The following is a 144,179-nucleotide window of genomic DNA, read 5'->3' as shown; positions in this document are numbered from 1 at the left end:
TCCATCAGCTCTTCACTTCTTTTATTTGGGATAGGGGAAACTAGGTGCCGTTTTCGCGCTTCAAACTGATGACGTCAGCTCGCTCCATGGGACAGTTAATGCTTTCGCATTAATAGTGCGTGTGCACAGCTTAATGGACGCTCAAGATGCGCACATTCGACCATAGCTTCGACTGTATAGCCCCAGAAAGTTGTCTCAGAGTATGGTGTGGCAACTGTAGTCAGACTTAATCACATTTACTCATTATACTCTTTAACAGCTTACTGGGGAGTGCCTTCAAAGCCAACGTTTTTAAATTAACTCAGTTACGGAATTGTTCATAAACGCTGCTTCCACGAGGAGTACCCTCCCACCAAGGTCCGCCTCCCGTCATTCGGGGCGTCACTATTTCTTTTGGGGAACGTCTCTTATGGTGACTTAGGTTAAACAGACTTTGAAGCACTGCAGCGTCTAAATGCAACACCAAGGAAGGCTGCAGCGCTTGGAGGCATGATGTCACGAGCGTCAGAAAGAGGAAACAATCCCGGAAATTGGGCTTCTCCATGGGCCTTGCCTTGGTCTAGGCCAGTGTTGTACACGTTCCTCAAAAAAAGGAACGAAAGCTCGTTCCTCGTTCCTTCTGATTTTTGGAACGCGTTCCCGTTACAAGTTCCATTTGTGAAGAAGGAACTCGTTCCCGTTACAGTTTCAAAAATGGAACGTACCGTTACATATACGTTACATTTGTATTTTTTGCTAATTACCATATTTAGTTAAATCAAGCAGAGTTTTTTTTTTATCTATCCCATTAATAGTCAACATACGAGTTTGTATGTTGTGATGGAAGGGCACCAGGAGTAGAAAACACGCGGAATAGGATTTCAATTGTTGATTAATTCATGTTAAAAATCTCAGCTATTAACCATGTCCATGTTTGTAGTGGACAATTCAGACGAGCCAAATGTACTTTTACCCAAGGTTGCGCAAGCGTTTTACAACAACCTCACACGGTTCAATTTAACAGGGTCCCGAGTTAGAACTTAACAGTTGCTTCCCGATGTTGCTGTCCGCAAGACGAGCAAGTGAAGGCGAGAGTAGGGCTTTTGGAAAGTCAGTCTTCAAAGCTATAAATACTTCGTTGTGAATGTTGGATTTGTTTTTGAAGGTAGGGGACAAGAGAAGAAATAAAGGTGTGTTTTTTTGTGTGTATCTTTTAAGTGAATAATGTTCGGGATACAAGGGTGAGTCCGAAATCTGGCAATCTGTGATCTTGTTGTAATTGTAGGTCTCGTTATTGAAGTTCAAAAATGGCTGTAGTCGGAATAAGATTTCTAGGTGTATGAGGATTCGTGGAACCAAAAGAAGTAGCTGAGTTTGAAACAACCCTCTTTCTTTCTCTTTTCCTACGACTAAAAGTTTTGCTTTTTGTACCGCAGTTTCGGGCACTCAAAAAAGTATCAATGCCCACCAGCTCTCCTGCACCCGAAACTGTTAGCAAGCGAGGACCACACAAAATAATCCACAATATTAGTAGCCAAAAAGTTAGAGAGATCCTGCACGTCGTAAAGATATTGTGTTCGTACTTTCATACTTTCTCTGTGGGAAATAATATAAAAAATTAAATAATATAAAAAATTACCCCACTGGATGAAAAAAGGAACGCCGTTACTTCTTCCGTTCCAGTAAAAATGTAACGCGTTCCCGTTCCAGTTCCAGCGATGCATAAAGGAACGGCGGCGTTCCTTCGTTCCTCCTAAAAGGAACGCGTTCCAGGAACGCCGTTCCTTGGAACGCCGTTCCGTACAACACTGGTCTAGTCCAGGGGTGGCCAGGCCGACCCGACCCAAGAACCGCAAAAAAAAACAAAAAAAAAAAAAAAAAAAAAAAAAACACACACAAAGCTTTTAATGACCCGCCGGGGGGGGGGGGGGGGGCAATTTTTTTGTTTAGAGCAGTAAACGAAGGCTCGGACTACTTTCAATCTATCCGAGTAAAAAGCAGTTCAACTGTACGTAAGGTGGCAGTAGCACAAAACTAACAAAACCGCAACCTGTCTTTCGCTTAAAGACCGACGACCAGTTCGCGCTTTCCACTTTTCTGCTGTTTCCTCCTCTCTCCCGTTTTACCCTGTTCCTCGCTGCCTGTTTCCTTTTTCCCCATGGTGAGGAGGATCTTCTGCCTTGCAAAATCTCGAGTCTGGTCGTCGGCCTTTAAAGACGTGTTCCGTCTCTCTTTCCGGGGAAGTGCTCCTGTGATCGGGAGGGAGGCGGGAAAGTGTGTGTGTGTGTGTGTGTGGGCCGGGGGGGGGGGGGGGGTGGGGGAGGGAGCCGCGAGTTGCACTTTAACAGGCGAAGAGCCGCATGCGGCTCGCTAGCAGCAGCTGGCCACCCCTGGTCTAGGCTCTTCTTTTTAGCTCTTCATTCTTTTCGGACAGTCGGATATTCGAACGGTAATCGCGCTGCCGTATTTAAAATGTTTGGAAATATAATTTTAAATTCATCTGTCTGTATGAATTAGCGGTTTAAAAAAAAAAAAAAAACCTGGTAAATCTTTAGTTGATTCTTAGTTTGCGATTGTAGGTTTGTATATTATGTACACCGACAAAGACCACCCCACCGCCTAATGACCCAAGGGCCGACTGTCGTCGCGCCGCTGCCATCAGCTCGGAAAGTGGAACCACATGGGTCTCTACCCGGGACGTTCGGTCGTTCCCTTTTGGTCATCCTTGGGTCTCTTTGTGAGATTCGAGGGTCTACGAAGAACGTCGAGACGATGCATAAGAGGATTCGTAAAAGTAACCGGCGAGCCCAAGCACGACAAAGTCGTTTCTGTTTATGTAACGCACTGCCGGCTTCCAAAAGTGCATTCCGTTATGCAGCGTTTGTGTCTTGATTCTTTCGTTCATGTCATGTGTGCGTGTTCGTCCTTGATTGTGTGTTTATGCGACGACTTTTATGTTTTGTTTTGGCTGTGGCTCGAGAGACTTCACGAAGTATCTCAAACGATGTCCAGAAGCATCCATCACTCACTCGACCGTTCATTTAGGTGGTAATATCAAAATTTTACTTGTGGCGGTGGCTTGACAGCATGAATACCTTCAAGAGCTGAGAACGCGTCGTCATCAGTGACGATGACGACGCGGATACTGATGACATCATCAGTGATGATGATAATGACGATACGGATGCTGGTAACGTCATCAGTGACGTCACTGATGAAGTCATCAGTGATGATGGCGATGGATGCCGGTGACGTCATCAGTGATGTCACTGATGACGTCATCAGTTATGATGACGATGCGGATGCCGGTGATGTCATCAGTGACGTCACTGATGACGTCATCAATGGCGATGACGTCAACGGGGGGTCACGCACGTGTCCTCGGGAAGGGGTCACGTGGCCCCCAGGTCACGTGCCCCGGGGGGGTTACGTGACGGACAAACCAGACAAACACAAAACAAGTTTGTGTTTGTCCGTCCTTTCTCGTTTTCTTCCTCAAGTTTAACTATCCATACCAACCCGCTCGTTCAGTCCCTATCCTCGTAACCTTCGTAACCCTCACGAGGGTTATGAGGGTTACTCGCGGTTACGCCGACGGCGACGGCGACGCCGCTCAAGCCGGGAACGGGCGCCTAAGAGCCGCGCTCCTAAAACTCGTAGCTACGAATACGAATCCACTCTCAATGCTTGCGTGCCAGCGCTGTTCCGCGGCGCCCAATGGCTTCCCGTGCAACAAAATTTGTTTCCTAGCCCGTCTGTTATTTCTAAAATACATTCTAGATAATAAAAGTTGTTTGTATCAATAAAAGCTTGTCTTTAGACACTTTTTTTTTTTTGCCTTTGGGGTCTGAGGGGCAGCGCTAACCCAGAAACCATCTGGGTTTACGCTCATGCGCAGTGACGAGAACTTATTTCTTAGGGGGACCCCCGGACGTGGGGGCCCCCTATTCTAAAACTCCCTATTATATTCGCGTTGTGCTTCTACACGCGGATTATTGCCACACAGGCCGACGCTTTCAGCGCTCCCACCACGCGTTGTTGGGATGTTTTCGCCGCCAAAACTACCGTTGTTTCACCTGAAAACATTGTCAGCCGCCATCGTGTACCTACGATCCTTGGTGGTCGTCTGTAAGTACGTCACCCCCGTCAGCGTAGCTCTGTTTAATGTCACGCGCCGTCTTATCTCCACCAATAAGTAAAGAGCACGAAAGCACCGTCGTCTGCAGGCCTCCTGTTCACGAGAGCCAATTGGGGCCTTCAATTTACCCCATGGTTTTACAATTTGCCGCCCGGCCCGTCTCGGCCCCCCTCCAGTGGTGACGTCACAGGTGGAGCACTCCGGCCTTGACTCTAGATGGTGCTGCTAAATGGCGCTAAATCGTGGCGTCTCAAGGCGGCTCAATCGTGGCGTCTCAAGGCGAACGAAGGGTGGCATTATAGAGCCTAGATTGTAGAGGGGGTCTATATCAAAACATAGGGAGCGTTTGCAATTTAATGTCAGACGCATCCCGCGGACATTGGTCACAAGTACGCATGCGCTGCGTTGTCGGATGGCGAGGAGGAAAACGAGGAGAAAGGCTGAAACGTTTACCAACGATTAACTTTTTGGTCACCTCCTCGCAGTTTGTACTGTCTGCAATAAACCATGTAACCCCGACCGAACAGTCGGAAACTCTCTGTAAAATAGGCTCTTGGTGGCGGACTTAAGGAACTCCCGCGGAACAGGAGTTCCGCGGGAAAGGGAGTTCCATAACTAAGTTGATTTAATAACGTTGGTCAAAGTGGTCAAACCTAGGTGCGAACGTGCGGTTACGCATCTTGAGCAGCACGCATCAACGTTAGTAGATTACCTCAGTTGTAGAACTCTCATGGAGGGGCGGTACCCCGCTTACTCCCTCCAGTCCACCTTCCGTCGTTCGAAGCACCGTCTAGATTTTCGATTCAAAACTGTGTGTTCCGTATGGGACGGTAGAACGTGATCTAGACGTTGCGCTTCGAACAGTGGGAGTTCTCAACCTGCGGGAGGCGAGGCGTGGGGAGAGATAGAAAGGGGGGGGGGGGGGACTGTTTGTGCAAGGAGCGTCTATGGGAAGTTCCGTAAAGGGTTTTGGAAACTGGCGCCGTGGTTTGTGAACGACTCACCGCTCCGTCAAAAAAGCTGAACTTTCAATGTGTTTTTTTTTTTTTTCTGTTTGAACACGGCGACAAGCCGTTGCCAGCCGTTGTGAGTCGGAGAAGGGGAAGCGATGTGGCAGGCATTCGAAAAAGGTCTGTTGGGACGCTCTCTGCTTTTGTGTGCTATCAATGCCCGGCCGATTGAGTCAAGGCAGTCCGCTTTCCAAAGACGTTGCCATGCCGACAATTATCGCGTTCATTTAGGCTTATTAATGGCCAGAATTGAAAGACTATCTTAAAATGGGGGCGAGGTCATGGCTCGCGCTTTGCAATTTAAGTGAGGTAAGGCAAAGCGAAAGCCTCCTGCACCCTTCGTTGCTGACTAACGCGCCCGATATTGCAGCTACAACGACATATTACTTTTAAAGCGAGCGGCGCTCACTCACCGGGGCACCGCCATGTTTCCCCGCATCCCTACCGAGCCACTCACGTGATTTAAAACTCCCTTTCCTAGGTACTGCGGCTAACTTTAGCCGCGGTTAGCGCTTGGAGCAAACGGTCCCAGGTCGTTTTCATTGTACCTTCAAAGCGGCTAAAAAGTCGAGCGGACAAAAGGCGGCAAAAAGACAGCTGCGGTGCTTCGAATCAACACTACCTCTTGTGTGCAGGATCAATAGGCCAATGCTTATTGTTTTGTACGCGAAGGGTTTTCTTTTTGCTAGTTTTATTTGTTTTTCTCTGTCTTAATTGGTCAAACGTAGAGCCGCATTCAAACTCTGTCAAGCTCGTGCGAGGCTAACTACAGGCAGTCTTGTAGGCGTTACCGAAAAAAAAGTAACGAAATACATTACTCGCTACTTGCAAAATAAAGGAAAGAGTAACATACATACGCTACCTCATAATAAATGGAACGCGTTACCGTGACCGATAAATGCAACGCACGTGACTTTTGCGGTTTATTTTTTTAATATAAATTGACGGTAACAGCGTTTTTTTGGTCACAGCTTTTTTGACACTGAGACAAAGGGTGAGGGTGTTAGGGTTTTTCTAAAGTGGGACTTTTTTGCGCGGGGAAAACACTGGTAAAATGTTGAAGGTACGTGGAATGAGTGCAATAACTAATGACTTAGCGCCTATTACAAAAATATAGAAACACGAAAATATTTGTGTATTCTTTTCACGCCCTGGGAAGATGTATCAAGTAACGTAACTACGTTGCCTGTTACAAATAATTTTCGTATGTACGTTACCGGTACTGTTTTGGAAAAGTAACGAGTAAATTACTACGTTACATAAAAACGTAACGCGCCGCCTGTACCCTTTTCGGTCCCCGTTTCTGAAACCTACAATTCAAGGTGCGTTTGAACAATCAAGACATGGTAGAATAACCTCAGATAAATATATCCCGTACATTTCACTGTTTCTTGTCTTCTATGGTAATTTACGTAGACTCCACAGTTAATAGTTGCAGAATTATTTTAGAGGCCAAACTAACTAACGCAAAAGATTTTCTTTGACACAGACGCATTCAAAATGTCTGCGCAACGCTAAAATTTACAGAATTCTAGGCAATTACAACTTAATGAAGAAAACTTGAGATTAGTTGGAATTTTCGGTTCTACATTACCTACTAATGTTACTGAGTTGTAATGTGACCGATAAAAGTCCACAAATTAGAATGAAACACTTACTTTCTGAGCTGGTTTTTGGTTTCTTTAAAATGCTACAAGAAGAATTCGTACTCAGAACCTCATATTTCACCGTCCTGTTCTGGAACTCTGAAAAAAGAAATTATTTCGGCAAAAGAGGTTAGAACAGCTCTTGCAGATTTATGTTTTTTTTTTGTTTCTGGTGTTTTACTGGTTTAATAAGACAGCTGAATTCTTTGGAAATAACAATGTTAGTATTATGCCTGAGATCTACAATAACATACACAGGGTACGCGCGCCCTTTCCAAATTAATGGGTGTCATATGGTACCAGTGATTTGTGATCTACTTGACCTCCCATATTCATAATGTTCTTCTGGTGCAACCTTAACATTTTTATTGCACTATGAGCCGATTATTCAAATATTGCTTTAATCGTGATTAATTTTTAACCGGTTAATTAGTAAAATTTTAACAAATCAACAGAAAGTAAAAAGTAAAAATTGAACGCTTTCACCAAACAAACTTGGACGGGTACACCTCTGTGCAGGGAAAACGTTGGGCGAAATTTTTACTTAAAATAACCTGTAGGAGCGAGATTTGTAACTCCAGACGATGTGCCGCAGAGACTATACTGTGAGAAATGAAAGGAGGTCACTCGTGCCGGAGAATATCAACGAACCCCTTTGCATCATGCAGCTGAAGTAAGAATTTGTGAGTGGGAATGTTTTAGAACAGAGCTCTTAGGCGCTCGTTTCCGGCTTGAGCGGCGTCGCCGTTGCCGTCGGCGTAACCGTGAGGTCCCGTGACCTCCCCCCCAGGTCACGTGACACCCCGAGGTCACGTGACCCCCTGAAGTCGCGTGACCCCCCCTGAGGTCACGTGACCCCCTCCTTCGAGGTCACATGACCTCCCTGATGTCACACAACCCCCCTGAGGTCACGTGACCTCAAGGAGTCACCTATCCCTCAGTACGCTTCCATCCTCCTCCTCAAGAGCTGCGCTCTAACCGGCGTTACAGGGAATTGTAAACGGCTTTCATTTTTTTAACTGTTCTTAACTACACATCGAGCTTGATTCATAATCGAAATTGCATATTGCGCCGTTTAAAACATATTCAGCAAACAAAACAAAAAGTAATTTTGCCGTTCTAAAAATATTATGCATGAAAACGAACGAGATCGATTAATCGAATAATTTATCTATTAAATGGTGATGATTAATTGGGTCTAATTTTTTAATCGACGTCCAGCCATAATTGTACACTCTTAGAAGCGTGTAAACAACCCAAATGCACTTGAAACACGCCAACCTCTTTTTTGTTTTAACCCTTTGAATAAATGAGAAGAAACTCGATATGAGGCTTCAAGCGCCATAGGGCTTCGGTACCAAAAGAGGGGGATGCTTTTTTTTGACAGTACATGACCGTTTGGTAACAATACCGCTTTGCCTGAAAGCATGCAATCCCCAAAGCCGGGGTTCACGCTACTCATATATTCTGCAAGAGACAGTCTGCAAACACGAGTCACCACAATATCCGTTGGTAGAATGCCGCGTGCCAAGTTTTCTCCTGGAACTCATTGCCATGAGGCATTCGAAGCACGGATCTCGCGCTGACTCCCGTTCAAATCTGTATGCAGACTGTCTTTTGGATGGGGTATAAGCAGTGTGACTCCGGCTTAAAGTGGCATTACGGGCACGCGCTATTTGATTGGTCGGAGAAACTGGCAGCATCGACCGTCGTTTGTGTCTTAACTTATGGAGAAGAGTAGTTTAACTGTGCACTTTCTGCAATCATTTGACACGACTGCTTCCTGAGCGTTCGTAGCAGATTTTCTTGCAATCAGTTCCAGTCAAATGCTCAACGCTAGAAACAATGACTAATACATGACACAAACCAGTGTTGGTTGCGGTGTTCAAGCTCATTTCGCCTTATATGGTGAGCGACAAGTTGTTGCATATGCGCCATCCTTACGTTTGAAGTCCACATAAAAAGTTTACTGTTTTGACCATGGAAAAAGTCGGAAATTACTTTTGGCAGACATCGTATGCCTTGAGTGAAGGGCCAAGGGGGGGGGGGGGGGGGTTATTGCAAAAGTGGGAAGATGAAGCTCCATAAAAGATATAAGGTATTTCATATATCACGTTCTTATATAGGCCTATGACCAGAGTAAAGAACTGCCTGAAGGGGAAGACGATGCATTCGAAACTGAATTCGGAAAAGATGTTTTACCTTCTAAAGCCACCTCAGTGAACGTAAACTCTAAGGTGTTTTCAGATTCACTTTTCGCGGATAGTAAATCGATTATCCTGTAAAAAAGCAAGAAGCAGTCTGTTAAGTTATTGTCGCGGTTCATTTAGGAGCGAAGCTTAAATGTTAGCTTACGTTCTGTTCCTTTCATTTGTGTAGGTCAAAAAGATGCTGGCGTTAGATATGTTCGCCTTTGTCTGCCAGAACATCCACAAACATGTGGTCGGTTTTCCAACCAGCGAAGTTTCATTGGAAGATTTGGTGTCTTTCCGATAAAGATATGTGTTGTTAAGAGTCTTAAACAACTGGAATGGCAAAAAGTAGAGGCAGTTACGTGCGATTTATTATTATTCTACATGAATACCATTGGTCTCTCTTAATGTTTTGCTATAGCGGTGGTACATGTTCACGAATATAAGTTGTCAAAATAAAATGTGATCCTCCTGGAGGTAGGAAGAAAAGCAGACAGCGTCAAGGTAAATGTCTATACCACGAAAGTGCGCCTTGAAAGGATTACGTTTCTCTCCATTGTAGAGCGCGGTAACTTCGCAACAGTGTAATCCTACATGGTAGCATCACTCCGTCGACCTTCGTCACGCAGTAGTAAGAAAATTAAAATGGTTGCGAGACTTCGCTGCATACACAGCGGTAAGTGTTATAGAACAAATACACCGACCTTTTCATACCGAAAACCAAAATAGTATTTTAGATTACGGATATATTCTTAATATTTATATTCTATATGATATTCATTGCACTTTAGAGACTATGAAATTTAATCGCAGTTGCGCATGTGCCGCGTTTTCGCGTGGCGAAAAGGAAAGCAGGCGGAAAGACAGAGAGACGATCAACGCTCTCGAAAACCTCCTCGCAGCTCTTATCGCAAACGCCGTCCATAGACTATTTGATCTCGATCGAGCTGTTGGAAACTCTCCGTAATTCCGCATTTTCAAGAGTAATGTTCGCACTTCTTATGAGCAAGGCCCTTGTGTCTCCTTTCCTGCACAGCACGCTTGTAGCCAATCATCGCCTTCTGCATAAAAACGCAACGAATAACGAGGTCGAGAACACGATTCTCCGTAAAAACGCGATCTGGGCAGATAACGATTTCGCATGAAGACGTTATCTCCGTACCGTAAATCGCTGTCATCTTTCCGTCGATCGCGGTGATTAGGTTTCCCCGTGCTCCGCGGGAAAGCAGACCCACACTACTTGTTGATAAGAAGGACGACTTACTACTCGAGCAAATACGGTACAGGCTTTCTAGTCATATATGTCAACGGCTGCCACAATTTGTCAGGTCCTGCGCCAATCAGACACCTTTGTTTTAGCGGATTGCCGCCGTAGATACTAAAATATTTATGCACAAAATACATCATTTTCGGTCCCCTCTGTACAAACGTAAACCTCGGTACGCTAAGAAACCGATTCGTACGGTCGCTTCAAATGAGCAAGAATTTCTTTGGCTCACGCGGTGGAGGCCACGCCGAAGCAAGCGTCGGCGGAGCGATACATTCGTTTGTGCGACTACAGTACCTTGAACAAATCTTTAGGGAGTTGTCGTAGACCGCGTTTCCCCCTCCGCTAAGAAATCCGCAGCAAAGAAGCCGCTGCTGCGCATGCGCGCCGATAGCCTTGACTGTGGAGATGCGGGTATCCTAGCGGGCTGCGGAGAGCGTTGCGGAGCGCTGAAAACGATCTACGAAAACTCCCTTTTGACTGGTGCGCTTTTTAGAGTCCTACGCCGCCCGCACAGCAAACGTGGTCCCAAAGGTGCAAGGAATGGCGTCACAAAAGCTGGCTTGTAACGTTTTTTCATCGCGATCCTGGCGCTTGCTGCTAGAACGCTGTCTCTGCCCCCTCTGCGCTGTCAGGCATCATGCCTTTATCTCTGCCACCTCTGCAAATGATTGAAATCCGCAAAACAAATAAATAAAAAAAAAAGAAGTACTGGTAGGAGGAGGAGGAAATAAAATATACTATCGAATGCGAGTGTCACTGCCGTTGCGGGACACCAACTCCTTAAAGGCCGACGACCAGACTCGACATTCTGCAAGGCAGAAGATCCTCCTCACCATAGAAGAGGAGGAAACAGCCAACGGTAGACAGGGTAGAAGGAGGGAGAGGAGGAAGCGGGGGGAAAGTGGAAAGCGCGAACTGGTCGTCGGTCTTTAAGCGCAGAAAGCACGAATTTATAGACGCAGGGTAAGCGACACGCCATTGGTTGTTTCGGCGTTGGTTGGCTGTGTGGTGTTTTCTTGTTTGAGCCGTTTTAAATAAACTTCAGTTGATAGTCAGCGCTTGTCCTGTGCTCTTCTCTCGTTGTCTTCGTCTTTTTGCGAGCTGTTTCCAATTTCCTGCAACGACGTTTTGACTGTTTTTCAATTTGCACCGAGCTTGAACGCACTGAACGTAACTTAGTGAAACTTTTCTTTTCTCTAAATTCGCTTTATTTTATATGTTATATGCTGATTAGAATTACAAAAACAAGCAAAAAATAACCTCTCTCATGACGTCCCTGGTCCTGGATTGGGTGGCCGTGAACAAGAGGAGGGGTAGTGAGCTCAGCGAGCGCTCACGGCTGCCGCACTCCGTGTCGACGGCTTGAGAGAGCGCCACTAAAGCATGTGCTGGATAGGCTGGATCATAACCTCCTTTATACTCGCAAAGCCTGGCAGTTCGATGAGGAGCCATAGAGTGCCCGGTCGCAGATTTGGAGTGTGAGGATCTGGTAGCACAGAACATTTCTCTGGGAGTCTGGTATTCAGCGCACAGCTTCTGCAGCGGCGAGGACCCGAAACATGCTTTTCAAAACCCGACGAGAAAAGAAGTGGTAGACCGAGAAACGCGAGAAGCACGAGGGGACATTCCATCGCTCGTGACAAGTGTGTTTCGGCTTCTCGCCGTAGCGGGGCGCCCGTTACATGACTACCGTAGAGTGCCTTCATACACACGCGCGCTTTTGCTTGAGTGGTGACATCTCAGCCATTTTTCCGCCCAATCGTTTTTTATGCATTTCGAAGTGCACGCAATACGGTGTCACTCAGCTCGAGCGCGTAGCTTTGGCTAATGCATAGACTCCATTTTACAGCCCAAGTCTAGCACCGTCTGCGCGAGAGCGTCACGCGCTGTCACATTCAGGTCAACAATGGATGTCTTCACCCTGAGACAGACAGACATGCAGGCACCCTAGACTACCGTCTGCCGCTCTACCTTTTCACTTTCGGCGGCAGCGTCTCGTGGCGATTGCCATTCTCTGTAAGTATAGAGGAGGCTATGGATGGATGAAGAGGGCGGCCAGGGCGGCTCGCATTCCATTTTCTGCGCGATTAAACACTAATACCCTTGTTACACGGGCACACTTAACCGCGGTTAACTCAGCTTAACTGCTGTTGCGCGGCACCACAGATATCACACTATTAGCGGCGAGATGTTTCGGTGGCGCCCTCGTTCGGTTACCTTTCGTGACGTCATTGCCTCGTGAACAACAAGTTCGATGGTGTTTGTAATGGGCATGGTGGAAGCCTGAAATCATAACGCTCTCAAAGCAACACTGCCAACGCCGTCAAAATTGAAGTTCTTGCATTCCTCTTATTTCCGTCTGTGAGACGTCCTTTGCTGACGTCAGAGTGAGCATTCGGCCAATTGTGGTGGGCCGACCACAGCGACGCTTTCGATCGCTCACGTCGCCAATACTCTCGGACAGCTATATCAGAAGAAGTGAAGAGCGCGCGCGCACTGCTTTGATGGGTGCTCAAGATGCTCAAGCGCACGTTCGCCCATAGCTTTGACTGCATAGCCGCAGAATGTTGTCTGCAAATATTGTGCGCTGACTGTGGCTTAGCGTAACTGCAGTTAAGTGTGCCCGTGTAACAAGGGTATAATTCGGCATGACACTTCATTGGCCACAAACGACAGCAAACACGGGGTAAAGATCAGTTGAGAACTGGAGCCACTTCGCGCTGTCAAACCGCCAAACGACCAAACCGCAAGCCAATTCCTGCTCACCGAAGGCCTTTGGAACGCTCGGAACCGGTCGGATCCTCCAGCTCATATGACCGCAGCGCCGCTGCGTACGTCCGGGACCTTTCTATGCTTGCCGCTTCATAGCGATTGCGTTGCGCGCTTTTGCGCGTTATCCCACTACCCTTTTCCAGTATGCGGCGCCTTTTCCATCGCTTGGCGGTGGGTATGACGACGGATCATTTCTTGTTTCCGTATTTCAGAAAGAGCATTTGTTTGTTTTTCTATCTAAAATGATAAGCAAAAACTACTTTGGACAAAAAAGAATTCAGCCTTTCCACTCTGGTGAAGAAGGAAGAGCAGCGGAGCTGTGCTATGTGACGCCGTCGATCATAAATGGCGGTAGCTGATCAGAGGGTTGTGTCGAGATTTATTTGTCCACGGGCACGAAACTGGGGAAACTAGCCATTAACAGCGCCGCTGTAAAAAAAAAATACTTTTAACGGTTTTGACCAGTCGTAAGGCAGCAGCTGGCAAGGACCAACAACGTCAGGGTGTCGTCGCATGCCGCTCGCGTTCGGTACCACGGGGCACCCCGTGGGTGGAGGAAACTTCCGCGTCGTCCGGTTAAAATGTTGTCGCGAATGACGAGGCGACGAGCAAGGAATGACGTAGGAAAGTGAAACGTTTAATGGAAGGAACTTGTGCCCAAAACAGAAAGGAAACAGAAGATAACAAGAGAGCGTCGCGGGCGTCGAAGTCGGCGTAACAGCAGGATCGAACGCTGGGGCGAGACTGACCCCGGCTCGCCCCGCGGAGCCCCTTTTGTACACGCGTGAGCTTCTGGAACGTTCGGCGTAGAACATTCGGCGCCTAGAACGTTGGGACCTCGAATACGCAACAGGGTTCTCGAATTTACTAGAATGCGAGAGTTTCGGAGGTATTAAAAATGTACGTCCGCTGCCTGGAATCGAACCCTAACCCTTTGCGTGGGAACCAAGCACGATAACTGTTAGGCCAGATGCGCTTTTTTTCTTTATTCAGTGCTTATAAACAGACTACCCAGATCTTTTGGGAAGCTGTAGAGTTAAAAATCCTTCATACACAACAGCATATGCAACAGGCTTGCCCAGTCAGGCGTTGCCGTCCGGACACTCAAATACACTCTTCACCTGAGTAACAAGTTCAGTGAAATACTGTAGAGCAGATTTTGGTTTTCTACTGCATGGCGGACATCCATACGAGATTTCTACAGAGCAAACAAACCTAACAGCATGATCATATGGAGCGGGACACCCTCTTGTTTGTTAACAGGAAGGAACCGAATAGAATGTGATGTTATATCTATGTCCTTCTTTATAGTGCGCTTTAGGATGTTCCAGAAGATGAGTGCGTCCCAGCAGTCCATGAATATGTGCTCAACTGTCTCAGGATGCTTGCACAGTAGACAGTTAGCAACTCAAGGTAAAATCGTACCTCTCTCAGCCATCCATACTTTAACTGGCAGTGTGGCACTATGCTGCCGGAAAAAGAAGGATTTTGCCCGCTGGGGGGACCCAAATCTTCTTTACGCGAACCAATACATCATTCCCAGGCATGTTAATGAACAAAGTTATGTACAAAGGAGCGGGGAAGAGACTATCCATTTGATCTTTGGTGAACTTTTTTCTGGTGACAGTGAACAAATACTCCCGCGAGTAACGCGCCATTAAGAATTATAAAGCGTTCACCACCTCCTTCACAAAACTGAGCTTCCTAGCGGGGGGCCAATGATAGAAAAAATTAAAACGGAAGGCAAGCGAGGAGTTATTCTTCTTTGAAACATTACATGCAAAAGGGGATGTTTTTGGTTTCTCAAGTAAAGAAAACGTGAAACAATTTGTCGGACAAATAGGTGGGACAGACCGAGTCCTCTTGACACTGGACTATAGAGGTTATCACGTCTCATTGGTTCCGCTGTGGTTTTCCATATGAAAACGGCAAACACTCTTAGCATTTTTTTGTATACTAGTTCGTGCACAGTGTAGAACTTGTAGTACATATCATAACTTGGCGATTAGAAAAACATTGCAGACAGTGGCCCTAGTGAATATCGACATATCGCGGTCACACCATTTGGTTGCCCGCTCTCTTAAAGGGGGGGGGGGGGTGTGCAACAATTTTATGATAAAAAGAATTTGCATCTCGTCATTTTTACGTTGTTTATCGTGTCTCGGAGGATAGAGAAAGCATCTCCTTCATTAAAAATGTCGCGATTCCGCTGCATAATCGCGAAGCAAATGCCGAGCTTTTTCTCCCACCTGCAGCCGCAAGTGGCAGCTGAAGGAACTAGAAGGAACTACGGCTCGAAGATTACGTGACCTCGCTCGGCTCGAAGCCGCAGCATAACGCCTGCTAATATCAGCAGAGAGATGGACAAGAAGCGTCCTCCTAGATAGCACACGGGAAGCTACACGGCACTCCGAATGACGTCACTAGGAGTGCGACCAGGTGTGACCCTGAAGGCTGGGAGTGAGTTGAGGGGTGCCCGAAATGCCAATATTTATCTTTTTTTTTTTTTTCTTTACGCAACAACTAGGACACGCAGGCGAAATCGGTTTTCTGGTCTTTACTTCAGAAGTGTCAGAGGGAAACTTCCACAAATTTTCGACCGAAGTCCGGAAATCGTTGAACCCCCCACCCCCCCCCCCCCCCCCCCCCCCCCCCCCACCCCCCCCCCCCCCTTGTAAGTCCTCAACAACGTCCGTCCAATATTCTGAATGAGTTTCCATATACTGCTTTGAGTGCAGCTGACTAAGTAGACAGCGCGCTCGTGGTCTAACAGTTATCGCGCGTGCCTTCCACGCAGAAAGCCAGGGTTTGATTCCTGGCCGCGGGTACGCATTTTTGTTGACTCTAACGTAATGTTCTGGCAAATTCGAGAACCTTGTTGGGCTGATTCGAGGTGAGAATGTTCTGCACGCCGAACCTTCGACGCCGACTGTTCCAGAAGCCCACGCGTGTACAACAGGGGCTCCGCGTGGCCAGCCGGTCTCAGTCTCGCCCCAGCGCTCGATCCTGCGGTTTCGCCGACATCGACGCCCACGACGTTCTGCTGTTTTCTTCTCTTCCCTTTTTGTATTGTTTCTTTTGGGCACAAGTTCGCCCCATTAAACGTTTAGTTTTTTTTTCAGTTATCATCGCCTCATCAATTGTCATTCGTGACATTTTGGTGAAGGTGCCGGGTAACGGATGTCCTTGCAGCGTACCCCTACGAGGGCCCGCAGCGCAAGTCCGATTCCCAGCCCGTCGAGAAGACCACTCTACAAGGAACGTGAAACTCGGGCCAGTCGCCGCATCCAGGGACAGGCTGCTGAATAGACCCTTTCCGAAATTCAGTCTGACCCCTTTGATCACTTCATCTGAAAAATGGCATTTGTGCCGTACTAATGGCGGCCTTCTGTTTACTGATGAAGGAAGAAGTTGAAGATGCTCCTCTGCAGAGAATTCTAGGCTTATACATTCGTGACGTTAACACGATACGAAGCAGGCCGGGACTGAAAGCAAGATCTGCGTAAGAGTTCATTTCTAGCTCGGGCCCAGTCAATCTGTTGGTAGCATCAAGGTGCTCCAAAGCCCATTGATCTGTAGAACTTTATCAAGCCTTGTTCGTGGGTTGACGCTTCTTTCCGACTGGTTGCATCTTATATCGTCACTAAAAGAGATCGAGAAGGAAATGTACAGTGAAGCGCACACTGTCCTTTGCCGTTGAATTGCCAAAGTGACGGCGCCCGATAAAATATGGGAGACTACATTTTCATTGCCGCCATTAGTACGTCAAAGTTAAACTGCCATTATAGCCACCAGATGGCACTGAATTTCGGGAAGGGTTTGCTGCGGACAAACCCAAGCCGAAGAAGGCGACGATGGCCGACCAGCCGCAGACCCCGGCCGCTTCTGCCGTCGTTTACCTGACCGTCATACCGCGGACGGCTGCTCTGTTCCACGGCGAGCAATACGAAATCCACGGCGAGCAATACGAAGACTTCGAAGACTGGATGAACGCGTTGCCCGCCACAATGACTGGACCAACGAGCAGCGCCTGCACAACGTCTATTTTTCGCTTGAGGGTACCGCCAAGCACAGGTACGAGAACCATGAGTCCTCTTTGACGTCATGGGACATTTTCAAGACCGATCTGAAGGCTACATTCATCAACCACCACCGCCGAGAGAGAGCCGAGGACCTACTGCGAACCAGAACACTGAGTCCCAACGAGAGCGTCACCGGTTTCGTAGAGGACGTTCTGCGCATGAGCGCCCGCGCCGACCCTCGGGCTACAGAAGAGAAGAAGCTACGAATCGTCATGCGCGGGGTGAGAGACGACATCTTCGGAGGCCTCGTCCGCAACCCGCCGGCAACCGTCGACGCCTTCGTCACCGAGGCAACAAACATCGAGCGCGCCCTCCAAGCGCGCGCTTCCCACTACCAGCGGAATCCAAGCGCCACTGCAACCGCTTTGCTTAGTGGTGATAAGCGCGGTGGAAGTTTCCAAAACCATCCAACATTACGCATAGCAACTTGATACTGCCAAAGTGGGATTTCGCATAACGCGAGTAAGGTTTGAAAACAAGTGTTTGTTGCAGGCGACACGGAAGACTGTCCTTTCCTGGCGTCGTTACTGGCAAGATGCCAGGGCTTCTCTCTCTTCTCACTCCCGGCTGCACGGCCGATTATTATTTCCCAGTCTCGGGTTTATCATTGGGAGTTAGTTCTCCAGCTTGTCTGCGTTTTTTACCACCAACTTCTGTCTGCCGAAGCTTCTGTCTACTGCCTCACTAAAGAGCGACCTGCATCAGGACAGGCATCTGCCACACCATCAGCGCTGTTGTGACGCCGCCAGGATCGCGGCCGGCGACAGCATGGCACTTTCATGACGTCATCGGGAGGAAATCGAGTGACCACCCAGACTTGTGCGTAATCCGTTACAAGTAACGAAATTACTCGTAATCCCTTACATTTATCAGTAATTTAGTAACGGAATAATTACATATTTTCTAGAGTAATTTCAAAGTAATTCCCTTACATTTTTTATGTCCCGGATTCCTTGTAATCCATTAAAATTTTTCCAGGACCAATCCCCCCCCCCTCTCCCAACCCTCTTTCTAAAGAAAAGGTTGTTTTTATTTTGGTAAAGTCGAGCGCAGTGACACTGTCACGCGAATCGACCAGCGCAAAGGGAGGCTTGGCGCTCTTCAGTTTCGCAAAGCCTTTTTTTCAACACAAAGCTCCTGAATCTATTTTTTTTAGACCCTAACAACAATGTTAGGAGATCGAAATGGGCATTTCTACGGGGGGGGGGGGGGGGGGGGGGGGGGGGGCGAGCTATATCCGCTTTTTTTAGTCTCTTTGTTTTTTTCTTTGCGATCGAAATCGAAGACGGGGAGAGAAGAACACCAAGTGATGGTGTGCCTCTTCGAGAAGCTCGGAGCGGTAAGTGCACAGAAAAAGTTTAGCAATGTCGTCCTTGGTTAAAGTGACTAGGACCATTTTCATAATGTCAAAACACGAGACAACGCTCCGTCTAACCTAAAATCCGCTAAAAAAGATGTGATAGTGTGTTAAGGTGTTATTGCCACAAGCATCCTCGTTCGTTGCTGCATACATCATCTTCTCTTAGAAAACAGGATGTATTTTTTTTCTGCTTCTTTCACCTTATTTGATTATGTTTTAAAGGCTACTTGCTTTTTTTAGAGCGCAGCTCTTAGGGCCCGTTTCCGGCTTGAGCGGCGTCGCCGTCGGCGTCGGCGTAACCGCAGAGTCACGTTACCTCCCCCCCCCCCCCCCCCCCCCCCGAGGTCCCCCCTGAGGTCACGTGAACTCCCCTTGAGGTCACGCGATCCCCAGGGTCACGTGACCTCCCTCCCCCCGTGGTCACGTCACCCCCCTGACGCCAGACGACCCCCCCCCCCCCCCCCCCCCCCCTGAGGTCAGGTGACCACAACGAGTCACCTATCCCTCAGTACGCTCCCATCCTACTCCTCAAGAGCTGCGCTCTAATCTGGCTTCACAGGGAATTGTAAACGGCTTTCATTTTTTTTTGGTCCAACTTCTAAAGTTAGGCTTACTTCATTTGTGAATTCCAGCCAGGTTATCTGCACCTCAGTCACGCTTTTTAAAGATTCAGCTTTTTGCGAGCACTTCCAAAATGGTAATAGTCTTGCTTTTTTCTTCTACCTGTTTTTACTCCAGCAGGACGCATCTTATCTCGAGCAGATATTTTTGCAAATAAAGCATAATGGAGGATATTCTGGGCCTGAGGAAAGAGTGAAACTCGTCAGTAGAGCCATAGCGCGCCTTACTTAGCACTCTGCCCTTCGCTGTCTCTGGCATCAGCAGACGTCTATCTGGAGAACACTGGAGTTAACTGCAGTCGGTCCGTGCTCTGTGCGTTTTTGAACGGCACCAAGAAAGATACACACGGCAAACGCGCGTTTACATTTCCTTGTTTTAACCGAAGTTCTAATTAATTGTTGTTATGAGTGTCCTAGCGTTTTTTTTCGATTACCTAAATTTATACATTGGAAACGTTTTTCTTATTCACCAACGTCTTAACCGAGGCTAGAACTGTTTAGAACAAAAGGAAGGAAAATAGCGAGCAAAACCTTATTTTTTAATTAGCTATGTTCTGCTAGTGTCTGGCGATATATGCCAGTATAGTAAGATGTACATAAATCAATTCTTATTCCAGTTTTGGCTAGATGTATAACGACCTCTACAGCTTTGCGATTTCGACAATGGAGAAGGTCGGTCCGATGACTTTGTTAACGATACCCGATACTCTGCCGCCGCCTTTGCGCATGCATAATATCATTATCGGGGGTATCGGAGGTATCGGAGCGATCTACTAAAACTCGAATATCTGGCAGCGGCTGCAACGACGAAGCTTTGCTATATCTGCGAGGTAAATAGTACTTCCACTGCTTCGCTGAAAAAGCTCAATGCAGATCATAAACATTCGTGAGGCAAAATATGGCACTCTCATCCAGTGTCTCAGTCGAAATGGTGTCGAGCGTAGCAATTGACATACTAAATAGTTTCAGCAGATCGTTTTTTCGGCGCAATAACGACACCCGATAACGATACGATGCATGCCCAAAACCACCGGAGGGGAGTGGAGGTATCGTTATCGGGGTGAAAAAACGATCTGCTAAAACTCCCTAGTAAGAAATTACGCAAAATGTCTGACGAGACTTTCGAGAGCCAACAGTGGCTAAAAATACTCAAGGTCAATAAATGGAACAGGTGGCAACAAAAACAACTTGAACAGCCCTATTTTCTTTGTTTCTTACTTGAGGACAGTAATTGTTGAAAGTAACGCTACGCAAGTAACGGATTACTTTTGGGGGTAACGGCCACTTACTTTAATAGGAGTGTAATTGTAATTGTATAAGTCTTGAGTAATTGTAAATGTAACTCCTCATTATTTTTCAGTAACGTGTAAAGTCTAGACCACCTTTTTAGAATGCGCTAAACACGTCAATCGAAGACAGTTTCCAGGCACCATATACTGCGTGCTACTGCTTTAGCCATGGTAGTGCGTTCAAAGGGCCATTTTGTTTTTCTTCGGGCGGAAGGAAAAACACTTGGCCTCCTCAGTTAATTTGAGTTTGATTCTTTCGCGGACGAGAAACAATCAGGTCTCGCAGAATTACAGATTTGCTCCTTCGCAGTGATAATGCGCTACCTCTCTTCAGCACTTCCGAAATACCAGTAATGGAAGCTTCTAATATTTTCCAGAGACAATTTCGCACCTTTGCTTTTTTGCCACGAAAAACAAACAAACAAACAAAGTTTTAAATAAGATTGCAAGAATGCCATTAGGAAGAAGGCTGTGAACAAACTATTGAACACGCAGAGACACTTGTTTCAATTTAGATCTGCATACAGCCGAAGACACAGACACAAATGTGAACTGGGTGAAGATAGGCGAACGATTTGTAATGATAGTGGATCAGAAATTGTTTGCGAATTTGTTGCACGTATACTGCTGCAACAAGGCCGTCCTTCGGCAAGGTCATATTTCTGCCGGCGACTATTTGGACACGAACATGCGTAATACAGCCCTACATGCGTCGCTGACGTCACGACGCAGCGGTGGCGCTGCTGACGCTGTGTATATGGCGCACGCGCAATACGCTTTTCGTTCTTTCAATACAAATCCTGCTTCCGCACCCGACGTGGGCAAAAATACGCTTGTTTGAAAACAGCGCGTGAGTGAACAAAGGAGGGAATTATTGCTGATTCGCACTGTGCGATATTCTTGCGCACGTGCAGCTGTGACGTCACTTTTGCGGAGAAGAAAGCGTGGTGCTTTCTGGGGTTCCCAAAAGTCGCAACTGCGAAATCCCGAGTGAAATCGCACTATGTAAATCAGGCCCTAGCACCATAATGACATACCTCTTTAACCTTCTCATTCTCGTTCTCTGGAGTTGTTTCTTGGATACATTGAGATGCTTCAGCGTTGATGACAACGTCGAAGGTCAGAAAGAAAGTCCACGTCAGAAGCAATACTCGCCGCTGCAGCTCCATTTTCGTTTTTTACACGTCAGGCGATTTGCGAGCACAACCGCTGAGTGTTCGTTTTTATACTTTGAGTGTGTCCGACGTGACTATGAAATACAGATGCGTTTCGAGGATGTTTGTTGATATTTACGCAACTCGGCCATGTTTGTTGCTTTTGTCTTTGCGCTTTTTTTTTTTCTATTCTATACGCCGCGCATATAACTGTTTGCTCAGAAATTGCAACACCATCTTTATTTTAGTCTTTCCGGGTAAACAAGGTTCTTCTATTGAATTTATTTGCAACACGAACAATTGAAACTTGTTCCTCGAACCGCATGTGCCCGCCACCGCGGGAGGGAGGCCTGAAGGCTGTGACGAACATGGAACGAAGTTTATTGTTTCCTGCATTTGAGTACGTGTAACCTAACCGGCATGAGAATATTCGCGACAACGCTGGAACTATACCCCGTTTTGTTTTAAGCCCAAGCGAGATAAAAGCTACAAGGACGAGCACGTGATCCTGAACACTGCTTGCACAGCACAAGCGCGCGTGCATGGCAGGACGCTGAAAGTCCGCAGTTCGCTCTTGTAACTTCTGCCAGGATAACAGTTAAAGTAAAACGGAGTTTTACTCTACAGCGAGGTTACAGCGAGGTTTGAAGTTAGCTAATTTGGAGAAGTCAATTGCCTTAAAGAACTCTAGTGAGTTGATTGAGGTAATGGAAAAGTTTCACGGAAGGAAGTGCGCGGTATTCTCCATGGACATCAAGGACCTATATTACTCTTTAGAGAAAAGCAGACTAATGAATAGAGTGAGGATCGCCTTGGAAGGGAACCTTATTAAGTTTCAATCAGGAACAGGAATAGCGGTGGATAGTTTTCTTTCGGTGCTAGACCTTTATTTACAGTCAACGGTATTGGAATACGAAGGTCGCAATTTTGTGCAAAAAGAGGGAGTTTGTATAGGTTCGTCTGTAGCGCCTTTGTTAGCGGAAATTTACTTAAACACGGTGGACCACCAGGTGTATGACAAGGTAGAGGAGTTGTCTCCAAAGTGTTTTGTGAAAAGATATGTGGATGATATCTTAGTTTGCTCTGTTCAGGAAGGATTGGACCAAGTTTTAGAACAAGTAGTAAGGTCAGCGGCGCCAGAGTTGAGATTCACGTTAGAGAGGCCAAGGGGCGAGGTCCTGCAATTTCTCGACCTGCGTTTGCATTTGGAACGAGGTCTTTGTTGGGAGTATGGGAAGGAAAACCCAAAACCGGTTCTTTCAAAGAATAGCTGTCACTCGAAAAATGTAAAAGCCGGGGTAGTCAGATCTTTGATTAGTAATGCTTCGGTGAGATCGTGCATGCATTTCGGACCGGAGGCACTAAAAAACCAGTGGGAAAGACTGGTAATGGCAGGATATGGGGAAGATTACATCAAAAGGCAGATTGCCCTACAGTGCAGGGAGAAAAAGGGGAAGACGCAAGAAATCAGGAATAGGTACGCTGTGGTTCCGTATTTTCACGAGGTGTCCCACAATCTTAGAGCATGTGCAAAAAAATATGGCGTGGATGTCGTATTCAGCACGGATTTTAGGTTAGATAGATTGACACCTTTTGAAACGGCTCAGAGGGGCTGTCAGAAGGCGCATAGGGAAAAGTCGGTGCCGTGTAGCGTAGGCGTGGTGTATGAGGTTCCTTTGGCGTGTGGTTTTAAGTATGTAGGCCAAACCTCTCGGTGTTTAAACGATCGTTTATCAGAACACAAAAGGAATGTTAAAAATAATGCAGCAAATTCGGAGTTGGCTAAGCATCTGGAGGAGTGTAGAAACTGCACAACGGATTGGTCTGGAACGGATGTAGTTGTTAAGGAAAGGAACGATGTTAAAAGGGTGGTAAGAGAAACAATTAGGATTAGATCGTTGGGAAATTGCATTAGTCAACCTTCCATGCAAATAGGGAACCGCTGCAAGCAATTTTTACAATTGTAAGTGCTTTTTTTTTTTTTTTTAGTTAGTTATTCTGAAAGGCTTCGTTGGTGTGTATTGTCTGTGGTGTGTACCGGTGTGTATTGTCTGTTTTCTACAATTTCGGAGGTGACCAGTTTTGAGTGGGATGTTGTTGTTGGCTGTTGTCCTGTTTATTGTGAGGACACAAAAGAGTTGCTTGGGGCTTTGTGAGGCATATCTTCTGCTAGAACCTTTTCACTTGGAAACGTTGGGAGTGTCCGCTTCTTTTGTGATATAGTGGAACCTGTAAAGTCACGGTGCAAAGGACAAGTCGTATGTGATTGGTTGTTGACGACGAAAACGAACTATATAAGAGGAAGTTTTTGAAATAAACGTGTAGCTAAGTTTGAGACCTGTCTGTTTTTTCTGTTTCTTCTGCTCTTCAAAAAACCCCCCCAGTCTCAGGGTAAACGACGAAATGGTATAATACCTATTTCAGACGGGCGCCTACACTCTCAAGAAAAAAGGGTGTCAAAAGGTGTATTCGTATACCCTTTGTCCGATATAATACAAACCCATACTTCAATTCGACATGCAGCGCCCTACAGTCGAACAGACGGCCCGAAATTTTACGAGGGGCTTGATAGCCGTGTGGTACAACTTATTAAAATAGCTAATGTACGTTTTACTGAACACGAAAAAAATAATCCGGTTTTTTTCGGCCCTACTGTAAAAATTCGGTGTTTTCTTATGTGGTCTTTGATGCGTACTTTAGCTATTTAAAATGTTGTACCACATGGCTAGCAAGCCCCTTGAAAAGTTTCGGGCCCTCTGTTCGACTGTACGTCGAATTGAAATTCTAGGGTGTATTATATTGGACAAAGGGTGTAAGAATACACCTTTTGACACCCTTTTTTTTGTTTAGAGTGTAAAAGGGCCTTTACGCCGAAGGCCTTGAGGATTTTCGAATCACCTTTAAAGGTCTGCGGTGCCAGAGAGCGCGAGTAAATCTCATTTAGACGACATTTACAGCGATTGAAGTCTGTTCACACGCATAAAGCACGTTCACGCAAGAAAAATAATATCATGGCGATAAACATAATTTCTTTTTCTTAAGCAAACAAAAATTAAAAAAAAAAAAAACTAAATGACGAGATTTGTCGACTGATTAGAATTAAGTCCACCTTAAAACCAAGGAAAGTGTTTTTTTTGGCAATTAGCGGCAGCCCTGAACGTCTTGCTCAGTGCGCACGCTCCCTGGGAAGTACCTAGGTCCCTCTTTCTAATGTTGGTTCAACGCTAACGTAGCCACGTAGCTCTGCGTTGTCTGTGCGCACAGTGTTGCCAGACCACCAAGTAGTTTCGCAACTCGCCCCATTTAAAAAGAGGGGAAAAAAACGAACATCGATTCAATCTTGTTTTCGGATGCGAAAAGGATGCACCTGGTAGCAACTACCAAACTTCTCGGCGTAAGCGGGATCGGGCGTTTTTTTTCAGCTTTTTTTTTTATTATTGATATTTTGTTTCACAAATCTTGAGAAAAAATTGAGGAAAACAATCGATGACAACGCGAAGAAACATACGGACGTTATCGCGCTTGCTGAAGCCATATACAAGTGTTGAACTGGGCTCTAACCTTTTCACGAAGTTGTACCGAACCTCTTTATGACTTTTTTATGCGCGTTGTGGAGTCGGTTTGCGGTTTTCTTGGTGCGCAAGCATGCAGCTCAATGTGTGCGGACAATACCGAGTGTTTTAATATTCTACGCCACAAACTATAATTGAAGATGCGTATGGTTAACAGTAACAACAAAAGCTGAAAACACCACAGAGCCCTCATTTTAATGTCATATATTAAAAATATAAATAATTACGTTGGAAAGCCAAAAAGACACCTCATTGCTTTGCAGCGATTTCTATACACTTTCTCTGGCGTCGGTAAACGAGGTTTGTAAAACACATCTAAAACAAAACAGGAGATTGTTGTTAAAATATTCTTGAATATAAAACATAACAGACCGAGGCTACGTGTCTGTTTGCTCAACATTCACAGAGAAGGGATTTTGCTATCGCAGTGGCTGGAAATTGGACGGCCGCGGTGGCGAAAACTTACGTTGCGGACGTCGAGTGGAGAACACGGGCGGTGCCAACCTGATTTCACAAACTAATTTTTTTATCTCTTTGTCTCTTTTTTGTCGCAGCCGAGGTAAAAAAAATTGTTTAGTCTTGAGAAATTCAATGCAGTTTTTCTGCCAGGGTTGAACAAATCTTCATTAATAGCGAAACATCCGTCAACTGTGCTTGAGGTGAATGTTATCTGAAACCAATTTAAGCTCTTGCAACGCCTGCAAAATATTGCCCAGGGCACAGTTTCCATTAAAACACAAAGCTTTCTAAAAAAGAAACACCTCTTGCAAATAAAAAACAGAAAATAAAAACTTTGAGTCGCATGCAATACCGTAGAGCAGTCTACCGCTAAACAGTACGATTTCATCCGTATTCGCATCGAAAAAAGAATTCGAAGTGTCCCCAGAGATGAAACGCATGACGGCCTAGCTCTTTGTCCACGTTGGGTGATCGGTGGGAAGTCAGAAAACAATAAAAGTTCCGAATTGCACTCAGCGGCAGAGCGTCCATGCCCTGGAAGGAAATGCGGAGAAACCGAAACTCAAGACGGCTTCCCGCACAGTGTTCCCAGACCACCAAGTAGTTTTGCAGCTCGCATCGAAGTAGTTTCGTTTTCACGCAGAAGGGTTTGGGTTTTTGTATTGCAGGCGTTGAATCAAGTCATCGGAACACTTGATACAATCAAAGCGACTTTTGGATGCTGAACAATTTCTGCCGGACATTGCAACAGAATGACGCAATAAAAATAACACTAATTTCAGTATAGTAAAGGTTTTTTAGTTTTTTTAATTATAGCTCAATTTGGGAATTTTAAGCTAAACTGCTGTTTTATAGATTAGTCTGGGAGTACAAAAAGTATAGAATTTTATTAACTGATTTTCAGGCGTTCGATTGGGTCCTATCCACTGATTTTTGTTTTCCCCACCTGGCAACACTGGGACACTGGGACCCTGTGCGCAGTTTCATGTGCGTAACGGCGCGATGTACAATTTTCAAATTTGTGTCGTAGTATAAGTAGTTTTTAACCAGTTTCGGAGGTGCTTTTGATGCGTGTGTACTTTTGAAAAGTGATAAGATTCTAATAGACCGATTTCACCAGCCAGTTTGACCACGCCACCGCTGCCGCACTGCATTGAGGGTCTTTCTGCGCGTGCGACAATTTTGCTGTAGCTCCGCGCGTGCAGGGCACGAGCAGTCTCGTGCACTGCGAATTGCTTCCTGTGAACTAAAGTTATGGCAGCCTCGCGCATGCTCCGAACGCTTGTTGAGATCGGATCAGCGTTCTGGCAAGGAAGAAATAAGCGGAATGCGACCGTTGGAAGGAGCGAGTAGTGACTCCGATCGAGCTAAGCGAGGAGGCGGAGAAACTACAAGAACTAGAAAAACACCCCAAGGCAAACCTCAACGAAAGACAGATAACAAGGCCAGCAAGCCGAGTAAGAAGGAGACAACAAAACAAGCAAATACGACCGAGAATGACGGTGGAGGGATGGTAAAGTGCGAGGGATGCGACCGATGGGTAGATCTAGAGGCGACGCCATTTGAAGCACTTGAGGCAGAGGCAAGCCGTTACAGATGCGCGCTGTGCATCAAAAGAGAGGTACTACAGGAGATTTCAGAGAATGCCCTGATGAAGGCGAAAGAAGAATGGAGAGAACGAGAGGTGTGTCTCAATACGCTTTTTGAAGAGGAGAAAACATTGAGGACGGCAGAACAAGCTAAAAGGGAGAAGCTAGAAAAATAAGTTGCGGAGCTCATCAACACACTAGAGGCAATGCAAGGTGAGACGAGGAAGGAAAGGAGGCCCCCGAGCCTGCACATGACGCAAGAAGGGGATGGAAGGATACAGGAGAGGGGCCGGGTCAGGCAAGATAGATTGATGGCACCTCCGACAGGTCAAAGAAACTCCCAGGTCGGAAACGGAGCCCAGAAAGTGGTATAGACGAGGACAGCGAAGTGATAGACCAGAACGGGGAGAAGGCAATCAGGGTAGAAAACGAAGAGAAGACAGAAACTGAGGAAGTGACTCATGGACATAGAAAAGACGGACAACACGGGGGCAAAGACAAAGATTGTCTTCCTTCTAGGTGATGCCAATGCGGAGAAACTAAAGCCTGTACTGGAGGAGAAGGTGAAGGATATGCTAGAATGAAGACATGGTTCAAGTCAAGGGCAACTTTGGGACAAACTTTGGAACAAGCAAGAGATCTGAAAGAACTAGATGAAGAAAAAAGATCCCTCGTAGTCATCCACGGAGGCATGGAGGATGTCATGAGTGGACAGGAGGTCACCAGCACGATCGAAACGACAAGGGTCCAACTGAAAGAACTGCTGGAGAAGCCGCAATGGCACTGCTATGCGATATGTGCGGTACCTATGATACAAACAATAGGACAAGAGAGCTTGCAGAGAGCAACGGAACTTAACGGCAGCCTGAGGAGACTATGCAGAGAGATGGGCCCACGAGTGGATTTCGTCCCAGTGACGGGAATGTGGAATAGACCAGGTTGGCTGCAAGGGACACAGTACTCGAAGGAGGTGGCAGAACATGTGATGACGAGAATGAGTGCTAGGTTTCGAGCTTTTTTAGAGACCCCAAGGGTGCCCAAAACACCGAGGAGAAAAGAAGGCAAACGAGATCAACTGGAAGGGCTGCTGAGAGCCTTGATGGAACAGCTGCAAAGCAGTTAGATGAAGGATGCGACGAGCCTGGGGCAGAGGGGCCAGGGCAGGCAGCGAGCAGGTGAGACTAAGGAGAGTGAGCTTGAATTTGTTTGGTGAAGGCATCAGAAAAAAGCGACATAGAAGGGGACGTAAACGCAGGGAGAAACTCAATCTTGCTTTCTTGAACGTACAGGGGGGTCGAAGAGAAAGGAAATCGGAAGAGATATACAACCACATGCGGCAAGAACGGATAGCCCTGTTTGGGGGGGGGGGGGGGGGGGGGGGTGGAAACCCACCTTAGGGGGGAAGAGGTACCACCTCATGACCAAGACTTTGTGTGGGAGGGCTGCAACCGAACAACGGAGGACAGAGGAGGAAGGGGCATTGTGTGTCTTTGGATCAAAACGCAGCAATGGACCCGAAGGACCCCTGAATGTAACGAGCACATGTGGATGCTGGAAAAGCTGATGGGTACCCTATTGAAAAAGGCCAATATGAAGTCGGCTTATTGGAAATATTGTATTCCAATGAAGATGATGGGAACCAATAAAAACGTATTGTTATCCGATTAACCCAATAAGCACGATGGGAATTCATATCGGAGCACAATATCCCGATATAGTATGCGGTTATTGGTATACAACAGGATATTGGAGCACAATATCCCGATATAACTTGCGGTTATTGGTATACAACACGATATCGGAGCACAATACCCCGATATAATACACGGTTATTGGAATAGAATACGACATGGCGTGCATATTGGTGACCGACATGGACATACTGTACGGCCACACGATATACAAATATCGGTCGTCGATCATGGGACCAAAGGAGAATACAATATGATATCGCGCGCATAAATCTCAGAACGCGGATACCAAGTTACCAACATGAATTACGTTGGCATATCCACACGGCAATACGCGAGAAATATATTGGGTGTGGATGCACACATAGTATAAACCTTCTGCGTTGCGAACACATTAACATTGATCGACAGTGCAAGTATGTACAGCTGTTAGTACGGCACACAGTACACACAGCCTCGCGCGTTTGAAACTAGACAACCACCAAACCATTCAGAATAACTAAAGCCGGAACACCCGCCGCGACCTACCTTTTAATGACAAAGCCCAATAACGACGTGCTCATTGGAGTGATTGTTTTCCAACAAATGTTTATTGCAGTTGTAATGCAACAAAAGTTGATCGCCAAACGATAAACCCAACGTACCGGGATACAATTCGATGTTGCAACACAACATCGCAATACAACAAGAAACCATCGGTGTTGAGACAACACCACCAGACCGAATACAATATCAATACAAAGTTACCGACGGCGAGAAACACAACATCAAACACGATATGTTCGAAGTTACCGGTGTTGGGACCGAAATCGAACACGATACGTGGCAATGTCGGTTCGCACGATAAAATAATGAGGGTGAATAGGTTTGACAGGTCACGTGCATGTAGTTGCTTCTTACGCGCACATTTATCGATATTGACCCACCTTTCTGGGTAATCCTACGTGGTACACAAAATCCACGACGACATGCGAGCACATTTCACCGACCACTTTTCGTCGCCTGTTTCGCGAGATTCACACACTGTACAAAAAACGACGTGAAAAATACGTGCATTTGCGCCATCAACCGATACGTTACAGCCTCGTTTTTCGAGAAGATAGTTTTCATCGCCAACCCGCGCGCGCGCGCGCAAGCTCGCGCTTTGGAAGCAGTTTGAACTTCGAACTGTTCGAACTTCGAAGGGAGCGAGCCCGGCGAGCCCGCAATGCCCGCGAGTCGGCGTGCTGCCGAGCCAGCAGAGCGGCCGAGAGAGCTGAGAGAGCCGAGAAGCCGAGCATGCGCAGTGCGCAGCGGGCGGGCGGGCGGACGTCGGTTGCGCGCAGGGTGTTGGAACGATATGTTTTTCGTTCCGTTTTCATTTTCGTTCCATACGAAAAATTTCCGTTTCGTTTCCGCTCCGGAACGAAAAAATAATGCTCCGTAACGGTTCGTAACGGGTTCTTTCTATAAAAAAAAATCGCAACAAAAATTAAAAGGAACGTGACGTTTATTTTTACACAAAAATAGATAATTCAGGCGCTCCAGAGGAATCCGCGGAAACGACATTGCTTCTGAGATCATGTTCATTGCCTTGAGAATGAGATCATGATCAAGGCACCGAGCATGATCTCAGAAGCATCACATCATCAAGTGTGCTCGGTGAAAGGCAGGACCTCTGGTCCGATAAAATAAATTTCAGCGCCGAGAAGGCCCTGACGGCCCATAGGTATGAAGAAGTACACTTTTGCAACAGAGTCTCAGACTGCCGTATCCGTAGAAAAACAAAAGATGGACTTCTACAACGCCGGGTCACAAACTTCCCGCGCTTGCCGTGATCTGTTGTCTGTCTGTGTCGTCCGAAGAAAGCATGGAGGGAGAGGGCGCAAGAGCCAAGGAGAGCATTGCGAGCGTGTGGAGGCGTCGCGCCACCGCGCTCTCATTGGTGGGAAGCAATGGCGCCTTGAGTCATGTTTTTTGTTTCTCGTTGTATTTTTTGTCTTTGTTTTTGCTATGCTTGTTCGCCCGGAGTTTAGACGCGGGGGCGATGGCTTGCTTGTCTTCTCTTTAATTATGGTACAAACCAACGGCAGTCTCTTCGCTGCGTGAAACGAATTACTGAAATACCTGATATTTTCCCTTGAACCGAAAACCGATAAGAAAATTTTTCGGTTTCACTCCGGAACAAAATAATAAATAATGTTTCGATTACGTTTCTGTTCCGCCAAAAAATATCGTTTTTTTCGTTTTTCGTTTTTGGTTTTCGTTTTGTTCCGATACCCTGGTTGCGCGACCCGGCTCCCGGCCGCGTATTCGGAGATCCCCTCCGGCAGAGCCCCGCGAGAGAGAAAAGAAGGAGGGAGAGGAGGAAAGGGAAGAGGGAAGGATACCGCGATTGGCTGACAGAGTCACGTGGTACCACGCCACTATGGGCTCTTCTAAGCTGCGTGCAGCCCCCCTCCCCCCCGCTACCACCGTTGAGCAGACGACCGCCGTTTTGGACTACTCCACGCCCCAGTCGAGAAAATGCAGTGGTGCAGTGCTAGATATTGGAAGACATCGTTGGTGTGACAGTGGATAACATACGCGCACAGGTCTCAATGCTGACTGGGCAGCACGCTACGGCCGCTTTATGCATTACGCCGTAGCGTTCACGTACGCCAAGACGGAAGGGTGTGTTTAGGCCTAAGGAGCCGCGACCGCAGCCGGCGTTCCGAAGTTGTTTACGGCCTGAAAATAAACTCAGCTCGTTTGTCTTTCGCTAAAACGCCCCAGTGTAGGTACTGATCTTACCATTCGCACGACGCGCTGCTGCGGTGTTGTTTAGTCCTCGTCTGCCCTACCGCGGTACCCAACTCGCCGCTTGGCAGTATCCACGGGCGTAACATCGTTTGCCCGTTGCTGCCCTCAACAGGAATCGCGCCAGTGAGGTATGTACAGTACGTGAGACGCCGACGGAACACAAGCGGTGCACGTGGGGATTGCGCTTTGCATATATACGCTGTCACGCCTCGGCAAGAGTCAATCGCGCTCTCCGCTTCCGTTCGAAATGGACAAGTGCATTTTCACGCTTTCGGCGAAAGATACCTATACCCAATGTCAGCTTTGTTGTGCTCCACTGGAGAAGGTACTATCGGAAACAATATGAGCGTGAACGGAGGCGCGTTCACGCTCATGGTGTTTCCGATGGTGCTAAACCATAAGCGCAGCTGCCTCGACCAGCGCTTTTATTGCGCGAGCACTCGAGGAGCTGAAGCATGCTCGCGGGCAGCGTCCACGCACTCGTGCACCCACAGTGCAGCACAAAGCCGACTCCAAGTGTAGCGATTATTTTGCAAAATTAGCGAAGGAAGCAGGCAGTGAGAAAATATTCCACAAGCCGACCGGCGATTTACTGTCATCGTCCTCACTTGCAGCCTCACCTGCAGCGACAACTGGGCTCGTGTGAATGAATTGGCTGATGTCAAGGATTGTCCTTGTTTTACTTACCTTAGCCTTTGCAATATGTGATATGCACATATTTGCCCTCTATCTGATGTGCATGCATGCTGCAAACAGCAGGTGTCAGATTTGTCCTAGCTATGCTCGCCTCAGAATATCTGCGATGAATTGTATGCACATGTCTGCAAGCCGCTGATAGCCGCGCCCGAGTGACTTGGAGCCTGTGCTAGACAGTGCGAGGGCTGGCTTTGCCTGCCTGACCTCGCACTGTCTGGCACAGTGCGAGGTCAAGCAGACTTTTTGAGATTACAAAAACCTGGCCCAACTGACACACGGCAGTGGCAAATACGTAGCCCAGACATGAAGGGAAACCGATCTTGGGCAGTATAAACATTGTTTCAGCAACAGGGTTTCAAAATGCAGCTGCAAAAAGATGCACTGCGTATCGTTCACAGCTTTGAACATTGCCAGTGAGGTTTCTTTCTCCAGAACCTACAAAAATAAGCGCTCCCATCTCAGTTTGTCCTCGTTTCAAACCCTGGTGGCGGTATCTTTTTCCCGAAGCTTCAAAAAGTAAGCACTTTCATCTCAGTTTGTCCTCGTTTCAAATCCTAATGGTGTTAACCACTTGCGAGGCTGCATCAGCACCAATTTCCACTACAGAATACTGGCACTTCTGGCCGCATACCCTTCCCGAAGCATGTGCAGTCGAACTATGAAACGCCTCATTTTTCTGAAACCGATAAAAAAAATATAAGACGTAAGATATTCTCAGGTGATCAGCTTGGTCAACTATGTGCGCAAGACCCCACAATCAAACTTCTCGGTCTATAACTGGTCAGCCTTGCACGCAACTTTACAAACCAATTTATTTCAGGCATATTACACTGGCATTCACAACAGCAAGTTTACAACAGGAGCACTGGCAATGCGCAAATACACGCAACCAAAAATATGAAGGAAGCGTAACGAGACACTGTTGGCTAGCACTCTACGTAGTTAAAGGCAAATAGCCTTTAACAGTTCTCTGCAAAGTCCTGTTTGAGTGTTAGGCACTTTTCCTAGTGCTGCCCACCCGTAGAAAAAAAAAAGTTATTTCGCTTGGTCGTCGCGCCAGTCACGTACAGCGTTTATGACGGCTTTCTTACCGGAGTGGCTGTCTTTTCAGATCTCGTTTGGGTGCAGGGAATGGATGAAAGTGACAGTGCCAAATCCAGCGAGTGGGGTGCGTCGGATAAGAGTTCAAGTCACATTCATGGAACTGCGGTGGGGATACTGCGCAATGGTCTTGGAGGAAAATCAGGCTGGTGTGTTCAAGATTCCTGCAATGTTTCTCGGCAATGGTGGCTCACCATTTTTTTTGCAACACGACGGGCTGGATGGAGTGCTGCTGAAATGATGTGGAAATAGTAAAGTTACAAACCGGCAGTTTTTTTTTCTCTAATGCACTAGTTTATTTCTATGTAGGCTCATTACTGTCAAACATTGTGCATATGAATCCAATAAGGGGTAACTATTTTTAAGTAGCCATTAAAAAAGTTAACACTATTAGTGGTCACACTAAGGAGGGATGAAGAGAAAGAAATAATAAACCTTTGTTGAAAGTCAGTGGTGTTTTTTATTCTTTTTTTTGTGTGTTTGTGTATTTTGTACAAACCGACATATAGCAACACGGAGCATCCACCCATTCCAAGCGCCCACCCCCACATTTTGTAACATGTGAAAACAACATGCACAGTATATATATGCATGCTTTGATGAGTGGGCTAGCACACACCAGCTCTGAGCACACGGGGCGAAAGTTTGCGCTGCGGAACCCAGAGATCAATCCCCACTCCTGCCCGTTTCGATCTGGATGAGCATCGTACCGGCCTGTGGTCGTGTATCAATACTGTGTGATGCACATTAAAAGACCGAGGCCTAGCCATTGTACTGCACTGGCTAAATTGCTCATCTACAGCCGAGATAAGTTGCCCATCAAAGCAGACTAACTTTAGGCTGTATAAACATACACACAATTGTGTGTGTGTGTGTGTGTGTGTGTGTGTGGGTGTATTGTTTTTAATTCATGATTTAAGAAGCCTTTATCCCCAATATTTTGTTATCTCAAAATTTTGAGAGGGCGCTTGCTCGCTATTTTAGGGTAGCCTGCCACTCAGTTTTCCTAGTATCGGAATTAGGGACGAGGACCATCTATATGCCACATGGAAGCTGCACATCAGGAGGATAGCCAGGCTGGGCAGGTATACTCGAAAATGTATTCTGGATTACGAATACTGCAATAGTTGTACTGAAATAAATTAAAAAAAAATTAATGTACTTGTCATTCTAGAAGCTGCAAGATTGTGGGCACTGACAGGATAATTAACGCGTGCCAGGTTACTTCGTTGCAAAGCGAAGACATTAAAAGCACACAGTCTCTATGCTCTATTTCACCCTATGATGTACCACAGAACAGGCAACAAGTGCGAGCTCCTGCTCTGGGGCACATCTCGGCGGCTGTGGGTGCGTTTGGTTGTGCTTTAGTTATGCATCGTGTTTCTGCTTCTTTACGGCAGCGTTTAGCCAAATTATAGGAATTCACCAGCCAGCTGATGCATCCATGCTCGTTCCAATAAAGATTTGAAAGACCGACCTTTCTGTACTACAGCTGAGGTACATACCTTATAAACTATCTATATATTAGCTAGAAGTGTCGCCATATTCTTTAGTGGTCTTTAGACGTATGCAGACACCTAGGCGCAAAACGGAGACTGTGGACTGACACCATTGGGGGGACAGAGAGCAAAGAAGGAAAACGAAAAATCTCAACATTGTAAAACCCGAGACTTGAGACAAAAAAAGAAGACGAAAAGGGAACAATACAGACACAGGTCCCCTTCTTTTTGTTTCCTTTTTTTTGCCCTAAGTTTCGGGTTTTACAATGTTGAAAGTTCACCCGCTCGCTTGCATTTTCTCTGCAATTTCTACCGAAAAATTCCGACAATACCAACCAGCGATAGGGTTGCCGCCATTACTGATGCCGATGTCTATGCATTCTGCTACCGATCTTACAGCAGATTCTGTTCCCGCAAGTGTGGGGAAACATTGTTTTATAATTTATGAGCAGCAAGAAAACATATTATACAATATCAAAACAAACCTAAATGCGTCGTTCAACTTATATTTCTACTTTTGTGACTACTGATTTAACCGCACTAAAAGCAAGAGCGAAGCGGTCACGTGATTGCGCAGCGAGTTTTTCCCTGCTACGGCCAGCACGCCCTACCATTTACGAAAAGCAGACGCCCCTCGGCATAATTTCTCGATCCAAGATAATAGATAATACAAAAACGACTTGTAGCACAATTTGCAGTGCCACCCTGAAAACTTAAAAGCTGATATGCATTTTTGCTTTTGCAAACCTTTGCGGTCGGCGCGAGCGGACGCGCTCGCGCCGAGCGCACCAACCAGCACGAAGGCGCGAAAATTGCGAAGTTTTGAATTACAGGCATTGAATTCAGTTATGCTTTTGTTCTACCTGTGATAATGGCGGGCTCCGAGATTTTCACGTGCGAGGTAGACACCGAGAACTGCGTCGAAAACATCGACGTGCTTCGCGTCGCTCTCAGTAGTGACGGTGATGCATACCAGTGGCTGGAAAGCTACCGCCAAGCTACGGATACATCCTGGATTGTGGACTGGGAACTTCCAAACCCAACGAGGTAATCAGAAACTTTACCCGCTCTCCCTGCTCATCTGTCACATACCATACCGTTTGCTAATCTCGTAAGAATGTTAATGGGTTGCACGGCCACCACCAATCGGTTGCAACTGATTAACAGGAACTGCTCTCCTGATGTGAAGCCCGTCCGCTAATTATTTCAATCTGCAGGAACAAGGTTCATTTGTAGGACTCTACGTGTGCACATGACAAAAAATACATTTTTTTTACTGGTTTAAGACATGCATCTTTTAAAATTAATGTTTGTCAAAAGAGTTTGTTTGTCTAATATTTATGCTACAACACGAAGTTGATTTGCGGGCGAAACCGAAACCGAAACCACCCCTATGGGACTATGATGATGAGAGGTGCAAACGGTATCATCATCCCACAAGGGCACAATTTCGGTTTCGCCCGCAAATCGAATTCGTATTGTAACATAACTATTGTTGTTTTCTTGATTTTTTACGAACATTTATTTTGGGTCATGCATCTTTAACCAGATAGAAAAAAAAAATCCGAAGTTGTTTCCTTCTTCTTTTTTTTTGTCTGTCAGAAACAAAGTTGTTCAAAAAGTTCACTTGAACCAAACATACCTCAGACAATAAAATAATCTGAGCTCGTGTGATTTGTTTTCGTTTCCAACAGGGTGGTGTTCCACAAAAAGGGGCGGTGCCAACACAGCAACCTTAACAAGACTGTTGGTTCACGCTCGACCGACTGTCCTGCGTTTGTTGACATCAAAATAAAGAAGGTCACAAAAGACACCAAAAAGCGTGACCCATTCCTGAAGAGGGTGTTGCCTCTGCCTGCGGTCATCAGGCTCAGGGAAGAACATAATCATGTGCTCAACTGTGCCGATGGTCTGCGCTTCCTGCGGAGCACCCCCGACACTCGAGCCTGCTTTTACAACTACTTCAAAGACGGCCTCACACCAGCAGAAGCCATTGCGCTCCATGCTCAGAAGCTGGCAGCTCAGGAGCACACCGCTGAGCTGCTGGCCAGTGGTGCTGTGAACCCGTGTGGAAACACCGTCTACCATTGGTTCAGGGTGTGACGCAAGAACGCCTTTGGTGGTGATGCAGTGGATCCACTGATGAAGCTGGCCGAGAAGGAACCCACCTATTTAAAACAAGGTAAAGTCAGCTGCCATCGGAGTGAAATATGTTTTACTATGAGTTGCTTTCTCTGGGTTCCTGTAAGGTTGTCACGGCAGTCACACCTCTACAGCTTCTGGTTGCCACTGTGTACTAAAAATAGTGACTTATTGGCCATATAATTTTTTTCTTTCTGTAAGAGGAAAGCAAAGATGGAGACGAGTTCTGAATAATCAGTTATACCATAAACCTGAAGGACAGATGGTAAAAGGAACCCAATGCTTCTAACAGTGCACACAATGTTTCTGGCCAAAAAGGTTTCTCATATAGCCACAACTCCCAGCAACTCATGATGGACGACTGTCGAAAAAACACTGCTGGGTCATTCCTTTTGACATTTTTATTGGTTCTTCAAGATTTATAATTTTCCACACCAGTGTTTTTATTCCTGAGGAAGATACAAAAACACTTTATTTTGCAAAAGAATATTCAAAAAGCCTCTTTACACTTTTCATTGGTGAACTCAAGAGATAACTGCAACGTCTAATTATTAACACTAACCTTTTCAAGGGTCACTAAAGTGCCTTTTGAGATCCTCGTTTTATTGTCATAACTCAATCTCTGGCTTGTCGGCCACTTGCGAGTGATGGGTTCCCACGTGGACAAGTGGGGCTGGTCTGCTGCTCGTCCACACGGGAACCCATCACTCATGAGTGGCTGACAAGTGCCGTCCGTCGTTTGACCATATTCAGCAAGGTTTAGTAGTGCCATCTGTCGTTTTGCACCAATGGTAAGTGCCAGGTACTTTATTCACTTTTCTAATATGCAAAGCGGCCGTGCATGAATGCAATTTCAGGTTTCTTAGAATGCTTAGAGCTTGTAGATTAGCTATGACCATAAAACGAGGACCTCAAAACTCACTCTAGTGCGCCTTTATTGCCCCTTTAAGCATGGTCCTGCACCATCGTGCAGGACCATGCACGAAAACATAACCATGTAATCTGTGATAATTGGGAATCCGGTTCTTGATTTATTTTTAATAGTTTGTTTTACTATACATAATATCAGTCAGTAACCTAGTCCAAACAGGTGCTTTAAGAAAAGAAAACATTCAATTATAAAACACACACACAAAGCATAATTTAATTTCCAAAGCAACAACGCAGATCGACAAACATTGCTGCTTCGAAAGAATTGTGAACTTAGAAGTATGATACAATTACACAAAAATACAAGCACTGCAGTTACTTTGTTTTAAAATATAAAGAATACATTTCACATGATCACTAAACAATAAAATGCAGTACACAGTTTCATAACAAGCTATAAGGGTACCCGAAGGTGGCAACAAGCCTTGTAACCAAAACTGTTCTAAATAGTATTGCATTTTGTACCTCTGCCCGTAACAGAGCATGGGTCACATACTGCAATGGAGAGGGACCTTTAAGTTTACAGCAAAGCAAGGTTTTGAAAAGCCATACAGCAAACACTTTCTATATATGACGACCTCAGGTTTTTGGCAATTACCACTTTGGAATATCTAAACTCGTCATAATCAAGATTTGTGTCCCAGAAGTAGCACCAACCCAAAAGTGTAATGAAGGTCTTGGTAAGGATTGCTGATTCTTCTTAGCTTCAGCATCAAGCAATGAAACGCTGCAGATTTGTCTGTATAGGAAGAACAGAAAAAATAAAAGTGGACTGGTAAATTCTTAACATTGTGGAAAGCTTGAGTCATGGGTTTTCCATAATGTTGTTTCTGTATATTCACCTCAAAAGCAGAGGCCAATCTTCAGTAGCATAATTGAAAATTATTTGCATGAAAGTACTTATGCCCTGTACAAAAATTGTGCTTTTTATACCGTCAAGTTTTAAGAAACATAAATTTTTATGTGTACCAAAAGTGAAAAAACAAGGGAAAGGTTTTGGAAAAAACATATGAAAAAGAGAGAAAGGTATGAATAAAAAGTTCATGCATTTTATCATGCTAGCTACAAACCATTATTCAAGCTACTGTTAAACTCTAATTTAACTGTCCCAATTTTTCGCGAATTAATATGAAATACTGCAGAATCGCCCATTTCATTCAAGCGCCCACCATTCACATTTCCCAAGCTTGGAAATTCTGCAAATAATATGTTTAGTGTCCAATTTAGCCGGACAGGTGCCCATGTCTAGATTAACACAGTTTTCAGTGAAAGTGGAGTGGGTGCTCCCCCGGTATTTTACGGTAGGCACAAGCAGCATCTTTGTGTCCATTTAATTTCACTAATGTTTGAGGCGAGAAAGTGGGAAATCCAGTGACTTTGTAACCCTTGACAGAAGCATCCCTGGGAACTTATGCATGCTGTGTTTACATTGTGTTTGTAGTACCTTCAAGAAGCAGACAGCTGACCCTTTTTTTAGGAAAGTATGTTTAAACTTTGCCCTGAACATAAAGTAGCTTCTGGCGGTGTGGCCTACCAGCTCTGGGCTCAATCCCCTTGTTCCGAGCTTTTTCAACTCCTTTCTTCCCTTCACGTCCTCTGCCTTCCCCTCATACAAACTTCAGGTCAATAAATGACCTTGCTAGTTGGAAAATGTTTTGTCTCTCTGTCCTTTTTATTTTCTCTTTCGTAATTCTTCCTTAAGTGTTATTCTCCTTGTCGAAAGGGTCTTTCTGTTTGTAACGGGTTGCACTCTTAACTATAACCCGGTAGAAAAATCTACTAACTTATGTTCTTTTTTTTCCTTTGTTTACTGCATTTTTTTAATAAAAATATCCAGCCACTTCTTAAACATTTTTCAAGTCTTGCTCAAAATTTTCGCATGCCCTTAAATATTCAGAATTAAATGAATTTGCAAAATTTATGAAGATTAGGGGCTCGCAAACATTGACGGTTTTACTGTACTTGTCCCTGTGTGAATCAGCTTTCCAATTTTGTAACAGAGACGAGTCTCTGTCATGCAATTTGCGACTCCAGCAAAACGGACGGCATCAAGCGGAAAAACTGGGAACCAGCCGGAACAGGTCGCTTTGCGCCTCTCCGCATCTTTGGCGGCTTTTGTGGACATGTGTTGTTGGCGCGGTGGCGAACTATGTAATTTGACAAAAGTCCCAATATTTCTTAAGTTTGCCTGGGTGTTCATTAGTGTAGAGAAGCCTCCGTAGATTGTTTCTTTCCATCACGTGTTTAAAAGCCCGTTTACTCCACAACACACGGTCGCTTGCTGTCGATTTCTTAGATGGGAAGGAATCATGAAAAAACGTTTTGATTTCTTGTCTGTCTCAAATCACATTCAAAGTGACGACCCCTTGGTAACTGATAGGTGGTTTCTTTATAGGGATGTAGAAGAGTGAACTGAGGACGACAGACGAGGTGTTTCACTAGAGGGAGCACCAATGTTGTAGTGAAGAGAATGGGAAGGTCCAATAGCTGCTTTTTTGAGTTTGGTTGTGTTCGATTAGCTTCAAGATTGAGCCACCCACGACGGTCGGTGCAATGGCTATTCATTTTGGCTGCTTCTCTCCGAAAAAGCCTCTGGACCACACTGAAGGAGTTGGGCTGATTTCGCAATTACTTGATTCCAGAAAACCTGCTCGCTCCATACGATTAACGAGGGAAATTGTCTATTTTCAAAAGGTGGGGAACGCGTCTTGCAAAGTTAGAAGCTGTCACGACATTATGATCTATCGTGCCTCCCGATATTTATATTATACCCCCGTCACAGCCAGCAGAAATATACGTCTATGATTGCTCAGGTTGTTCGGCCACAAAAGACACTCAATCTTTCCGTTCAGGATTCAAAGTTAAGTTCAATGCCAGAGGGGTTCTACGTGAATCTCCGATGAAGAATTTCTACAGTTTGTTCGTATTCGTCTCCGTGCTGCCGGCTAGAACCATTTGGCTAGGCTTAAGTAGTATCTCTCTGTCTGTCAAATATACTTTATTCAGCAGTTCACCTAACAGCTAGTCAACTAAGCTCATATTTCGACTCGAAAAATATAGAACATCGCTTTAGTCAGACATAGCATGTGATATCATACACAACCCGCATATTCGTCAGAATGACTTCTCGATTGCTCTAAAACCTTAATTGAAATACGAGTATCAGCTGCTTGGTGGGGCGCCTGCGGGTTAACATGGTCCTTGGCTCAAGAAGCGCTTACTCAATTTTCGTAATTTTCCTGCAGCCTGCGTTGTTGACCGAGCAGACGCCTGGAGCTGTTCCTTAAACGCGGATACGCAAAAAAGCTCGATTTTGCGGACAGATAAGTCGCATGGTCGAGGCATGCAAGTTAGCTGAAAATTACTCTCGGTGGAACAATTCTGTACTCATCGCAGCTTTCCTTAGATGATCAAAACTGATTAGTATATTAATGTCCCTCCGGAGCCCATAGTTTCGGTTTTGAACGAAATCTCCGCAACAAAAGTTTGACATGAAAAGAACAAAAAGCACCGGGAAAACAAAACTATGCTCTGCAAGTTTATGTGCACTATACTTAACCGTCGCAGTTCAAATACCTATAAAATAGGGCATTAAACAAAAGAAAATCTGTTAAATTGAATGCGCCACTCGTTCAGGCGGTCCGGCCGAGTCGACGCGACCTGTTCTCAGCCGCCATGTTTGTTTGGTGGTGGCGCCCCCTATAGGTCTCTGGAGTTGCAAATAGGAAAGCTGACACATATAAAAGGCAAGCTAGCGCCACTGTACATGCTCCTGTAGGGAGCAGAGTGGCGTGACTGGTTGACGTTTGACTTAGGCTACAATCCGCGCTCCTTACTAACTCACGCTCATAACATGGACAAAATTTTCCCGCGCTTCGGCAAAAGGTTTTCGTCTTACAGGTCGAAGCAATTGGCATGGTCTCAGCGGTCATTGTTTTTGCAACATCTCCAGCGTTTGAAATGGATTTAGATGCAAGGGTGCTGCGCTTTCGGATATAACCAATGACATGAGGCTGGAAAACAGCTTTTTTTATATCACAAAGGGTGAGAAGGGCTGCAAACAACGACCTTTGTGGCTCTCACGGATAAGTAGAAAGGGCTTCACCCCCACCTTTTGTACTGGGCTGTGCAAGGTATGTCATATTTAGATATCCCCGTTTTCGGTTTTTATTTTTGCGAAATTCGGCATACTTTTCTCTGTTTATTTAAAAATTGAATTTTCCGTTTTCTTTTTGGTATATATTTATGCCCACAAAAGTTTAGCTTTTTTTTTTTTGAGAATATGAAATAAAGACCAACGGACACCGAATAAGATGATCCTTGCAGCTCTAATATTTGTGATCACTCAAAGAATAACGGTACAGATAGATTGAAAAAGAAATGGGCACTTTGGGCAAGTGTGTGTAGCTGTAAAAGAAACAAGAAAAAAAAACACAGAAGTACAGACAAGTCAGATATGAAGCCTATACCCAGAAAACATGGAACTTCACCTTCTGCACATCAGGATTACGTGATCTAATTATAGGAAACCCACATGAACTTTCCCAGGTTCTCGTTGATCCACACTCTTTTTTTCCTGTTAATATGACCCTGAGCTTCGAGAATAACACTGGACACTGGCAGGCTGAGGAGGCAAAGCGCTGCCTGAGCCAAAATCGGTCAATCAACCAAATCTGACCACCAAAAGAGACACTGTGCCACGTTTTGAAGCACAACATACTTTGTGTACTCACCAAACTCAGGGTGCGGAGCTTGCATCAAGTCAGTCTCTCCTACAACGAGTTTGAAAACACGCTCGTACATGGCGAAGTCATGGGGGATTTCGGACAACATTCCGATCGATGATGCGCACATTAAAGGAATACTTCAACGAAATTTGAAATATTCCCGTCGTGTTCAAAAATAGGTTGAATATGATCCACAATATCCGTAAAAGACAATCGCACGTTTGTGTTTTGGGCCTGGTGGCTGTATTTTTCGTTATAAACGGCCCACTCTGGCAAGCGCTCGGAGAAGGCCCAGCGGAGACCACGTGACATCCAACGCAATCGTGACGTAGGTCGTCTCAAGACGAGCAAAGCTATGGCAAGGCTGACGTCGAGAAAATGGCCTAGTCGTTCCAGCCACCGAAGTGGCAGCTTTTGTACGAATTTCGAGTGACGGGTTAATCTTCTATAATCTTGTAGGGGGACAATAGCGACTTCTGCGACACACAAAAGGCATTCTCGGGAAGAGGGGAGTTCCTCCTTCCCCTCTTCTTTTGTCGTGGCCGGAAGTGAGACAACCTCTATCACTAGCTGTCAAGGTTCCTAGACGAGCATTACAATCGAGGCGTTAGCGACATCGACATCCACCAGATGCTCTTTGCTAATCGTTTAATTCGTTTTAAAATTCCTTTTCGAGACATTTTTAACAAAATATTAGTATGTTCGATGTAATACTGCTCCTTTGAACACATATAGACAAAAAGATGAGCGCCGAAATTTCGTTGTAGTATCCCTTTAAACCAAAACGTTGTGATGACATCTGTGTATTTTATACATTTGGACACGTTTCGATAGACATTGTCGTTCCACTTTTTTGCCAGAGCTCTGCAGTACAGCTGGAAGGTCAAAGTGGCCTTTTGCAATTAACACCAAAATTTTGAAAATGGATTCGACATATTTTTGTTGGCTATTATCGGTAAAACCGAACACACCGAACCTATGAACTGACCTTTTTCGGTTAAAACCGAATTTCCGAAAATCGATTCGGCATACTTTTATCAGTTTAAACCGAAAACTGCAAACCCTAGATATTGCAATAATTGATGTAACAGTTCGAATAACTAAATGAACACAAACCGCGATGTTTATTTTGACGAAGGTCAGTTCTCTGGACACCGAGCGACGGCAAACAGAAGCTAGAGTGAAATGCAGTGCCTTTGATCTTTGCACTCAGGCCACGGAGAGCTCCTCTTTTCCGAGGAACTGAGAAAAAGGTATATTGTTTGCATGGTATATAAAAACTATACATTAATTGACAGCTACTGCACAGACCATGGGCGGCCAGGCTGACCCGGCCTAAGAGCCGGAAAGGAAGCCACAAAGCTGTACTTTGCATGTTGTCCAAACCCGTCACAACGCTTTCTTCGCGTTTTCTGAAACCTTGATTCGAATTTTTTTTTTCTTGTTTTTTTTGGTTTGGTTGTTGGCAAATTGTAACTGGTCAGCTTGCTCGCCCACGTCGGAGGGGAAAGCACACTGATACAAAGAACCGGACCCTTGGTGCAAACAATATTAGGCAAACTCACGAAATCAAAATGTTTCCGCCAATCGAGAAGAAAAAACAAGAAAAATGTCTGTGCACGCTAGTTGGAGTAGCGGATCTGTGAACGCCTTTTCTTTTTGTCCCTTCCCTCCTACTTTGCTTTCCAACGCGGAGAAGACGCAAAGCGATCGTCGGCTTCGCGCCTTCCAAAATATCGAGACAATAAACAATGGCATCGACAGTTGTAGCGACTACGACATTTTGCATATTGTCTCAATTGAAGGGGACGCTCCGTTTTCTGCTCAATATACACAACAGAGATTTCCACTGAAAAAGATGTGACGTTAACTGGCGTGCTACTCAAAAGATATTAGAACACTTATTATCTTTGGGAGATACGAATGGTTAGTTAATTTTGCGGTGCTTTTCCCCGCGTTTTTCACGTAACCATTTAAAAGCTTCAGGTTGCCTACATCTCTGTCACCCTTTTCGTGCGTCGTGTTTTTTTTTTTTTTTTGTCAGCACCCGTGGTTGACACAACACTCTGGTTGCCGCTGTCGCTCATAGGTGGCGGTAGCTATCCAGAGTGTAGTGTTTGCAGTTGACTGTTTGCCGCCGTCACGCATAGATCGCGGCGACCCTATCAGCCTCGGCAACCAGAAAACTGACTCCTGCCGTCGCTCATAGATGGCGGCAACAATTCTTGGAGGAAGAAGAGCGGAAACGGAACGAGCGGCGATATGCACAGCAGCGCGAATGGTCCCACAACCGCCGCGAGGTCGCTATCTCCTCAAGTTCCACTGCCGTCGAGCGCTTCAGATTCCCTTGCGAAAGAAGAGCAGATCGCTCGCCTGGAAAGAGACCGCCGAGAACGGAAGCTACAGCTCCGCTACTCTTTCTTCTTCACCAAAATGGAGAGGCTGAAAATTTTTTTTTCTTCTAGAATACACGTTGTTAGTCGTTGGGTTCATAATGCACGTCGCTGGTAATAATAATAAATGGCAAGCTTCAGTTATGGTGGTACCGCGGTGTGAGAATCGCACTCTCTAGCTCCTGGAGCGTCGACTTCAAAATGAAGGTACTTGCTTACACCTTCCAGACGTGGAAGTATGAGGTCAGACTCTTATATTGGTCTTATTTCACAAAATTATAACTACTGCCGTCGCTGTGGAAGGCCTCTGCCGTTGCCTCACCTGACGTTTAGCTGAAGGGCACTGAGCTGTGCTACGGCCGACCCATGCTACAGGCGTTTTGGACGGCATCAAGAAACGGTAAGCACGGCAGTCGTGCGTCCACATTTCCGTTTTAATCGACATATTATTTTTGGTTTCTGAGAGATCCCCTGATGCTTTCGCTGGTTATATGTCCAAAAAGCTCCTCCTGTTTATCATCGACGTCTCAATTAAGAAACGACAATATGTGAGATTGATAAAGAAGCATAATCCGTAATTTAATTGGTATGTGCAATTACCGTATTTTGCTGTTTTCCTGTACCACCATTTCGCTATAGTTGCCGGCTAAAATGTACATATATAATATATTCATATACATTGATTTTCTATGAGGTTTATTTATTTGTATTGCAATTTTTAAGGCTTTTCGATTCTAACAATATCCAACTCCGGCTGCAACAACGAAGCTTTGCGCGTTCACCAGGGCAGATAGCTGCTTTCTCAAGACGCACGCCATGCGGTTCGTCACGTGTTACACGTGCACGAATCCTTCATCGCCCGGACCCAAGGGTTTGTGGTGGAAAACCTTCTGTACGTGTCCCACCGAAGCTACAACGAGCCAGCGCATCTTTGCTGCACAGGCTTCGCACTGGATGTGCCTTCACGGCAAAAGCCCTTCACCACATAAGCTCTGCCGTCGACCCCCACTGCCCAACCTGGAATGTTCCTGTGGACTTTGACCGTCTCCTCTGGGACTGCGCGACGTTCACGAAAGAAAGAAAATCCCTCTTCGGCTGCCTGCAGTAAGCCGGCGTCGCACATGCCACTACCGAGAAAATTGTTTTTCTTCCGGGGTAGCGCACAAAACACTCTTGTGTTTTGTGTGCTACCCTAGGACACTAAGGCAGAAAGTAACGCCGGGAAAGTAACGGATTACTTTTTGTGGGAACGGTCACTTACATTTATGGAATGTTAATTGCAACTGTAATTAGTGTCTACCTTTGGCTTCGCTTCCTTCTCCTCCTTTCATGTTTTCTATGCGCGGCGGCGCGAGGGGCGCCGCTATTCGCCGAATTTACGTCACGTGACGAGCAAAGAATTCAGGGCCGTGCAGGAAAGCCGTCGCTACGGACACTCGCTGAGGATGAACGCGCAACTCTAGCTCCCGTAAGGAGTCTATACAGGAACTCTAGGGAAGGGGGTTCCCAGCCACGGTATGCTTGCGGGCCGCTTCCCAGATAGTCGCGGGCCGTATGCGGCCAGCGGGACGCGTGTTTGAGACCGCTGTTATATAGTCGATGAATGCCCAGGATCGGTGACAGGTTAAGCACCTCTTTCCACTTGAGCAGAGTGAGCGCTGGAGAGAAGGTCGTCCCCTCTCCAGCGTTCGCTCTGCCAAAAGGGAGAGGTCGGCGGGATGAGCTTCCACTTAACTCTTAACCTGACAGCGACTATAGAACAGTAAAGCGCTCCTTTGACCTTTCACCCAATATACAAATATGCTTAACGCGTTCGTGATATATACGTAAAACTAGACTGCTCGACGTCACGCGACGTCGCGGTGTCAAGTCGTGATGTCAGGTTACGTGACCTAACGTCACGTGACCTGGTGACGTCATTTTACAAAACCCAACGTATATTGGATCTATAGAACCTAATTGGCACCCTGGTGACACGTGGCACCAGGATTTTCGCAGCTTGACACCACGACATGAGACCTTGGGGTCACCTGACCTGGCAAGCCCTGACTCAGGTCACGTGGCGACGCCAGCCCCGTGACCTCATGGCAGAAAGTGTCTCCAACCGCGTCACCAATGACCCGTAACTGGGTCCAGTGACATTGAACAGAACCTTAACCCGCGAAATTTAGCTGATGGCGGCACGGTACGGTTACAGCTACGCAAATATCAATTTCACTTCCCTTGAAATGCATTCTGCCTTAAAGGGAGCAAACTTCCTACTTTCACAACCGAGCGAATGTCCGGTTGGAGGTTATTTTATGGAGATGCCCTTCGTGTGTGACCTCTAATTCCGCACTTGACTCATCTCCTTTTGAACGGTAGATTCCGACGAGTGAAAAACAATGCGCTGCTTGTTCATCGTATTCACGTGTCCAACCTCACCAAAGAAGCGTCACAGCTGCCTTTAGAACAAACGCTTTCTGTTTTCATCTTGTGACTCCAGCATATTTTGTTTCTCTTTTTTTTTTTTTTTTTGCGATAGCCTTATGTTCTCGAATTCTGCTACTACAGCTATTGTGTACTTCCAACGACCCCAGCTGTATATTCGTCAACACCTCCGCAAGTCACAGATTTTGCTTCTCTTTTTTTTAAATATTTTTGTCGCTTTTCCCAGAATCATCTGGACAGAACTGTTTCCTATAAATACAGAATGTTCCGCTTGCTTGTTGTACGCGCCCAAAGATACACCTAAAACCAACTAAATAATTGATAAATTTATTAAAGCTTACTGCAGTACGGTTATTAATTACAGTATTTAATTGTTTCCCCCCAGAAAATAATGAATTAGATTAATCGTCACTGCCAAAAGTACTTTAGTCACTGTAAAGTTATTACAGTAATTAAATTAAGTTTAATTGTAACAGTGTGGCAACTCTTCGCCGAGTCAATATCCCAATTTTCATACGTCGACTTTTAAATCCTAGACTTGCATTAAGCTAGCGCTGTGACTATAGCTCGAAGCCAAATATTGTCACGGGTGGTGACTAATAAACAAGAAATAAACAGGAATAAATAAACGTTTAATGTGGCGAACTTGTGCCAAAAATAAAAGGGTACAAAAAAAAAACATAATAATAAGGCGTCGAAGTCGGCGTAACAGCAGAGTCGAACGCTGGGGCGAAACTGAATCCGCTCTCTTTGCGGAATCCCTTATGTACCCTCGTGGGTTTCTGGATCGTTCGGCGTAGAAGGTTCGGCGCGTGGAACATTTTAACCTCGAATCAGCAAGACGGTTTTCGAATTAACGAGAACCTTACATTACAGTGTCAACAAAAATGCGCCTCCGCGGCCAGGAATCGAACCCTGGCTTTCAGCGTGGGAAGCAAGCGCGATAACCGTTAGGCCACGCGCGCGCGGCATTACTCTCCCCTTTAAAAAGTGCATCGTCCCGATGCAATCTGAAAACAAAACAAATAAAAATAACGGTAAACTAAAGAGTCACTTGGAACACATAGGGTCCACAGTCCTATCTAGCGTAGTACGGCTTCAGTCGCACGACGTGGACGACTTCCGGTCGTGGTGGGCGGCGTGATGATGTTCTTGTTCCGTCGGGCATCACCTCGTAGCTCAGGTCCCCGAGTCGACGAAGCACTTTGTAAGGTCCAAAGTAACGTTTCAGCAGTTTCTCGCTGAGACCGCGGCGGCGAATCGGTGTCCACACCCACACCCTGTCTCCGGGCTGGAAGTGGACGTCCTGACGACGAAGGTTGTAGCGGCCAGTGTCGATACGTTGTTGGGCTTGAATCCGGAGTCTGGCGAGCTGACGGACTTCTTCTGCCCTTTGGGCAACCACCTGGGCGTCGTCGCTTGCGTCGACAGCCGGTTCGTGGGGTAACATAGCGTCCAGCATTGTCGTTACCTTGCGCCCATGCACCAGTTGAAAGGGTGTCACTCCGGTGGTTTCTTGTACGGCCGTGTTGTAGGCAAAGGTGACATACGGCAACACTTCGTCCCATGTCTTGTGCTCCACGTCGACGTACATGGAAATCATGTCGGCGAGGGTCTTGTTGAGTCTCTCCGTCAGCCCGTTGGCCTGAGGGTGGTACGCCGTGGTGCGACGATGGCTGGTGTGGCTGAGACGAAGGACTTCTTGTCCTTCGTCTCAGCCACACCAGCCATGAACGTTCTTGTGTCAGCTGGGCCATGAACGAGGATCCACGGTCTGAGATCAGGACTTCGGGAGCGCCGTGCCGGAGGACAATGGATTCAATGAAAAACTTGGCAACTTCCACAGCAGTTCCGAAAGGAAGGGCTTTCGTTTCGGCGTACCGCGTGAGATAATCTGTTGCAACGATGATCCAGCGATTTCCTGACGTCGACGGCGGAAAAGGGCCAAGTAGATCCATTCCGATCTGCTGGAAAGGTGCCGTTGGCGGAGGAATTGACTGCAAGAGTCCGGCCGGCCTCGTTGGAGGTTTCTTTCGTCGCTGGCATTCATGGCATGATCGTGTGTATAGGTGGACGGTTTTGGGGAGCTTGGGCGAGTAATACTTTTCACGAATACGGGCCAGTGTCCGGCTGTAACCAAGGTGTCCGGACGTCGGGTCGTCGTGGCAGGCTTGGAAGATCTCCTCTCGAAGGTCGGTCGGGATTACCAGCAGCCACGTGGAGTTGTTGTTGCCGAAGTTCTCTTTGTAGAGAACTCCTTGTCTAATGGCGAAGGTCGGCAGGGCTCGTGAAAAAAACGCGTGGTATGGCACTCCCACGCCCTTCCAGGTGCTCTATTAGTGCACGCAGCTCAGGATCGTCTCGTTGACGTCGGGCCATGTTGTCGCTGTTCACTGCGCCCAGGAAACACTCGTCGTCATCGTCGTCGCTGCTGTCGGAGGGTGTTTCGACGGGAGCTCTGGACAGGCAGTCGGCGTCGCTGTGCTTGCGGCCCGACTTGTAGACTACGGTCATGTTGAACTCTTGTAGTCGGAGACTCCATCGCGCAAGGCGTCCTGACGGGTCCTTGATGTTCGCAAGCCAGCAGAGCGAATGGTGGTCCGTGACTACGCGGAACGGGCTTCCGTATAAGTACGGATGAAACTTCGTGATCGCCCAGACGACCGCAAGGCATTCTTTTTCAGTCGTGGAGTAATTTCGCTCCGCCTTGGACAATATCCGACTTGCGTAGGCGATGACTCGCTCGGTGCCCTCTTGTACTTGAACCAGTACCGCGCCAAGTCCTGCGTTACTTGCGTCCGTGTGAATCTCGGTTTCCGCATCCTGGTCGAAATGTCCAAGAACAGGAGGCGCCTGCAGTCGTCGCTTCAGCTCGTCAAATGCTTGCTGCTGCTCCTCGGCCCATTCGAACTTCTCGGCGTCCTTCGTGAGGCTTGTGAGCGGTGCGGAAATCCTTGCCAAGTCTCGAACGAAGCGCCGATAGTAGGCACATAGCCCAAGGAACCTTCGCACGGCCTTCTTGTTCGTCGGCGCTGGAAATGCTGCGACGGCGCGAGTCTTCTCTGGGTCGGGGCGAACGCCTTCGTTACTGACCACGTGACCTAGGAACTTCAGCTCGTCATAGGCGAACCGACACTTTGACGGCTTCAGGGTGAGTCCGGCGGTTCGTATGGCTTGGAGAACAGCTTGTAGTCGTCGCAGGTGCTTGTCGAAGTCGCTGGAAAACACTACGACGTCGTCGAGGTAGACGAGACAGCTCTGCCACTTCAGTCCTGCCAGTACGGTGTCCATGACACGCTGGAAAGTTGCTGGCGCCGTGCACAGTCCGAAGGGCATCACCTTGAACTCGTACAGCCCATCCGGCGTGACGAAAGCTGTCTTCTCTCGGTCCCGTTCGTCGACTTCGATCTGCCAGTAGCCGCTCTTCAGGTCCATCGATGAAAAGTATCGGGAGTGGCGCAGCCGGTCTAACGTGTCGTCGATGCGGGGGAGTGGATAGACGTCTTTCTTCGTCACCGCGTTCAGTTGCCGGTAGTCCACGCAGAACCTAAGTGTTCCGTCCTTCTTCTTAACCAGTACGACTGGAGAGGCCCAGGGACTGCTTGAAGGTTGGATTATGTCGTCGTTCAGCATCTCTTGAACTTGCTCCTGGATCACTTCCCTTTCTTTAGCGGAGACTCTGTACGGTGACCGATGCACAGGCCGCGCGTCGTCCTCGGTAACGATGCGGTGCTTCGCAACGGTGGTTTGGCGCACCTTTGACGACGGGGCAAAGCAGTCGCGGTATTCGGTGAGGAGGTCACTGAGCTGTCGTCGTTTCGGGACCGGAAGCTTAGGGTCAATGTCGAGCTGCGCTGGCGACGTACTGTCTTGCTGAGGTGGCGAGGATTCGTCAGTAATGGCGGCAATAGCGGCGGAGTTTCGGAGTTCCTCGACCTGGTCCACGGCTGTACCTTTTGTGAGGTGTTGCGCTTCATTTCGGAAGTTCGTCACGAGGACCACAGTGCGGCCACCCTGAAGTTCAGCTAACCCTCTTGCGACGCCTATGCCTCTTCCAAGAAGCAACTGGAGGCTTCCTTCAAGCAGAACTTCGCCGCAGAAAGCTTCGGTGATCCCGACGGGTACGAAAACACTCGACCGCGGCGTTAAGTTCACGTGGCTTGCGAGGACTCGGACCGCAGACTACGTCGCTATGGGTTCCTCCGGTGGTGAAACAGGTTTTCGTAGCGTTAACCGGTTTGCTCTGAGGTGGATGACGGCGCCATACTCGCAGAGGAAGTCCATTCCGAGGATAACGTCCCTGGAACAGTCTTGCAGAACGACGAACTTCACAGGGCACGTCTCACCGTGGATCTCGACGCGAGCAGTGCATCGCCCGACTGGTGTGATGAGGTGCCCACCGACGGTTCGTATTTGAGGGCCTTCCCACGGCGTTGTCACTTTTCGCAGGCGACGAGAGAGCCTCCCACTAAAGACTGAGTAGTCTGCTCCGGTGTCCACGAGTGCCGATGCGTCGTGGCCGTCGATAATGATGTGTAGGTTGTTGGACACCGATGCAGGGACGTCGTTGTGATGCGTAGCGTCGAGAGAGTTGGAGCGCTCCGGCGTTCTTGGAGGCTCTTTATGTCGGTCGTCTTCGGCAACTCCACCTCCAGGGGTTGCCGCGCCTAGTTTCCCCGGCGTGGAGCGAGGGGCGACAGGCTTTCACTTCGGGGTCGGTCCATCGGCGAGGCTGGACGTCGTGGCGACGGTGACCGGAACTCTCGGCGGGACGCTGGCTCAGGGGACTGGGGTCGTCGCAGGTACTCGTCGATTTCCCGAGGGCGTTCACCATAACGAGGCCGCGGGTCGTTCGGGTGGAACCCGCGCAACCCGAGTCGTCGGTACGGGCATCGGCGGTAAGTGTGGTCTGCTTCGCCGCAGTGGAAGCACAGGGGGCGTCGATCGGGCGTCCTCCACACGTCTGTTTTTCTGGGTGCGGGCTGTTCCGGACGGACGTACGGGACCCGCTCTTTTTGTCGTCGGAGGTAGTGTGGCGTTGGGGCGTCTCGTCGAGGTGGCGGTGTGTATTGGTGAGCAGCCGGTGGTGGGCGTCGCGCTACTGAAGCGTACGTTACCACCGGTTCTTCTGGTTCAGCGATGTCGACAGGAGACTCCGGTTGAATGGCACGCTGCACTTCTTCTTTAACAAGCTCGGTGAGTGAGAGCGCAGCTGGTCGTTCTGCTGCCGGCACCAACTTCCTAAGCTCTTCGCGGACAATGTCTCTGATTATCTCACGGATCGCAGTGGGGTCAGAGTTGCCGGAACTGATGCTGGAGGTAGATGGTGAAATCACGGTGACGCCATTATACCGCTGGTAATGGCTCGCCCTTGCGAGGAGCGCCCTTTCAAGGTTGGTTGCCTCCGAGATGAAGCTTTCCACCGTCGACGGAGGGTTACGGACAAGGCCGCCGAAAATGTCATTTCGGACACCTCACATGAGTACCCGCAGCTTCTTTTCATCTGTGGCCTGCGGGTCGGCGCGGGCGAACAGGCGGAGGACGTCTTCAGTGAAAGATGTCACGCTTTCCTTGGGTCCCTGGTTTCTCCCTCGAAGCAGGTCTTCGGCGCGCTCACGTCGGTGTTGACTGACAAATGTTTTCTTCAATTCGTTCTTACAAACTTCCCACGTGGTCAAGGCGACTTCGTGATTTTCATACCACTGCCTTGCCGTTCCTTCCAGTGAGAAGTAGATGTTCTGGAGGCGCTGCTCATCAGTCCATCCGTTGTGGCGGGGCACTCGGTCGTACTGCAGGAGCCAGTCTTCTACATCTTCGTAGAGTTCACCGTGGAAGGGGGCAGCCGTCCGCGGTGCGACGGGCATGTAGATGACGGTAGAAGCGGCAGGGGCTTGCGACTGGTTGGCCATCGTCGGCCTCGTTGGCTGCCTGGTCCGGGGTGGCAGAAGTCCGTGTTCCGGGGGTAGACCTTGGGTGCGGCGACTGGATCGGGTCTCGATCTGGTCTTCGTTCGGTCCTCGGGAGGCTGGGTCCGGACTTGCATTGCGGGAACTCGGAGGGGAGCGCTGCACGGGCATGCGGGTACCCCGCACCTCCACCAAAATGTCACGGGTGGTGACTAATAAACAAGAAATAAACAGGAATAAATAAACGTTTAATGTGGCGAACTTGTGCCAAAAATAAAAGGGTACAAAAGATAATAAGAGAGCGTCGCGGGCGTCGAAGTCGGCGTAACAGCAGAGTCTAACGCTGGGGCGAAACTGAATCTGCTCTCTTTGCGGAATCCCTTATGTACCCTCGTGGGTTTCTGGATCGTTCGGCGTAGAAGGTTCGGCGCGTGGAACATTCTAACCTCGAATCAGCAAGACGGTTCTCGAATTAACCAGAACCTTACATTACAGTGTCAACAAAAATGCGCCTCCGCGGCCAGGAATCAACCCTGGCTTTCAGCGTGGGAAGCAAGCACGATAACCGTTAGGCCACGCGCCCGCTGCCTGCTTGGCCAGCTGCGCGCGCGGCAATATAAACTGGTTGATGTTATGTTGAGCGACAAACAGAAACAAACGACAGCGGCAAGGTTCAAAAATTTACAGCAAGCTCGCGATGGTAACTTTGGCAGGCGTTTAGTCGTTCGGTGCTCTTGAAGTAAGCACGAGTGATTGCAAGCCTGTTAAAAATACCCTCGCATGAACGATGCTCATGTTTGAGCATAGCCTCCTTATTCTACAAAGCCTTTCAAATCGCGAAAGGATTTGGTTTGAGGCTTGTCGCTGTCATTTGTTTCTGTTTGTCGCTCTACTGGGACTCGGGCATAACAACACACATAGAGGGATATTAACTTTAATGGCTGACCAACTACACGCTGTATAAATATCCCCACAACCCAATTATATATGCCCGAATCTGTTAACGCACCTAAGCTCAGAGCGCGTGGAACGAAAGCTCGTACTGAAGACAACAGGAATTTTGGGTAAAATCTCTGCCCCTGCTCGTTTTAAACTGGACGATCATTGTACCGACGTGCGGTCGCGTACCGCTACTGCGCCGTGCAGGCTGAAAACCACCAGGCTAGCAGTTGTACTGCACTTACAAAAGGTTTCATCTACAACGGAGACACGGAGTTAGTCCCTTGGGGTCTGACTAGCACTCGGCAGTAGAGATATACCCACAAGATCATTATTATTATTACTCTGCCGCATACATTTTGCACAATCGAGTATGTCTTTCTCGGCAAGAACAAGTCGAAAGGACCACCAACATCGGCTTACCAGCAACGGCTCAGCAGCAAGGCCCCCAGAAATGGCCGCTGATTCAAGGTCGATGCAAACGAAGTATTTAACTAACAGGCATCTTCAAACGTGCGCGCCATCAAAACATGGTTTAAGGATAACTTGGCAGAGGAAAAACGTAATGGCCTCTCCAGCCAAACAGAATGACGGAGCAAACTACGTGACACCCCTCTGCAGGCGCAGCGCACTCCAAGGACAAGTTGTCAGGGGCGCCGCTCTCACGCTCTGGTCGACTCGCCGGGGGCGCAGATTTTGCCACTTACCAAGCTATGGTGAAGTAGAATAGCTGCTGTGCCAAATAACCGCGTTCGTTATCGGTCGGGCGCGCAGTCTGAGCTTCTATTAAACACGAGGGCTGCGTCAACGTTCGGCGAAAACTCATTCGGATCCAATCACGCGCTTGGCGCCCAAAAAAAGATGGCGGCCGCCAATGTTGCTAGCTGGGGGTTCTGAAAATGGTCGGTGTCGCTAATTTCGCGAAGTTTCAGTACACTGCCGACTGTGTTCTACAGCCATGTTCTACGCCACGGCGGTGGGCAGGGCCACGAACCACTTCTTCAAGCGCTGCTATCCCATGTTCTCTCACGCGGTGTCCATCAATATGGACAACATGATGCTCAACAATGCAAGTGGAACTTTTTTGATCGTTTCTTTTTTTCATATACCGCGAGGAGCTTGTCTGCCCCGATAGTCACTGACAATGTGAGATCGACAGGGAGGAGTATTAGTTAATCCTCCTCCAGCGGGAGCTTCCCTGCCTTCGACAAGGCTTTGGCGGCTCGTTCATTTTGAGCGCTCCCGCACAGTCAAAGCACCGCGGAAGGCATGGAGCGCATTCTGGAGGTCGGGCTTTCGAAAGACGTGCCCTAGCGTTCTCATTTTGTCGGTGACTCATATACAGCTGTGAGCACAAGTCGCCCGTTGAGGCATACAAACTTAGAGGTTTTCTAAACGTATAAAACGGCACAATTACAATCGCATGAGCCTCAATTCTATCAGACTACGACGGTGACAAGAAATTATAGCCAGTCAGTATACGAACAGTATTTCGTAAGGAATTTTACAGTAACCACATTAGTTGGTGAGGGTCGAGTTGTTCTATTATGGTACTTACAATTATCTGCTCTGGAATCATTTCGTCACGCTACGAGAGAGTTTTTACGAGGGACAGATTCAAGCACCCTAGGCGCGCTGCCGATTGCAAACGCCACCAATACTTGAGACGTATGGGTCATATTATTTCGGTATAATTGAAACGCCACGTAAAATGTGCTACATGAGCTAAAAATTTTTTTAAACAAAATTTTAAAACTTTTGTACTCTTACTTGCATTTAAGCCGCTTGTGGTGACAAAATGAACTAGGAAAGAAATCGCTAGAGTTTCCAGATCAGTTAGTAGTTTATCTAAAGACTCTGGTAAAATGAACAATCATAAAAAGGGGGAAAAAAAGAAAGCACGGTGGCTCACGCCGGCCCTGATAACATAGCATTCTAATGGTTTGTTTATAAGGGGCACCGCACTCCTTGCTCTTAACCCATCGCGCATGCGCGGCACCTTGTGCGTTGCTAGAGGTACGCATCGGTCTGTTGGCGAACATGAGGTGGTGCATCGAAAAACGGCATGCCAGTTGCAGTCTGACGTTGAGATTATTTTGCAGTTAATTTTTTGTCTCTGGCAGCTATGTGCCTCTTTGAGGTCAGTGGCTAAGTTCATGCGCCTTACATTGCGGTTTGGCGATTTCACATGCGCTAATATGGAGGCCTGCGTGGACAAAGGGGAAAATGGACATGAACAAGGTATTAACATCTGGGTGTCCTTAGAGGCCCGTTCACACTCTTGCAAACGAGTACGACCGAGAAAGACGATACTTGCTGAAACCTCTTAAAATTTCTTAGGACGAAAGAACACACTGGCACTCTGGCACCATCTATGTGGTGACCCTGGAACTGCATTTCACAAGAGCGAAGGTTTCATGAGATTTCCGAGGTCAAATGTGCGTAATACCTATAAGAAAAGCTCTTTTATAACCTTGACAAAAAAATTTTTCGACCCAAGAAGAAAAGGTTAATACGCGAGAGAAATTGAAAATATGCCGGACCGCCAAGTTTACACTGCTACCCAATAGATGGCGCCAGTGTGTCCTCTGGTTTTAAGAGATATTGCCACGAATTAAGGCGACGAGAAGGCAAAGAGTAAACTGAAAAAAAAGGTTTAATGGGCGAACTTGTGCCAACCAAAAATAAGTAACAAAAGAGCGTCGAGGCAGCAGAAAAGCAGGCGGCGATTCGGCGGCGAAACAGAGCGCGAGCGAGACTGAGACTGACTCGACAAGGTCGCGGGCAGCTGCTTATCTACCGTGCGTCACTATCTGGAAAGTTCGGCAAAAAAGGTTCAAGCGTCGCGCGCTCGGGGCGAGGATGAACTGGCACTTTCGAGAATAACAAAGCAGAGGGAAAGTTACGTCTGCTGCAAGAATGACCGGGAATCTTCTAGAAGACCGTGACCAAGCGTTGCCTTCTTGGCTCTGCGGGCGGCATTATCCCCCTTTTAAAAGTGCATCGCCCCGATGCAAAACGAAAGGAAAACGGAAATGGCTAAAAAAATTGCTGCGAAACAAAACAAGCATGCAGTGTCACAATCCTAACGCGGGTAGAACGGCTTGAGTCGAACTACGTGGACCACTTCGGGTCGTGGCTGGCGGCGTCCTGATGGGCGAGTTCCGTCAGGGAGCACCTCGTAGTTCAAGTCCCCAAGGCGGCGGATGACCTTGTAGGGTCCGAAGTAGCGTTTTAATAGTTTCTCGCTGAGGCCGCGGTGGCGAACGGGCGTCCACACCCATACCCTGTCTCCGGCCTGGAACTCCACGTCGCGGCGGCGCAGGTCGTACCGGCCAGCGTCCACACGTTGCTGGTCCTTTATTCGAAGACGGGCTAGCTGGCGTACTTCTGCTCGTTGGGTGACCAGCTGGGCGTCGTAAGTGCCGGCGTCCGTCGGGTCCTGGGGCAACATGGCGTCAAGCATCGTCGTCACCTTTCTGCTGTGTACCAGCTGAAAGGGTGTAATGCCGGTAGTTTCTTGAATCGCCATGTTCTACGCAAACGTGACGTAGGGCAACACTTCATCCCACGTCTTGTGTTCCACGTCCACGTACATCGAAATCATGTCGGCGATGGTCTTGTTTAGTCGCTCCGTCAGCCCGTTGGTCTGCGGGTGGTATGCCGTGGTCTGGCGGTGGTTGGTGTGGCTCAGGCGGAGTATTTCTTGTGTTAGTTGCGCCATGAACGAGGATCCTCGGTCCGTAATCAGGACTTGGGGAGCGCCGTGTCGGAGGACGATAGACTCCACGAAGAACTTGGCTACTTCCAAGGCGGTCCCCGACGGGAGTGCTTTTGTCTCGGCGTACTTGGTGAGATAATCAGTTGCCACGATTATCCACCGGTTTCCCTGCGTCGACGGTGGGAAAGTGTAATGGTCGCGTGGGGCCATTACGGTTGGGTGTTAAGAGACAGGGAAAGCTAGGATGAAGACAGCGCCCCGAAAGGCCCGTAGAGATGCTGGAAAGGCTTACATTGCCGTGGCGCGTGGGACGCGAGATGGTCGGTGGCCGGGGACCAAGCGGGCACACCGGTAAAGGAAGACACGACACGCCAGCTCGGAGTTTCGATCAAGACTGCTTGTATTTACAATATCTACATCAATCAGCGCGTGCCGCTGTCAAGCACGCGGCACGCGGCACCATCTCAAATGCAGCTGAAAACGCCATCTAGATTATTTACAGCACACTACATCTTCTCCTCCCTTAATAGAAAAATAAATGTTGGATAATTTATTAGGGAAGAGAAGAAAACAGCTTACTCCTTAAAGAAAATACAGAGTTCACGCACACACAAAAATCCTACCAATCACGATAAGCGAAAAGAATAAACAGAAGCTAATATAATAACGAAAGGAAATACTGTCAATGGTGCAGTCGTTATCTGGGACACTGCTCTTTGTCGAGAAACATTAAGTTAGACTGAAGCCTGTACAAAAAAACACTAGACTTAAAAAAAAAAAATTCTGCATACGGGAGTAACACTAAATGTCAAATGTTCTACTCCTAGTGGGACTGGGTGAACAAAAATCTAACACATAGTCTCTCAATCGTGCCGGCAGACGTCTCTGTCGCCTTGGGCGATGATTGTCCGATGGAGATGCCTGCGGAGTCGTAGGGGTGGATGGCTCCGATCCATCACGATCACTTGCTGTTGGTGACGATTCTAGTGTCACGTCAAGAGTATCTCCAGAGCACTCTGTTAAAGTATGGTCCACTGGAGGCTCGGAAAGTGTGGCGACCTCTGGTCCCACGGAGTTCAGGGACTCCGCCGAGACCGTTGCGGAGCTAGATGATGGCAGCTCGCTCCAATACCCGCGTCCCAGTTGAGATGAACTTGATGCGGTGCTCAATATGGCACCACTTGAAGGAACGGAAGGTTCAGAACCCTCCTGGACAGCGACCCTGGGGGCCTCTTGGAAGACTGCAGCCGGGGCAGCCGGCGGGACTGGTGGCTGGCTGCTGGCTTGATTGCCTGGTACGGCGGCGCGGAAGGCCGCTTGGAAACCGGAATCAGGAATGGCACCGGGGACTGGGGTGGCGGGAAGGCCACCGAAGATCACCGCACCTTGCACGACGCAGGGTGCCGCGGGAGCAGGAACGTGAAGGGCATCGGGTACTTCCGGTACATGGGCAGCGCCAGGCACCACAGCTACATGGCCAGGACCGGGTGCCGTAGAAGCGTGGGCGGCAACAGGGGCCGCAGTGGCATGGATGACCTCTTGGGCCGTCGGGACAGGACCGGCATCAGGGGCCGCAAAAACAGGACCGGCCTCAGGGGCCGCAAAAACAGGACCGGCCGCAGGGGCCGCATGGACAGGAACGACAGCAGGGGCCGCAAAAGCAGGAACGGCAACAGGGGCCGCACGGACAGGAGTGACGCTGGGGACTGCAGCACGCAAAGTTGCCGGTGTCGGACCCTCAGGTGGCACATGGCCTAGGCTTATAGCTGGAGCCGCATTAGTTGAAGTGGGGAATATGTCATCGTCCATAAGCCACAACGGCTGACGTTGGTGTGGTTTCAATGTGGTACGTGTCATTTTGGCTGCGTTCCATGTGGTTCCGTCATCTAATCTATATGTGGCTGGTCCTACTTGTTCCTGTATGCGTTGCGGTGGAGCATGCTTGTTTCGCATTTTCCCTCTAATGTTGGGTTTGAAAACCTTTACTGATTGACCAGGAGCAAAAGCAGGGTGCTTAACTGCTCGCCTGGCATCTGAATACTTTTTCATCTTCGTTTGATATTCCTTGACTCTATCAGGAAGCTCTTCCTGAACAACATGTGGAGAGACAGCGGACTCTGGGGTCCCTCGCCCTTGAAGATGCAGTCGCGTCCGGTGGTTGGGACCGTGTAAAAGAAATGCTGGTGTTTCTCCTGTCGCTGCATGGCGAGTACTTCGGTAAACACCGAGATATTCCGTAATGGCTTCAGAAAGCGGACGATGTTGGACGAGTGCCAACTGAATGACGGACTTAAGAACTCGATTGAATCGCTCTACCTGCCCATTAGCTTGGGAATGGTAGAGGGATGACTTTGCATGCTTGATGCCATGCGTCTTTAAGAAATCGCTGAACTCCTTTGAAATGAATTGTGGGCCATTGTCTGTCGTGATCTCTTGCGGCAAACCCTCGCGGGCAAAGACAGACTTCAAAACCTTTATGACTGTGGCAGTCGTGACGTTGTGGGCTGGTGCCGCTTCAGGCCACTTGCTGTGGTAATCTACCAACGTGATAAAAAATCTTTCCTGAGCAGGAGCTCGTTCAAACGGTCCAACAATGTCCATACCAAGTTTTACCCATGGACGAGTGGGAAATTCAACTGGCTGAAGAGGTGCGGGGGATGCCTTTGCAGGCTTATCTGTTGACTGACATACCGAACAGTACTGAACTTTCGTCCTGACATGTTGACTTAAGTGCGGCCACCAGTAAAGCTCCTTGATGATACTGGTGGTGCGCGAGATACCTTGATGGGTTTCGTGAGCTACATCAATCACTTGATCGCGGAGAGTGGACGGAACCACTATTTTCTCTCCTTGGAACAACAAGGCATCGGTGACTGAGAGCTGGTCTCTTACAACAAAATACGGCTTGAATTCTGGAGGCAACTTGTCCTCTGAGGGCCATGTACTTGAAAGGTATGTCATAATAACTGGTAATACAGAATCTCTTAGAGTTTCTTCCTTGAACTCCTTCTGTGTGAGACATGCACAGACAATTGAAACAATTTCTTCTTCAAAAGACGTACCTTCTTCGGTATCTGGGACCGGAAGGCGAGACAGAGCGTCGGCAACTACGTTGTCGCTGCCTTTACGATACTTCATTGTGAAATTATAGTTGAAAAGTCTAGCAGTCCAACGACTGATGCGTCGTGGACGAACACCTGTCCATTGAGTGGACAATAGTGTGACAAGGGCTTGATGATCTGTCTGAATTTCGAAATGTCGACCCCAAAGATAAACGTGCCATCTCTCGCAAGCCCAGAGGATTGCGAGAGCTTCTTTCTCTCCTGCTGAGTACTTCCGCTCTGCTTCGGAGAGAGAGCGGAAAGCGAAAGCAACAGTCTTTAGTTGCTTCCCATGCTGCTGCTGGAGAACAGCACCTAGTCCGTAATTGGACGCGTCTGTGGAGACGACAACTGGAAGATTTGGATTGAACATTGCAAGAATGGGAGCCTGCTGAAGGCAGGACTTGACACTTTGAAAACTGGCCTCTACGTCGGTCGACCAGACAAAAGATGCGCCCTTACGCAGAAGCCTTCGGAGGGGTTCTACAAGAGTAGCACAATGGGGGACAAACTTACTGTAATATTCTACTAGACCTAGGAAGGCCTTCAACTGCGAAGGTTCCGATGGAACTGGAAAATTTAGGACCGCCTCTATCTTCGACGGAAGGGGTGCTAGACCCTCCGCAGACAGACGATGACCAAGGAATGACAGTTCAGAAGCATTGAAAACGGTTTTTCTATTTAGTTTCATGCCGGCCCGTCTAATACATTTGAGGACTTCTCTGAGATTTCTATCATGTTCCTTCTGGGAGGAGCCATAGACAATAACGTCGTCCAGATAAAACTGGACTCCTGGACAATGTTTTAATATCTTGGACATGACCTGTTGGAAGGCCGCTGGTGCAGACGCCAGCCCGAAACAAACTCGTTTGAAACGAAAAATCCCTTCATGGGTGATGAATGCCGTTAAGTCACGACTCTTGGGGTCGAGACGGACCTGGTGATAAGCAGACGCAAGGTCTAACTTAGAAAAATGGGAAGCTCCACTGAGGGAGTTCAGAAGCTCATCAATGTGCGGAAGTGGAAAAGAATCAATAACGACAGCCTGGTTTGGCGCCCGCAGATCGACACATATACGGATTCCACCGTCTTTCTTCTTAACTACTACAATGGGGGACACCCGTTCCGACGCGTTTACGCGCTCGATAACGCCTTGGCGCTCGAGCTTCTGGATTTCCGCACTGACGGCATCACGCAACGTGATCGGTAAGCGGTGAAGTTTAGCCTGTACCGGCGGGACATGGTGCCGGACAGTGATTGTGTGTGTTTGGTTTTTAACTAACCCTAATTCAGGAGAAAAAAGATCCTCAACTTCTTCAAAACCAGAAGGTAACTTCGATGCATCGCTCACCGAGGAAGGTTGCAAATATGGTCCCGACGTCGACGGATCCCTTGAAGGCTGGTCTCCGAAGACGCCTCTACTTGAGTAGTACTCAGACGACGTGGATGGCTGAGAGCCGTGAACAGTGGACGATGATAGAGGGTGCTTGCAGGGAGCACTTGAAGTACTCGGCGGAGGACTGGGCTCCGTCGCACCTGGGGAATGCGGAACTTCGGCCGACTTTACATGGCCTGGGATGGCTGCGCAAGAGTCCGCAGAATTGACATGGAAACATTTGAGTGGAGCACCCGACAAAATGAGACGAAGTTTATGCACGGCATCTGTCACAAGCAGGGATCGGCCATTGCGAACAACGTAGAAAAGTATCGCGGCGGACCGCTCTTTGAAGCCGACTTTGGTCTGGAAACATCCCACGACTGGAATGGACGCTCGGAGGTAGTGCACAAGAGTGCGCGGTGGTTTCCTTAGCCGGATTTGCTGCTGGGAGTTAATCTTGTTAAACATGCTCTCGGAAAGTATTGAAACTGCGGAGCCAGTATCAATGAGTAATGGTAATGTAGATCCATTCACCTGAACATCAGCGGTGAAATTCCGTCGGCGACTGTCGGCGCGTCCTTTTGGAAGGACTTCCGGTGACCCGACGGTGCAAATTTTCGGCTTCTGCTCCTCTTCGTCAGAAAATGCCACGCTTCCATGGCTGGTTGTCTGGTTACGGCCAACTCCAAGCCGCTGGTACCGGCGACCGGCGGCCCGACCACGTCTCGACGGAAAGGCCAGCTGACGACGATCGCTGGCAGCAGACGATGGAGGAGAACTCCGGCAAACATTTGAAAAATGACCTAGTTTGCCACAAGAAAAGCAAGACATTCCTGAAGCAGGACATTCCTGACGTAGATGAGGTCGGCGACCGCAAAAATGACATAACTCTGCCCCGTGCCCAAGAGCGCGCGCGCCCGGCGGAGCATCACGCGGTACTCGGCTCACGAAAGTGCGGGTGTGTGCGCGCGACTCGCGTGACTGGTGTTGCGGCGAGAAGGAAACATTCGCGGGGGAGCAGGAAATGGCATGCCGCCGCTCTCCATTTTGATCTTGGATGTTCAAATTCGAATTCGATCGTCGGCTATCTTGTTCACGCTGAATAAAAACCCCTTGTACGACCTGAACGGCGTGCGGCGTTCCAGAACGCGATAAACTGGAGGGAACTTGGCGGTACCGATCGCAATCTCGAGACGCCTGTTCGAACTGCTGTGCTAGAAGCACAATACGTTCGAGGCTTGGTAGTCCAGCTTCCGCAGACTCTCGGATTACCCGATCTTGTACCTCCGATGAATTTAAACTGGCCAAAAAGACTTCCGCGATGCGGTTTTTAAGGGACTCTCCGAAATCACAAAAAGAGGCAAGTTGCCTGAGTGCGCTAAGGTAGTCGAGGACGCACTCTCCCGGGGATTGGACGCGGTGAGAAATTGCCTGCGTTCGACGACAACTTTAGCTTTGGCAGCAAAATGCTCATCAAGTGCCGCTACGAGCTCATGAAATTCAGAAACGGCCGCGCTGCTGGCGGGGACTGTTGAAAGAAATGTCGAAACTATTCGTTGGCCTTCCAAGCCAAGCAACGCCAACAGTAGTGCGCGCTTGCGCTTCGGAGAGCTTTCATCTGCCTCTATGGCCACAATATAATTGAAAAAGGACGTTTTCCAACTTAGCCAAGGCTGCGCAGGGGCACGTGGCGTGGGAAGAAATGCTGGTAGCGTCGGTAAGGAAACCGTCGCCATCCTCTTACCGTTGCGAGATAATGTTTCAAAGATTGTCAAAAATATTAAACATTTCACCCCAAATGAGAACGGGAACAATTTCCTGAGTTACGAAAAAGAGATGGACGCTTCCGTGCTGTGCGCACTACATGCGTAATAGGAAAAGAACCATTCGAACGAGTTACGCGTAACCACTACTGATATTTGAAATGGAACGTTGCCGGACGAAATGGAACGAGTGTCGCGATGCGTGGACATTATTTTATGTACTACATTTCGCACGGAAAAGATTTGGTGGATGCAAATATTCCAAAAGGACCTAACATTCTGAACGCTACAATATGAACTAACACACAAAAAGAAAACCATACAGGCCGGTGTTGCCACCACTCATCTCCGGCACGGAGTCTGATCAAATGTTCCCGAGAGGCGAATATGGAAAAATGAAAGAAAAAAACCTCGTCGCCAAAATGTAATGGTCGCGTGGGGCCATTACGGTTGGGTGTTAAGAGACAGGGAAAGCTAGGATGAAGACAGCGCCCCGAAAGGCCTGTAGCGATGCTGGAAAGGCTTACATTGCCGTGGCGCGTGGGACGCGAGATGGTCGGTGGCCGGGGACCAAGCGGGCACACCGGTAAAGGAAGACACGACACGCCAGCTCGGAGTTTCGATCAAGACTGCTTGTATTTACAATATCTACATCAATCAGCGCTTGCCGCTGTCAAGCACGCGGCACGCGGCACCATCTCAAATGCAGCTGAAAACGCCATCTAGATTATTTACAGCACACTACAGAAAGGTCCGAAAAGATTCATTCCAACCTGCTGCAATGGTGCAGTCGGGGCCACGATCGGTTGCAGGAGACCTGCCGGCTTCGTCGGTGGTTCCTTGCGTCGTTGGCATACGTGGCACGAACGGACGTAGAGGTGGACAGTCTTCGGGAGCTTGGGCCAGTAGTATTTTTCTCGCATCCGTGCAAGGGTCCTACTGTAGCCAAGCCAAGCCTGGATAGCTAGGTTCGACATTGTACATGTACCTTTTTTTAGTACACGGAAGTGACGTCATCACGTCTGATTGGTTGGAAACAAAAGTGACGTAATTTCCCTAGAAAAATGTGGGCGGAGTCGGCAAAACTGGGCGGAGTCGGCTACCGGACGTGACAACAAAATGACGTTTCGTTTTGTACCGAGCACGTTTCAAAAGGTACTTGCTCGGAACTAGGTGTCATTGGCAGCATGTTTTCGGCGGCGAGGCGTCGCCGTCTCGTCAATTCGACTTTTTCTTTAATATAGCCTTTTTTTTTCGCCCGAAAGGCTGTATCGGGAACACCGCGAAGCATTCGAGCTCCCGGAGGAGATCTTTCGGGAGCAATACCGCCTGCCCAAGATCGTGGTGCGGTGGTTGTGCGACGAACTTCGCGAGGAACCGGAGGTGAGGAGAGTGCGTACCTCGTGGACGGTCATGACTGTGGAGCTTCAAGTGTTGTGTGCACTGCGCTTCTACGGCACGGGGAGCTTCCAAGGCATGGTGGCGAGCGACGAACACGTAGCGCGGGACCAAAAGACAGTCAGCGTTGCGGTCCGCGCCGTGTCCGTCGCTATCGTGCGTCGTCTCGGGGTCCAGCGTGGCTGGATCCACTTCCCCGAGAAGCCGAGCGAGAGGTTCGAGGCGGAGAAGGGCTTCAGGCTGTTCGGCAGGATACCCGGCGTCATCAGTTGCGTGGACGGGACCATGGTCTCCATCGTCGGCCCGTCCAAGAACGACCCCACCGTCACGAAGGCGGCGTACTGGTGCCGCAAGTACTTCTACGCCCTCAACGTAATGGTGGTAAGTACACTCATGTTACGTTGTCAAAACGCGCCCCAAATCTCTAGAAAAAGAAAACATATTGCCGATACGGTTTAAGTATGCCGTTTTATGACTGCAGGCTGTGGGGTCTCACGACTGCGCGAGCGTGTGCTCTACGTAGCATGCGAGCCGTGAGACGCTTCTCCCAAAAATAACACTTGTCTGTTAAAACGTGCAAGCTTCCGTTAAAAAAAAAGAAAGAAAAAACACATTATTTTCGTTTCAAGGTAGTTAGTTGTACCTTGCATCCAGGAAGGTGTGTTGACATGCATGTGTCAGACAAAATAACTTAAAAGGTTCTGAAATTGCGACTGCTTTGTGAACCATAAGTACAATCTACTACTTGTGGATTCAGGTAATTACATGTCAATATCTCTCTCACTTTCAGGTGTGTGACGCCGACTGCCGGATAATGTGCATCGACCCACGGTATCCCGGGTCGGTGCACGACTCCTTCGTGTGGCAATTTTCCTGGCTCCGAAACCAACTCGAGCAAGGGCAGCTGCCACACGACGGCCGGTTCCTGCTTGGTGAGCATACTAAATTCATTCCTTACGCACACGGTGGCTCCCACTGCTTGAAAGTCACAGTAGCACACGTACTGTGCTTGTTGTGAGGCACACAGACACAGTTGCTGGAACTCCTTGAAGTGAGACAAAACCCAAAGTTTGGCCATTAATCTCTGTTTATGTCCACATAACTCTCACACTCTGCAGGCTACGAAAGCCACACTACACCAATCTCACGACAGTGATAGACTATGCAAGGCATGCGACCGCAGTGCGAATCGCTGTCCGGTTCGGCCCACTCACTGTTACTGTCTGCCTGTACCCTCTTGCTGGTTGGTTTTTGCATGAAGTTGGAGCTCTTTCACTGATACCTGGGGGCTCGCCTGGTCGCTTTGACGGTCGTCAGTTTGTACGGAATGGGATCAATTCCTCCTTGGCCACTTGGGGCTTGCCAAATCTGTCCTCGGGTCGTCTCTGTCCCACACACTGGATTCTTTTCCCTGACCAATCTTCTTCGGTCTGCCTATATAGCTCCTCCTATTAGAGCGTCGGTGTCCCAACAGGACCTGACTCCTTTCCAATCTAACCACCCCCTCTCTTTTCTTCATCTCCAACTCCACCGAGGATTAGGAAAGAGGTTCGTCGAACTGGCGCCTTATCCACTTGCTTGCCAAAGACAAGGCCAGCGTGTTCTGCTCTACCCGTGCCTAAGGTCACGGCCACACTCCCAAAAGCAACAGAGCTTTTATCTGTCGGATGCAAGGGCCTAATAATGCACTTGCATACAACACAGCACCCCTAAGGAATCGTGCACACATCCCATACAACCCACCAGGAAAACACATAGTTACATGAAATAACAGGGAGTTTGCAGGCAAGCTGGTGCTAATTAATCATAATATAAACTGATACTGTAGTGCAGAAATATTAACACACCTTTAAGTCACACTTAAGTTGCATTATAATTGACATAGTTGCACACAGCTGTTTTTGCTGTTTTCTTGCCTTTCATTTTAAAAAGTAAAGAATGTAATATGTTCCATCCTCTACATGTGCAGGTGACAGCGGCTACCCCTTGGAGCCTTGGCTCATCACCCCTGTCCCCGGGAACCTCGCGACCTCCACCGCTTGCGGCCGGTTTAATAAGGCCCATTCCTCGATCAGGTCTGTTCTGGAGCGCTGCATCGGTCTGTTGAAAAACAGATTCTGGTGTCTGCAAAGGCACCGGGCTCTGTATTACCACCCTTCAACAGCCACCGCCATTATTTCGGCATGTGCAGTGCTCCACAACATCTGCCTTGCATCGAGCGAGCCAGAACCGGAGTCAGACTCCGACCCTGAAGAGTCAGAGTTGGAGTCTCAGCCGAGCTCGGACGGTTCTGAGCCGAGCTCGGAGAGGTCAGCGTCGGCTCCCGAGAGGCTGGCTCCTGCCGGCCCTCCGGTCGGCCTTCCGGTCGGCCTCTCGGACAGGGGGAAGGCTCTGAGGCAGCGCCTTGTCGCCCGGTTCGGAACCCGCCGCAGACGTGCCCGTGCGGAGCGCCACACGCAAGGGGTCCGCCGCCACGACAGTAGTCCCGACCACCAGGGACACCGTCGGGAAGCCCCTCAGCGCCCTCGCCGCGGTGGTGCCCAGCACGGACGCCGCCAGCGACAGGGGACATCTCGCCACTACGACTGAGGTCCTGACCACCGAGGACCCCGTCACATCCTTGCCCTCAGTGAAGCCCTCCCCGTGGAAGCCGTAAAGTGCACACTTCGCTTCCTGCTCCACAGTCATGGCCGTCCACAAGCTACATACTCTCTTCAGCTCCTACACCTTGTGAAGTTCGTCGCACAGCCTGCGTGCTGCCTCCGGATACGTGTCGAGTGTATCGCGGTGAAATTGATAGCCTTTCTTTATTTTTATGAGCAGAAGGCACGAGACGCAGTCGACAGTGACAGAAAAGGTTCGGAGGTTTAGTTGCCAGACCAACAGGTCATCTGGATTGCCCCTGCAAAGAACTCAGAATTAATTTAGACTACCTCTAGAAAGAAATGCTTGCTTTTGCAGAGATTGCTTTCTTAGTTGCTGATTGAACCAGGGATATGGTTGTCATGGACATTGTTTCATTTTACAAATGTTTCAAAGCGTCTTGCCTTCTGCTCCATTTTATTATCTCTTTTATGGTACTTCATCAAAGTTAGGTGATTGTGTTATCTCAAGACAGTGCACATGTAGGTTGGTTTGAAAATTGCTTTATTTCTTAAAGAAAAACCTGTGACTTCATGAATAAAAGTGTGATAACATGGAATGTAATATTTCATTCTTGGAAGTAAAACTGAGCATCGACTGGAACCATGTAAGCAATTGGGCAATCCTAAGTATATATCACAGATATCTTGTTGAACACTCTGGTCTTATTTGAGCACAATAGTTAAATTTCGAAAGGAAATAAATATATATATATATTCTCTGACTAGCATACCACCATATAAACACTGGACCACTTTGAAAGAATTATCACAGATGTTGCGCCAAGCATTCTTATTTGAGCACAGCAATAGCAAGTTCTCGAAAGACAAAAAAATTGTTTCTGACTAAAGCAGCCGTCACTCGCGCGCTCCCCGTTGGTTCCGCCAACCCCTCCACTGCCCCCGGCACACCCGGTTCCTCGTGGTTCGACATTTTGGTTTGAAAAGGCGCGTAGCGCACATCCCGCATAATATTGGAACAACTTTCTCTCAAATTAATTCTTAAATGTATTGCAAAAGGGTACAAAAAAGCGGTTTGTTTTAACAACGCCCAAAAGGTTTTGATTGTTTTTCAATACTTTTACCTGTACTAGAACAGATGCGACGGCCAACGACGCACAGGATTGGTTGCCGTTCCTTGGCTAAACGCAGGAACTGCTCCCCGCTGTCGTAGTAAATCCTACCCCGTATCCCGCGCGCAGGGACGCCTCAGGGAATGCGTAGCTACTTTCGCTCGTCGGTGGTTGGCTCCGGACGTCGCTGAAACGGGTGACGGGTGTCAAGTTTGAGATGACGTAGCGGCGTCAAAGTGGGCAGAGCCGCCACGTGAGTGTTGCTAGGATACGCTCCTCCTTTGCATTACGTCACTTCCATGTACCTTTTCTCAAATGTCCAACCTAGCGATCCAGGATCGCTAGGTTGGACATTTGAGAAAAGGAACATGGAAGTGACGTAATGCAAAGGAGGAGCGTATCCTAGCAACACTCACGTGGCGGCTCTGCCCACTTTGACGCCGCTACGTCATCTCAAACTTGACACCCGTCACCCGTTTCAGCGACGTCCGGAGCCAACCACCGACGAGCGAAAGTAGCTACGCATTCCCTGAGGCGTCCCTGCGCGCGGGATACGGGGTAGGATTTACTACGACAGCGGGGAGCAGTTCCTGCGTTTAGCCAAGGAACGGCAACCAATCCTGTGCGTCGTTGGCCGTCGCATCTGTTCTAGTACAGGTAAAAGTATTGAAAAACAATCAAAACCTTTTGGGCGTTGTTAAAACAAACCGCTTTTTTGTACCCTTTTGCAATACATTTAAGAATTAATTGGAGAGAAAGTTGTTCCAATATTATGCGGGATGTGCGCTACGCGCCTTCTTCAAACCAAAATGTCGAACCACGAGGAGCCGGGTGTGCCGGGGGCAGCGGAGGGGTCGGCGGAACCAACGGGGAGCGCGCGAGTGACGGCTGCTTTAGTCAGAAACAATTTTTTTGTCTTTCGAGAACTTGCTATTGCTGTGCTCAAATAAGAATGCTTGGCGCAACATCTGTGATAATTCTTTCAAAGTGGTCCAGTGTTTATATGGTGGTATGCTAGTCAGAGAATATATATATATATTTATTTCCTTTCGAAATTTAACTATTGTGCTCAAATAAGACCAGAGTGTTCAACAAGATATCTGTGATATATACTTAAGATTGCCCAATTGCTTACATGGTTCCAGTCGATGTTCAGTTTTACTTCCAAGAATGAAATATTACATTCCATGTTATCACACTTTTATTCATGAAGTCAGGGGTTTTTCTTTAAGAAATAAAGCAATTTTCAAAACAAACTACATGTGCACTGTCTTGAGATAACACAATCACCTAACTTTGATGAAGTACCATAAAAGAGATAATAAAATGGAGCAGAAGGCAAGACGCTTTGAAGTATTTGTAAAATGAAACCATGTCCATGACAACAATATCCCTGGTTCAATCAGCAACTAAGAAAGCAATCTCTGCAAAAGCAAGCATTTCTTTCTAGAGGTAGTCTAAATTACTTCTGAGTTCTTTGCAGGGGCAATCCAGATGACCATTTGGTCTGGCAATTAAACCTCCGAACCTTTTCTGTCACTGTCGACTGCGTCTCGTGCCTTCTGCTCATAAAAATAAAAAAAAAAGGCTGTATCGATTTCACCGCGATGCACTCGACACGTATCCGGAGGCAGCACGCTGGCTGTGCGACGAACTTCACAAGGTGTAGGAGCTGAAGAGAGTATGTAGCTTGTGGACGGCCATGACTGTGGAGGAGGAAGCGAAGTGTGCACTTTACGGCTTCCACGGGGAGGGCTTCACTGAGGGCAAGGATGTGACGGGGTCCTTGGTGGTCAGGACCTCAGTCGTGGTGGCGAGAGGTTCCCTGTCGCTGGCGGCGTCCGTGCTGGGCACCACCGCAGCGAGGGCGCTGAGGGGCTTCCCGACGGTGTCCCTGATGGTCGGGACTACCGTCGTGGCGGCGAACCCCTTGCGTGTGGCGCTCCGCACGGGCACATCTGCGGCGGGTTCCGAACCGGGCGACAAGGCGCTGCCTCAGAGCCTTCCCCCTGTCCGAGAGGCCGACCGGAAGGCCGACCGGAGGGCCGGCAGGAGCCAGCCTCTCGGGAGCCGACGCTGACCTCTCCGAGCTCGGCTCAGAACCGTCCGAGCTCGGCTCAGACTCCAACTCTGACTCTTCAGGGTCGGAGTCTGACTCCAGTTCTGGTTCGCTCGGTGCAAGGCAGATGTTGTGGAGCACTGCACATGCCGAAATAATGGCGGTGGCTGTTGAAGGGTGGTAACACAGAGCCCGGTGCCTTTACAGACACCGGAATCTGTTTTTCAACAGCCCGATGCAGCGCTCCACAACAGACCTGATCGAGGAATGCGCGTTATTAAACCGGCCGCAAGGGGTGGAGGTCGCGTGGTTCCCGGGGACAGGGGTGATGAGCCAAGGCTCCAAGGGGTAGCCGCTGTCACCTGCACATGTAGAGGATGGAATATATTACATTCTTTTCTTTTTAAAATAAAAGGCAAGAAAGCAGCTGTGTGCAACTATGTCAATTATAATGTAACTTAAGTGTGACTTAAAAGTGTGTTAATATTTCTGCACTACAGTATCAGTTTACATTATGATTAATTAGCACCAGCTTGCCTGCAAACTCCCTGTTATTTCATGTAACTATGTGCTTTCCTGGTGAGTTGTATGGGATGTGTGCACGATTCCTTAGGGGTGCTGTGTTGTATGCAAGTGCATTATTAGGCCCTTGCATCCGACAGATAAAAGCTCTGTTGCTTTTGGGAGTGTGGCCGTGACCTTAGGCACGGGCAGAGCAGAACACGCTGGCCTTGTCTTTGGCAAGCAAGGGGATAAGGCGCCAGTTCGACGAACCTCTTTCCTAATCCTCGGTGGAGTTGGAGATGGGGAAAAGAGAGGGGGTGGTTAGATTGGAAAGGAGTCAGGACCTGTTAGGACAAGGAGGGTCTAATAGGAGGAGCTATATAGGCAGACCGAAGAAGAAGGGTCAGGGAAAAGAATCCAGTGTGTGGGACAGAGACGACCCGAGGACAGATTTGGCGAGCCCCAAGTGGCCAAGGAGGAATTGATCCCATTCCGTACAAACTGACGACCGTCAAAGCGACCAGGCGAGCCCCCAGGGATCAGCGAAAGAGCTCCAACTTCATGCAAAAACCAACCAGCAAGAGGGTACAGGCAGACAGTAACAGTGAGTGGGCCAAACCGGACAGTGACTCGCACTGCGGTCGCATGCCTTGCATAGTCTATCACTGTCGTGAGATTGGTGTAGTGTGGCTTTCGTAGCCTGCAGAGTGTGAGAGTTATGTGGACATAAACAGAGATTAATGGCCAAACTTTGGGTGTTGTCTCACTTCAAGGAGTTCCAGCAACTGTGTCTGTGTGCCTCACAACAAGCACAGTACGTGTGGTACGGTGGCTTTCAAGCAGTGGGAGCCACCGTGTGCGTAAGGAATGAATTTAGTATGCTCACCAAGCAGGAACCGGCCGTCGCGTGGCACCTGCCCTTGCTCGAGTTGGTTTCGGAGCCAGGAAAATTGCCACACGAAGGAGTCGTGCACCGACCCGGGATACCGTGGGTCGATGCACATTATCCGGCAGTCGGCGTCACACACCTGAAAGTGAGAGAGATATTGACATGTAATTACCTGAATCCACAAGTAGTAGATTGTACTTATGGTTCACAAAGCAGTCGCAATTTTAGAACCTTTTAAGTTATTTTGTCTGACACATGCATGTCAACACACCTTCCTGGATGCAAGGTACAACTAACTACCTTGAAACAAAAATAATGTTTTTTTTTTTTGTTTTGTTTTACGGAAGCTGGCACGTTTTAACAGACAAGTATTATTTTTGGGAGAAGCGTCTCACGGCTCACATGCTACGTAGAGCACACGCTCACGCAGTCGTGAGACCCCACAGCCCGCAGTCATAAATCGGCATACTTAAACCGTATCGGCAGTACGTTTTTTTTTTCTATAGATTTGGGGCGCGTTTTGACAACGTAACATGAGTGTACTTACCACCATCACGTTGAGGGCGTAGAAGTACTTGCGGCACCAGTACGCCGCCTTCGTGACGGTGGGGTCGTTCTTGGACGGGCCGACGATGGAGACCATGGTCCCGTCCACGCAACTGATGACGCCGGGTATCCTGCCGAACAGCCTGAAGCCCTTCTTCGCGTCGAACCTCTCGCTCGGTGTCTCGGGGAAGTGGATCCAGCCACGCTGGACCCCAAGACGACGCACGATAGCGACGGACATGGCGCGGACCGCAACGCTGACTGTCTTTTGGTCCCGCGCTACGTGTTCGTCGCTCGCCACCATGCCTTGGAAGCTTCTTGTGCCGTAGAAGCGCAGTGCACACAACACTTGAAGCTCCACAGTTATGACCGTCCACGAGGTACGCACTTTCCCACCTCCGGTTCCTCGCGAAGTTCGTCGCACAACCACCGCACCACGATCTTGGGCAGGCGGTATTGCTTCCAAAAGATCTCCTCCGGGAGTTTGAATGCATCGCGGTGTTCCCGATACAGCCTTTCTGGCGAAAAAAAAAGCTCTATTAAAGAAAAAGACGAATTGACGAGACGGCGACGCCTCGCCGCCGAACACATGCTGCCAATGACACCTAGTTCCGAGCAAGTACCTTTTGAAACGTACTCGGTACAAAATGAAACGTCATTTTGTTGTCACGTCCGGTAGCCGACTCCGCCCAGTTTTGCCGACTCCGCCCACATTTTTCTAGGGAAATTACGTCACTTTTGTTTCCAACCAATCAGACGTGATGACGTCACTTCCGTGTACTAAAAAAAGGTACATGTACAATGTCGAACCTAGCTATCCTGGAGAAAGCCAAGTATGTCGTGGGGGTGCGAGGTAGTTGCCCCGCGTGTCAGTGCTGCTGTGGCATTAGTGGCAGTTGGGGTGTTGGCTCCTCAGATTCGGACTCTTAAACGGGCGGTGCAACAATGTTCGGACTTTGCCCAATTAGCTGGAGAAATTATTCTTGTGTCACCTATAAAACGAAGAACAGGAAACAGTATTTTCTTGCGAGCGCTAGTTTTTATGCTTGTAGATACGCCAGCTCAACGGAAGAAGAAAAATGCATGAATAACCAACCTGCTCAGCTTCTGGCAATCACAAAGTATCTTGCTAGTTCTTATTTTAGAAAATGAAACAAATCAGTGCCTCTCAACTCTCCATGTCGCCTTTCGAGTGACATACTCGGGGGGATCACGTGGTGTCGCCTTGGGTTCTCTCTTGAGAGAGACCAGCAGCTTCCTCCGCGACTGTCGACTTCTAAAGGGTTAGCATTGTCGAAGGTCGCGGCGAGCGTTTGACAAAAAAGACTTCGCCACGGGGCTGACGGCGAATGTAGCAGCGGAGGGGGGCAGGTTTTTGTTGACTTCCATTGTTTCTGCAACAGCCACACGCAGCTGCAGATCGCCAAAAAGCTAATTTTTTTCTTTGCGATTACGCTGTGGATTAGCTGTTTATCGGGGTAAGGTGACACGTTTTTGGTTACGTGTGCTTAGATAAACAATATAAAAAATACAAACTACCAAATCTTTGAACATTAAAATCGTTGCACGGCCCTTTTAACGCTTCGCAAAATTGCATTTATAATGTGAGATGTTGCCGTCCGACGGTGAAGCTCTGAAGTGCCTCCGGTTTGATGTCTGAAATCGGCGGTTGGTCACGGAAGCGGATGTGCCAAAATGAAAACGAATGGAAACTTTTTGTCCTCTATTTTCATTCCATGTTTCTGAGCCTGAACAAATTGCGAGCACCGCGCGGTTTCCCGTAAATTCTCCAAGGAATCGCCTATCCTTTGACCTTGTCTTTATACAATACACTCATTAATTCACACTCTGGGAAGCCACGAATTTTGTTTGACTTGTTGGAAATCTTGGTTTATTGGAAATTCATCTAAATATGATGCAAGATAAAATTGTGATTTGCCATATGAATGGCTACACATACCAAGCAGATACTCGAGAATTTCCGCTACACAGGCCTATGGATCATAACAGGTATGCCACACGATAAAGATCAGTGGAATGTCAAATGTTGTTTCGTCTGGACTGTTTCGATAGCACATTACAACTCAAAACAAAGTTAAGTTTGTTCATAGGGCCAAGAAGGGACGAAAACGGGCACTGAGCGGCAGTTTCCATATCATTCTGCGCAGACGCTGCGACATGGACCTCTCCCGTGTTGTCACGTCACTTCGTCCGTGGAGCTTATGAAAATTTTCGCATGGTGCTCGTTTTCGTAGCTCGTGGTTTCCTGCTTGAGCCCTGTTGAGTGCACCTCTCACTTCGGAGAAGCAACAACCGCAGAAGCAAGCTCCGTAGGTGTTGCTCTTCTGCGGTGCACCGGTGCTCGGAAGGAAGCTCACTCAACGGGACCGCGAGAACAAAAAGTAGGAATTGCACGAAAACGCTGTTTGAATTAAGCGGCTTAAAATAAATTAAAAACAATGGAACAGTCGGAACCTTGAAATTTGAATTAAGCAGAAGTATGAAATATCAGTTTTAACTATCAACGGCCTGCTGTACTATTCCTTTTTAAACAACGCCCAAGCATTAAAAACTTTTAAGAAACAATAGCTTTGAAGGGTGATGTATTTCCGTTGGTGGTATATCCCACAGGCATTTATCTTCTTCTCTTCACTGGTGCTGCAAAATGCTGCAAACATTTTGCATGTCTTGATGCCTTTGGAAGCGACTGCCAGCTTGTGTTGCTAGCTTGCGCTGACCACTGCGTGTTTCCCGCCCGTTTCAGGCCGCTGGCGCCAGGGTGAATAAACAAACTGGTCTTCGACGAGTTGGGATCTGCGAATTGGCCTATGACGGAGTGGCTTATTTTACAAGTTGTCTATCGACAAAATGTCCTTTTGCCAACTGGCTTTCAACAAGTTGGCCGGATACCACGACACACAGGCATGAGCGCCCGCAGAAATATTCCCAGAGGGAGGAGAGGGGCCGGAGTAGAAAGGAAAACGCTCTCGTTTTTTTGCGTCTTTTCCAGAAGTAAAACGCTGCAACTTCCACACACCCCTCCTTGCACCAACACCTCCGGGCGCCCTTGCACACATGGGACGTCGGCGATTGTTCGCGCCTTCGTTCGCAACAGCAGCACTGCCATCTGCAGCTCCGGAAACACAGAATTAAGGTGATGGTCGGTTGGCAAACGGTAAGGGTTGACAACACGGAACGTTGCACAGAAAACGCACAGATAAACCACACATCACTGTCGCTGCACAGCGGTCGCGAGAACAAGGGACCTCAAAGGGCCACAACTCGCTTCCAGTCCTCGTAGCGTCAAAGCGTTGTAGTCTTTGCACCGTTGGTTGCAGTGGTCACAGCCAGGGTCAGGGCCCGGCAGTCGAGGCGGCCGAGGCAGCCGAGTTACGATATGTGGCCGAAGTGGCCGAAGCCCGCCGCCATCGCAGCTGATCGCAGCCGCCCAGTGTACGTAACAGTGTCGGCATCGTTTCGAAGCTTAGCGGCTTATGACGGATGTGTTTAAACTTCTTTCTTTATTAATGTCAATAACGCCATGGCAAAAGAAACGACTGAAGGACCGACCTCGTCGTCTTGGCCCCTGCGTAAACAGCTTAGATCCAATCTGGGTTCACAAATCTTCTTTATCAAACAGCGTGCTAATGAAGCTTGTAGAAATGATATTTGTATAATTTTCCTTGGCGTCTGTGGATAATAGGGACTTTAATTTTCCTTCCATAGGTCTGGGTTTGTTTATGTTTGTTTTGGTAAATAATAATAACCGCTCCTTCCAGGGATCGAACCTTTGATTACTTTGTCAGTAGCGCGACGTTCTACCTCTGCGCTAACTGAACAAGGACGAGCTGGACCTCCTCCTTTCATCTGAACTTCCATTCCTCCCCTTTCTGGGCAACTTGTTCACAGCAGGGAGGAACAGTCGCTGTTGCCAGCTTTCTTCTCCTTTTTTTCTTAGAGTGCAGGGAGCGCGCACACTGAGCAAGACGTTCAGGATTGCCGCTATTTGCCAAAAAAAAAGAACAACACTTTCTTTGGGCTTAAGGTTGACTTAATTCTAGTCAGTCGACTGAACTTGACATTTTGTCTTCTTTTTTTAATTTTTGTTTCCTTAAGAAAATACCTAAAAAAAATTCTTTGTATCGCCATGATATTTTTCTTGCGTGAACGTGCTTTATGCGTGCGAACGAGCTACAAGACTTCAATCGCTGTAACTGTCGTCTAAATGAGATTTACTCGCGCTCTCTGGCACTGCAGACCTTTAAAGGCAATTCGAAAATCCTTAATTCCTTTGGCGTAAAGGCCCTTTTTGGCGCCCGTCTGAAAGAGGTAATATACACTGTTTCACATTAACTGTTATCGTGGCAGAAGTGACAAGAGCGAGCTGCGGACTTTCAGCGTCCTGCCATGCACGCGCGCTTGTGCTGTGCAAGCAGTGTTCAGGGTCACATGCTCGTCCTTGTACCTTTTACCTCGCTTGGGCTTAAAAGAAAACGGAGTATAGTTCCAGCGTTGTCGCGAGTATTCTCATGCCGGTTCGGGGACACGTACTCAAATGCAGGAAACAATAAACTTCGTTCCATGTTCGTCAGAGCCTTCAGGCCTCCCTCCCGCGGGGGCGGGCACATACGGTTCGAGGAACAAGTTTCAATTGTTCGTGTTGCACAACGAAATCGAATAGAAAAACCTTGTTTACCTGGAAAGACTAAAAGGAAGATGGTGTTGCAATTTCTGAGTAAACAGGTATATACGCGGCGTGTAGAATAGAAAAAAAAAGCGCAAAGACAATAGCAACAACTTGGCGAGTTGCGTAAATATGAACAAACATCCTTGAAACGCCATCTGTATTTTCATAGTCACGTGGGTCACACTCAAAGTATAAAAACGAACACTCAGCGGTTGTTCTCGCAAATTGCCTAACGTGTAAAAGAAAATGGAGCTGCAGAGGCGAGTATTCCTTCTGACGTGGATTTTCTTTCTGACCTTCGACGTTGTCATCAACGCTGAAGCATCTCAATGTATCCAAGAAACAACTCCAGAGAACGAGAATGAGAAGGTTAAAGAGATATGTCATTATGGTGCTAGCGCCTGATTTACATAGTGCGATTTCACACGGGATTTTGCAGCTGCGACTTTTAGGAATCCCAGTGTGAGCACCACGCTTTCTTCTCCGCTCAAGCGACGTCCCAACTGCGCGTGCGCAAGAATATCGCACAGTGCCAATCAACAATAATTATCATTCCTCCCATGCTCAGTCACGCGCGGCTTTCAAACAAGCGTATTTTTGACCACGTCAGGTCCGGACGCAAGATCTGTATTGAAAGAACGTAAAGCGTATTGCGCGTGCGCCATATACACACCGTCAGCAGCGCCGCCGCTCCGTCGTGACGTTAGCGACGCGCGTAGGGCTCTGTTATGGATGTTCGTCTCGAAATAGACGCCGGGAGAAATATGACCTTGCCGAAGGACGGACTTGTTGCAGCAGTATACGTGCAACAAATTCGCAAACAATTTCTAATCCACTATAATTATAAATCGTTCGCGTATCTTCACCCAGTTCACATTTGTATCTGTGTCTTGGGCTGTATACAATTTTAAAGCGAAACAAGTGTCTCTGCGTGTTCAATAGTTTGTTTACAGCCTTTCTCCTAATGACATTCTTACAATCTTATTTAAAACTTTGGTTGTTTGTTTGTTTTTCGTGGAAAAGAAAGCAAAGGTGCGAAATTGTCTCGGGAAAGTATTAGAACCTTCCATTACTGGTATTTTCGGACGTGCTGAAGAGAGGTAGCGCATTGTCACTGCGAAGGAGCAAATCTGTATTTCTGCGAGATCTGATTGTTTCTCGTTCGCGAAAGTATCAAACTCAAGTAAAGTTAGGAGGCGAAGTGTTATTCCTTCCGCCCGAAGAAAAACAAAATGACCCTTTGAACGCACCACCATGACTAAAGCAGTAGCAGGCACTATGGTGCCTGGACACCGTCTTCGATTGACGTGTTTAGCGTATTTTAAGAGCTTGGTCTCTCAATTTCCTCTCAATGACGTCATGAAAGTGCCATGCTGTCGCCGGCCGCGATCCTGGCGGCGTCACAACAGCTCTGATGGTGTGGTAGACGCCTGTCCTGATGCAGGTCGCTCTTTAGTGTGGCAGTAGACAGAAGCTTCAGCAGCCAGGAGTTGGTGGTAAAAAAACACAGACAAGCTTGAGAACTAACTCCCCAATGATAAAGCCGAGACTGGAAAATAATAATCGGCCGCGCAGCGCGGAGTGAGTAGAGAGGGAAGCCCTGGCATCTCGCCGTCGCGTCTGGCATCTTGCCAGACGTGACGAAAGGACAGTCTTCCGTGTCGTCTGCTACAAACACTTGTTTTCAAACCTTACTCGCGTGATGCGAAATCCTACTTTCGTGGTATGAAGTTGCTATGCGTAATGTTGGATGGTTTCGGAAACTTCCAACGCGCTTATCACGTACTTCACGGATTAGCGAGCACTGTTGACGGTAATCAGTGGAATCCAGGACGCCAACCACGACGACTATGAGAACTAACCACGTCGCACCTCCGTCCTCAGGTACGCGACGGCACAATCTAACCAGCATTGCGAGGTCGTGCTACATCTATCGCTTTCGTTTCTTCGCACATTGTGGGCGAAAAATACTTCTTTTTATTTCTTCTTATTCTCGCGTTTGTCAATAAAAGGGTCAGGAAAGGGTATCAGCTTGGAATGTTCATGACTTTGCAGAGGCCTACTGGTCCTAGCCTGGCCCCCCCAAGAGTACTCGCAGAAACCTCCACCGATACAGAAGCTTCTGTGTCGCTGTGAAACGACGAGGATAAAATGGGACTATTAATTCGACAGTCTTATTAAGCTACTACTCAATAGGAGGTATTCACTGGACGCCATATTTGAGGGCGATGTTTAGGGCGGATGCTCAGAACGAGCTCACATTAATAGCCTGCTAAGACCGGCAACCTTGATGGTGCTAAATGCACGCTCCAAAAGGACTGCGGAAGCTCGCCACCAGCACGCGCTCAGCAGCAGCGCACACGGATATGGCCACCAGTGAATACTCCCTATATGAAAGTATTAAGTCGACGCCATATTTGTGGGTGCTGCTTACATGCTCAGATCGAGCTCACAATAAGAGGTTGCTAGCGCCGGCAATCTTGATAGTGTGCAATGCACGCAGCAGAATAACTGTTAAAGCTCGCCAACAGCACGCGCTCAGCAGTCGCGCACACAGCTATGGCCACCAGTGAATTCCCCCTATATGGGTATTTCCTGGACTCCTAGTGCGCAATAGGTATGCGCTGTGGACCATTTCAGCTAACTGTGCTTGCGCCCCATTGCACCGCGCGGATGCGGAGCAGCAGGACGCACTCCTTCACATTCGCACCCTCTTTGAAAGACCTGATAACATTGACGTCGTCCTAGAGCTCGCCCTAGAGGTCGTTCTAGACGTCGTATTCACGTCGTCCTCAAGATCTCCCTAAAGGTCGTTCTAGAGACTGTCCTAGACGTCGTTTTTGACGTCGTCCTCTAGGACGTTGTCTTTGACATTGTCCTTTAGGTATACCTAGAGGTCCTCCAGAGGTCGTCTTTGAGGTCGCTCTAAAGGTCGTTTTTAGACGTCGTTCCAGATGTCGCCTTTGACGTCGTCCTTCAGGACGTCGACCTCAACGTAGTCCTAGACGACGTCAAGGATGGCGTCTAGTACGACATCGAGGACGACGTCTTAGAGGGCGACGTTAAGAGGACGACCTCAAGGACACCCTATAGGGTGATCTCAAGGACGACAAGAATTTAGCGTCATCCTAGAGGACGACGTTAAATTTAGGGAGAGTTTATTTGCTAAATTTAGCGAAACAATTGACGTCACGACCTATGCACCAATTCAGCATCCCCGCTAATGCTTCGGTATGAACTGATAAATGCTATCGCATTCATAGATAATCACCTCTTCAGTTTCTACAAATTTGCCTCGACCATTAATGTTATCCTGCAGTCTTGCGTTTGAATAGATTGATGACGTAATAGACCCTTTCAGGAATTCAGTCTGGCCACTTTGATCACTATCATCATCATCTGAAAACGGCATATGTGCTATACTAATGGCAGCCTTCTGTTTACTGATGAAGGAAGAAGTTGAAGATGCTCCTAAGCAGACGATTCGAGGCCTATACATTCTAGATGTTAGCGCGGCGTGAAGCAGGAATTGGACGCAAGAGCTGCGTAAGCGTTCATTTCTAACTCGGTCCCAGTCAATCTGTTAGTAGCACTCACTCGGCTTCAAAGCCCCTTGATGTATAGAACTCTATCAAGGCGTCTATGTGGGTTGGCGCTTCGTTGCGACTGGCTCCATTTGTTTTGCCATCGGCACTAAAGGAGATTGAAAAATAATTGTTGTTGAAGCGCACATTCTCGTTTACCGTTGACCTTTAAAAGTGACGGTTCCCTATTAAATACTGCAGTCAACAGGTTCATTGCCGCCATTAGTATAGTAAAAGATAAACTGTCATTTGAGTCACCAGATGGCACTGAATTCCGGAAAGCGTCTACCCACCGGACGACAGTCGAGCGCGGTTCGTGGATTCAACACGAACTCTGTGAGCACTCGACTTCTGCTCGTAACAATGAACGCCGCGGGGGTCACTCGGGTAGTGGGTGTCTCGCGTCCAACCACTGCGGTGATGACAATAGCCGAGCTCTAACAATGCCTGGAGCTCAGCGCGCGTTTTATACTTTGCCAATCCAGCGCGTGGTTATGATTAACCTTGGCGGCGTAGGATAGGCGGCATGGGATAGGCATACGATAGGTATAGCTTTGGCTCCGAGTTGAGGGGATAAACGATGCTCATATTTCTCAATTTTTTTTGTCGACTACCATTGCCTAGAAACTAAAAACAAAGGCAAGTGTATTCAATTACTAATGTAAGAAAGTGAGTCTAAGCAGTATTTAGCGAAAGTAGAACAATCGCTTCATGACTCCTTTAAGGGGCCCTGCAATCCTATTTAAGCGTGTATTTTTGTTGCGGTTTCCACATCTCTTGTGGTTCGGGTAACACAGCGGGCACGGAGAGAGCTAAATATCAGTGCGTAATATTGCCGCGCGAGCAGCTGACCAAGTGGCAGTGCGCTTGTTGCCTAACGGATGCATCTTCCGGCAGCAATAGCAGACGGACGTCGAGTCATGCGCTATGCAGGGGCGGTTACATCGGCCTTTTCTGGCCGTGGTACTTCTGCTGCAGATAACGCGAAGGAAACTGTAAAAGATTATCAGGTTATGCTGCCATCCCTGCCCGCTGGATACATCGCGACGAACGCGGTGTTTTTACACGGCGATGTGAAGAAACGCCCCTACCGCATACAGGACTTCCGACACGAGCTGGACAAGCTGGACATCATTAAAGACTTGGCATCACCAGGTGCGTACCAGATGAACCATGTGTGGATGTTGAGACTGCATTCCTTACCTGCGAAGCAAAAGCTGGTGAACGCGAACGAACTCGTGGTAAAGGGACGGCGGTGCCTCGTGCTAGACCCGGCGAGCAATGAAGTCAAGCTAAAACTTCACTGGGTGCCATATAATGTGCCAAACTTCAAAGTGCAAAAGGAGCTGGAAACGTTCGGGAAGGTGTCCACTTTAACCAGGGAGCGCTTCAGAGAACAAGGTTTTGAAAATGTCGAGTCAAACACGCGTCTCGTGCAGATGACTCTCGATGAGGGTATGAGGGTCGACAAAATTACCCACGAAGTGCGACTCAAGGGATGCAGAGTCCTGGTCCCGGTGCCAAGGAGAGCACTTCTGTGCCTGCGCTGCAGACGAATCGGGCACATCCAGCGAGAATGTCGCGTTCCCCGATGCACCTACTGCAACAGTTTTGGACATACGACGGAGGAATGCGTGACCACGTACGCTTCCACCGCTCGGGACCGCAAGGAGCAGGATGAGTCGGAGATGTTCATGGACGCAACCGAGGCAGAGGAAGCTGTAGTGACCGCTGCACCGGATGCACCAGACGACACGTCAAAAAGGCCGGACACTGTAGCGGGGAACGACGATGGAGCAGAAGCGTCTCACGACGGAACCTCCGGGTCCACAAAGCATCGGAATGAGAACAACGACATCCGTAAATACCCTCACGCAGAAAAGACAGCGCCGAAGGAAACCTCCATCTATACAGCGGTCGAGGGCGACCAGCGGCAGCAGTTCTAACCAAGCACCGGGCAACATGAGCCCATGGAGGAGACCGGCCCGACAAGGGAAAGTTAGCTCGACCGACCTCCCGTCCCGGATGCGCATGGCGAAGAGGAGCAAAGTTCAACGTCGTGGACAACTCAAAGACCTATGAAAGCTCGCCTTTTGTTCAAACCTCGGTGAGACGATCGCAGTAAGAAAAACTCACAGTGAGTGACGCGAAGCGAATTGCTCATGAGAAAGTGCATCGGTTGTTGACCCTTGTAGAGGGAAACGCTTGCCGATTAGTTTAAAAACAAACGTGTAAGAGTATGTCTGCACCTCTTGAGCCTCTCAGTTTTGCGACTTTAAATGTGCGTGGACTTAACTCGAAAACGGAACAGTACCAACTGCAGCGTCTTGTATGGGAGCAAGAGCTAGATATTCTGGCATTGCAGGAGACAAAAATGGAAAATAGCGACCACATTGAACAAGCACTGAAACCTTTCCTTCGCAGGTACGAGGTTTGCGTAAGTCACTCTGTTGGAGCGTCCGCTGGGTGTTCAAGGTTTTCGGATGGGTGACGTAGAAACTAAGGTTCTAGCGTATGCAAATGACATTGCTGTGTTCTGTAGTAACAAAGAGACAGCTCATCGTTTCCAGCATTATCACAGATGATCAAGGCATGCAGACTCATTATCTGTGATTTGAAGTGTCTAAACCAAGGAGTGTGTGTAATATGTTTGTACGGACAACACCATAACCATAATGTCAGCGAAAGAGTCTTACTTTTTCAGTTTTTGGAGCAGTATCTACAGTGCGACAAGGTTATTGTGTTTTGGGGGGATTTTAATTGTGTATGTAGCAACGAGAACAGGGTATCTGCCAAACAAAAATTCAATCGGAGTGCTCCAGTTTTGAATGACCTGATAAATGAATATAAATGAGAATACGTAGCTCATCTCGAGAATGCGGGGAAGGAATTTCGTTTTACCCATTTCCAGCAGTCGCCCCACGCGCGTTTGGTTAGGATTTATGTTTCGGCAGAGATATGCAATGTCGTCTCAGACTATCACGTGAAACCGCTCTTTTTTTTAGCAATCGCTCTCTTGTCACGGTTACGTTGGAGTGCGGAAGGAAGAGGGCACCGAATTTCAAATGGGATCTATGGAAATTAAATGTCAATATGTTGAATGACGAGTCTTTTTGTAAAGCAGTAAAAGAAGCTTTTGAGGCGGTGCTCGCAGATAATATCATGAGTTGCATGGAAATGTGGGAATACTTTAAGCAGGAAGTTAAATCACGGGCTATAAAAAGGTCGTCTGTTTTAAAGTTCCGCGCCAAAATTGAAGAAAGGATGATGGGCAAATATATGTTTAACCTACTGCAGGACGAACAAAAACATCCCGGTTTGCATCACTCGGCGATTAAAGAAGCCCAAGCAAGGCTTGGCGGCTTTCACCAAGCACGCTATCGCGGTGCGATAATCCCTGCAAGAGCACGCAATTTTTTTTTTGGGGGGGAACAGCCCACTAGTCGCGCCTTGGCGGATGAAAGGAAGTACGCTTTAGATAAAGACATCACCACCGTTGAGCATCACGGTGGAGTCAGCAATGACAAAGATACAATTGAACTCGCTTTCGTCAAGTATTATGAGCAGCTTTTTGAAGGCCACGATATGTCGACGAGTATGACATATATTCGGACGATGCTTCTGGAAGCGCCCGAGTTATCAAACGAGGAAAAAGGGTGGCTCGAGGAACCTATCACGTTGAGTGAAGTAGAAAGCGCGATTGACGGCTTAGCGTCACACAATACACCTGGCCCGGATGGTCTTGGAGAAAAGTTTTACCAGAAATTTAAGAACGAACTGTCTCCATTTCTCTTTAGGGTAGTACATGAAGCATGTGGTTTTCAAGCTTTGCCTCCATCGTCCATTCGGTCACACACAGTGCTAATCCCTAAATCCGATGATATAAGTGTGCGACACCGTGTAACAGGTTATAGACGAATAGTACTTTCTAATGTTGACTATAAAATGTTTGCAGGTATTCTAGCTAGACAAACGTAGCGTGTGATTTGAGGGCTGTAGTGTCGGAACGCACCAGACCTGTGGAATTAAAGGGAGGTCTATCCAGACAAACATCCACGTGGCGCGGACTATTTTGGAAAGCTCTTCAGCTGAAAGACGTTATATTGGAATACTGCAAATTGATTTAGCAAAGGCATTCGACGAGGTGTGTCACGGCGTTCTTTGGCAGGTTTTAGACCGGGCTAATGTGGGAAAGATTATAATAGAAGGTGTTAAGAAGGGCTTATAAGGGGCGCATGACGAGACTAATTATAAACAATTCACTGTCTCCCGCTATAAAAGTTCTTTCCTCGGTTCGCCAGGGCTGCGCAATGTCGCCTTTATTGTTTTCTCTTTATTTGGAACCATTGTGTCTAAGTATTATTCGGTCGAAACAAGTTCAAGGTTTCTGAATGGGTGATGTAGAAACTAAAGTTCTAGCGTATGCAGGTGACATTGCTGTGTGCTGTAGTAACAAAGAGAGTGTTGCTAGTGTTTTAGAACTGTGTACACAATTTTGCGAAGCAACCGGTGCCGTTGCTAATGTTAACAAATGTAATGGTACCTGGGTACGGCGAGTGGGATACCATGCCTCAATATTTGAGAGGTGTTAAATGGAGCTGCGTTCCGAGCAAATACCTTGGAACCCCGCTACAATATCGTCACGAATGACAATTGATGAGGCGATAACAACTGAAGAAACTAAACGTTTAATGGGGCGAACTTGTGCCCAAAACAAACAAAACAAAGAGGGAACAGAAGAAAACAGCAGAGCGTCGCGGGCGTCGATGTCGGCGAAACCGCAGGATAGAGCGCTGGGGCAAGATTGAGTCCGGCTGGCCCGGCAGCCCCTTTTGTACACGCGTGGGCTTCTGGAACAATCGGCGTGGAAGGTTCGGCGTGTAGAACATTCTCACCTCGAATCAGCAACACGGTTCTCGAATTTATCAGAACATTACATTAGTCAACAAAAATGTGCACCCGCGGCCAGGAATCGAACCCTGGCTTTCTACGTGGAAGGGACCCGCGATAACCGTAAAGGCCACGAGCGCGCTGCCTACTTATACCCTGCCACACGGGCAACTCGAATGCCATTTTTTAACGAAAGACATTTGAGCGGACGGCCAATCAGGGCGCGACACTCCGGGCGTAGCGCGTTCCACGCGCTACAGATTGCGAGCTGATTCGCCGATCACACAAATGTCATTCGTTGTAAATGGCATTCGAGTTGCCCGAGTGGCACGGGTATTAGTCAGCTGCGCTTGCGTCATTATTCCCCCCTTTAAAAAAGTGCATCGTCCCGATGCAGCACAAAGCGAAAACACAAGTACACAACAAAAGGATAGCAGAGTCGCGAGCCACAGTCCACTCTTTGACGAGAGTCCAAAGTTCTATCGTTCGTAATACGGCTTGAGCCGGACGACGTGCACCACCTCGGGTTGTCGCTGGCGTCTTGCAGATGGGCGCGTTCCGTCGGGTATAACTTCGTAGTTCAGATCGCCGAGGCGTCAGATGATTTTGTAGGGCCCGAAATACCGTTTGAGAAGCTTCTCGCTGAGACCACGGCGCCGTATCGGTGTCCAGTGTCCACACCCATACCCGGCCTCCCGGTTGGAAGTGGACGTCCCTGCGACGAAGGTTATATTGCCGTGCGTCGACTCGCTGTTGCTCTTCAATCTTGATTGTTGCCAGTTGACGAGCTTCCTCCGCGCGTTGAGAGATCAGTTAAGCGTCGTCGTTGCCATCATCGGTTGGCACATGAGGCAGCATGGCGTCCAGCATCATGGTAACCGCCCGGCCCTGTACCAGTTGGAACAGCGTCTGTCACAGAATTCAATAACTAATTTTGTCCTTCAATGGTTATGGTGTTGTCCGTTTCCGTGTTTGTGAGTGGGGTGCGCGAGCGCCAAGGACAGGAGCGCGGGCTCAGGATTTTTTTTTTCGTGCGAGGTCGAAAAAAGAAAAAAAAAAAGATGGGATTCCGGGCGCGCGAGGGTAGTGAAACAAACCGCGGAGCAAGGTTGCGACGGTGTGGATGGTCGGCGCTGAGCAGGTCCGCGGCGGTGTGGTTGTTCGACCACCGAGAAAGTATTCGACGGAGAGGGGTGTGAGTGCTTGTGAGTGACTGCTGTGCGTCACTACAACACCCAAGCCACCCCGACTTCTCGACCCCGACTGGTGGCGCAACGAACCGGACCCCCACTGGCATCTTGGGACCCTGACTCGGCTCTCCTCCTCCAAAACTGTATGACAACCCCGATTTGACTTTTGATATTTTTTTCTTTCCTTCTTTCGACTGTGTGCATGTCCTGTGCGTCTTTCCCTTACTTTTGAATTATTTTATATAAAATACTGTTCGTAACGTCGGCATGCTTTGCTCTCAATTCCTCCCGCCTCTGAGGAAGTCTATCGCCAAGGTGTGGTCCTAGCACCTAGACAGCGGGCCAAGTCGAATTCCAAATTTGTTTGTTTAAATGGGATCTTTAACATCCGAACCTGTGACAGCGTCATTCCTGTGGTTTCTTGTAACGCTGTGTTGTACGCAAATGTAACATACGGCAGCACCTCGTCCCACGTCTTGTGCTCTGCGTCGACGCACATAGAAACCATGTCGGCGACGGTCTTGTTCAGCCGCTCTGTTAGTCCGTTGGTCTGCGGGTGATAAGCGGTGGTTTGTCGATGGCTGGTGTGACTGAGCCGAAGTACCTCTTGAGTCAGCTGTTCCAGGAAAGATGACCCTCGATCTGTGATCAGCACTTCAGGTGCGCCGTGCCGAAGGAGAATGGACTTGAAAAACTTGGCGACTCCCACTGCTGTTCCCGATGGAAGGGCTTTCGTCTCGGCGTATCGTGTAAGATAATCAGTCGCGACGATAATCCACCGGTTTCCTTGAGTCGATGTTGGGAACGGCCCAAGCAAACCCATTCCGACCTGCTGGAAGGGCGTAGTCGGGGCAGATATCAGATGCAGGAGTTCTGCTGGCTTTGTCGGAGGCTTACGTCGTTGGCACTCAGGGCACGACCGAGTGCAAAGATGGGTGGTTTTCAGGAGTCTCGGCCAGTAGTACTTGTCACAAATCCGGGCGAGCGTCCTGCTGTAGGTATCCAGCCGTCGGGTCGTCGTGGCATGCTTGAAAGTTTTCTTGCAGGCTGGCAGGCACAACCAGCAGCCACGCAGGGTTGCTGGTCCGAAGTTCTTCTTAAAGAGCACGCCTTGCAGCAGAACGAAGCTTTGCAAGTCTCGGGCCAAGACTCGCGGAACGGAACTTCCTTGACCTTCGAGGTGGTCGATCATGGCGCGAAGTTCCGGGTCGTCTCGTTGAAGTGCTCCCATGTCGGTATCTGTAACTGCTTCGAGGAAACGGGCGTCATCGTCGTCGTCGGTGCTGTCGGGAGGAGATTCGACTGGGGCCCTAGACAAGCAGTCGGCGTCATTATGCTTGCGGCCCGACTTGTGCACAACGGTTACGTCGAATTCTTGCAGTCGAAGACTCCGGCGAACGAGGCGTCCTGACGGGTCCTTGAAGTTTGCAAGCCAGCAGAGGGCGTGGTGGTCTGTAACCACGCGGAACGGGATCCCGTACAAGTACGGACGAAACTCGGTTATCGCCCAGACGACAGCAAGACATTCTTTTTCGGTTGTTGAATAATTTTGTTCTCCCTTAGACAGCGCCCGGTTTTCGTAAGCGATTACTCTCTCGGCCCCTTCTTGTCGCTGAACGAGTACCGTACCGAGACCGGTATTGCTGGCGTCCGTGTGTATTTCTGCCGCCGCCGATTGATCAAAACGTCCGAGGATAGGGGGCGACTGCAGCCTTCGCTTGAGTTCGTCAAACGCTTGTTCTTGCTCCTCTCCCCACTGGAATTGCACGTCGTCCTTCGTCAGATGCGTAAGCGGTGCAGAGATCCGTGCGAAGTCACGCCCGAAACGTCTGTAGTAGGCGCACAGCCCAAGGAATCTTCGGACGGCCTTCTTGTCCAATGGCTTCGGGAATTCGGCGACAGCGGAGGTCTTTGCAGTATCAGGGCTTACACCCTGAGTCCTCACGACGTGGCTCCAGAATTTCAGCTCACCATAAGCGAACCGACACTTCGAAGGCTTGAGTGTCACCCCAGCAGCCTTGAAGGCCCGTAGCACGGCTCGCAGTCGTCTGAGGTGCTCGTCGAATTCGCTTGCGAACACGACAACGTCGTCGAGGTAGACGAGGCAGCTCTGCCATTTCAAGCCGAAAAGGACGGTGTCCATAACACGTTGGAAGGTTGCCGGCGCTGTGCACAGCCCGAACGGCGTTGCTTTAAATTTATAAAGTCCGTCCAGTGTGACGAAGGCCGTCTTCTCAGGATCTCGCTCGTCGACCTCAATCTGCCAGTACCCGCTCTTCAAGTCCATCGACGAACAGTATCGAACGTGGCGCAGCCGGTCCAGGGTGTCGTCGCTGCGGGGCAGCGGATAGACGTTCTCTTTTGTTACTGCATTCAGCCGGCGGTAGTCGACGCAGAGCCTCAGGGTTCCGTCTTGTTTCTTCCCTATGACTACTGGGAAGCCCACGGACTGTTTGAGGGCTGGACGATGTCGTCATCAAGCATACCCTGAACTTGCTTGTGCATAACTTCCCTTTCTTTCACGGAGATTTGGTACGACTGCCGATGCACTGGGAGTGCGTCGTGCAGTAATTATTCGATGCTTCGCAACCGTCATTTGGCGCACCTTTGACTACGTGAAGAAGCACTCACTGAACTCGGTGAGAAGGTCACTGAGTAGTCGTCGTTTGTGGGGCTGGGAGGGACGGGTCGATGTCGAACTCTGACGGCGTGGTTCTCTTGTGCTGCGTCGGAGAGGCGTCTTCTGAGATCGCGGCAATCGCGGCCGAGTCCTGAATTTCCTCGTCGTATCCCACAACTGTACCCTTTGTAAGGTGCTGCGTCTCTTGCCGGAAGTTGGTGACAAGGGCTAGGGTACACCCGTCCTGGAGCTCGGTTACGCTTCTTGCAACGCAAATCCCTCGTCCAAGGAGAAGTTGGACGCTTCCTTCCAAGAGTGCTACACCGCAGGTGGCTTCTTCGGCCCCGACGGGCACAAAGACACTCAACAGCGGCGGCAGGTTTACATGGCTGGTATGGACTCGCATTGAAGCTAACATCGCTTTGGAATTTTCCGCCGATGGGACAGGTTTCCGAACCGTCAGCTTGGTCTCCCCAAGGTCGATGATGGCGCCGTATTCCCACAAGAAGTCTATTCCGAGAATGACGTCCCTCGAACAGTCTTGCAGAACGACGAACTTCACAGGGCAGGTGTCACCGTGGATCTCAACGCGAGCGTTACACCTGCCAACAGGTGTGATGAGATGTCCGCCGGCGGTTCGTATCTGCGGTCCGTCCCACGACGTCGTAAGTTTCCGATGGGGGCGAGAGAGTCTCCCACTCAAAACGGAGTAGTCTGCTCGGGTGTCGACGAGTGCCGTCGCGTCGTGGCCGTCGATAATAATGTTGAGGTTATTCGACAGTCTTGCAAAAATGTCGTTTCGGGGCGTTGCGGCATTAGAGTGGGAGTGCCCCGACGATCTACAGTATCTTGGCATCGTTCGTCTTCGACAACACCACCTCCCGGCATTTCCGCGCCTAGCTTTCCCGACGGGAAGCGATGGGTGACAGGCTGTCTCGGCGAGACAGGCGGAAGGGCGATGACTAGCGTCGGGGGGACGGTGAACGGAATCCTCGGCGGGGAGTTGACTCAGGAGACGAAGAGCGACGGAGGTAGTCCTCGATGTCCCGAGGTCGCTTACCGAGACGTGGTCGAGGGGCGTTGGGTGGTAACACAGCGGGCGTCGGTCGGCCGTCCTCCAGACGTCGGTCTTTTTTAGCGCAACTCGTTCTGGACGAATGTGTGCTCGATCTTCCTGGCGTCGGGAACGCTGCGAATCTGGAGGCACACTTAAGGGGGCGCCATGTGCGGACGCGGGACTGGTGGGGTTCGTCGGACCATTGCGGCGTAGCTTAACGTCGGTTAATCCGGTGTCGCCGTGTTGATGGGAACTTCAGGGTGGACCGCCCGTTGTACTTCCTCGAGCACAGCCTCGGTGATGGGGAGTGTCGCTGGACGGCTTGCGGCTGGCAGCAACCGGCGGATTTCCTCCCGGACTACCTCCCGGATAAGTTTTCGGACGTCCGTACTTGGAGCGTTTTTGCCGCTAAGCAGAGCGGTTGCAGTGCCCCTTGGATGCCGCTGGTAGTGGGAAGCGCGCGCTTGGAGGGCGCGCTCCATGTTTGTTGCCTCGGTGACGAAGGCGTCGACGGTTGCCGGCGGGTTGCGGACGAGGCCTCGTAAGATGTCGTCTCTCACCCCGCGCATGAGGATTCGTAGCTTCTTCTCTTCTGTAGCCCGAGGGTCGGCGCGGGCGCTCAGGCTCAGAACGTTCTCCACGAAGCCTGTGACGCTCTCGTTGGGGTGGGGCCCTGGGTCTGGTTCGGAGTAGGTCCTCCTCGGCTCTCTCTTGGCGGTGGTGATTGATAAATGTAGCCTTCAGATCGGTCTTGAAAATGTCCCACGACGTCAAAGAGGACTCATGGTTCTCGTACCAGTGCTTGGAGGTCCCCTCAAGCAAAATATAGACGTTGTGCAGGAGCTGCTCGTCGGTCCAGCCATTGTGGAGGGCAACGCGTTCATACGTCCGCGGTACGACGGGCAGGTAAACGACGGCAGAAGCGGCCGGGGTCTGCGGCTGGTTGGCCATCGTCGTCTTCTTCGGCTTGGGCTTGTCCGGCAGCAAACCCAATTCAGCAGCCTGTCCCTGGCTGCGGCGGCTGGCCCGAGTTTCACGTTCCTCGTAGAGCGGTCTTCTCGACGCGCTGGGAATCGGACTTGCGCTGCGGGCCCTCGTAGGGCTACGCTGCAAGGACATGCGTTACCCGGCACCTCCACCAAAATGTCACGAATGACAATTGATGAGGCGATGATAACTGAAGAAACTAAACATTTAATGGGGCGAACTTTTGCCCAAAACAAACAAAAGAAAAAGGGAAGAGAAAAAAACAGCAGAGCGTCGCGGGCGTCGATGTCGGCGAAACCGCAGGATCGAGTGCTGGGGCGATACTGAGTCCGGTTGGCCACGCGGAGCCCCTTTGGTACACGCGTGGGCTTCTGGAACAGTCGGCGCGGAAGGCTCGGGGTGTAGAACATTCTAACCTCGAATCAGAAACACGGTTCTCGAATTTACCAGAACATTACGTTAGAGTCAACAAAAATGCGTACTCGCGGCCAGGAATTGAACTCTGGCTTTCTGCGTGGAAGGCACGCGCGGTAACTGTTAGGCCACGAGCGCGCTGTCTACTTAGTCAGCTGTGCTCGCGGCAGTGTATGGAAACTAATTCAGAATATTGGCCGGACGTTGTTGAGGACTTAAGAGAGGGGGAACCAAATAGTGTGGCCGCGACATGTCGATATTCACTAGGGCCACTGTCTGCAATGTTTTTTTTCTAATCGCCAAGTTATGGTATGTACTACAAGTTCTGCACTGTGCACGAATTACATAGTATACATGAAATGCATAGAGTGTTTGCTGTTTTCATATGGAAAAGCACGGCGGAGCCAATTCTTTTCGCGATAACCTCTTTCGTCCAGTGTCAAAAGGAGGACTCGGTCTGTCCCACCTACTTGTCCGACAAATTATTTCCCGTTTTTTTTTGTTGTTTTTTTTTCTTGAGAAAAAACAAACATCCCCTTTTGCAAGTAACGTTTCAAACAAGAATTTGTGTTTGGAGATTTATGTTTGTCCTTTGTCCCTCTTGTTCCCCTTCTCCAGGGATTACTTTCGTCATTCTTGTCCAGCTCGCTTGCACCTTTGCATTTAATTGCATTATAAGAATAACTCCTCACTTGCCTTCCGTTCTCATTTTTTCTACCATTGCCCCCCCCCCCCCCCCCTCCCCCCCGGCTAGGAAGGTCGGTTTTGTGAAGGATGTGGTGAATGCTTTAGAATTCTTAAAGGGATTGTCCGGTCAAAACCGCAAGTACTTAAGTTTTTGTGCTCGTTACGTCGAGAGAGCCTTCATGTAGACAAACAGCATTTTTTATTTTGAAATATGATCTCCCGTTATTAATTAAACCCTCCATGAGCGTTTGTACGAAACTGCACCCCGAATTTCGCCAGAGTCAATGGTTGACATCCGTAGCTGCTGCGTGACGTCACAAAACGCAAAGGTTTGTGGGATGGTCGGGATAACAAGCGTTGGTCGATAAATGTCTTGTATTTTATTTCGAAATATATAGCCTCTTAGGCCGGTGATTCTCCAATGGGGGTCCGCGAAGCCCTGCCTCATCAGTCAAGCCCGGCAATAAAAGTTGTCTTTTTTTTTAAGTCGAAAAGAAATGTTTCAGTATTCGGGCGAGTTTTTTTCGTGTGAACGTCAATAAGAGAGGTCTAATTCACACTAGCCCTTAGTTATACCCATTTATTAAATCATTATTATATTTAACCTATACCTTTCCTCTCCTCTCACCACGAACGGGGTCCTCCATCATCTCCACCGATCCACAAGGGGTCCGCGAAACATCTATGGTTGAGAACCACTGTCCTAAGCTGTACCCTAGTGAAATACGGTTTATTTATTGCAGTTCCCAAGCGTGTGAAAAAAAAGTCACGCCATAAGCTTCGAGCAAACGTATGCCGTTTCGCGCAAGCAAAACTGCGACGGACACCGATCGAATTAGGACCGCTCGCACAGCAGAGGACGCAGATTTCGCCTCTGAAGCGGCAACTAGGTACACGAAGCGGTATCTGGGTACACATATCGGCGGATCCACTGGATCGGGTCTTTCCCTCAGAGGCGATGATCGCGGGTCGAAGGCAACCGGCGAATCGTTCAAATGCATGTCGTCACTTGACTTGGACGAGCTTGGTGAATGGTAGCCACGCTCTCTTTGCACATGCGGCTCGAACATAATTTGGCTGCACGCGTGCTAAATACAACTTCTCGTATCGTTTCAAGGTGGTCTAGCTGTTGGTTTCGGTTTCGCTGCATAAACAAATTGATTGATCCGATCTAGGTGAAGAGTGGATGGACGTAGTTTAATATCGTTGTCACAGCATCACACCTCAGCTAACGAGCCTTCTGTCCGCTTAGAGCTCAGCTCGTAGCTCTTTTCTGTGAGATGATTGCTGCATAAGCGGGATCTCGATCTTGACGGAAAACCAGTCCCTACGCACGGCGACGATCCATTTTTTTTCGTCACTGCACGTCTCTCGGAAAAGTGTGGAACGTCATGTCTTGGCTCGCATGTGCTGCCCGGTGGTAATGGCACCCAACCGCGCAACAAAAATATCACCCAGCCACGAAACAAGTCGAGCACAACAACAAAAAGAAAGCACGCTGAGGCGTTCACTCGCAGGTAAACGACGAGACAGAAATGCTCGCTTCGTGTTGTGTGACGTCAGAGCTCCCATGTTGCGAGTGAAAACAGCGTTTACGCTAGAGTGCGACTGGCGCAGTATAAATTCAATTACTCATGCAGAGGGGCATAGAAAAATTGAGATATTGCAAGTACGATACGTCTCGAGGCAAAAACAATGATATTCAATTGTTTTCTCGAAAACAAAATTTGACCGCACAACCCCTTAAACGGCGTGTTACTCGCGGGAGTATTTGTTCATTGTCACCAGCGAAAAGTTGACCAAAAAACTAATTGATAGTCTCTTCCCCCCTCCTTTGTACATAACTTCGTTCATTAACACACTTGGGGATGATGTCTTGGTTTGCGTAAAGAAGATGTGGATACCCCAGCAGCGAAATCCTTTTTTCGACTGCATAGTGCCGCACTGTCAGTTAAAGTATGGATGGCTGAGAGAGGTATGTTTTTACCTTGGGGTGCTAACTGTCTACTGTGCAAACAGCCTGAGACAGTAGAGCACTTATTCATAGACTGCTAGGGCGCAATCATGTTCTGGGACGAAGAAGCAAACAGATATAACATCACATTCTATTCGGTTCCTTCCTGTTAACAAACAAGACAGTGTCCCGCTCAATATGATCATGGTGTTAGGTTTGTTTGCTCTGTGTAAATCTCGTATGGATGTCCGCCATGCAGTAGAAAACCAAAATCTGCACCACAGTATTTCACTGGACGTTTTACTCAGGTGAAGAGTGTATTTGAGTGTACGGACGCAACGCCTGACTGGGCAAGCCTGTTGCATGTGCTGTTGTGCATGAAGGATTTTTAACTCTACAGCTGCCCAAAAGATCTGGGTAGTCTGTTTTTGAGCACTGAATAAAGAGAAGAAAAAAAGCACCTGTGGCCTAACCGTTAAGGCCTGTTCACACATGCAGCGGAGCGCTGCAAGCATAGCGCTCACCTCGCGCTAGGTGCGTGCTGGCGGGAGCGTTCACCAGCTTTGTATCCCACCGTCAAAACTGTTGCACATGTCAGACAGTAAATAGCTGACGACACGTGAGCAGTACTATATTAGCGCTTCGCTACATGTGAAAACCGGCCTTTATCGTGCTTGGTTCCCACGCAAAGCGCCACGATTCGATTCCAGGCCGCGGACGTAAATTTTTATTATCTATGTAACTCTCGCATTCTAGTAAATTCGAGAACCCTGTTGTATATTCGAGGTCCGAATGTTCTAGGCGCCGAATTTTCTACGCCGAGCGTTCCAGAAGCTCATGCGTGTACATAAGCGGCTCCGCGGGCGAGCCGGGGTCAGTCTCGCCCCAGCGTTCAATCCTGCTGTTACGCCGACTTCGACGCCCGCGACGCTCTCTTGTTATCTTCTGTTTCCTTCTTGTTTTGGGCACACGTTCCTTCTATTAAACGTTTCAGTTTCCTACGTCATTCCTTGTACGCCGCCTCGCAATTCGCGACAATATTTTAACCGGACGGCGCGGAAGTTTCCTCCACCCACGGGGTGCCCCGTCGTACCGGACACGCGCGGCATGTGACGACATCGTGACGTTGTTGGTCCTAGCCAGCTCCTGCCTTACGACTAATCAAAACCGCATAATTTTTTTCCTTTATACCGGCGTTAAGGGCTAGTTTCTTCAGTTGCGTGCCCGCGGACAAATAAATCTCGACACAACCCTCTGAACATCCGCCATTTATGATCGACGGCGTCACATAGTACAGCTCCGCTGCTCTTCCTTCTTCACCAGAGTGGAAAGGGTGAATTTGTTTTTGTCGAAAGTAGTTTTCGTTTTTTTTTTATTTTAGATAAAAAACAAACAAATGCAGTTTATAAAGTACGGAAACAAGAAATGACCCGTCGTCATACCCGCCCCCAAGCGGTGGAAAAGGCGGGGCATACTAGAAAAGGGTAGAGGGATAAGGCGCCTACTCGCGGCCACGCAATTCCTATGAAGCGACAAGCATAGAAAGGTCCCGGATGTACGCAGCGGCGCTGCGGTCGTTTGAGCTGCAGGATGCGACCGGTTCCGAGCGTTCCGAAGGCCTTCGGCGATCAGGTTTGGCTTGCGGTTTGGTCGTTTGACGGTTTGACAGCGCGAAGTGGCTCCCGTTCTGAACTGATCCTTACCCTGTGTTTGCTCTCGTTCGTGGCCAATGAAGTGTCATGCCGAATGAGTGTTTAATCGCGCAGCAAATGAAATGCGAGCCGCCCTGGCCGCCCTCTTCATCTAATCATAGCCTCTTCTATACTGACAAAGCATGGCAGATCGCCACGAGACGCTGCCGCCGAAAGTGAAAAGGTAGAGCGCCAGACAGTAATCATGTAACGGGCGCCCCGCTACGGCGAGACGCCGAAACACACTTGTCACGAGCGATGGAATGTCCGCTCGTGCTTCTCGCGTTCCTCGGTCTACCACTTCTTTTCTCGCCGAGTTTGAAAACCATGTTTGGGGTCCTCGCCGCTGCAGAAGCTGTGCGCTGAATACCAGACTCCCAGAGAAATGCTGTGTGCTACCAGATCCTCGCGCTCCAAATTTGCGACCGGGCACTCTATGGCTCCGTCATTGAACTGCCAGGCTTTGTCAGTATAGAGGAGGCTATGATCCAGCCTATCCAGCACATGCTTTAGTGGCGCTCTCTCGAGCCGTCGACACGGAGTGCGGCAGCCGTGAGCGCTCGCTGAGCTCACTACCCCTCCCCTAGTTCACGGCCACCCAAGCCAGGACCAGGGACGTCATGAGAGAGGTTATTTTTTGTTTGTTTTTGTAATTCTAATCTGCCTATAACGTATAAAATAAAGCGAATTTCGAGAAAATTTTCACTAAGTTACGTTCAGTGCGTTCAAGCTCGGTGCAAATTGAAAAACAGTAAAAACGTCATTGCAGCATCCCTTTAAGGAGTTGGTATCCCGCAACGGCAGTGACACTCGCATTCGATCGTATATTTCATTTCATCCTCCTCCTACCAGTACTTCTAGCAGCAAGCGCCAGGATCGCGATCAAAAACACATTATAGGCCAGCTTTTGTGGCGCCACTCCTTGCACCTTTGGGACCACGTTTGCTGTGCGGGTGGCATAGGACCCTAAAAAGCGCACCGGTCAAAAGGGAGTTTTCGTAGATCGTTCTCACCGCTCCGCAACGCTCTCCGCAGCCCGCTAGGATACCCGCACCTCCACAGTCAAGGCTGTCGGCGCGCACGCGCAGCAGCTGCTTCTTCGCTGCGGATTGCTTAGCGGAGGGGGAAACGCGGCCTACGACAACTCCAAAAAGACTCGTTCAAGGTACCGCAGTCGCACAAACGAATGTATCGTGTGTTGCTCATGGTAATCGCGGGAGCGCTCCGCCGACGCTTGCTTCGGCGTGGCCTCCACCGCGTGAGTCAAAGAAATTCTCGCTCATTTGAAGCGACCGCAGGAATCGGTTTCTTAGCGTACCGAGGTTCACGTTTGTACAGAGGTGACCGAGGATGATGTATTTTGTGCATAATTATTTTAGTATCTACGGCGGCAATCCGTTAAAATAAAGCTGTCTGATTTTTGCAGGACCCGACAAATTGTGTCAGCTGTTGACATGTATGACAAGAAAGCCTGTACTGTGTTTGCCCGAGTAATAAGTCGTCCTTCTGATGAACAAGTACTGTGGGCCTGCTTTCCCGCGGAGCACGGGGAAAGCTAATCACCGCGATCGACGGAAAGATGACAGCGAATAGGGAGTTTTCGTAGACCGCGTTGCCCCCACCGCTAAGCGTTCCGCAACGAAGAAGTTGCTACTGCGCCTGCGCGCCGATAGCCTTGACTGTGGAGTTCCCGCTATCGTAGCGGGTTGCGGAGGGCCTTGCGGGACGGCGAAAACGATCTACGAAAACTCCCTATTTACGGGACGGAGATAACGTTTTCACGCGAAATCGTTGGGGAATTGTAGTAGACCGTTCTCGCAGCCCGCTAAGCACCCGGATAGCGCTCCGTAATCCGCCACAAGACCGTGAACTATCCAGAGAAGGCTGGCGGCGCGCATGCGCAGCTGTGGCGTTTTCTTCGGGGATAGCGTAGCGGAGGAGAAAAACGATCTCCTACAACTCCCTTTTATCTGCTCAGATCGCATTTTTACGGAGAATCGTGTTCTCGACCTTATTACTCGTTGCGTTTTTATGCAGAACGCGATGATTGGCTACAAGCGTGCTACGCAGGAAAGTAGACACGAGGGCCTTGCTCATAAGAAGTGCGAACATTACTCGTGCAAATCCGGTGTTACGGAGAGTTTCCAACAGCTCGATCGAGATCAAATGGTCTATGGAGCGCGTTTGCGATAAGAGCTGCGAGGAGGTTTTCGAGAGCGTTGATCGTCTCTCTGCCTTTCCACCTGCTTTCTTTTTCGCCACGCGAAAACGCGGCACATGCGCAATTGCGATTAAATTTCATAGTCTCTAGAGTGCACTGAATATCATATAGAATATAAATATTAAGAATATATCCGTAATCTAAAATACTATTTTGGTTTACGGTATGAAAAGGTCCGGTGTATTTGTTCTATAACACTTACCGCTGTGTATGCAGCGAAGTACTCTCACAACCATTTTAATTTTCTTACTACTGCGTGACGAAGGTCAACGAAGTGAGGCTACCATGTAGGATTACACTGTTTCGAATTTACCGCACTCTGCAATAGAGAAAAACGTAACCCTTTCAAGGCGCACTTTCGTGGTATAGACATTTACCTTGACGCTGTCTGCTTTTTCCTACTTCCAGGAAGATCACATTTTATTTTGACAACTTATATTCGTGAACATGTACCACCGCTATAGCAAAACACCAAGAAAGACCAATTGTATTCATGTAGAATAATAAAAAATAGCACGTAACTGCCTCTACTTTTTGCCATTCCAGTTGCTGAAGAATCCCCACAACAAATATATTTTTCGGAAAGACACCAAATCTTCCAATGAAACTTCGCTGGTTGGAAAGCCGACCACGTGTTTGCGGATGCTGTGGAAGAAAGAGGCGAACATGTCTAAAGCCAGCATCTGTTTGATCTACACAGATGAAATGAACGAAACGTAGGGTAACATTTAAGCATCGCCCCTAAATGAACCGTGACAATAACTTAACACACTGTTGCTTGCTTTTTTACAGGATAATCAATATACTATCCGTGAAAAGTGAAGGTGGAAACACCTTAGAGTTTACGTTCAATGAGGTAACTTTATTAGGTAAAACATATTTTACTTTAACTTTCCGAGTTCAGTTTCGAATGCATTTTCTTCCCCTTCAGGCAGTTCTTTACTCTGGTCAAAGGCCTAAATAAGAACGTGATATAAGAAATAATCTATGGCTTTTATGGAGCTTCATCTTTCCACTTGTGCAATAACCCCCCCCCTCCCCCCCCGCCCCTTTTGCTCAAGGCATACTATGTCTGCCAAAAGTAATTTCCGACTTTTTCCATTGTCAAAGCAGCGAACTTTTTATGTGGACTCCAAAAGTAAGGAAGGCGCGTATGCAACAATTTGTCGCTCCCCATATAAGGCGAAATGTATTTTAGTTTTGACACCGCAACCAACACCGGGTTGTGTGATGTATTAGTCATTGTTTCTAGCGTTGAGCATTTAACTGGAACTGATTGCAAGAAAATCTGCTACGAACGCTCAGGAAGCAGTCGTGTCAAATGCCTGCAGAAAGTGCACATTAAACTACTCTTCTTCATAAGTTATGACACAAACGAGGGTGGAGGCTGCCAGTTTCTCCGACCAATCAAGTACCGCGCACCCGTACTGCCACTTTAAGCCGGGGTCACCGGGGTCATACAAAATACAGTCTGCTAACAGATCCGAACGCGAGTCACCTCGAGATCCGTGCCTCGAATGCCTCATGGCGATGAGTTCAAGGAGAAAACTGGGCACGCGTCATTCTACCAACGGATATTGTGGTGAGTCGTGCTTGCAGACTGTCTTGTGCATCATGGGTAGCGTGACCCGGGCGCGTATAAGCAAACCATATCCCGTATACAGCACCTGACCACGCCCCCTTGTCACGTGACATGACGTCACTTCCGCTAACGCAATTTGTCATGTCACGTGACCTGACGTCACTTCCGCTCCAAACCGAAACCAGTTGTTTTATTGGTTAGCGAATTGTCACGTGACATGACGTCACTCGCGCCGCTGTGGCAAGGTAAACATGGCGCCCGCCGCCGCCTGAAGCACGAAGCGTACGCGGTCGATCATCGGTGCAGTCGCGGCTGAAGCCAGAAACACTTGAGACGGGAAGCCTACGCGATCGACGCAGTCGCGGCTGAGACGCTGTGAACGCGGTGACGCAACTACGCGACGCCCGCAGTATGCGACGTCTCGCATCGTGCTTCTGCACAGGAGTGCGTAAAAGGTGCAAGTACTTCTCTTAGCCTTCTCAACTTGTCGCTTGATAAGAGCGAAGCAAGGTTACTACCAACGCCTACCGCTGGTTTCCGAAGTCGACCCTTTGGTTTCCAACGTCGGGTCTCGATGTCGCCGCTACTCTTGCCGCGCAGGTTCGTCGCCGACGCAGCGGATGTGAACCATGTCATGCATGAACGCTTGCCTTTTTCGATACGAAAGTATGCTCTGTCGTCACGAACGCTTACGCCGACCCACAAGCTGAATTTAAAGTATTGCCAGCATTTTTATTTCGCCTGCACGTTGTCATCGCATCACCGTTACTCGCGGCGACGGAGATCTTCGTGCTTGCCTTCTAGCGGTGCCGCGGCTCTCCCGACCCAAAATAAAAAAAGCTGCTCTACGCTCGAACCGCAAATTGGGGAAGTGGTAAAGAAATTAGCTTAGTACCGTCAGAAACACTCGTATGACGATAGGCATGCCCAGTGGAACTGTGAAGAGAAAAAACAAGAGTGCATACTTTGAACTCGAAAAGTTTTTATTTCACCACATTAAATATATTGTTGCAATGCAGTGCTGGTTTCAAAAAATGCTATTTCCTCAGTCCCTTGCAAAATGGCAAGTTCACACTGAAAAGCAACAGTTTACGTATACAAAAAGAAGTTCACAAATGGTAATAATAGTTTCTCTCGAGACCTAGGGTAAAGCAAACGGGCATGTCGCCTCAAACGTAAAAGGCACATGAAAGCTGTAACTTTGGAAGCTACTACAGCTTATTCATGTAAAAGCAGCTTCACACACTTCCAACAGCTTATGACCAGTGGCTGACCAGTCAGTCACAAGAGGCTTAAATCGGTTTGAAGTCATTCCATTCGTAAGCAGTTTGCAGGTGAGTGAAAAAGCCTTAAAGTGTGACACCTTTCGCTGTAAACACCAATTGTAAACAATGAATAAACCTCTTCTGTTCTTACTTATACTGCACCATGTCGGAATTTTACATCACACTTGTGTGCCTGTGAAAATGTGTGTGCATGTGACAAAATGTGAAATTGAGCCCGAAACTGACACGGCTGCAAAATAATCAGTTTTAAGAACTCGTGTCGGATTCAAAATTGCACCCAAAAATCCTGGACACGGAGCAGACGTTTGATTGTATCTGTTCGGATGAGCAGCTGTGTTTTTCCTTGCATTAATCCAGACAGTTCGAATGGATGTAACCTCTGCTTTTGTACATAACACGTGGATATGTGCATAAACAACAGGGGAGGCACCCAGCATTAACATCAGAAGAATGAAAACAGGTTAGAGAACAGCTGGACTTAATTCTGCTTGTTGGCTGATGAGTTCGTGGACGACATGAAGCGTGGAGTCTCCTGCCGCGCATGTGAACCCTCTGTGTACGCCCCTCTTTCAATATGTTTTTTTTGTCTCCGCTTTTGAGGAGATTTGGGGCTAAGGACGTTGGCAACAGGTCACCGGTTCACACTCGACAAGTGCTTCCGGCGAGTCTGTGCCCAACTACATTGCTGTGCTGCGTCGTGTCGCTCAGCACTGCGAGTAGACATAAGTTTTGTACAAGTTTTGTGACCAGTTAGTTTGTAGGGTGTGTGAAGAAGCCATTTAGCGACACCTTCTCGCCACACCAGATCTCGCTTTCGCTAGGGCTCAACAACTTGCGATTGCTGCGGAGTGTGCGACAAACGGAAAACCCCACATTTCCGGGCTCCAGAGACGGCAGAGGTTCGCCGCATGGACAAACACCACCTACACAAGGCATGAAACGGTTCATCAATGCCAAGCCACAGCCCTGGCGCAGGGAAGACATCTTTGAGTACTGCTAGAAAATGTTGCGCACAATGCAAGTAGCTATAATTTTAAACACGCCATTTCTGTGGTGGAAAGGGACTCATCATACATGCATGCCGTCAGTAGTTGGCCAAATCCAAGCACTACGCTCCGGTAGTGGAATCCAATCATCATCTGGGATCATTGAACCAAGGTAGAAATCGTCGAAGTTCAAGTAAATGAAATTTTCATCTGCATAGATGGTGAGGCTTGGTCAACAATTGTTCTAAAGAGATAGTGTCGGCTTGGAACGGCAGCAGAGACTTAAACCTAAACTGCTCTCCGGACGTATCCACAATGTAAGTTGGTGGTTCTGGGAAGTGTCAATTTTTCCACGTGGTTCAAGGGAAAGGAGCGTGAGCCACCATTGCTGACCGTGAAAAGACGTGGAGCAAGCCTGCTTGAAAGAAACCGGTTTGAAGTATTCGATAAGCTACGTGATGCGTGGGCAACAGACCTTTCTGGAAACATGTGATGCCCCCAGCGTCTACTTTATGCACTGCGACGTCCAGATGTATGGCACGAGGAATTGTCCAAGAAGCGAAGACGTGGCAGAGGGAGAGCAAAAGAGAGGGTGTGGTGACCACTTTTTTACCACTAACTCAATTTTTAGCATGTTCTGAGCTCCTAATGATAAGAAAGAGTGAATCGTGCTATTACTACGATATACAAAGCATTCGAGCCGGCACAAGCGTACATCCGAAGAGCCCCACAATTCCCCCCTTTGCAAGGTCTTTTGCGGAGAGGTCTATTGCGCCTTCAGAAGGGGAGAGAGAGAGAGAGAGTGGGGGGGTCCAAGAAGATGACAAATTGAAACACTCTTTGTCGAGGCTTGAGAAAGGACGGTCTTGCTCTTGTCTACCGCCTAACACAACACAAAGCACTACTATTTAGAGTGTTCTCAATTAGCCGAGCCACTCCCACAAACTCAAGGACTGCCAAAAGAATTTCCAAGGGTCTTCGAGTAAGGACTTGGCGGACCCACATACTTTCACACTAAATCTAAACTTCAAACCCAAGTACCACAAGCGTCGACTTGTTCCTTTGGCCCATGAGCCAAAGGTGTAGTACACCATCACGCAACTCGTGCAACAAGAAGTTTTGCCCCCGGTGCGGAAATCTACATGGGCTACTCCGGTTGTCCCCGTGGGGAAGTCACACGGCGCGATATGGCTATGTGCATGTCATAAACGCATCACTAATCCAGTCTTGAAACAGAAGTCGTACCCACTGCCAACAGCACAGCAAATGTTAACTTGTAGCATAGTCCTTTATTACGCTTCTGGTCACAAAACTTCTCCGTAACGCTATAGAAGGGCTTGGTATGCGACTACGTGTGGCACTGGAATTGACAAAGAGCCTGAAAGCTGTCAATCTAGCCAGCACCACTGGGAACTGGGCATCCATGACGTGATATTGTAGTTCCGAACCCACACTGAATGAGCCACCTTTAGATCACAGTGATGCATCAACGCTCTGATAGCACCGTCCTTTTAACCAAAATTCATCAATGAAACGCATTTAACCCCAGTTTGCGTTCAATTAACGACGAGGAAGTTTCTGGACCCCTGAGGATGGACGGCTCCGCTCATCGCGGATGAATTCTAAAGCTTTCTCCTGGTGAAAACTGAGGTTTGTAGTTGGAATGCCTCGAATCCTACTTCAAGGCTAAGAACATCACAAGCTCCGCAAAGTAGCAAGCCGTCTTCCTGGCGTTCTGCATGAATAAACCTACGACACCGTACGAGCCCTGCCCGCGCAGAAAAAGCTTCGGAGGTCGAGCTTGAGATCATCAAGCGCCTCAATGAGCACCACGACCCCAAGCCAGCGAAAGTGCTCAGTCGGTTCAAATTCCATCAACGGAACGAATCAAACTACGATGGGCTCCGTCTCCGAGGATGTGGCCGCACTGCAAAAAATCACTGCCGACTGCAACTTCGGTACAGTGACGGCCACACTGACCACACCCTCTCTGGCAACGGCCACCACAGCCATGCTTGTGTCAAATGCCAGTTCACCACAAAAGACTCGACAGGTCCCGCAAGCCCCAGCGAGAGAATTCTCCGCTGTGCTACCGCTCGAAGTGATGATGAGGGACTGATTAATTTGTGGCATCAAGGATTCCCACCTTCAACGTTTGCTAGTGGAACGGAACATCACTTTAGACTGCGCCAACACTCTCGCATTGAAGACAGAGTCGGCCGCCAGCCAGCAACTCCAGATGCGGAAACAAGGTAATGTGCCCAGTTCGACTGCAACCACAAGTAAGGGGGCGAGATCATCAAAGAAATCCTGTATCCTTTGCGCAGGTATGCGTTCACCTGATAAATGCAAGCTCGCTAAAGATGCATGCAAATTTTTCCACAAGGGACACTCGGAAGAGCGTGTTTCAAGCAAAGAGTTCAACGAAAAGTCAAAGGAATGCTCGTCAAGTCGTACCCGTCGGTTGACAGTAAAGGCGAGACGCACGGAGACCTCTGCAATGAGCAGCGTCGGTGAAGGGGACCCGTCGTGGATTATTGTCACGCTCCTGGTGGATGGATGACCTTTGGAAATGGATCAGACTTTCTCAACAAACGTCGCAGATTCCAGTTCGCTTCACCGTCCTTTCAAGGGAAACTCATTAATAAAACTCATTTAACATTAGTATGCGTAAGTGGACAACCCTCTTTCACACGTCTCTGATTTGAAATGTGTTGGAAGAAGCAGTCAAATCTTAAGTGAATGCGACTTTATAATAAGTGCATAATGCATGGGAGGCTAGCAGACTCCCGCGTCAGTTAAGAAATCTTAGGATACAAGTAACATACACCAAAAAGGTTCAACCAGAAAGGCAACCTGAGCCAAGTCGCGACACAAAGAGGGCTTTTCGCAGTGGCACACTAGGAAAACCTTACCGTAGAAACCCACACTCTTCTCACAGATGGCACGTTTCAACGTTTTAGACTAACCAGAGTGAAGCTGTTCATCTCCTTAACAAGGACTGCTTTACGAAGAACGGTTGCCAACACTGATGCAGCTACACTAAGGTCGCTGACATTGGTCGAGCGGTCAGCTCGTGGGGCTGGACCGAGGCGCATAACCCTTTGATGGCACTGCTGAGGGGATCGGCGGCCGAGCGTGTTAGTGCACCACAGCTCGGAGCACATGAAGCAGGAAGCTTGGACTGCAGAATCCAGAAATTCGAGGTTCAATCGCCGTCCCTCCTTGCTTCAATGTGGATGAACATCATAGTGGCACGCAGTCATGTATCACTACTGCGTGATGCACGTCAAAGGGGTGGTGCAACGATTTTTGTGTTGAAAGAATTGGCAGTTTGTATTTTTTATATTTTTTACCCAAGCTGAAGTGACCAAAAACGTGTCGCTTTGCCTCAAAAAACCGCTATTCCGGTGCGTAGTCGCAAAGAAAAGAAAATATTTGACAATCTGCAGTTGCTGTGGTGGCTAACGGAACTGATGTGTGATATGCGGAAGTGAACAAAACCTGTCCCCCTCCACTGCTACACTCGCCGTCAGCACCGTGGCAAACCGTCTTTTGTGTCGACAGCTCGCCGCGACCTTTGATGATGCTAATCCTTGAAAAGTTGATAATCGCGGAGGAAGTGCGGCCACATACTCGAGAACGGAGCCCGTCGTAGTTTGATTGGTTCCGTTGATGGAATTGGAACCAACGCGGCACTTTCGCTGGCTTAGGGTCGTGGTGTTCATTGAGGCGCTTGATGATCTTAAACTCAACCTCGATCTGAAAGCTTTTTCGGTGCGAGCAGGGCTTGTACGGTGTCATAGGTTTATTCATGCAGAACGCCAGGAAGACGGCTTGCTACTTTGCGGAGCTTGTGATGTTCTTAGCCTCGAAGTAGGATTCGAGGCATTCCAACTACTAACTTCAGTTTTCACCAGGAGAAAGCTTTATAATTCATCCGTGATGAGCAGGGTCGTCCATCCTCGGGGGTCCAGAAACTTCCTCGTCGTTAATTGAACGCATACTGCGATCAAATGCGTTTCATTGATGAATTTTTGTTAAAAAGACGGTGCAATGAACAGGATGCTGCGACGTTTGTTGAGAGAGTCTGATCTATGTTCGTGGCTTCCTGGCGCTGGCAGTACTTGATCCGAGCGAGGGGGACCGTGGGAGCGACGTTACTTGGACTCTGCACGGTGTTCTTATAAGTGTTGCCGCCGAATATAACATTCATAGCCTCGTCCCACTAGAGCGACAAACACCGGTTTTTGTCCGACGACACCACAAAGTTCTGTGTCGCCGACAATCGCCGACAAACGATTGACGACGGACGAGTTCTTGTCTGTCGTTGGACTTGAAGCACAGCAAGCAGTCCCACTGAGGAACATCTCTTGGAGACAAACCTATCCTCCTCGCCCGTTTATGCCTTCTGTTTTCTCCCTTCCCACCCTTCTACCCTTCCTCCCGGAACGAGAAGCCCTTGGTGGCCACTGCCACTCCTCGTTCCCGGCCCCGCAGTTCCGGTCCCTCGGTTGCATGTAGTAGTCACGGGCGAGGCTTGCTGGCCGGCGCCGGGCGGTCGTGTTGTAAAAGCGAATTTGCTCTGGCTGGTTTTGCTCGTGAAAACTTGGTGTGCAAGGTGGTGCTTCAAGACGCCGAAGTCTATGCCCTTGCATCAGGATGGACACACCCATGTGCGAGGGCCGACCAAAGTAAGACCGCTTACCACGAAGTAGGACACGACGTTCCGCGGCAAGCCACTCCGGCAGACGAGAGACTTGTCATCACGTTCTGTGATAATCGGGAGGCCGTATTGTCCACAAAGGAGCGCTTTCCCTCGATCATTCGAATATAAAGTTATAAACATCCTCAAAATCAGCGTGAAACTCCGTGGCGCTCACCTAGAATGCCTCGAACGGCCCACAAAAGGAAAGATTCAGGTATTTCTAGTTTGGAAAAAGTTTGGTGTCGATTGTCAGCACTGTTTACGGAAAGTCGCCAACAGCAAACGATGAGAAGCTGAAGATTTAATCAAGAAATAAAGTAATCGTCGCGCCTTTCACCGTGTTTGTCGGCGCGTTTTATGCCCAAAGAGCAAAACACGAAAACCGCGTCACCAGACTTTGTTTGTCTGTGTATTTTGAAGTGTTTTGTTGCCAACTCCAGTCCCACTAGGAAACAAGTTTCCTTGCCCCCGTGTTCTGCGCCGTGTCCGCCCAGGTGGGACGGCGGACTCCGACAAACAGGCTGTCGGTGTCGTCTGTCGTTCGTTGTCGTGTGTCGCTGTCGTTTGTTGCTGTTTGTCGCTCTAGTGGGACGCGGCTATCACACTGTTTACAAATAGCACCTGCAATGAAGGTTTTAAAGTTTGATCAGTTGACTCAGCGTACAGAGCCAAAGACACTTAAACTTGTGAGAAATGCTATCAGTGCATTGATGCATCACCGTGATCTAAAGGTGGCTCATTCAGAGTGGGTTCGGAACTACAATAGCCCAGTTCCCAGTGGTGCTGGCTAGATTTGCATCTTTCAGGCTCCTTGTCAACCCCAGTGCCACACGTAGTCGCATACCAAGCCCTTCTATAGCGTTACAGAGAAGTTTTGTGACCAAAAGCGTAATAAAGGACTATGCTACTAGTTGAGTCAACATTTGCTGTGCTGTTGGCAGTGGGTACGACTTCTGTTTCAAGACTGGATTAATGATGCGTTTATAACATACACATAGCCATATCACGCCGTTTGACTTCCCCACGGGTACAACTGGCGTAGCCCATGCAGATTTCCGCGCCAAGGCAAAATTCCTTGTTGCACGAGTTGCGTGATGGTGTACTACTCCTTTGACTCATGGGCCAAAGGAACAAGTCGACGCTTGTGGTACTTGGGTTTGAAGTTTAGATTTAGTGTGAAAGTATCTGGGTCCGCCAAGTCCTTACTCGAAGACCCTTGGAAATTCCTTTGGCAGTCCTTGAGTTTGTGGGAGTGGCTCGGCTAATTGAAGGACACTTTAAATAGTAGTGCTTTGTGTTGTGTTAGGCGGTAGACAAGAGCAAGACCGTCTTTTCTCAAGCCTCGACAAAGAGTGTTTTAATTTGTCATCTTCTTGGACCCCTCCCCTCTCTCCCTTTCTGAATGCGCAATAGACCTTTCGGAAAATCCCAAGAGACCTTGCAACGGGGGGAATTGTGGGACTCTTCGGATGTACGCTCGTGCCGGCTCGAACGCTTTGTATATCGTAGTAGTAGCACGATTCAGTCTTTCTTATCATTAGGAGCTCAGAAAATGCTAAAAATTGAGTGAGTGGTAAAAAAAAAGTCATCACACCCTCTGTTTTGCTCTCCCTCTGCCCCCTCCGTGTTCTGAAATCACAAACTGTTAAACAAACATCAACTCCGTCTTCGCTTCTGGGACAATTCCTCGTGCCATACATCTGGACGTCGCAGTGCATAAAGTAGACGCTGGGGGCACCACATATTTCCGGAAAGGTCTGTTGCTCACGCATCACGTAGCTTATCGAATACTTCAAACCGGTTTCTTTCAAGCAGGCTTGCTCCACGTCTTTTCACGGTCAGCAACAATGGCTCACGCTCCTTTCCCTTGAACCGCATGGAAAAATTGATATTTCCCAGAACCACCAACTTGCATTGTGAATACGTCGGGAGAGCTGTTTGGGTTTAAGTGTGTGCTGCCGTTCCAAGCCGACACAATCTCTTTAGAACAATTGTTGACCAAACCTCACCATCTATGCAGATGAAGATTTCATTTACTTGAACTTCGACGATTTCTGCCTTGGTTCAATGATCCAGATGATGACTGGATTCCACTTCCGGAGCTTGGTGCTTGGATTTGGCCAACTACTGACGGCATGCATGTATGATGTGTCCCTTTCCACCACAGAAATGGCATGTTCAAAATTTTAGCTACTTGCGCCGTGCGCAACATTTTCTAGCTGTACTCGGAGATGTCTTCCGTGCGCCAGGGCTGTGGCTTAGCATTGATGAACCGTTTCATGCCTTGTGTAGGTAGTGTTTGTCCATGTGGCGAACCTCTGCCATCTCTGGAGTCCGGAAATGTGGGGTTTTCCGTTTGTGGCACACTCCGCAGCAATCACAAGTTGTTGAGCCCTAGCGAAAGCGAGATCTGGTGTGGTGAGAAGGTGTCGATAAATGGCTTCCTCACACACCCTACAAACTAACCGGTCACAAAACTTGTACAAAACTTATGTCTACTCGCAGTGCTGAGCGACACGACGCAGCACAGTAATGTAGTTGGGCACAGACTCGCCGGGAGCACTTGTCGAGTGTGAACCGGTGACCTGTTGCCAACGTCCTTAACCCCAAATATCCTCAAAAGCGGAGACAAAAAAAAAAAAAAAGAGATTAAAAGAGGGGCGTACACAGAGGGTTCACATGCGCGGCAGAAGACTCCACGCTTCATGTCGTCCACGAACTCATCAGCCAACAAGTAGAATCAAGTCCAGCTGTTCTCTAACCTGTTTTCATTCTTCTGATATTAATGCTGGGTGCCTCCCCTGTTGTTTATGCTCATATCCACATGTTATGTACAAAAGCAGAGGTTACATCCATTCGAACTGTCTGGATTAATGCAAGGAAAAACACAGCTGCTCATCCGAACAGATACAATCAAACGTCTGCTCCGTGTCCAGGATTTTTGGGTGCAATCTTGAATCCGACACGAGTTCTTAAAACTGATTATTTTGCAGCCGTGTCAGTTTCGGGCTCAATTTCACATTTTGTCACATGCACACACATTTTCACAGGCACACAAGTGTGATGTAAAATTCCGACATGGTGCAATATAAGTAAGAACAGAAGAGGTTTATTCATTGTTTACAATTGGTGTTTACAGCGAAAGGTGTCACACTTTAAGGTTGTTTCACTCACCTGCAAACTGCTTACGAATGGAATGACTTCAAACCGATTTAAGCCTCTTGTGACTGACTGGTCAGCCACTGGTCATAAGCTGTTGCAAGTGTGTGAAGCTGCTTTTACATGAATAAGCTGTAGTAGCTTCCAAAGTTACAGCTTTCACGTGCCTTATACGTTTGAGGCGACATGCCCGTTTGCTTTACCCTATGGTCTTGAGAGAAACTATTATTACCATTTGTGGGTTTCTTTTTGTATACGTAAACTGTTGCTTTTCAGTGTGAACTTGCCATTTTGCAAGGGACTGAGGAAATAGCATTCTTTGAAACCAGCACTGCATTGCAACAATATATTTAATGTGGTGAAATAAAAACTTTTCGAGTTCAAAGTATGCACTCTTGTTTTTTCTCTTCAGAGTTCCACTGGGCATGCCTATCGTCATACGAGTGTTTCTGACGGTACTAAGCTAATTTCTTTACCACTTCCCCAATTTGCGGTTCGAGCGTAGAGCAGCTTTTTTTTTATTTTGGGTCGGGAGAGCCGCGGCACCGCTAGAAGGCAAGCACGAAGATCTGCGTCGCCGCGAGTAACGGTGATGCGATGACAACGTACAGGCGAAATAAAAATGCTGGCAATACTTCAAATTCAGCTTGTGGGTCGGCGTAAGCGTTCGTGACGACAGAGCATATTTTCGTATCGAAAAAGGCAAGCCTTCATGCATGACATGGTTCACATCCGCCGCGTCGGCGACGAACCTGCGCGGCAAGAATAGCGGCGACATCGAGACCCGACGTTGGAAACCGAAGGGTCGACTTCGGAAACCAGCGGTAGGCGTTGGTAGTAACCTTGCTTCGCTCTTATCAAGCGACGAGTTGAGAAGGCTAAGAGAAGTACTTGCGCCTTTTACGCACTCCTGTGCAGAAGCACGATGCGAGACGTCGCATACTGCAGGCGTCGCGTAGTGGCGTCACCGCGTTCACAGCGTCTCAGCCGCGACTGCGTCGATCGCGTAGGCTTCCCGTCTCAAGCGTTTCTGGCTTCAGCCGCGACTGCACCGATGATCGACCGCGTACGCTTTGTGCTTCAGGCGGCGGCGGGCGCCATGTTTACCTTGCCACAGCGGCGCGAGTGACGTCATGTCACGTGACAATTCGCTAACCAATAAAACAACTGGTTTCGGTTTGGAGCGGGAGTGACATCAGGTCACGTGACATGACAAATTGCGTTAGCGGAAGTGACGTCATGTCACGTGACAACGGGCGTGGTCAGGTGCTGTACGGGATATGGTTTGCTTATACGCGGGACTTTAGGGATTGCATGCTTTCAGGTAAAGCGGTATCGTGACCAAACGGCCATATGTACGATCAAAAAAACATCCCCATCTTATGCTACCGAAGCCCTATGGCGCTTGAAGCCTCATATCAAGTTTCTTCTCATTTATTCAAAGGATTAAAACAAAAAAGGGGTTTGCGTGTTTCAAGTGCATTTGGGTTGTTTACACGCTTCTAAGAGTGTACCGAACGTCGATTAATATATTTAACCCAAATAATCGTCACCATTTAATCGGTCATCTGTCATTCTCAAATAAATTTTTGGAAGGGTATTTAACCCGGTCCGTGGAAGATAATTGGCTCATGTTTAGAAATGTACTTACCAATTTAATCAACAGGTTCATTCCTCTTATCACCATCAAAACTGTAAACACCGCTCCGTGGTATAACCAACAGCTTCGACGCCTCAATAACAGAAAGAAGAGACTTTACCGCCACGCCAATAAAACAGACCCCCTTTCAGTTTCCTGGTTACGCTATAAAACATGTGATAAGGAATATCAGTCACTGCTTACAACAACTAGACGTCATTTCTTCAAACATGATTTATCATCTATGCTACTAAATAACCCTCGGAAATTTTGGCGTGTCATTAATCCTGTTGAGCATCCTGATATCGTCCTTACCGCCAGTAATAATGACGTCATTCCCATGTCTCAGTGCGCACAGGTTTTTAACGACGCATTCATATCAGTATTCACATGTGAAGACATCTCGTCATGCCCGAAAGTTAACCTCATTCCTGATATCAGCATGCCAGAAATAATAATAACTGAAGCGGGTATATACTCCTTACTAAATAAACTCAAAATTTCTACTGCTTCTGATCATGTCGGCTTTAATAATAAGATACTAAAGAATATATCAGCTAGCATCTGTCCCATACTGTCAGCCCTTTTTTCACAAATGTTATCGTTAGGTTGCATCCCACATGACTGGCGAATCGCAAAAGTAATTCCCATCTTCAAGTCTGGTGAACGCTCATCGCCATTAAACTATCGTCCCATCTCGTTAACCAGTACCATTTGTAAACTTCTTGAACATATAATACACACACAAGTAATTAACTACCTGGAAGATCATAACATCATACATAAATATCAGCATGGTTTTCGCCGAGGATACTCATGTGACACGCAGCTCGCCGGCTTCATTCATGACATACATTCAGCTCTTGACGGTGGATCCCAGGTTGATGCTGTTTTCCTCGACTTTTCTAAAGCTTTTGACCGTGTCCCTCATCACCGGCTTCTAACCAAACTGTCCAGGCTTAAGATTCACCCTAACATTTTGGCATGGGTAAAAGATTTCCTTTGGTCTAGAAAACAGTTCACGTCCGCTAACAATTGTAACTCTTCCTTCAAACCAGTAACCTCGGGAGTCCCACAGGGTAGCGTACTAGGTCCACTACTATTTCTAGTCTACATTAATGACTTGCCATCCTGTGTCTCATCCCGAATTAGAATTTTTGCTGACGATTGTGTAATTTACCGAATAATTTCCTCTGTCAATGACCAGAAAGCTTTGCAAACTGATCTAAATGCTATTAATGCATGGTGCTCTTCCTGGCTAATGACCCTAAATTGCTCTAAAACAAAGTTTATGTCTTTTACTAATCACGTACCCCGGATTCCTACCTCCTATGTGTTAAATAATAATACTGTTGACCTCGTCTCCACTTATAAATATCTTGGAATTCATTTGCAACCTGATCTGTCATGGCACTACCATATAAAGCTCACCCTGGCGGCTGCTAACCGCTCTTTCGGATTTCTCAAGCGTAACCTTAAACAGGCTCCTCCTAACATACGCAAACTTGCCTTTTCCACACTAATACGTCCAAAATTAGAATATGCATCAGCCATTTGGGATCCCGAACATGCTTACATCATAAACGACATTGAATCACTGCAAAATCGTGCCGCTCGCTTCATATTTTCAGATTATTCACGTCATTCCAGCGTCACAACACTAAAACGCCGAGCAGAGCTACCCGAACTACTCCATCGTCGCAAACTTTCACGCCTATCTCTTTTCCATAAACTTTACCACCACGCGTCACTTCACGGTGATTTCTTCGAGCCACCTGCCGTTATTTTTCCACGCCGCGATCACCCCTACAAAGTTAAACGCATAACCTGTAAGTCATCTGCCTTTTCCCGGTCATTCATTCCACGTACCACAATCGATTGGAATAATCTACCATCGCACATTGCCTCAGAAAAAGACACCACGAAGTTTCAAGAACAAATTCAAAATACTGATGCCATCTAACTTTTGCTGTTTTACATTGTTGTTTCATCTTTTCCGGAACGTGCAGAGCAAATGTGTACTATTTTGTTTTTACCTTGACACAGCTTTATTGCAGTGTGATGAGTGAGTGTATGTTTTTTTTTTTTTATTCGTTTTTGAGTGTATCCTTTATTTTCTTTTTATTATTAAGTGTATTGATTGTTTTCTAGTATTCTCATATGTTGTTCAATGTGCACTAGTTCCTATTGGAACGATTTATGTACCCCCCCTATGTAATACCCTCTCACGAGGGCCTTTAGGGGTAATATGAATAAATAAATAAAATGAATCGATTCATCGATATCGTTTGTTTTCATGCATAATATTTTTAGAACGTCGAAATTACTTTTTTTTTTGCCTTTGCTGAATATGTTTTAAACGGCTCAATATGCAATTTCGATTATGAATAGAGCTTGACGTGTAGTTAAGAACAGTTAAAAACATTCACACTCACAGATTCTCACTTCAGCTGCATTATGCAAAGGGGTTCGTTGATATTCTCAGGCACAAGCAACGTTACTAAAACTCTCAGTTGGGAAACTCGCCGTCGAAACCTGGGCCGCTGGCGTCCACCGAGACCGAGCTAAATGCGACAACAGCGCCACTCTTTATCGTTTTTCTGTACTGTGGTCACCTTGAGCTTTCTGAAAGCCTGTTTTTGCGTAAAAACAAACGAAAAAGACTCTTTTTGTATGAAATTTATTGGAGTTTAGTACCAAAAGAGGGGCGCGTTATGTTTTTAAAATTTTAGTGTGCAGGGTTTTGCGGCACAGTTAATATTGTTTTTATACAACCATGCCTCAGCGGGCCTTTCAGATAGCACGTCCCGCCTTAGGTGCATTTTAACTTCGGTAGCTCAACGCGGCGTGTCCGCCGGGGAGACGGGGGTGGCACCCCTGTAACCTCTACCGCTGTATCTGTTCTTAAAGCCAAAATAGGAGTCACGTGGAGTTTGTCGAGTGGCCGCTGCGGGAGAAATGGTGGCGTTGTGTTCGTCATTAGCTCGGTGCTCGGAGACAGTTTGGGGCCACTTTTTCAAAGCTGTCTCTATGGGAGTTTCCCAACTGAGTGTTTTAGTAACGTTGGGCACAAGTGACCTTTTTTCATTCCCCACAGTATAGTCTCTGCGGCACTAAATAAACACTCGCACGCCGTTAAAGTGGCCACGACATCTGTTACTTCCTGCACATCGTCTGGAATTACAAATCTCGCTCCTACAGGTTACTTTAAGTAAGAATTTCTCCCAACGTATTCCCTGCACACAGGTGTACCCGTCCACGTTTGTTTGGTGAAAGCGTTTAATTTTTACTTTCTGTTGATTTGGTAAAATGTTACCGATTAACCGGTTAAAAATTTATCACGATTAAAGCATTATTTGAATAATCGGCTCATAGTGCAATAACAATGTTAAGGTTGCACCAGAAGGACATTATGAATATCGGAGGTCAAGTAGATCACAAATCACTGGTACCATATATGACACCCATTAATGTGGAAAGAGCACGCGTACCTTCTGTATGTTACTGTAGATTTCAGGCATAATAATAGAATTGTTATTTGCAAAGAATTCATCTGTTTTAATAAACCAGTAAAACACCAGAAACAAAAACAAAAAACATATAATCTGCAAAAGCTGTTCTAACTTCGTTTGCCGAAATACATTTCTTTTTTTCAGAGTTCCTTGACAGGACGGTGAAATATAAGGTTCTGAGTACGAATTCTTCTTGTAGCATTTTAGAGAAACCAAAAAACAGCTATGGAAGTAAGTGTTTTATTCTATTTTGTGGGTTTTTATCGGTCACATCACATTACAACTCAGTAAGATTAGTAGGTAATGTAGAACCAAAAATTCCAACTAATCTCATGTCTTCTTCATTAAGTTGTAATTGCCTAGAATTCTATAAATTCCAGCGTTGCGCAGACATTTTGAATGCGTCTGTGCCAAAGAAAATCTTTTGCTTTAGTTAGCTGGGCCTCTAAACCAATTCTGCAACTATCAACTGTGGAGTCTACGTGAATTACCGTAGAAGAAAAGAAACAGTGAAATGTACGGGATATATTTATTTGAAGTTATTCTACAATGTGTTGCATGTTCAGACGCACCTTGAATTGTAGGTTTCAGAAAAGGGGACCGAAAAGGGTACAGGTAGCGCGTTAGTTTTTTTATGTAACCTAATAATCTACTCGTTACTTTTCCAAAACAGTACCGGTAACGTACATACGTTAATTATTTGTAACAGGCAACGTAGTTACGTTACTTGTTACATCTTCCCAAGGCGTGAAAAGAATACACATAAATATTTTCGTGTTTCTACATTTTTGTTATAGGCGCTAAGTCATAAATTGTGGCACTCATTCTACGTACCTTCAAAATGGTACCAGTGTTTTCTGCGCGCAAAAAAGCCCCGCTTTACGAAAAACCCCACACCCTCGCCCTTTGTCTCAATGTCAAAAAAGCTGTCGCAAAAAAAAAAAAAAAACGCTGTTACCGTCAGTTTATGTTTAAAAAAACACGCAAAAGTCACGTGCGTTACATTTATCGGCCACGGTAACGCGTTTCATTTATTTTGAGGTAGCGTATGTCTGTAACTCTTTCCTTTATTTTGCAAGTAGCGAGTAATGTATTTCGTTACTTTTTTTGCTAACGCCTACAACACTGCCTTAGCCTCGCGCGCGCTTGACAGAGCTTGAATGCGTCTCTACGTTTGACCAATTAGGACAGCGAAAAACAAACAAAACTAGCAAAAAGGAAACCCTTTGCGTACAAAAAAAAATAGGCTTTGGCCTATTGATCCTGCACACAAGGGGTATACTGTTGATTCGAAGCACCGCAGCTGTGTTTTTGCCGATTTTTGTCCGCTCGACTTTTTAACCGCTCTGAAGGTACATCGAAAACGACCTGAGCCCAATTGCTCCAAGCGGTAACCGCGGCTAAAGTTAGCCGCAGTACCTAGGAGAGAGATTTTGAAATCACGTTAGTGGCTCGGTAGGGATGCGGGGAAACATGGCAGTGCCCCGGTGAGTGAGCGCCGCTCGCTTTAAAAGTAATAGGTCGTTGTAGCTGCAATATCGGGCGCGTTAGTCAGCAACGAATGGTGCAGGAGGTTTTCGCTTTGCCTTACCTCACTTAAATCACAAACATGAGCAATGACCTCGCCGCCATATTTAGATAGTCTTTCGATTCTGGCCATTCCTAAGTCTAAATGAAAGCGATAATTGTCGGTATGGCAACGTCTTTAAAAAGCGGATTGCCTTGACTCAATCGGCCGGGCATTGATAGCATACAAAAGCAGACAGCGTCCCAACAGACCTTTTCGAATGCCTGCCACATCGCTTCCCCTTCTCCGACTCACCACGGCTGGCAACGGCTCGTTGTCGTGTTCAAACAGAAAAAAACTGTGAAAGTTCAGCTTTGTTGACGGAGCGGTGAGCCGTTCACAAACCACGGCGCCAGTTTGCACAACCCTTTACGGAACTTCCCATAGACGCTCCTTGCACAAACAGTCCACCCCTCTCTCTCTCTCTCTCTCTACCCACGGCTCCCCACCACAGGTTCTGGCCTCCCATTGTTCGAAGCGCAACGCCTAGATCACGTTTTACCGTCCTGTACGGAACCCACAGTTTTGAATCGAAAATCTAGACGGTGCTTCGAACGACGGAAGGTGGACTGAAGGGATTGAGGGGGGTACCGCCCCTCCATGAGAGTTCTACAACTGAGGTAATCTACTAACGTTGATGCGGGCTGCTCAAGATGCGCAAGCGCAGTTCGCGCCTAGGTTTGACCACTCTGACCAAAGTTATTAGATCAACTTGGTTATGGAACTCCCGCGGAACGAGTACTCTTCCTCAAGTCCGCCACCTGGAGAGCCTATTTTACAGAGAGTTTCCAACTGTTCGGTCGGGGTCACGTGGTTTATTTGAGACAGTACAAACTGCGAGGAGGAGACAAAAAAGTTAACCGTCGGTAAACGTCTCAACCTTTCTGCTCGTTTTCCTCCTCGCTATCCGACAACGCAGCGCATGCGGACTTGTGATCAATATCCGCGGGATGCGCCTGACATTAAATTGCAAACGCTCCCCATGTTTTGAGATGGACTCCCTCTACAATCTAGGCTCTGTACCATAGAGTTATTATAATGTACGCTAGAGGTTCAACTCGCGCTAGTGTGCTATTGCAAATTGAAGCAGACAGCAAGCAGTCCGAAATTGACTTCCGGTAATGTATTTCTATGGAAAAAAGCGAGTGCATTTCCTCTCTGCGCTCGATTATAAGAGCAAATATCACGAACAATTCGTACCTACTAGGCACATTAGAACATTTCCCAGTCATGCAGATAAAATAATTGGTCAGTTACGGCGTTTTTATTTTAAAATCGTGGCATGAAAAACGGTGCTTAAACTGTTCGGTACATGTACTTAGGTGCATTGTCGGACACTGTTAGCGCGAACACTGCGTCGGCACTTTCCTACATGAAGGATATACGTGCCAAACGATCAAAGGACATGTGGAAAACCAGAAGAGACGGCAAGAACTACGCAGTAACACTGGATAAGTAACTCCTTGTGCTTGCAGACGATCAAAATAAATTGAAAGTCACGTAATATAGTTCGATTTGCAATAAATAACTACTGCTTTATTCTTTCTGCTTATGAATATGTGCGAAGATGCTTGGTCTGTGCTCAAATCATCACCCGCAAGCTCCAAATCTTTGCAAATAGGGGGAAGCCAGAGAACAGGTGCGCGATAAAAACTGCTCGATATAGGAAATAATAAGAAAACACACCTTTCGTAGCCCACGTACTTTATTCCTTACGTTTCGAACGTTTTTTTAGCAACTCGTAAAGATGCACGACGAGGTCATTTTCTTATAGTGAGAGAACAGGCATCTATATTAGCAATATATAAGCACCAACAGAATGCTGGCGGACTTTTAACACACTCTACATTCCTTTCTATCGTTATTTTGCTTTTAATCGTCGGTCGTTTCTACATACCTGCCATGGAACAGAGGTTTGAGCCTGAAATATAGCGAAGTTTAAGATTGTTCAGTGGTAAAAGAAAAATGCTGTAACTAAAGCAATTACACTTTCACAATAGTAATAAAGGTGCATAATATCCGGTACAACCGAAATAACAAACGTTATTCATGTTATTTTCCGGCGACAAGACAAAATTCACGCGTGTTTTCCCATAGGAATACACAGGCAGACTGGAAAAGTAGACTGCATGCTGTCTGCTTCAATTCGCAACCGGAAGTCCCGTAGACACTAGCGCCAGCTGAGCCTCTAGCGTTTATTATAATAACTCTATGCTCTACACTGCCACCCTTCGTTTGAAACGCAATTTACAGGCTGCATTTCAGAATTGTTTCCTACGGAGCCGCCTTGAAACGGCACGGTCAAGCGCCATTTAGTTTAGCAACACCATCTATAGAGTCAAGGCCGGAGCGCTCCTTCCGTGACGTCACCACTGGAGGGGGGGCCGAGACGGGCCGGCCGGCACATTTTAAAACCATGGGGCGAATCCAGGGCCCTGATTGGCTTATTTGAACGTTCCGCACTCTCGCGAGCAGGAAGCCTGGAGACGACTGTGACCCTTTCGTGCTCGTTGCTTGTTGGAGATGAGACGGCTCGTGACGGTAAACATAGCAACGCTGACGGGGGTGAGGACACGATGGCGGGCGCCGATCTTTTCCCGGCGAAACAACGGTAATTTTGGCGGCGAAAACATCCCAACAACGCGTGGTGGGACCGCTGAAAGCGTCGGCCTGCGTGGAAATAATCCGCGTGTAGAAGCACAACGCTGATATAATAGGGAGGTTTAGAAGAGGGTGCTTCTACGCCCGGGGGTCCCCCTAAGAAATAGGTGCTCGCAACAGCGCATGCGCACACACATAAATGGTTTCTGGGTTAGCGCTGCCCCTAAGGCCCCCAAGGCAAAGAAGCCCTAAGAACAAGCTTTTATTGATACCAACAACTTTTATTATCTAGAATGTATTTTAGGAATAACAGAAGGGCTAGGAAACAAATTTTTTTGCACGGGAAGCCACTTGGCGCCGCGGAACAGTGCTGACACGCAAGCATTGAGAGTGGATTCGCATTCGTAGCTACGCGTTTTTATTAACGCAGTTATGTTTTATTACCTAGAATAATAGTTACACACAACAATTCAGATAGAAAAGTGTACACGGGCAAATGTTTAGGGCATTGTAAAATTGAGGCGCAGTGTCAGAATAATACGTGTACAACGATGCCGGGAAAGATGGGTTTGCTTTTAAGCAAACTTCTTTAGTGGTCTAAATATTGCTCGGAAAGACAGATCTTTCATAAACATTAATTCGCACAAAATGGCATGCCATCAAGTGATGTGACATAGCAATACAGTTTATAGTAATATAATACATACGAAACCAGACTCTCAGCAAAAGTGTTGCCTACAAAAGAGATGAAGATTGTTGAGGAATTCTGTCTCACTTTCCAGATAAAACAAGCTAAACGTATACTTTATTGTAGGGAACAAAATGAGGCGAATGAAGTAGAAAAACATTCCATTTGAAAGATGTGATACCTACCTCAATATTTCATATCCATTTTCTCTTAATTAATCAAAGTCAATTCAATTAGTCAAATTGGTCACAGCTTTGCTACTCAGGCACGCATAAACGTTTATGATTTGCATCACTTATCGCCCAACAATATATTTTTCAAGTCAAATGGCTAACTTGCACCGCAACACAAACATCAACAGGAGAAAAGCAAACCCTAATTGACCTAATTATTAATAATTGATTACTCCCAACCATACAGATATCTGTCAAATGTTTACTTTTAAGCCTTCTTGACCTAGCTCCGTCGAGAGATGGAGGTCCTGATCAAGACAGGGATAGGGACGGGTTATTCTAACTGAACAATTCCGCTCGCGTAGCATCTCATGCGAAACGCAAATGGCATAAAACGTTCTCACCCCTTCAAGGTATTCATGCAGTCAAGCCACCGCTACAAGTAAAATTTTGATACTACCCCCTCAGTCAACGGTCGAGTGATGGATGCTTCTGGCCATCGTTCGAGATACTTCGTGAAGTCTTTCGAGCCACAGCCAAAACAAAACCTAAAAGTCGTAGCATAAAAACAAAATCACAGACGAACACGCACACATGACATTAACGGAAGAATCAAGACACAAACGCTGCATAACGGAACGCACATTTGAAAGCTGACAGTGCGTTACGTAACCTAAGACGTCGTCGTGCTTGGGCTCGCCGGTGACTTTTATGCATCCCCTTATGCAGCGTCTAGACGTTCTTTGTAGACACTCGAATCTCACAAACGTCCAAAAAGGAACAATAGAACATCCGGGGTCGAGACCCATGCGGTTCCACCTTCCGACCCGAAGGCGGCGACGCGATGACAGTCGTTTTCTGGGTCATTAGGCGGTGGTGTTGTCTCTGCCGGTGTACTTAATATACAAACTTTGCAATCACAGAGTAAGAAATAAACTAAAGATATATCATGTTTGCTTTTTAAACCGCTAACGTATACATAAAGGTGAATTTAAAATTATATTTCCTAACAGTCTGAATACGGTAGTGCGACTACGATTTTTCGAATAACCGAGTGCCCGGAAAGAATGAAGAGCGAAAAGGAAGAGCCTAGACCAGGTGTGGCCAAGCTGCTGCGCTTCGCGGGCCGCATGCGGCTCTTCGCATGTTAAAGCGCGGCTCGCGCCCCCCTCCCCAACCCTCCCCCTCCCCCGCCTCCTTCCGGTCACACGAGCACTTCCCCAGAAAGAGAAATGGAACGCGTCTTAAAGCGAAAGACAGGTTGCGGTTTGTTAGTTTTGTTCTACTGCCACCTTACGTACAGAAGGGCCCTAAACTCGTCAAACACAAACTTGGAGCCGAAAGTTTGCGATGCGCTCCGATTGGACGTTGGCGAAAAAAGCGCTAAGTCATCGTCGTATTACGCCAATCGGTGCGCTTCGTCAACTTCGGCCCCAACTTTGTGTTTGACGAGTTTAAAGGCTTTGGACTGCTTTTTTTTGACTCGGATAGATTGAAAGTAGTTCGAGTTTCGTTCATTGCTCTAAACAAAAATTTTGACCCCCCCTCCCCTTCCTTCCCCCCCCCCCCCCCCCCCCCCCCGGGCGGCTCTTGAAAGTTTTGAGGTTTTATTTGGCGGCTCTTATTTCGGGTGAGCCTGGCCACCACTGGCCTAGACCAAAGCAAACCAAAGGAGAAGCCCAACTTCCGGAATTGCTTCCGCTTTCTGACGCTCGTGACGTCACGCCTCCATGCGCTGCAGCCTTTCCTTGGTGTTGCATTTACACGCTGTGCTTCAAAGCCTGTTTAATCTAAGTCACCATAAGAGACGTTCTCCAAAGAAATAGTGACGCTCAGAATGACGCGAGGCGGACCAGGCGGACCTTGGTGGGAGGGTACTGCTTGTGGGAGCAGCGTATATGAACGATTCCGTAACTGAGTTAATTTAAAAACTTTGGCTTTGACGGCACGCCACAGAAAGCTGTTAAAGAGAATAATGGGTAAATGCGATTAAGCTTGACTACAGTTAGCACACTATACTCCTAGGCAACTTTCTGTGGCTATACAGTCGAAGCTATGGTCGAACATGCGCTTGCGCATCTTGGGCGCCTATAAAGCTGTGCACACATTATTAATGCGAAAGCATTAACTGTCCCATGGAGCGAGCTGACGTCATCAGTATGAAGCGCGAAAACGGCACCTAGTTTCCCCGATCCCAAAGGACAGAAGTAAAGCTGATGGATTTCGTCTTTGGTTCCATTGGCTGGCGCGCGCCAACGAGGCTCCCATTGGCCGCTCCGCTCGTCAGTTTCCACGACCGCTCACCCCATGGCGCTGCGTGTCCATCAGCGCGCCGTTAACACCGAGCGTCCAAGGTCAACGTGCCCAAGGGTGCATGCGCGCAGACCGGCGACGACAGGTGCGCAGCAGACGAAAAAGGAAGCGGACGAGCGGCTTGCATGCTTTCGCGTTCACAACTCATAAGAAGTGCTTAGGTGTACCTCGAGCTTTTTACCTTATTCTTAAAAAGCTCTCGGAGAATATAATGTGGCAACGGCGGTGATGCTTAACCGCCGTAAGGGCGTGCACGGATAACTAGGATCTAACTAGGGTACACAACGTTCTCAAACGGTACTGTATGTATGGGCCACTTTCATAAAGTGCCGCTACAGCTCACCACGTCAACCGCGCTCTTGATCGCTAAATACTGACGTCACCCTTTTTGACGACAAAGCAAAACGTTAGTTTTGGTTTCGTCAATTTTGTTTTTACGCAAAAGAGTTTTATTTAAAATCTTGAGCATATTGCTAGGCTCTACAGGATCGGATATTACCCTTTTATAAAAAAATGTCTAAAATCGTCTTCATTTTCCTTTTTCCACATAATTTTTTTTAAATTTTCAACTTTCCTTTTGGCGAAGTATTGTGAAAATTTATATGGACGTTAAGTTATAGACCTAAGCTTTCGAAGATTGCGAAAGAGAGCAGACAAGTGTAAAGCCTGTTGTTTTGTTTCAGAGTGTGCGTACTGGGTCCTGTACACAGGTGGAGGTGGCAGGGTTGCAAAGTGGTGCAAGCCGCCCAGGAAGCCTAAGTGCGATGTAGAGATACACACCCTCCAAGAACCTGGGAGATGCTAGCCAAAGCCCTAAACGATTCCACCAGGAGTGTTTACACTTAAGCCTAAGTAGTTTACGTTTGTCCCAAAGCGATGTGGTTTAGGTATTGAGTATGGAAGCCAAAAACTATTGAAGCATTTCAACCTGGAAAAAGTAAAATAAAAATAAAGGCGTCGTAAAACACGAACGAGTGACATTCTCGCTTTTAGCGCAACACCTTAATTGTTATGGCATGGAGAGAGCATAATGATGTTTTCCCCATACTGGCAGTTGCGCCGCTCGAGATGGCGACAAAGACAAAATGCAACAACCCAAAACAATAACAACAAAACAAATAAGCCTTTAGTTGTTTAGACAGGGGGAGTTTAGTCAGCCAGTGCATGGCGACAATGTTAGCCACTGTACATTAGTAATTTAGCCAGTGCAGTAAGATTGTTAGTCTGGGGTGATTAACGCGCATAACGTAACAGTAAAGCGCGAGAGGCATGCACGTCAAAACTGCCCAATCCGACGTGCGAACTGTCTGACCGACGGTCAAACACGAGGGTTTTCGTCTCACCTGAGCGTCCAGCTGCGGCATGCGACCACCTCGCCAGATATTTGCCGCACGGCTGTCCGATTGTCGGAGGGCCGCAGCCAATGGCAGCAGAGATGGCGCAAACATCACGTTGTCACGTGACTATCGGACCGATTGGGAGAGGAGGTGCTACGCGGCCCTACAGCCGAAGAAATGTTTGCAGAAATAATGAACGGACTTGGGGGCAATTCACATAGAAATTATGGAACTAACGACACGACAAGTTGCTACTGAAGTCTTGATCGGCAAGATGAATGCAAGGCTTGTTGAATTTAATAAACTACTCTAGGAACGCAGGCAAAAAAAACGGAACGAATTCAGCCACTTCAAGTTAGAATCACGGATCTCAAGAGGGATGTCAATTTTTCAAGTGGGAAACCTACAGAACTCGAAGACCGAAGCCGTAGATCAAACTTGGCGGTCAACGGGATCGTTGAGACGAAAGATGGGAGGTTCAGCAGTCATGAAACGCTTTTCCAACTTTTTCCTGTTTAGCTTTCCTCCTCAACTGATAAATCGCGCATTGTACCAAACAGTTAAAGAAGACGGAAAGGGGAGTCCCCTCTTGCTGGGAATCTCGCTTGTGTAGCCGGACACAGCCATTGTCCCCCTGGAAGATTAGCCCGTCGCTCAAAATTCAGACAAGTTGCTTTCCTTACCCTGTTCACTCCAAAGCTGACAGTGCTGTGGAAGCTACGTGCTCGTTGGGCCCCGGTCACACTTTTGCCACGTGATCACGCTCTCTCGCGCATACCGACCCGCAGAGAATGAGGTCAGGTGATGAAAGGAAAGCGGCTAATTGGTCCAGCAAGCGCGTAGCTTCCACCACAATGTCAGCTTAGGGGTGAAGAGATTAAGTGAGGTCCGGTGTCGGTGTCACGTGCGTTTGGGCCTGATGACGCGCTACGGGCGCCCGGTGACGCGCTGCGGGGTCCGCGGATGTATTACAGTGAAAAGGCAGAGAGCTTACGAAGGGAAGGAGGTACGAAATAGTCCGCTGTGTTTTCAAAATTTTCGTACCAAAAGTCGGTTTTCTGACTTCCTACCTTTGTTTTTTTGGCCCACTGAACGATGCGCTATTAGTAAAATCCCAATATAAATTGATTTATTCCACTCCAAAATTCGTTTCATGGGCCCTTTAAGGCTAAAGTGACTACAGAGGTTCTGGACGGCATACTAAAAGTAACCTGCAACACTCTTTCAAGGATCCACAGGCTCGGCAAATCTGGTGATAGAAGACCTGTCATCTTTCAAGATTTTAATGAAAAAGTAGCAGTACTTCGATATGCCATGAAGTTAAAAAATACACGGATATTCATTCGCAGCAACTATACACTAAGTACACTGCCAAACCGTCGGTCGCTTTGGCTGAGCACCAAGGACGATAAGAAGCAAGGGAAACAAGTTTTGTTATTGGTGCATGACCAACTCCGAATAAATTATGATTGGGACATCTGGGATGACGTTGCTAATTTCCGGGCTCGCTTAACCCCGTACCGGCGAAGTTCCAGTGAATGACGCAATTATGTTCTGCCGTATCTGAACGACTCTGCATTTTAAACATAAACGCACAAAGCATTGTTAACGAAGTTGACAAACTGGAACTTCTTTTATTGAATTATGACCTTCATATTACTGTAATAACTGAAACGTGATTGCATGATGAGATTGGCGATGACAGCGTTGTCCCCTCCATCCTACAAGAAATTCCGTAGGCACCGTCCATCACGTGGTGGAGGGGTTGCTGTAATATTGAAAAGCACTATTCATGCTGTGCTTTTAGATCAGATCAAGAATCATGACAGCTTATGTATGAAGCTGAATTCCTGGGGCAACAATATTGTTCTGCACGCAGTGTATAGAGCACCCAATTCTCCACCCGACTTTCTGAATCAGTTATATAACCACATATCCTTGTGCAGGAACAATAGGCTTGAAGTCATTGGTGATTTCAACCTCTCCAGACATATATTGCATAATTTCTTCAGCATGACCCACATGTTACTGTCGTAAGCGAGACTTGGCTACATAGTAACATTGCCGACTGCGAGGTCTTTCCAAGGGACTATAGCGTGATACGGAAGAACAGAGAAACTAGAGGAGGATGCGTTGCCATTCTCATAAAGGACTCTCTAACGTATGAGGCGTTGCCTGGTATTAACGACCATGAGAGCGTATGGTGTAAACTACTCCTTGACAAGATGATCTTGCTAATTGGTGGCGTGTATAGGGCCCCGGCTACTGAAATTAATTTCCTCCAGAAAATAGACGATTATTTAAAAACAGAACTAAAATTATCCTAACGGGCAACTTTAACTTGCCACATATTGATTGGCATGAACTAAGCCCAGGCAGAGCGGATAGAGAACATGGAGAATATTTATTTGATATAATGCTTAAATATGTACTGACACAAGTAGTTAACGAACCAATCAGAATTCAGGGATCATGTCAATCTGTATTAGATATCTGCCTGGTATCTGATTACTTTTTGAACTACAAAGTGTGTGTAAAGCACGGAATATCAGATCATAAAATGGTCATCTTGACAATAGAGTTGGGCAGTCTGTGCTTTCAGAAAACGGACCCTAAAATTGTTTATGATTTCACACGAGGAGACGACACATCAATATTAGATTATGTCGAACTATCTTTAGACCGCATAGATAAAAATAATGACGTAGATTATTTGTGGGGCTATTTCTCAAAAAGCAGTCGCTTACTGTCTTGCAAGATTTGTTCCGAAAAGAACAATAAAAAGTAACAAGTCTAATCCATAGATAACACGGGACATAATTCACCTTAAACGCAAACTAAAACAAACAAGAAAGCAGAAAAATAAGAACGCTCTAGAGATTGCTAATCTAAGCCGTGAAATACGATCAACGGTCAAGGCTGCTAGAACAGAGTTCTTTTCGGCTACCTTGAACGTTTACTTAAGGGATTCGCCACGCAGATTCTGGCAGTATCTGTCATGTAAGGAACATAGAGTTAACAAAATCATAAAAGATGGAAAAGTATGCAACAATCCAGCAATTGTGGCGACTGAATTTAAGAAGGTTTTTTTTTTTCATTTTGTTTTTACCGAAGATAATGATCGTGAAAGTGTCATAACCAATGTTACTGGTCTGCCTGAAACAGAGATTGTAGTCTCGTATGAGGGTGTTCTTTCCTACGTAAAGGACACCACACACTTTCTTAATCATATCGACCATATGAACGGATCCGGCTTAATATCACGGGAGAGCATTCTGGTCACTATCGATGTGAGCTCTTTGTACACTAACATCCCACATAATGAGGGACTGGCAGCCGTGGAAGAATTCCTTTTTCTTCACCCTTCGTCTCTCGCAGACAGTAGCTGTATTCTGCGATTACTGGAATTAATTTTAGACTGCAATAACTTTATGTTTGATGATGATCATTATTTGCAAATTCAAGCCGCGGCCATGGGGTCGAGAATGTCCCCAAATTACGCTAATATTTTTATGGGCAAGTTTGAGGGGACCTTTGTGTGGACTTACGCCAAGATTCCCGCCATATATCTTCGGTATATTGACGATATATTTATCATTTAGAATGACACTGAAGATGCACTCCTCTCTTTTCTAAGTTACCTCAACGGTTGCCATCGTACAACTAAATTTACCTGTAATTACTCAGCAAACTCTATGAACTTTCTCGACGTTAACGTTAAAAAGATGGGAAGCCATTTGATAACGGAGTTGTACAGAAAGCCTACAGACAAACGTCAGGTTCTACACTATGATAGCTACCACCCGAAATGTCAAAAAAATAATATACCTTACAGCCAATTCCTCCGGTTGCGTAGAATTTGTTCTGAAGAATCGAATTTTAAGGAAACGTAACGTCCTTGAAGAATACACTATTCAAAAGAAAATATGCTGCATCTATTCTCGACGACGCCACAGGAAAGGCATCCGCTGTAGAACGTAGCACACTCCTTGAATCCACACGACAGCTTCACTCCAACGAAACAAGGGTTCCGTTGGTTATAAACTACTATTCGAACCTATCAAGCCTGAATTCCATATTGAAACGCCATTTAAACATCCTACATGCCGACGATAAACTTAAAAAATATTTCCCGAATCACCATTTGTCACATTTCGTAAGCATCGGAATCTTGGGAGGATGTTATGTCCCTCGTATATAAAAAAAACCCAATTCATGCGGTGGTTGTGGTCCTTGCCTCAACACTCCTTGCCAACTTTGCCCGTTCGTTTCGACCGCTGATAAAATTTCGAGCTACGCATCAGATTTCTACGTAAATACTAAACAGCATATCGACTGCAAAACCCCTGACGTGATGTATATTATTAACTGCACGCTGTGTAAGAAGCGATACGTAGGAGAAACTAAAAATACCATGAAAGAGCGATTTTATGGCCATAAGTCTGACATTGTAAATAAAGGACAAACACCAGTTGCTAAACACTTTAACTCCGACGACCACGACATTCATACGCACCCAAAAATTATCATCGTGGAAAGCAGTTTCAAAAATGATATTACGCACAAAATAAAGAGTCCTTTTATATATCTAAATTTAAAACCCTAACCCCGCTTGGTATGAACATTTCAAAAGGAAACTTATGTAGGCTGTTGTAGGTCTTTAGTTTTTAGTATACTACAGGCAAACCACCTCCCCCATCGCAGAGGAGAGCGGGGGAGAGCTAAAGCTCTTTAAGGGGAGAGCTAGAAAAATTGTGATGTGGGGACGTCGCCCGCTAACTTCCCTCCTCTTTCCGATTTTTTTTTTTTTTTTTGCGGGGAGGAGGGAGATCGAGTTGGGAGGCGTTTTAAGGAGTATTTCTCGGTATTCTGTTGAGCGGTGTCACCCACGTGTGACATTTCTGGTGTCCGTTTACACACACTTCGGGCTTATTTATGACCTTCGTTTGCTTCGGCGTTATACTGGCTTGGGCTCACTCGACTTGACCCCTGTATGTTGTTATTTTTCTGGATCTGGAGCTCTAACTCTAACTTGACGGAGGCCGTTGCCTGTGATGTATTTTCTTGGTTTCGCTAACGAGTGCCGCGACCATTTTACCCTTAAAACTAGCACTTCTCTCTTTTTTCTTTTTTATGTGTGTTTTGTTGGAATGTAGTTTTTTCATGCTCAAGTGTTTTTACTTGTACTATTATATATATGACTTTTTTCTTTCGCTTTTTCCAATGTTCCTCCTCTTTTTTGGTCTCTCTAAAAGCGCTTTGCAACTTTATTTTCTGCGCACTTGAAGATGGGAAGTCTTTTCTCGAAACGTCGTGTATTAAAGCCTCTACTGCTGTTCAAAAATTTTTCTACGTTTATGCTACTGATTATCAATGTAAAAAAGCACCGGGTCCAGATAACATTCCAAATGAATTGTTGAGACGTTACTGTCTAAGAGTTCTTGAGTTTTTAGTACCTATTTTTCAAGCGTCGTTGAGCCAGAGGAGGCTACCTAAGGACTGGTTACTTCCGCGAGTAGTCCCTATTCATAAATCCGGGAGTCGACTTGATGTTGGAAATTATCGGCCGATATCTCTCACTTCTACTGCCTGCAAACTCCTCGAACATATTATTTGTAAACATCTCACAGAGTTCATCGAACAGAATTGCCTGTTTTACGAAAGGCAACATGGTTTTAGAAGGAAGTTATCAACTGTCACCCAGTTATTTGAAGCGACTCATTATTTCGCATCTCTTTTAAATGAGCGTGGTCAAGTAGATGTGATGTCAATTGATTTGTCAAAAGCATTTGACCGAGTCACGCACTCAAAGCTGCTAAAAACATTATTGGATTTAGGGGTAAGTACGCCTATTGTTTCATGGATCAAATCTTGCTTGTCAAACAGATTTCAATTTGTTGAGATCGCGGAGGAAACTTCCACGCTACTGCCAGTAACTTCCGGTGTGCCTCAGGGCTCGGTTTTGGGCCAATTTTGTTTCTTCCGTATATAAATGACATTGCAAATAAAATTCATTTATCCGTTGAAGTCCGCCTTTTTGCAGACGATTGTCTAATGTACATTAAAGTCAATTCACAAAGGACCAAATGTTCTTAAATGACTCGTTAATAACTATGCACGAGTGGTGTCAGAAATGGGATATGAAGATAAATTTTGAAACGACAACTTTTGTAATCATAACTAACAAAAGAAGCGAGCTAGATGATTCATGGTAATAAAATCCGAAACTCAGGAACACAAAAGGGGACGAACGCAACACAACGTCTCAAACACCGCTCAGCTGTGTTTGAGACGCTTTGTTGTTCGTCCCCTTGTGTTCCTGAGTCTCGGGTTTTATTACCTTGGGACAACTTTTGTAACAATCACAAAAAAGAGGGCGCCTAATATATCTCCGTATTCTTATAATGTGCACTTTTGAAACAATCCGAAACTTTTAAATACTTAGGAGTCACAATTTCTAACGATCTAAACTGGAAGGTAAATATAGAGAATGTCTGTAGTGCGGCTTTGCGAATTTTGGGTTTTTAAGACGGGCACTCAAAAATACAACGCCTGAAGTTAAATTATGGGCGTATAAACTCTAGTTCGATCATCTCTTCAATACGCGTACGTGATCTGGGATCAATCTGTCAAATATCAAATAGAACAACTTGATCGTATCCAGCGGCGTACAGTAAGATTTATTTATTCAGAGTATCGCCGCACCGAATCGGTAACAGAACTATTAAAAAAAGCGGGGCTGCCAACCTTGGGTCAGCGGAGAAAAATTGGAAGGTCAAAATTTTTCTATCAACTTTACAATGGGCATTAAAACATCAGTTCCAGTGACTCTATACAGCTTCCTGGTAGAAGGTCACCGAGAGTTAATAACCAGTTTGGAGTCAAGCCGTATTTACCAAATCTCGATGTTTTTAAGTACCCTTTCCTTGTAAAAACAATTGACGAGTGGAATAGTTTGGATGGCGACCTCTTTGTTGGGATTGACAGTGCCGATAAGTTTGAAAGTGTATTATTTGATTTGTATGCGGAGACAGACTATTATTCTTTGGTGGTGGTGACTTTCGGTGGTGTTGTTCAACCGAAATTGTACTTAAATGATTGTATTGTGGTGATTGTTCTTGATGTTCGGTTCTTTATTTTTGTTGTTTTATTGATGTACACTCCTGAAACAGTCCGAAAGGGCTCTCAGTATTGTAAATAAATAAAATAAATAAATATCTAACTTGTCTGTCAGGTGATTTAAGTCAGCGCAGTGAACTTGTTTTCGACACTACGTTTGCCTATGATCTTCAGTAAGTTGTGGCCGAAAACACACGGGAGCAAAATTTAAGCCACTCCTTTCTACAGATTGTGTTTGGTAGTAGATGTATATCTGAATATACAGTCAGTGTCAAAAGGGGGATTTCCGGTCATAAGCTCGTTTACGTTTGTTGCACTTTGGTGAAAAAAAAAACTATCTGAACCAAAAAGTTAAGTTAAAATCATTAAAAATTTGTAGAACGCCAATGATGAATGTAACCTAGACTATCTTGAATTGGCACTTGACAGTTTTAATAGCTCTGACGTGCATGTTTTATGAGTTCAAGAATATTTGATATTATTGTTTTGATAATTTTGTCCCTAGTAAGAAAAAAAACGTGGAAATAAGGCTAACCCCTGGATCAATCAGAAAATAGTTCACTTAGAGCGAAGGATTAAAGGCCATTACACAAAACAAAACGTACTAACAACGTTCATATTAAAAATAGCGCAAAAGAGACGGGACAAAAAGACGAAGAAGCACACAGGACAAACGCTAACTGGCAACTAAACTTTATTGAAAGCTTCCAACTTTGCTATCGCCATGCACGCGCTTAGTCTCGTTCAACGAAAACAGGGCGTACCGCCAAATCCGCACATTCATACCGCCCACCGCCTGTTCCAAAAAGTCAGCAAAACAGCTATATCACCCCGCCGCACAATGCGAACGAGAAAAGAATAGGAAAAACCACGTGTTAATATTGTCAAGTTAGGTATTGTTAATAAAACTGTACTCTTTCGGCTGCATATACACCGATGCGACGCTTATGCAAACGTCTTTGTCACAATCATGTATTTTTGCTGCCTCCAGCAACTCTCGTTCCCTCCTTCCTTTGTTTCGTCCCTCCACCTGCGCACCGTCCAGCGTGGGGGAACAACCACAAGTTTTACAATGCCCCGGTAAGTGGGAACCGTAATTGTTGCCAAGAGAAGCCGCATGCTCTCGAAGTCGACCATTTAAGCAACGTCCCGTCTGCCCTATGTAAACACGACCACACGTTAAAGGAATCCTGTAAACCACCTCAGTGGCACAAATGAATGTGCGGATTTGGCGGTACGCCCTGTTTTCGTTGAACGAGACTAAGCGCGTGCATGGCGATAGCAAAGTTGGAAGCTTTCAATAAAGTTTAGTTGCCAGTTAGCGTTTGTCCTGTGTGCTTCTTCGTCTTTTTGTCCCGTCTCTTTTGCGCTATTTTTAATATGAATGTCCACTACCAACTTGCCCAGCATACCAAGCTTGTACTAACAACGGTCGGCTGGAGAACACGCGGATCGAGCTGGGACGATGCACGCAACAAGCCCGTGATTATTACTTTTCTAACACTGATATGTACATCATTTAATACTGAGTAACGGTGTCCAGCACGGCCGGTCTTCTGTCCGATGGCTTCAGGAACCCTCGCTCGAGCATACTGCTCGTGAACGTGCGCGCTCACACCCCGCGCCCGTTGCGGCATACATAACATCCCTCCAACCTCAGACGTAGTCACCATACCAGTCTGGGGGACGTCTAGTCTTTAGTGGATTTATCCTGCGTGGTTCTGCAGCTACAGATCCGGGATCCCCAGCTGCTGGGTCTTCTTGCCGAGGAGCGTCTTGTGGGTGTCGACAGACATCAGAGCGGTCAGAACCGCCGATTTTCCACGCAGCCGGCGACGTCGACGAAGATAAACGTCGTCGTATGTGGTTGAGGTGCCTCCGGATCCTGCCCCAAGCAGTTTCTATTAGCCAAGATCGGCAGCCATTCTTTTTCACCAGTGTGCCGTAGATCCACCTGGGAGTTCCCCTGAAGTTGACGACAACCACCGGCTCCCCTTCCTTGAAGGCTTTGGATGCAGGCATCTTTTCTTGCGGTTGTCGTTCTCGTTCTGGGGGCGGCATCAGTCTGCTTAGGTTTGTAGCCAGTTCGCGGCCAAACATCATGAAGGCAGGTGTTTTTCCGGTTTAAGTAGATACCGTTGTATGTTGCTTGTAGAGTAGTCTCGCCACTCTTAATGACAGAAGTCCCTTCTTGTCCCTTGCCAATCCTTGTTTTAGTTCGTAGACCATCCGCTCAGCTTGGCCATTTGTAGCCGAATGGTAGGAAGCATAAAACGGTCTATAGACCGTTTTACTGAAAGAGGGCGAGAGAGAAAAGGGGAAAGGGCTACCGGCGCTTTCCTCCTTTCTGATTCCGTAGAAAGAGAAAGTCCCGGATGAGAGGCTTCGCCGGTGTTGGGTGTCTGCTGTGCCCGAACTTCGTTCGCGCTTTCTTTCCTGTTTTAAACTCACAAACTTAATTATAGCCAGAGGCTTCGATGGCAACAGTCCCCCGGTCATCGGGACACCATTGCTGGGTTATAGGGTGCAGGAATAAAAACAGAAAGCATAGAATACCGTCCGAGCACATGTAGCTTGCGAGGAACCCGGCAAGGCGAGAGCGGCTGCAATGTCTTTGAGCTCCATCGCTTTTCACATGACCCCTGTCTCCGGCGGCAGTGGATTGCGTCCGTAAACCGAAAAGGCGTTTCCTCAACGCCATCCTCTCGAGTTCGCTCGGAACATTTCGTGAATGGAGCGCGCACCGAACTCTGTACCGCCGATGAACATGGGGTACGCTCGCAATGTGCGTGCGAATTTTCTCATGATAACTGCTGTTTCAGCTTGTAAAATTTCGTAACTGAATTTATCTTAATAGTGATAATTTGCAGTGCTGACTGACTCGATTTTATCATCTAGAACACTTAGTTGAAGGCTCATTTTCGCTGCCGGGTGAGGCTGGAAATTGTTGAAGACGTAGTTCTATTGTTTGTTTGTTTGTTTTTTAATCGCGATCTCCTGCGCGACACCAGAGAGCCGGCAAAAGCGCTCCTTGAAGTGCCGCTGGTGGGTTGTTTCCGTTGACTAAGGCGCTTTGAGGCGCTTGATAGTCGCGGCAGGAACGTCTCGTGTGTTGCGATCTGCGTTTTCGAGCCCAGCGTGCACGTTTCTTTGTTGGAGTCATGGCATCCGATAGTGTGGCGACCGGGGGAACAGCGGTAGCGAACGTGCCAGCGATAGAAATGGGAGGTGAGTACTCAAAATAATGCATCAAAATAATAAAATAATTCGTGGCTGCTTCAAGGCTTTCTGCGGTTCGATAAAAATACATCTAGAGCGTCTTCGTCGTTCATTCACAGGGAGATATAAGAACAGGGACACGAAGATAAAAACAGCACAGCAAGACGATATGTAGCAGCTCCGGGCGTTTACAAAGTTAATTGAGGTTCCCGTTTCGTGTATCGCTTGTTGATTACAACTAAAAGCGGCTACGTTGAAATAGGCCTATTGCAAGCAAAAATGTATAAATGGTTCATCATTTCCAGTCTTGCGGAAAGCAATTGAGCTTAAAAACATTCCAGCCGTACTTGCCTTGCCGGATTCCATGCCAGCTGCATAGGTCCTCGGACAGTATTCGACGCTTTCTGTCGTTATTCGTGCACCCTATCACCCAGCAATGGTGTCCCGATGACCGGGGGACTGTCGCCATCGAAGACCATGGCTCTAATTAAGTTTGGGAGTTTGAAACGTAGAAGAAAGCACGAACGAAGTTGGGGCACTGCAGACGCCCAACACCGACCAAGCCTCTCATCCGGGACTTTCACCCTTTCTACACAATCAGAAATGTGGAAAGCGCCGGTAGCCCTTTCCCCTTTTCTCTCTCGCTCTCAAAATGGCGCTGCCCACGATAAAACGGTCTATACACTCCGTGCGACGCGACCGGCGCGCCGCCGCGCGGCCGGTACCGAAGGTAGGTCGTGAGAACCCCAGAGGAATCGAAACCGAAACCACGCCGCGTACATTGATACGCACTGAAGTCGGAGTGGTGCGGTTGCGCTGGGTTCTCAGCATGAAGTGCTGCCTGTGCTGCGTCATTAAGTGCTTCAATAGTTATGCGTCGTATCTCGCGGAGACAAAGTTTCACAGTTTTTCACCTCGCCGATGTTTTGTGGGACAGCGACAACGATGGAGCCGTGCCGTACGACGCGAGAAATTTGGTCTCCCGATCATGTCTGCCACTGTGTCGGCACGGCTGACATATTCAACACTGCCGCTTTGCGCTCTGCGTTTGTTTTCGTACCAGTAACGCCTACATGTGTCAGCGCTGATGGGACGAACTGAAATGCCATCCCCCACTCGCGGGTATGCAGGAGGAATGCCCTCCAAAAAAGTTTCGTCGTCATCGTACGTGTCGATGATATTTCCGGACAAGTATATGGCACGCAATCTGTACTTCATGAAGAAAGATTCGAACGGTAAAAAAAGTGACAAATATAAATCTAAAGAAAACAACAATGAAACTCGGAATCACTGGAGAATCGACGTTTGTGTATGGAAGTTTATGTGGTGCGCTTTCTTTTTGGATCAGCCTCCTTTTCGATGTGGAAACGCTGACACACCGAGTTCTGTAGACAACATTTTTTTTTCTCGGCTTTAGAGCCACCTATCGCAAAGTGGTTCGAACTGGAAGTACTGTCAACTGGTCCCTTCCTACCTGTAATGTGTGCACCTCCCACAATGAGTGGTATTATCTGACAGCCTTTGACGGTCAAAGCCAGTTCCCATTTAGTTACGCCGACCAAACCAAATTTCCTCCTGGTTTCGCTATGCCGACTCTTTTTGTTATAATAAGTGCCGTGCCAAGTGACGGTCATGTCAATGTACCTCTGCGCCGAAAATCAGCACCTTGCACAACAGGTTGTTACACAACAGCTGACTGCAAAAGCCCTTGGCGGCCAAACCATGTGTTGGCCGACAACTTTGTTTTCTCGGCTTTGGAACCACTATTCATAAAGTTGTTTCAATTGGAAGTACAGTCCACTAGTCCCTTCCTACCTTTGAAGTCTCCACCTCCCCCGACCAGTGGTATTCTCTTGACAGCTTTTTCATGGTCAAAGCCGGTTCCCATTGAGCTACGCCGCCCAAACCAAATTTTCACCTGGTTTCCCAATGCCACCTTTTTCTTTTTTATAATAAGTGCTGTGTCATGTTACTGTCATGTCCAAGCACCTGTATGCCCAAATCTGCACTTTTCACAGCCCGCTATAACACAACATTTTGGGTCCAATATTGGATATCCCGTATAGCTTTATTTCTTTATTCGTTAGAAACATAAATTTCCCACCTGTTTCTTAAAGAAACTTGGCACTCTTCGTGCACAAACTTAGTGAACATCTCACTCGCCTCCAAATATTATCATTCCAGCAGTCCTAGGTTTACAGCGACGAGCGAAATAAATTTCCCACTCAGAGCAATTATGGTGGCGGCCGTCTTGTTTTTCGGAAAATTGCTCCAACTCCTTTTTCGGCCGCAACTAGAGAAATTACCCCTAATAACGACTCAAACTCAATATATAAGAAGTAGAGAACAGCTAAATGCCCTTCTGCCCCAGCACTCATGCAACGTCACCCTCAACGCATCGGCTCAAAAAGCAAAAGTATCGCCCGTGCGCGCTTCCGCCGCCACAGCTTGGCATGCAAAAAGACGCCGCAGGCTGCTGAACGCGCCTCGCAGTCGAACGCCAGCTCCTCCGCTAGCGGCGCTGAGCGCGTTTTTAAAAGCGCCCCCTATAGTTCCCGCACGGAGTGTATAGACCGTTTTACTGAAAGAGGGCGAGAGAGCAAAGGGGAAAGGGCTACCGACGCTTTCCCCCTTTCTGATTGTGTAGAAAGAGTGAAGGTCCCGGATGAGAGGCTTCGCCGGTGTTGGGTGTCTGCTGTGCCCCAACGTCTTTCGCGCTTTCTTTCCTATTTTAAACTCGCAAACTTAATTAGAGCCAGAGGCTTCGATGGCAACAGTCCCCCGGTCATCGGGACACCATTGCTGGGTCGTAGAGTGCAGGAATAAAAACAGAAAGCATAGAATACTGTTCGAGGACATACGCAGCTTGCAAGGAACCCGGCAAGGCGAGAGCGGCTGCAATGTCTTTAAGCTCCATCGCTTTCCAGATGACCGCTGTCTCCGGCGGCAGTGGATTGCGTCCGTAAACCGAAAAGGCGTTTCTTCAACGCCATCCTCTCGACTTCGCTCGGAACATTTCGTGAATGGAGCGCGCACCGAACGCTGTACCGCCGATGAACATGGGGTACGCTCGCAATGTGCGTGCGAGTTTTCTCATGATAACTGCTGTTTCAGCTTGTAAAATTTCGTAACTGAATTTATCTTAATAGTGATAATTTGCAGTGCTGACTGACTCGGTTTTGTCATCTACAGCACTTAGTTGAAGGCTCATTTCCGCCGCCGGGTGAGGCTGGAAATTGTTGAAAACGTAGTTCTATTGTTTGTTTGTTTGTTTTTTAATCGCGATCTCCTGCGCGACACCAGAGAGCCGGCAAAAGCGCTCCTTGAAGTGCCGCTGGTGGGTCGTTTCCGTTGACTAAGGCGCTTTGAGGCGCTTGATAGTCGCTGCAGGAACGTCTCGTGTGTTGAAGATCTGCGTTTTCGAGCCCAGTGTGCACGTTTCTTTGTTCGAGTCATGGTATCTGCCAGTGTGGCGACGGGGGGAACAGCGGCAGCGAACGTGCCAGCGATAGAAATTGGAGGTGAGTACTGAAAATATTGCATCAAATAGTAAAATAATTCGTGGCTGCTTCGAGGCTTTCTGCGGTTCGATAAAAGTACATCTAGAGCGTCTTCGTCGTTTATTCACAAGGAGATATAAGAAGAGGGACACGAAGATAAAAACAGCACTGCAAGACGATATGTAGCAGCTCCGGGCGTTTACAAAGTTAACTGAGGTTCCCGTTTCGTGTATCGTTTGTTGATCACAACTAAAAGCGGCTACGTTGAAATAGGCCCATTGCAAGCAAAAATGTATAAATGGTTCATCATTTTCAGTCATGCGGAAAGCGATGGAGCTTAAAAACATTCCAGCCGTACTTGCCTTGCCGGATTCCATGCAAGCTACATAGGTCCTCGGACAGTATTCGACGCTTTCTGTCGTTATTCGTGCACCCTATCACCCAGCAATGGTGTCCCGATGACCGGGGGACTGTCGCCATCGAAGACCATGGCTCTAATTAAGTTTGGGAGTTTGAAACGTAGAAGAATGCACGAAAGAAGTTGGGGCACTGCAGACGCCCAACATCGGCCAAGCCTCTCATCCCCGGGACTTTCGATCTTTCTGCACAATCAGAAAGGGGGAAAGCGCCGGTAGCCCTTTCCCCTTTTCTCTCTCGCTCTCAAAATGGCACTACCCACGATAAAACGGTCCCGGATACAAGGAACCGAGGCCGAATTCCCCGAAGGGGCCGGCGCTCCCTTGCCCACTTTGGGTGAATATGCCACCGGCGCACCCTTGAAAGTTATAATGGACGCGACTGCTAGTGGCCTCCCGGGGCGCGTCCATTCTCCGAGGCTACATAAGCTGGCCCCGAAAAAGCGCTCGTCGGCGGAGGCCCTGGCTCTACGGAGCTCGGTTTTTCTTTCTGGGCCTCCGACTTCCCGTGAATCTGTCTAATGCTTCAGCACGGGAAACCGACCGGGTGATACTGGCAATTGAGCCAGCGCCCAGACTTTTCATGTCTAAGAGCGAAGCGTGTTGGCATTTGAGTCAATAAACATGTCTTGATCCGGACCCAAGGAACCTTCTGTGTTTCTAAGTGGTACCCCACGAAGGGGAAATCCCACAACCCTTGTAAAGAACCGATTTCGGAAAGAACAGAAGCTATCCTGGAAGAAGGTCCCAAGTTTTGCATGAATGTAAAGCCTCCCACACTGGTTGTGTTTTCGGCGGTCCAGACCGTTGCACGGTATGTGAATCACGACGACAGAGTTTCATTTGTCGATCAAACTGTAGGGAGATTAGGAAAGGTTATGGGGGACGCATACCCGTCGGAGAGGAGGAATTTCAAAGATGTAAACATGGTGAAGAAGAAGCTGGAAGTCTTTGAAACTCCTTCAAACGGATTAGACCTGACGGTTTGCTGCCATCCAGGCTCACGTATTCCGGAGAAAAACAGACGATGCTTTGGTATCGTTGTTCTGGGAATGGAAAGGAAACTTAGGAAAGTTAAGGAGAGACATTTGTAACATACCAAAAGATGAGGAAAAGGAAAGTGTAGTCAAGAGCATCATGTCCCAATCCAAGACGACTCTATGTTTGAAACTCTTTTTAAAAGACCAAAAGGTTGGCATGCCTCTCCGAGTTGTTATAAATTAAATCGGCACTTGGCAGAGGATCCTCTCTTCTTTTCTCCAACCTGGGCTAGGGCTAATCTCCTTGGAGCATTCTCTATCATTAAGAAATTGAGGAGAGCTTATTGATGTCATGAATAGCATTCACGGTAGGAAGTGTTCAGTTTTCTCAATGGACATAAAGGATCTATATTATTCTTTTGAAAAGAAAAGACTGATGTCGGAGGTGAAGGAACTGTTAGATCTTGTGGGAACAAGAGTCTCCCACCACGGCCAGAGGCGGCTGCCGAATGCCCAAACTGGACAACGGCCGAGGCGCGCAGTAGCGCGCGTAGGACAGGCGCAGAAGCCTATAAAAGAGGGCACACCCCCACAGAATGGGGGGAGACGGACCGGCGACACGGGGACGTGTAGGTCCAATGCCCGGCATTATTATACTTTATTACTAACAGCCCTTTGATGTCACTTTAATAAATGTAGTTTCTCGTTTTGGAAACCCCGGCTTCGTGTTGTTCCTCCAAGATGGGCATGCAGCAAGGCAACCCTACCACATGGCGCCCAACGTGCTTTTGCTGCCCTTCTGTCAGAACGACACGGGGCCGGGTTTCTTCTCTCGGTAGGTTTTTTTTCAACCGCGGTGTTTCTTTTCCAAGTAGTGCTGGTAATCGCGACAGCGCGAGTGCTCGTTGAATTAGAGACTCAAAACATTGCTTAGTTACGCGGGAGCGTGTTTATCGCTTTGGGGGCGTGCTTATTTTTCTCGAGTGGAGTATACCGCCTCCATCCGCACACGTTTTCTTGTCTGCTTGGCGGTTCTGTTTTTACCCGCCATGTCTCCCACACTACGGTCCGAGGCAAAGGATGGCGAAAAGCCTGGAGCAAGCATGGATCCCGGAGCAGGCTCGGTGGATGCGCAGGCCGAATTGCTACTGAAGGTGGCAGCCATGTGTGACGCGGAAATGTTCAGTTTTCTCAATGGGCATAAAGGATCTATATTATTCTTTTAAAAAGAAAAGACTGATGTCGGCGGAGAAGGAACAGTTAGAGCTAAATCTAGTGAATTTTCAGTCAAGATTGGGAGTGTCAGTAGATAGTTTTCTCACAGTCCTGGACCGATACCTTCAGTCAACAATTATTGAGTATGATGAACGGATGTACGTACAGCACTAGGGTGTCTGCATAGGCTCGTTAGTCGCGCCGCTTTTGGCCGAGTTTTATCTCAACACCCTAGACAGAGTTGTGGTTGAGAAGATGAGAGTTGCCCCAAGATGTAGGTTTTGTTTGAAGATATGTAGACGATATATTTGTGTGCACTTTTCAAGATAACCTTTCGGATACTCTACAAAAAGTGATAAGTTCAGCGGCCCCGGAGCTGCGTTTCACTGTGAAAAAGCCGGAGGAGAATGTCATTCAATTTTTGTATTTACGAGTTCATGTGGGCAGTGGGCTGTGTTGGGAATATGGGGAGCAGGCACCAAAACCCGTTCTATCGAAGCAGAGTTGTCATTCTAAAATTGTAAAGGCAGGGGTAGTGAAGTCTTTGACTCAGAACGCTCTACAAAGGTCATGCATTCATTACATGGAGCAGTCTTTAAAAAGACAATGGGGAAGACTGGAGAGGGCCGGCTATCAAGAATCCTTCATGAAACCGCAGCTTGCTCTACAGATCGAAGATAAGCAAGATAAGCGAAGTGTCAAGCACCGACGGGCTGCCATTCCATATTTTGACGCCATTTCGCATAACTTGGAGACATGTGCAGAGAGAATTGGGGTTAACACTGTTTTCACATGTGATTTCAAATTAGCTAAACTGGCTCCTTTTGAGGCACGATAAAAAGAATGTAAAAAAATGCATCGCGACAGATCTGTTCCATGTGTCAGTGGAGTAGTGTATGAGATTCCTTTGGAATGCGGCTTTAAATATGTTGGTCAGACTGCAAGATGCATTTATGATAGGTTGACAGAACATAAACGGAATGTGCGGATTAACGCTTCAAACTCTGAACTAGCGAGGCTTCTCCAGGAGTGTAATGCATGTACAGCGAACTGGTCGGAGACAGAAATCGTACACAAGGAGCGTGAGGAGATGAGACGTGTTGTGCGAGAGACTGCTCGCATAAAAACATCGGGAAATTGCATTAGCTAAACGTCACTGCAAATTGGAAGTGAGTCAAAAAAGTTTCTTTTTTGACTCACTTCAAGGGGCCGGATTGGGGACCTGTCGCAGTCTCGAGGGCCGAAAAACAAATAAAATGTTATAAATCAGTAAAAACTATATTAATAAGCCCAGATGAGCATTTTAATAGAGGGGCTCAAGTTAGAGTAAAAACAAGAAGTAATCAAAGGTGGATTTATACATATACCTTATTTCGAAATTCAGCATATAGGTAATTGTGACATACGATAAATGTGACCCAGAAAACTCACCAAGCATAATCAAAGCGCATAGGAACTCTGGAATATTCGCACAGATAAAAACACTAATGATAACGGTAAAACAGTTATGACTATATGCAATAGTTATCACACATGATTCATATAACAATATACACGAGAACGCAAAGGAATTTTAACGTGGTTACAGATATGAAGCAGGATACTAAGCACGGTGAACCTAATGATGACAACATACGACTCTATGCCACAAAACACTAAGCAGTATTTGAGCCGGAACGCATCAGAAGTTTGACACATTTACACGGACATGAATTGCAGGACTAATGTGAGCGGTGTAGCTGATTCTTCGACTTCATTGTTTCGCTGAACTGCGGCTGCAAGCTTGATGAGCCAATAATTAGGAGGAACTTCAAGTGGTCATCAGACAAGTTAGCTCTGTATTTGGATTTTACGTACGTCATTCTTGAAAACGTCTGCTCGCAAAGGTGTGTAGTGCAAAAAACCGATACATACCCGCGAGCAAATTGTATCAGGTTTGGAAATTGCTCAGAGCCCAAGGATTCGTAGAACTGTATCAAATTCCCTTCCTTGTAGTTTTCCTTCAGAATGTCGTTTGACTGTAAGTCAATGACTTCTAATTGAAACTGGCTCGGGAGCGCATCCACATCGCTGTTAATATTTCCTCAACTCTCCCATCGAGGTCAGAAAACCGTTCAAAACTTTTCTTCTGAAGGTCTCGGAGGATTTCCATAGCAAAAAATGAGGGGAATTTCGCATCAGTCTCTGTACGGAGCTTTGCACAACAGGGGAAGTGCTCCCAGTTCTGGTTTCGCACTTGTCTTTCGAAGAACTGCAATTTCACCCTGAATCCTTTGATATCCATGTATACGTCATGAATAAGACGTGCCTCGCCTTGCAACCTCACATTCAGCTTATTCAAGTGCTCTGTCAGGTCTACACAGAACGCCAATTTCCGAGGCCACTCACTGTTTGACAGCAGCGGTTCGGGCCGATTCTTGTCTGCGAACAATTTCCTTATTTCTTCTCTAAGGTTGAAGGAACGCGACAGCACTTTACCGCTACTCAGCCATCGCACTCCTGTGTAATAGGTCACGTCTACAAACTCCGATTCACCATCTTTTAGGAATTCACGAAACTGGCGATGATTAAGCCCCGGCGACCTGATGTAATTCGCGGCTAAATCCACTGGTTTTAAAACACACGACATGTCCACATACTTCCAACAGAGAGCCTGGTGATGAATCATAAAGTGCAGAAACATTGGCTTTGTCAATCCACCATCCTCAGCGGCCTTTTGTGAATTGTCCAACCAGACTCTTCCTTACCCCAGACAT

General features: G+C 47.6%; 2 protein-coding genes and 1 pseudogene across 2 annotated transcripts in view; 2 read left to right on the top strand and 1 right to left on the bottom strand.

Annotated features, from left to right (window-relative positions):
* Positions 1-21,527, bottom strand: part of LOC115317880 — a 22,449-nt gene extending 922 nt beyond the window's left edge. Inside the window, exons 1-4 of the mRNA XM_040216122.1 lie at positions 21,396-21,527; positions 9,129-9,298; positions 8,976-9,052; positions 6,786-6,872 (exon numbers count right to left, since the gene is read on the bottom strand). Coding sequence (XP_040072056.1) covers positions 6,786-6,872; positions 8,976-9,052; positions 9,129-9,298; positions 21,396-21,527 — 466 coding nt within the window. The remainder of the gene's footprint in view (positions 1-6,785; positions 6,873-8,975; positions 9,053-9,128; positions 9,299-21,395) is intronic.
* A 14,244-nt stretch (positions 21,528-35,771) lies between these two features.
* On the top strand, positions 35,772-37,331 carry LOC121047622 (annotated as a pseudogene).
* Positions 37,332-78,374: 41,043 nt separating this feature from the next.
* LOC115317881 lies at positions 78,375-124,442 on the top strand. Its single transcript, XM_040216118.1, has 6 exons — positions 78,375-78,510; positions 95,509-95,513; positions 99,979-100,139; positions 100,216-100,292; positions 116,440-116,526; positions 124,321-124,442. The coding sequence occupies exons 1-6, from the start codon at positions 78,375-78,377 to the stop codon at positions 124,440-124,442; spliced, it is 588 nt and encodes a 195-aa protein (XP_040072052.1).
* The last annotated feature ends 19,737 nt before the right edge of the window (positions 124,443-144,179 follow it).

Source organism: Ixodes scapularis, unplaced genomic scaffold (genome assembly GCF_016920785.2).
Source record: "Ixodes scapularis isolate PalLabHiFi unplaced genomic scaffold, ASM1692078v2 PGA_scaffold6__148_contigs__length_123643588, whole genome shotgun sequence".
NCBI classification, from domain to species: Eukaryota; Metazoa; Arthropoda; class Arachnida; order Ixodida; family Ixodidae; genus Ixodes; species Ixodes scapularis.
Note: the sequence above shows the minus strand (reverse complement) of the source record. Positions and strands in the feature narration are given on the sequence as shown.

Coding starts and splice junctions, on each gene's coding strand:
- LOC115317881 (XM_040216118.1), top strand. CDS start 78,375: ATGGAGCTGCAGAGGCGAGTATTCCTTCTGACGTGGATTTTCTTTCTG. Junction 100,140..100,215: donor ACAGATGAAATGAACGAAAC/GTAGGGTAACAT, acceptor GCTTTTTTACAG/GATAATCAATATACTATCCG. Junction 116,527..124,320: donor ACCAAAAAACAGCTATGGAA/GTAAGTGTTTTA, acceptor GTTTTGTTTCAG/AGTGTGCGTACTGGGTCCTG.